The 144,179-nt window shown below is 37.3% G+C and overlaps 1 protein-coding gene across 6 annotated transcripts; it reads left to right on the top strand.

The window, feature by feature from the left end:
* The first annotated feature begins 31,727 nt into the window (after positions 1 to 31,727).
* FERMT2 (FERM domain containing kindlin 2) lies at positions 31,728 to 109,852 on the top strand. 6 transcript variants are annotated; one of them, XM_063090241.1, is made up of 18 exons: positions 31,730 to 32,072; positions 32,461 to 32,626; positions 61,786 to 62,019; positions 77,383 to 77,517; positions 87,842 to 87,874; positions 88,203 to 88,428; positions 88,539 to 88,641; positions 90,099 to 90,206; positions 95,186 to 95,320; positions 96,032 to 96,081; positions 97,314 to 97,438; positions 103,246 to 103,352; positions 103,481 to 103,702; positions 105,757 to 105,780; positions 106,317 to 106,337; positions 106,979 to 107,103; positions 107,411 to 107,552; positions 108,585 to 109,852. In XM_063090241.1, exons 2-18 carry the CDS (start codon positions 32,470 to 32,472, stop codon positions 108,756 to 108,758), a joined length of 2,121 nt encoding a protein of 706 aa, XP_062946311.1. In that variant the 5' UTR covers positions 31,730 to 32,072; positions 32,461 to 32,469; the 3' UTR covers positions 108,759 to 109,852. The 6 variants fall into 6 exon arrangements, with proteins under 6 accessions (XP_062946315.1, XP_062946313.1, XP_062946316.1 ...); XM_063090243.1 differs by lacking the exon at positions 87,842 to 87,874 and having other exon boundaries at positions 31,729 to 32,072; XM_063090242.1 differs by lacking the exon at positions 105,757 to 105,780.
* The last annotated feature ends 34,327 nt before the right edge of the window (positions 109,853 to 144,179 follow it).

The raw sequence follows: 144,179 nt of genomic DNA, 5'->3' as shown, positions 1-144,179 counted from the left end.
GCAATGAGTCACAGCTGCACAGGTGCCAGCAAGGGCTGTTCCAGACTTCAAGAGGGAAGGAGGGGTCAGTCACCGCTGCTGCAGAGCTTGTGTCAAAAGCTGGACCCAGGAAAGAGGAGCGGTAGCACTGACTGGAAAGAGGGAAGAAAACAGTGAGAAAATAGCCACATGGGGACCACTCCTCTGAAGCTTCCCCACCTGCTTTGCATGGGGCTGTCAGCTCTACTGGTCACATTCTCCAAATCCTAAAAATTCTCACAGGAAAAACAGCCTTCTGGATTACAGAAGATTACAAGTTGGCTTTTGGAAAATGATCCCTGACAGTCTTCTAACCAACAATCAGAAAGGGCTGAGCCCACTGAGCTTTGCAACACACTATTTTAAGATGCACTTTAAAAATGCAGTGGGCGTTCTCTCGTTTTGCGCCAACAGAGGGGGCATTCACAAGCTTTTTCTCTGTGCCTGAAATTATGCTTTCCTTTTAAGTCCTGGAGAGAACATTTGAGTGTTAAAACATTACTCCTTTCTAATTTTTTAATTAACAGTTATGAATAGAATATACATAATTGTATATATACACATAACAGAATACATTCATAATATTCAACCTAAATATTCCAAAAAGCTATAAAATAAAGTGTCCATCTCACTGCTGCCCACCCCAGCCTGTTCATTCTCCTTCCTGGAAGCAACAGCTGACACTCGTTTCTTGTGTTTTTTTCTAGAAATATTCTTTGCATGTACAAGCACATCTAATGTATGTAAAATTTTTGTAGAAATAACATACATAACACAATGTTTCCCCTTTTTGTTTCTTTTTTTTTTTTTTTGAATAACCTTGGAAAACTGTTTCATGTCAGTACAGCTAGAACTGCCTTGTTTATTTGTTCATTTTAACTAATTATTTAAACAGTATCTTGTTTATATACATGTTGGTTATTTTCAGTCTTTCCCTGTTACAGACTGTGCATCATGAATACCTTTGCAGATGTATCATGTGGAAGTCTATATGTAGGTAAGACTTGTAAGTGGGATTGCTATGTCAAAATTTTGATATTTTGATAGATATTTTGTCAAATTGCCCTCCTTAAAGATTATGCCATTTTATGCTCACATGCATGAGAATGCCCGTTTTCCCTATTCTTCACTTTTTGGAAAAGGGTATTACAACTTTTCTACCTTTGCCAATTGGCCCGTTTTCCCTATTCTTCACTTTTTGGAAAAGGGTATTACAACTTTTCTACCTTTGCCAATTGGTAGGTTAAAAAATGGTATTAATTATCATTTTATTTGGTTTCTTTTTATTACAAGGCTGAGACACTATGTTACCTTTGCAGTGATTGTCAAACTCCAGAGGCAGGGGCATTCCACAACGTCACATTCGTATACCCTTTCTTAGACTCACCACTTCTTGCTTTATTTATCTCTTTACATGTCTGTCATCCACCACAGGGGAGGGTGGGGTGCTGGACGGCAGAGACTGGGTTCTTCTTGTGCAATGTCTTAGCACTGTGCCTGCCACTTAAGAATGAACAAATTAGTACCAGGCATGAAACACCCAATGATCATTTCCAATCTCTCAGTCATTCCAAATGTCCTTAGGATGCCCTAACATAAAAACTGAAATCAGAGTGGCATCCTGAGTAAATAAATGGGGGGCTGGATGGAGTAGAGACTTCTCTGAATTTTCAAAACCCATTGCTAAGGTGAAGGGCAGGAGGAAATGTTACATCAGGGTTCCCCCCGCCACCACCTTTAATTACTCATTGTGTTGTATGTGCTAAACTTGTTGTATGTTGGTTGTTTCTAAAAGTCTGAGTGGTCCTTACTGCTCTCTTTCCCCACTGAAAAGTAAAGAGTTTTTGTACTTCAGGCCCAGCATGGAGGATTGATCTAAGTGAGCCCTGAGTTGGGTGGGAGAGAGGCTGGGGCTTGAAACTAGGCATCTTCCCAAGGCTGGGTAGCTGGGAAAGGGCAGCTTGCACAGGTTTTCTGGAAATGAGAAAGGTGGGACCCCATTTGCACAGAGATGAGATAATCCTGGATTTAGGGTGAGGCTAAATCTAATGACTAGTGTCCTTGTGAGAGGAGGAGGAGAATTGAAACACAGAGAAACATAAAGGGAAGAAGGCTGTGTGGAGATGGAGGCAGAGATTGTAGTTAGGCTGCTACAAACCGAGGAACGCCTGCGACCAGAAGCCAGAAGAGGCAGGAAGGATCCTCCTCTGGAGCTTTCAGAAGGAACGTGGCCCTGCCAATACCTTGATTTCAGATCTCTGGCCTCCAAAACCATGAAGGAAAAAATTTCTGTTGTTTTAAACCACTTGGTTTGTGGTAATTTGTTACAGCAGCTCTAGCAAACTAACTCAAGATTTAAGCATCTCCCTGAGACCCTGTCCCTTGGGCCTCCGATGGTAAGTGATCAAGAAAGATATTACTTAAAAATTGATGACTCTGATCATTTTTCATGATCCTACATGCCAAAGAAAACTCCCTTAAAATCATATTGTTAACAACATGTAACTTTTTAAGTGCAAGCTGCTTATATATGTTTAGAATTCTCTCTAAATGCAGAATATGCAAGAAACAGTATCATCTGATGCCTCTAGTCAAGGAGACTAGAATGAGGAACAAAGGTAGGAGGAAGCATTTTAAAATATACCCTTTTATGCTATTTGAGCTTCTACCTTGTTCCTTTCTTTTCTTAAACATACACAAACACAACATTAAGGGAAAAAATATCATGGCATTCCCATTGCTTCTATAAACCATGATGTGGTTTCCACAGAGTTACATAAAAGTATCTTTTAACCAACAATTGCTTAATCAAAATTAAACTATGAATTTGTTTATATATAGAACAGTAGTGTTACTAGTAATGATTTGGCAAACAGTTGTGTGATTTTGGTGCCTTGTTATGTTGTTACTGTCTGAAATCTGTTTGCAAATCAAATTTGTTCTTTCTCCACTTGTTTAATTTCTTTGTTATAACTTTGGATTGTTAAGGTACGTTTTCACCCTCCTTAATACGGTTAAATAAAAGCGAAGGCATGCTGTAATGACTGTTATAGCTAGATTCTCTTTTTTAAAAGGACAGTGACCCCAGGACACAGACAGTTTTTTCGTTGTATATTTTTTTCCCAAATAGAAAGCTGAGATAGGCTCGTGTGTGAATGTAAGTTTAAAAATAATGATTATTATATCTGTCAATAAGTATTTTTGGAGACCCAAAATAAAACTGCACTCATTAATGTTCATGCCTTCTTTCTTTCATAGCCTGCATGTGCCCTGTGATGTGTTAGAGGCGAAGGATAAAAGTGACAGGCAGGGAACCTGCTCTCAACATGGGGACAGACTAACTGCGTATGTATGTATGATTCACCGTGATGGGGTGATACACGCAGCCCACATGAAAGGAGTGAATTGCTGTGTTCAAGAGCGTCAAGAGGACAGTAAATAGAAGCTTATACAGTAAAAGTTACAGAGATCATTAATTTTTCTAAAAGATCCACAATGGACTATATCACAATTCCATAACTAGTTCCAGGCCATCTAAATAGACTAGTTTTTCCTCTTACATTCTCAACTTCTTTGATTATTGGCAGTATCTATTCCTGATGTTCTCTTAACAACTTTCTAAGACCTGACTGGGCTTATTCACATACATTTTGGAAGGATGACAATCATCAAATAAGAGGAATAAGTTGGAAGTAGAAAAAGGTTTAAGTGTAAGGAAAGTGAAATAAAGGAGCTATGAATTTTGAAATTAAAATTTTACATTCTCAGCTAATTCAGATCTTTAATGATTTGGCCCATATATTGCACTACACATGGCAATTTTCATGAGCTGGCCATAAAGTTCATAAGACCATTCAGAGTACTGTGCTTCTATCAAGAGTTTAGACTATTACTTTGTACTTCTTTGCTAAAGAACTTTACTTAGGTACTGTGGCAGAGATGCTTCCATGCCGTGTTCTCCTCTGCCCCGGCCCCCTGGTAGAGACAAGTGGCCATGGGACTGAGTCCAGCTGAAGTGACGTGTGCCACTTCCAGGCCTGGCCCATTAAAACCTCCCATGCTTGATCCTCTTTGCTCCCTGCAGCTGGCTGGAATGGAGATAACCCCCAGGGCAACCTGGGAAGATGCCAGGTGTAAGTAGCAAAGCCTCCATCAACCCAGATGCCCAAATGACTGCATGAAGGAGGCACCCCACTGACCTGTAGGGTTTATCCCACACTGTTCTGTGAACAAGAAATAAACTCTATGGTATTTGAGCCATTACACATTTTAAGGTCAATTTGTTACAGTAGTTAATCTTTTCTAACTCATATACATGTCTAGCAAAATTCTTCTCTTTTACTTTTTTTGGGGAATTGGGGGCACACAAGAAAATATAAGTCGAGGGACATTTAATTATAATATTTGTGCTGTATATCTTTCACTTGTCCCTCCACACCCATGCACCATCCCTCTATCCCCTGAAGACTGTGCTATGTGTCTGGGCCTCTCGGTCCTCTGACTGCCTGGGAGATGAAAAGAATGGAGGACAGTGAGGTCAGAATATTTCTTGCCCTAACTTGATCCCTGCGAGGTCCCTGGAGCTGGCCATGACTCCTGACAGGAGTTCACCGCTCCTCTCCTTCTGGCCTGTTTTCCTTGGCTCTCTCTCTCCTTTTGGATTTGGGCATCAGTTCCCTGCCCTTGTCTGCTTGAGCCTAGGGGTGTGTTGTGGGTCGGGCTGCTGCAAGAGCCTGGTTACTACGGCTTCCCTGCAGGGACACGATGCCCGTACCTTTGCATTGTCCCTCTGTAAATAAGCCCTCCTAGAACTGTCCGACTTTGACGATGCCATCTGTTTTCTGTTAGCAGTCTGACCAAGACAATGTTGCTTTGTCTTCACTCCCCAAAATAATAACAACCAATACTGTGCATATTTCTAGAACTGAGTAAGGCAGTTGTACGTTTAGTATCAATAGCAATCAAAAACAATCACAAGCAATAATCACAGGCAAATTACTAACATCACCCTCATCAATGGTACCTTGAACTTCTCAGCATCTCCAAGTTCACCTCTCTCCACAACCCAAACCTAATATGTAAATCCCCTGAGCTTTAAGTCAGAATCTAAATTCCTTAGCCCGGCATTCAAGGCCCTTCATGATCTGGTCTCCGTCTCCTCTCCAGAATCATCGCTGCCACTTCCTTGTCCCTCATGCTCACTCTTCCCTCCCCACCACAAGCCAGGAGAACCTTGACTCAGTGATCCTCTCTCTGGAATCCCTTCCTGTCTTCTTTTCTCTTAACTCGTGGTGGTCTTACAAAACTCAGCTCCCCTGTGTCCCCCTGGGGGACTCCATCCCTGACACCCATGCCCAACCCACACCCCCTCCCCACCCACACATCTTCATGTCTTCCCAGGCTGGAACAGGTCCTCCTCTACTCTCATGTGACATCATGCCTAGCCATGTCACACCGCTTTACTACCTGCCCATGACTCCTGGACTGTGATTCTCTTAAGGACTGGAATTGACTGTTATTAATGTCTGTATCCCCATACTAGGTACTTGATAAGTGTTTGTCGAAGGCATGCATCTCCAATGATTTTAGGCTTTTGTAAAAAACTTAGCAGCACACTGACATTCCTGTAGAGGATGTGGATAAAGCTGGGAAAAGGAGAGGGGCTCGTCTCTCTTCTCTTCCCATTCTTTCCTCTAAAAGAGGTGGAGACTCAGGGGAAGACTCCACTTCTCTTCCAGAGTCTCTGTGCCTCCTTCTTCCCCATGGAATGAAGCGATAACTCACCACCCCTGCCTTTAACGTGTTCTACTCACCACAATTCCCAATGAGTAGAACTTGAATTATTAAAGTTGTGTTACACACATGTAATCTTTTTTTAAAATTTAGTTTTTAAAATAGGTAATATATTCCCATGGGTCAAACCAAAATGTATAAAAAGTTATACAATATAGTGAAACCTTCCCCAACCCATGTCTCCCATTTACCCAGTTCCTTCACTCCACAGATAACCGTTCCTCTTAATTACTTTTTTTTTTTTTTACCTTGGTGTTGTCAGCACCATGCTCTCCCAAATGAGCTAACCGGCCATCCCTATACGGGATCTGAACCCATGGCCTGGGTGTTACCAGCACCACACTCTCCTGAGTGAGCCACGGGCCGGCCCTTCTTAATTTCTAATATACACTTTAGTTCCAGAGTTGTTTAATGCACATACAAGCAAACTGCAAATATACATTCTTACATTTCTTCCTTCTTGACCAGTGCATGACATACTTTTCTAAACTTTGCTTTTTTACTTACTATGTGTTGAGAAACTTTCTTTACCTGTTCATTTTCTTACCTATTGCTTCCTTGTTCTTTTGTACAGCTGCATAGTATTCCAGTATGTGGATTTATCATAATTTATTTAACCAAGCCTTTACTGATTGGCGTTTGAGTTGCTTCTAATCTTTTTTTTTAAATATTGCTTAAGTGATGCACATTTAACCTTTACATAATGCTGTATGATTCAATGTATAATTCTTTAAAATTTTTGACTTTGTATTTTATTTCAAAAAATGTTTTTTTTAAATCTGTGGATCATGCAATATGTGACATTTGCTAAAGGATAAATTAAGGCTAGATGTAGATCAATGGCCTGAAAAGTTATTCAACTTTATGAGTTCATTTCTGGGCATTTATCCATAAGAATGTTGGACGATATAGCAGAGTATGAGTTCATTTCAGTGGAGTAGGCAGCATATGTGTAAACTTCGCAGTTTCTGCCAAGGTCATTAAGACAAAGCAGCATTCTGAGTTCCCCTTGGGAAAAAGCTCAATCATTTTTGTACTTTTGATGATCAGTAATATTTTTAATTTTATTTGGGATGCTAATGTCACAGAGCTTCACAAAAAAGTGGAGGGCTCAGCGTGTGTGGCTACAACCAGAGTACTGTGGGCCTTTTGAGAAAAGCATAACACATCAGTTTCAAGAGCCTCCTCATTCCAGGGGCTGAGCTCCCTGACTGCTCCTCAGTATAGAACAGACATGTGTGGGATTCTGTATGTTTACCTTGCACATACCTGCTGCTGTGGAGGCTGGTGTTCCATTCGTCTGGAGGGGAAATTCCATCTGTCCTTTCTCTCCTCTATGGCCTGATTGGCCAGGTTGTCTCCTGAGGAGTATCCCCCGTGTGGCATGTGCTACTTCTGCTGTAGGGCACAGTGACTACTGGGACTTACTAAAGGCTTGGGAGAGCACATTGCCTCAAGGGGGGTGGGGGGGTGGGACAGGTCATTATGAAGCTGTTTGGTCTAAACAATTTCTAGGCTCAAGACCAAACTGCAAGACTCAGTCTCATCTCCAACCAGGGAGGCTGGACTTCCAAGCCCTCTGAGGCATACGCAACCAATGATGCTCAGCGAGGTCATGCCACTCTGTCACACTTTCTTGCAGGGCCTAGAGGCCTAAATTCATTTGAAGCACTGAGCTATGAGATGCTCTGTCTCCTTGGTCTCTTTACATATAATTGGATACTTTCCAGTTTCTCTGATTTAAGAAAATAAGAGAAAAGATGCACGTAAAATTAGAGGTCAAAATTAGAGAGAACTATTGCTGAAGAACATAGGTTTAAAAGCCATTTTATGCATAGTCTTCACAAACCTTGACTTTATTTGGAGTGTTAGCCTTCCTAACCCTTTCTGAGTTTCTGGTAGTGACAGTATTTCTATTTCATAGATTCCTAGAACTCTCTCCAATCAATTCACTCCACCTCTTTCCATCTAACCAGTTGTTAGTCTGGAAGCCCTAAGTTGGATGAACTCTATTACATTTCTGATATTTATTAGGTCAAACATTTAAATTATACTGCTATTTCCATATGTGTGTTTATTTCCTGCCACAGGTTTTCAGTGGTCACCTATGAGGCAGGCCCAGTTCCATCACGTGGGGATGGATCTCCCTTGCCAGTGAGGAAAACTGGCAAAATCATGTTTCTGCCAATTTCTACATTGAAGGATGTAGTGGTGGATGAATGACTTTATATATGATCAACAGTTGAACATGGGTTAGTTTAATAAACTTATTTCCAGTATTTCTCAGGTTCAAAGCTCTGCACTTGGCAGATGGTCCTGAGAGAAAGGTGAGCCCTTGTGTTGACTGCTTTCCCTTTTTCCTTTTCTTTCCCTTCAGTGTTCCCAGATATCCCCTTGATCTTCCGGCAACACACAGACACACACAAAGATACAAAAATATGTACATACAACTTGTCTTTATCCTATGTTTAATCTAAATACAGTAATCACTATTCATATCTCAATTGCATGGTTTTCTTCCATAGTCTGAATTTCTTACTTTTGTGCTTGGGAGAGTTGTATCTGCTAAAAAGTAAGGTCCCAGTGGGTAGAGATAACAGACACACAGACACACACATGCACACACACATACCTATGTTTGTAAACCTCATGAATGAAAACTACTTGCAATTAAGTGCTCAAACATTTTGATTGTGAGAGTATCTGTTTCGGTTATCTATTACTGTGTAACAAAAAAAATTAGTAGCTTAAATCAACAATCATCATATTTGCATATGATTCTGTGGATCAGGAATTTGAACTGGGCTCAGTTGGGTGGTCCTTCTGCTTCATGTGACATTGATGGGGCTCACTCATGGGGCTGCAGTCAGCTGTAAGTTTGGCTGGTCCTAGAGTGTTCCAGGTGTCTTCAGCCTCTCTCCACTGGTCTCTCTCCAGCAAAATGGGACTTCCTCTATGGCAGCTGGCTTCCAAGATGGAGACCTAGCCTTGGAAATTACACAACATCACTTCTGCCATGTGTTATTAGTCAAAACAGGTCACAGTGCCAGCCCACATTCATGGGGAGAGGAAACATACTCCCCCGTCTTGCCAGGGGCGTGGCAAAATCACAGTACGAAAGAGCATGTGGGATGGGAGATATTGTGGCAGCCACCTTTGGAAACGTGAGCTTCCACACTGTATAGAACCATTTTACATCAGCTGCTAACCCAATATAAATCTCTGTTCCAGGTGGTAGAAATGAATCTAGTATTAGTTTGTTTTCTCCCGATATGTCTGTCTTTTTACTAATCAGCACATTCTCCAGTAAAGAATGTTTTGAAATATAATTCTGAGTTCCATGAATATCAGTCAGTATTTTTGGCTCTAAGGCACAAGAAGCAATTCTGGTTAACTTAAGCAGAAAGGGGCTTTTCTGTTGGCTTATCTAGTAGCTTACAGAAGGTAGGAAGGTTGGAGAACTAGACCCAGAACATGGACAGAGCCTAAGGAAGGCTGGGCAGGAAGGCACATCCACAGTGACACCATGAGGACACTCTGGACAGGGCGCTGCTGTGGTGCTGCACACACAGGACAGTGGGCACTGCTGCTGTGTGGCTCTCAGTGCCACCATACCTATGCCTGAGGCTTTGATTTTTTTCTCTTATGGCTCCAAGTCCTGGGTAGGAACAACCAATCGTCTGAGTCTACTTGCTCCCTTATCAACCAGGAAGTGGGGAGAGGGTCCCTTTCACTTGAAACTTTGGGGCTGGGGATACTCTACCTCCTACCAAAACTTTTGTTATGGAATATTACCCCCAAATACAAAGAGCCACCTAGTACTGAACATCCAGTAGTCATTGCCAAAAACAGTAAATTGTTAGATCTGGCTCCTGCCACCTCTCTGACCTCAATTCCTACCCACTCTGCTCCAGCCTCAATGCAAAACAGTAAACATGCTCCTGCCTCGGGTCCTTCATTCATGTTATTTTCATGTGTGAAATGCTCTTCCCCGAATATTTGCATGACTCCCTTCCTCACCTAAGTCAAGTCTTTACACAAATACCACGATCTCATAAGGCCTTCCTATTGCCATTCTACCTAAAACTGTAAACTTTCACCCCACACTTTCTATCTCCCTTCCCTGCTTTCTTTCCCTCTTTAACACTTAACATTATCTAATATACCATATGTATATCTTTTATTCCCTTCTCGAGAACATAAGCTTCGTGCGATGCAAAGATTTTAGTCCGTTTTGTTTAATGTCTTGTCCCCAGCAACTAGAACAGTTCCTGCAAAACAGTAACTTTTCAATAAATACATTTTACAAAATTAAAGGTAGAACCAGGAGGTCATAATCCCTTCGAAATCCCTTTGAAACACAATCATTACATTGCTGACAATGATTTTTCTTAGAATTTAATCCTCCTACCAATGGAGTATATTTTTCTCATTTTAAATTGTTATATAAGACAAAATGAAATTTTCTGATAGGCTAAAACATTGTTTAATTTATTGTTTCCTTTCCTTCAACCAGGTTTATACATCTGGCTAGAAGGAAATTAGATAAGTCAGACAAGGATCATTTATTACAAAACCATAGCTTACGCTTTGTTCTCTTCTCAGCATTTCTAAATTGTTATTTTGCTGATTTATTGCACTACATTTCAAGGTATGGCTGCAAGCTTAATAATTTTCAAGGTCATCCCTTTCATCCTTCATTCAGAAAGACAGTAAGTTGGCATTTTTCCAGTTTTCAGGAATGTATTAGTCCTCAGAAGCTGCTTTGAGCAAGGCAGCATCACAGTGACCTTAACTAATTCATGATGTATCCCAGTAAGCAAAGCATCAGGCACCATAGATTTGGATACGTGAATAGTGTTCAGATAGTCATTGGTCAGTCAAAAACATTTACTGAGTGTCTGCTGAGTACAAAGCTTGGACCCTCTCTGTGGTTTGACGTCTTGCCTTCTTGTCAGCATGTGTGACATCAACTGAGGAGTTAATCATGCTCTGCCATTTGCACAACTTGGGGAAACAGGAGGCAGAATGGAGAAGACTCAACAGGCTTTAGCAAGCCTTCATTTTATTTCACATTTGCATCCCTGGCAGGGGCACAATTTCAGTGGCCCTGTTTCAGTTGGTAATATATTTCCCTGTTTATATAATAATTGATGAAGGTGATCTCTCCTTCATTTATTTACGGAACACACACATACTGAGCCCTTGCTCCACACCAGACACTGTGGTTATAGCAGAGCACAAAACAAAGTTCCAGCTCTCAGGAAGTACGACTAAATATATCACATACTTTTTATTCTTGCTTTAGCAACTACAAATAAATTCATAGGAGAGTGTTGATAGCTGGCACTTTTATGACCCCTCAAAAGCCTTGGGCCAAAAATGAGCAAAAGGGACAAAGTAGAGGCTGTGCCAGTTCTTATTCATGTTCCTAGCAAGTGTCATCCAGACATGTTGAGAAAAGGTGAGTACCTGTCATTCTATCTGCCCTCTCACTTCAGGCTTCTGTCACACCATAACAACCTCTCATGTTAACGCCTTCTCCCAAATGATGACACCCTGCTGTTCTGAGTCATGAACTGTTGATACCAGGATATCTGCAGTGGGTAGGTGCTCAAGCAAGGGCTGTAATTATTGCAGCATTTGGGGCAGCATCACCACACAAAATTCAAACTCTTAATGCAAAATGGAAAATATTTACAAACTGTTTTCTTTCACCATTCCCATCCTGTTCAGTTGGTGCAGCCCATCAGGTTTCCAGAGCTTTGGAGCTTGCTTTGTTTTCCACCTATTATTTACCCCTGAGAAGCCCTGCCTACAAGCCTCAGGAATTCACTCTCTTCCCCAAAGTAGAGGAAGTGATGCTAAATAAGCCCTATGATATACGGAGAGAGTTGGCATTAGTGAGCACATGGAATGAGAGGCAAGGTATTTTTCAGCATAGGTAGTGCTGGGGTCTGAATGTTTGCATCCCCCCCAAATTCAGATGTTGAGATGCAGAGCCACTTCAGTTCAGTACAACAGGCATTCTCTTGAAACGCCCTCTTTTCTTTGGTCCCACACTCTCCTGCTTCTCTCACTTCTCTGGCTGCTACTTATCAGTCAGTTTTGTGGGTGGCTCCTCCTCTATTTGACCTCTGCTTGTTGGAGAGTCCCACAGCTCAGTTTTGGGCCACCATCTCTTCTCCCTCCACCCACACTTTTTCCCCAGGTCATCTCCACATACCCTTGTCTTTAATTCACATACATTGGCCCTCCTTTGGCCTATGCCCCCTCAGTCTCTCCAGCCAGCTCCCAGCCTTCTTCCAAGCTCTCATGTCTGCATGTTCCTTACTGCAGGGCCTTCCTCCTTCAACCTGGAAATCCTATGATGTTGCTTCCTGGAGTTTACTCTGATTCACGTTTCAGATCTCAACTGTCTTTTCCACAGCACTTACCACAAAAAGATTTGTTAAATGATGTCTGGGTTTAAGGAGGGGACCCTTAATTAAGACTACCCTTTTCTCTGCCTGGGTTTAGAGCCAATCGAAAGACAAGATATGGCAGAAACAATCAGATGGAAATGAAAATATCAGCATATATTATAATTATATACAAATATAATATATAGTATAATATAACAGAAAATAATTTAATATTTACTAATATATTTAATCTCCATAACAACTCTTCTCCACCCTCACTGTTTCGCCCCATGGGAGGAGGCCTGACTGATGTGATGGCAAGTATTAGAGAAGGAATTGTGAATGCCTACCTCAGCACCTTCTCTCTCTCTCTCTCTCTCTCTCTCTTTTTTTTTTTTTTTTTGGTGGCTGGGCAGTGCAGGGATACAAACACTTGACCTTGGTGTTCTAACACCATGCTCCGACCAACTGTGCTAACCAGCCAGCCTGTCTTCTCTCTCATCTTCTGCCTCTGCCTGTCTACAGAGAGGATACAGTCTACTTTGTTCTGCCTTGTGCAAAAAGCTAAGGGCATGCCTACAGTTTAGAAGACTTCATTCACTTTTTTAGTCAGGAAAATCCCAACAGCCCAGAAAAGATAGTGGAAGAAAAACAAACAGAATTGGGCAGAGAGAAAGTTTTGGCTGCAATGCAGTCTCAACAAAAGACCTCTGCTGTGGTGTGAAGGTGTCCCCCAAAGTTCATGTGCGGACACTTAATCCCCAATGCAACAGTATTGAGAGGTGGGACCTTTAAGAGATGATTGGGTAATGAGGGCTTTGCCCTTCTGAGTGGATTAATGGCATCTCCTGGGAGTGCTCTCTTGTCCTTGCCAGATGTGGCACCCTCTTCCTTGGACTTCCAGCCTACAGGACCATGAACCAAATAAACTTCTATTCTTTATAATTTACTCAGTCTCCAATATTCTGTTATAGCTGCACAAAATGGACTAAAACAGCCTCAACTGACCCAACTGAGAGCTGAAACTGGAATGGCACTTCAGAGTTGTCCTGAACCAGAAGGGAGTCCAGGCTTTTATACCTCCATGTCCATCAATCTTTGGATGCAGATGGCCATGGGGAGGGTGTAACCTTGGCCTATGTAGCCTCTTCAGCCAAGACAATTTCCAGAGAAGGCTGACAGCTAGTGCCTGTGGTATCTAAAAAACATAGGAGGGAGGCTGGCCAGTTAGCTCATTTGGTTAGAATGCAGTGTTGTAACACCAAGGTCAAGGGTTCAGATCCCTGTACCGGCTAGCCACCAAATAAATAAACAAATAAAACAAGGAATTTAGACTGATCATCTGGAAGTCTCTTCCATCTTTAAAAACACTTTGTAACCTTAGAAAGTAAGTATCCAACAAGTAAGTGTTAAAACAAAAAATATTTTTTAAAAAAATTAAAAAATAAAGAAACAAAAAATATGGGAGATCTTCATTTCTGAAGGGGGATCTGTGCAATGGATGCGATAGTATTTGAGTGAAGTTTCATGATATGTACAGCTAACTTTCAAGTGGCTCAAGAAAATATATTTGTAGGAGTGTGAGAAAGAGATAAAGAGTTGAAAAAAGAAAAGAAAGAGAAAGAGATAAAGCAAATTCACAAAAGGTTGACAGTTATTGAATCTAAGCAAACGATATATGGGTGTTCATAGTACTGTTCTTGCAACTTTGCTGAGGTACTATTAGCATTGTAAGAAATTGTATCTGGCACCTGAATGTTAGGTCTAGATGCCATGATTTGTTGAAGGCAGATACTGTAACTACCTAAGGTTAGATTTTGTAACTATCTAATACTGGAGTTTCAGGGTGACATGATAAGGTGTACAAAAACTTCAATCAGCCCCCATTCGGTTCTTCTCCCAACCTGTAGAAACTTCATCCTGGGCAGGAAGAATTTTCCAACAACCCAAAATGTCTTCAGTAATGATAGTGGGGAAACTTGGGAAGCATCCTCCCTGCACATCATTTTTTTTAAAAAGCACCCAAAACTTACAAATAAAACAGAAAGTACTGTGTGTCCTTTCAATATTATAATAGAGCATTATCTAACAAGCCTGGCCATGAGTCATCTGATTCTCTAGGAAATGTCATGTTGTTTAATTTGCATTTACTGTTGATTAGAGTCTAGACTCTGTAAAGTTAAATATTACCTTGTACAAAATTGATAATGGTTTTTGTCCTGTTAATAAGATAACCTCAAATGTTAGAGTTGCATTGTCCATAGGATACATACCAGTTTTGTATCTAATTTTGCCATCTTATTCCAGTATTCTTTTTGCACCAGTCCTATATATCAGCTTTCTAGATCCTCTTTGGATCAGTTTTACCAACCTGCTGCTTCACTCATTAACAAATCAAATAAATTTTTGACATGTGCTCACTATCATTTGTATAAACTCATGATCTGAAAATTATACTTTGATCTCCCCCAGACTGCTTTCTCCTAGTATCCTTTGTAAAAAATGTGTTTCTTTTGCTAATCATCATAAATTCTAATAGGAGTTAGATCTATAGATCCATAGATTGGAATGCTCTTTTATGCTAAGCATGTCTTCCATGGGAAAACTTCAATGGAGTTTTCTGTGGCTTGCCACTGACAGCATTCTCCTTGAGATATATGTATACATGTAGATATGGACACTTAGTATATTCCTCTCCCTCGTGTACTTTAAGGAATTCACATCTCCATTAGGTCTGCAAAAAAATCCAGTGAGCCAATAAAGTCAACTGCACGATTATTACATGAAAAGAAAATATCTAAAAATGGTATAAGGCAAATAGCAGCACTAGAATGAATTATGTAATAGATAAAGGGTTGCCGTGCAGCTGTAAGCACCAGTCTGGCCATGCACTTCTTTATATCAATCATCCACTCTGACTGGGCTGGGCTTCATTCCAATTGCCCAGTGTCCCTACCATGCCAATTGTCAAATATTTTGAACATCACCTTGAATTAATACAGCTATAATAAGGTGATTTGTACTTTTGTCATTTAAAATCACTGCATGTTAGAGTTCAGAGGTAGTTTCTTTAAAAAAAAATAAGAATGAACTTATATGAAGTACCTAGAACATTCAAATTCACAGAGGCAGAAAGTAGAATAGAGGTTATCAGGGACTGGGGCTGGGGGCAATAGGAACTCATTTAATGGGTACAGAGTTTCAGTTTGGGATGACAAAAAAATTCTGGAGATGGGTAGTGGTGATGGTTGTAAAACATTGTGAATGTACTTAATGCCGTGAACTGTACACTTAAAAACGGTTAAAATAATGAAAAAAGACTGGCCATATATTAACATTGTTAAAGCAGGATGATGTACATTATACTATTTCTTCGACTTTTATATATGTTTGAAAATTTCAATTATAAAAAGCTAAAACAATTTTTTTAAATGGTTATAATGGTAAATTTTATATTATGTGTTTTCCACAAAAAGCCACTATAAAAAAAGTACATCTTTAATAAAACAGAATGAAATCACAAGTAGAAAATAAGCTTCCGTAGATAATAAAGGGATAGAAGAAAATGATAGGTGCTCAGAAAAGCAGTAAAAACAAGTGGTTAGGGGTAACAATTTTTTCGAAGAGACCAAAGAAATAGACTGCCTACTGGAAATTGCCTACTGGGAAATGCTAATACCATATTTGAAATTTTTAAGTTTTCACAGAGAGGAAGTACTCCAATCTCCAAGAGAACAAGATGAAATTAAAAAATTTGGGTTGATTACTGGAAACACTCTCTGTCTGAAAGATAAATATTAGATTATGAAATGGCCTCCTCAGGGAAATTGTGAAAGTCATCATCCAAAATATTAAAAATTAAATCAGATAAAACATTAGATGGGTTTAATGTAGGAAATGATCCTGTTCTGGTTTGGGGGAGACAAACTAGGAGACCTATTGGGGCCTTTCTATTATTTATTTTAAATATTCTGCCAAGAAGAAAAAGCCGTATGGCACAAGCTCTAAAATTGCTCTTCAGAGTTCCTAAAGAAACAAGTGTGTTTTTAAAGGTCAGAGGTAAATTTCTGGTTTTATTTTGAGTGTATTGAGCTGGAGACCTAGGAATTCTCAGATCCTGCACTGCCAACCATCCTTCATACTCAGTTGGCTTAAACCACATGAAAAGAAAGAGCAAAATGCAAACCAAAGGTCTACTTCATTAATAGCTGAGCAGGCACTTGATACTCCCACAGAGAGGGAGAGGGTCCCTGGCTGGAGAACAGAGCTTCTGTTTAAGGTGTAGCTGAGTTTTTATTCTTGCAGACAAACAGGAGGGACCTAAGTCTCTGGAAACCACATGGACTGAAAGAGAGGAAGGTGTTGAGCCTGCCCAGGTGTAAGATATTTACCACAAAAAACATGCTATGTATAGACACAAACTTTAAGGTACAGTAACCCTGCCCATTAGCAAAACTATCCCAACTAATAATCTAGGCTCTTAACAACAAAATTAGTGACTCCTCCACTGAAGTATGGGGAAAGGTGGGGAAGGGTCTTATTCCCCATTTTCTCACACACACAAAAAAATTATTTTTGAGGGCAGATTGAATCTGGGGAATACAAAATTATTTACTGTGGTTTCATATGTTCACTTCCTTTAGAAGAGAGAAGACCAACAGAAGCCTGCAACTATAAGCCTTAACAGGCTTTAAAGATGGATATCAAGGAATACTGTGGCTTGAAAATACAAAGTCCTATTACAGAAAGACGTTTCTATAGTTGGAATATAAAGTCAAACACTTTGGTTAGGAAGAATACACTGAGACAAAATTAAGAAAGAGTAATAGTATTATGTTGGGAATGCCATTGTCCTAAACATGAAATGAGAAAATTGAGCTTTATGAAAGAGAAGGCTAGAAAGAATGTGAAAGAAAAATATGTTGAAATGTAGATGGCACGAAGGTGACAAAAAGCCTGAGAATTTCTCAGATAACCCTTGAGCAAGTGATTAATAAAAGGGCACTATCCATTCATTCAAATCATTCATTCAACAGACACTTATTGGGTGTCTATTTCTGTGCCACACACTGGAAAGTGTTTAGGATAAAACAAGAGTGAGGGAGTGGGGTGGGATAGACAGTATTCCTTCAAGGTGGGGATGACATACATTAATCAAAGAATCATGCAAATGTTACCAGCATCCTGGTCCTGCTGCTCTCTGCTCAGAAAGAAGAGACTCATTAGTCCCAAAGGTTGGTGTGAGTCAGAAAGTTTATTATCAGATGTCTGAGGAGACAGACTAGAACTGTCTCCCTGCTTTTATGGCTTTTTTTTTTTTTTTTTAAGGGATTTTAAAGAGGAGCTGAGGGAATAGAACGTGGGAAATGAAAAGCAGGAAGGAGGAGCATGGGAGCATCAAGGGCTTCATGAATATTCTCAGGTGCAAGGTCTCGCCAAGGCTCTGTCTGGTTTCTGCTCCCGTCCTTATCTCAGGGTCTGGGTAGTATGTGCAAGTCTGAAGCTTCAGGCTTGCTGGAAAACAACTTTACATCCATGTAAATAATGTCATCTTGCCCCATAACCAAGGTTCAAAACATCAAATAACCATAGGAAAAGAGAGAACTCAGAGAAATGCATGCCAAGAAAAAAACTGTGTCCTTTAAAAATCTTCTAGAGCTCATGAGGTTTTAGGTCCCAACATGGCTTCATTCCTGCTCCCTCCAACACAAATATCTAACAACAAACTGTGAAAATGCTGTTTGGCAAAAACACAGGGTGAGAAAGAGCATGTCACTGAGTGCACTGATATAGTCTGGTGTGTGGGGAAGCTTCCTTTACATGGCTTCTGCACTGTGTGCCTTAGTTTTGGTTTCCCCAAAAGTAGACCCTAAGATAAGGATTTGGGTACAAGTGACTCAGTTAAGTGGTGATCCCAGAAAGCTCTGTGAAGGAATAGGGAAAAGAGATAGGCAAGGGAGGAAAACCCATAAAGTTTCCATTAATGAGCAAATTGCCTCTATGAGTAACTGGGGTTCAATCCTACAGGGTATTCTCTGAGAGACTTTGTGGAACATCCCTCAGAATGTCTCACTAAGGGGTGTGAGGCTGGGACATCAGTCCACCAATTCCCATTCCTCATTAGTTACAGGTCACTCCAGGGCTGTTAAATCCTCAGCACTTGCAGCCTCCCCTTCAGGCAGAGGCAGAGCAAGCTTGTATGGATACGATAGTCCAGTAGTTCTCAAATCACCAGAACCACCTAGAGGACTCGATAAAACACAGACTGTAGGGCTGTGTTTCAAAGTTTCTGATTTAGTAGATGTGGAGTGGGGTTGGAGAACTTGCATTTCTAAGTTTCTAGGTGATGCTGATGCTGCTGGTTCAGGGACTACACTTTGAGAACCACTGCTCTAGATCAGCTGTCGATAGAGCGACAGGCTCTGCCACATACAAATATCTAAAGGTTAATAGTCATTAAGCAGGAAAAGGGTCAGAGGGAAACTTGAGCTGTCTAGGTAGAGGAAACCTTCTGCAAAGAACCAGAGGCAGGAGGAGTCTGGAGTTAGAGGAACTGAAGAAATATGCTGAAAGGAAGGGAGAGTCGAACAAAACAAGGCCTACAATGTATGCCAGGATCAGATCAGTCAGGGCCTCAGGGGCATGCTATGGATTTTGGTCTTTTTCCTGAGAGAAAGGCACAAAGGCACTGAATGGTTTTAAAGAGGGAGTGACCTGATCAGATGTGCATCATTTAAATGTCCATTCCAGCCACAGTGCTGAGAACATTAGAAAGGACAAAGGCAGGTGTGGGGACCCTATAAGGCTTGTATTGCAAATCCAGATGGAGACCATGGTGGCTTGGACTCAGGTGGTGGCAGTGGATGTGGAGAAATGTGGACAGATCTAGTAAATTTGTAGGAGAAAAGAACAGCAGGACTCAGTGATGGAGAGAGAAGAGGAAAGAGGTGAACGATGTAGCAAGGGTGACTCCTAAGTGTCTGGTCTGAACAGCTGGATTGATGAACCACACCTGTGAGAAAAGACCCAGGGATCAGTTTGGTGCATGTTGATTTTGAGGTTCATGTGAAACATCCAAGTAGAGGCCTGGAATAAGCAATTAAGTATATAACACTGGAGCTCAGAGAGAGCTCTGGGCGGGTGATTTAAATTTAGGAGTTATTAACAGGTAGATGGTATTGGAAGTTATGGGCCTGGATGAAACCCCTAGAAAGAGACTTTTCAGTGAGAAGAAAAGGGAGGTTCAGACAGAGCCTTAAGGACTCCAACAAGTCATGGTTATGATGAGGAAGATAAGCTGGCAAAGGGGTCTGAGAAGAAGCAAGGAAGCACTGGAAAAATACGGTGTCACGGGAGGCAAGGGAAACATTGCAAGGAAGAAGAGGTTACCAGTGTCAAAAGTGCCACGAAGTCAAGAAAGATGTGGGTTAAAAATGCCCCTTGAATATAGTGACATGAAGGTAATTCATGACCCCAGCATGAGCCATTTCAGTGGCGTAAAGAGGAAGAAACAAGGGAAGGAAGAAACGTGAGTTCATTAGTACGACAGTGGGAAGGAAATGGAGGCAGTGAGTGTATACACAGGCTTAAGATGTTTCTGAGAAATTTGACTGCAAAGGGGAAGACAGCGACAGAGGAGATATTGAAGTCCAGGGAGGGCTTCCTGACCTTTCCTCCTTCCAGCCTTTCAAATGATGGGAAAGACTTGAGCATATTTAAATGCTGATAAGAAGTCTCTGGGTTAAGGAGAGAGTGTGAAGACCCTGGAGAATAACAATTGAGAATTTAGGAATCAAGAAAAGGAAAGAATGGGGTGTGGGCACAAGTAGATGAACCTTTGATAAGAACATGGACACCTCTTCTGCCTAATGGCAGAAAGGAGAGGGTGTCTCGTGCAGATGCAGGCAGGATTGAAGGTTTGGCAGAGTAAGTCAAATGAATTATTCCCTTATGGCTTCAATGTCAGTGGGAAAAAGGAGATGAAGTCATGGGAGAATAAGGAGTGAGGTTAGGTTAGAAGCAGCCAGGGTCAACTATTAAAGGACAGTGGAGAAGATTGGAGGTCTGAGTACATTGATATACTTGTTTACAGCTCAAAGATCAGAGAAGCATCACACTACTAAATATGCATGTGGGTCTGAGAAACACATCAATATTTATATGTGATGTTTTTACTCTTGGTTCTAACTGTGTTCTTGGAGGCATAGATCCAAGACATGCATCTGGGGTCCTCTGGCACAATACCTTTCATTCTTCCTTTCTCTCAGCAAATATATTGAGCACGTGCCATGTGCCAGGCACTGTGCTAGGTGCCACGAGGATATGGCTATAAACAAGGCAGACGATGGCAGGGAGCCACAGGGACCTCCATTCACATCAACCATGACACGAATTGTGCCCATGGAGCTGGAATGGCACCCGCGGACGGAACTGGAAGATCCCTCCCCACAAGGAGCTCACACACCATTAGTGGAGAGGGAGGCTGGGTGGAGTGTTGACAAATAAGCAAACAATCAAGTATGTGAAAATTTCAAATTTTTGATAAGTTTTATAGGGAAAAAAAAGCAGATGAGGAAATAGAAAGTAACTGGGGGGTGGGGAGGCAGCAGAGGCCACTGTAGACTGTATGGCCAGGAAAAGCCTTTCTGAGGGATGTTGTGGGGGCTGAAAAACAAAGCCACAGGAAAATCCAGGAAAAGACTGTGGGCAGGAGGAAGGGCATGTGCTAAGATGGAAGAGTAAGGGGGCCTGTATGACTGGATACAGTGAGCAGGAAATCAGCAAGGTAGGTTTGGGGCCAGATCGTTTGAAGCCTTTTAAGCCATGGTAAGAGATTTAGGTTTTATTTTACTTGGGCTGGAAAGCTGCTGATGTTTTTAAGAGAATAGTAAATGTTGTGATTTACAGATTTAAAGGATCACTAGCTATGGTGTAGAAAATGGACTGGACGAGGAAAGATCAGAGTGACTACTTAGAAGTCGATTGAATAAACAAAACAAGTGAGAAGATAGTAGCTTTGATCTCACGTCTCCTCAAAAAAAAAAAAAGAGGATAATAAAAATAATAGCTAAGAGTAGGGTGGAGATGAAGAGAAGTGGATCAATTTGGGATCTATTTTAGAAGACAGACCAATAGGATTTAGTGTTAAATTAGTCATTGGAGGAGGGCAGTAAAGGAAAGTGGAAAATCAAGGCTGACTGGTAGTTTTTAGGTTGAGCAAATGGGTGAATGGTGATATGATTCGAAGAGAAGAAAAATACTGGTGCAGGAATAGATAGTGGGGGAAAAATCCAGAGTCTCATATTGCACATGCTAGTTTGAAATGCCTATTACACATGGATCTACCAGTCTGGAGCCCCAAAGACAGGTCTGGGCTAGAGATTTGGGAATCATTAGCATAGAGAGAATATTTTACCCCTCAAAGTAGGAGATTAGCTAGAGAGAGAATGTATATAGTGAAGAAAAGAGGTTCCAGAAAGAGTTCAATAGCAGGTTAAATTTAGAGATCAAATAGAAGAGAAAGAGCCAGCAAGAAAGACTGAAGAAAAAGGACAGAGAGGTAGAAGAAAAACAAGGAGATGGCAATTTCCAGACCCAAGATGGGTGTGCACTTAGAGAGAGCAGACAAGCACCTGAGAGGCTGAGGAAGAGAATGGAAAAGGCATTGTTTATTTTGCAACATGAAAGTCATTGTGGATATTAAAAACAGTTTCAGTGGATTGGTAGAAACAGAGGTGTTGGAGAGGAAAAAAATCATTTTTCCTCAATCCCTCATAGTTCTTAGCTAGCACACCGATAACAAAAGACAGATTAACAGGAGAAAAACAAACAAGTTTATTAACATATGCAGCACACATCAAGTTGGAGAACCCCCAATGAAAAGCAACTCAAAGCAGTGGCTGAGAACTCAGCTTCGATAGTGTCTTCAACAAAGAACAATAAATTTGTAGAGAAATGAAAGGATAGAGAAAAGCAGTTTTAGGCTTCCAAGGGTGGGAAACTGGGAAGGTAAATATATTGAAGGAAACTAACCATGTAAGGTGTGTTGGTTTGTGCCATATCAGGGCTGTTAAGAGTCTAGAGTTGTCTCCAGTGAAGGAAAATTTATAACTTTAGGCAAAAAATAAAAAGGGGGAGGGGGGTTAGATAAAGGAGTTTTTCCTCATTGCTGCTTCTTAATTGCCTTCAGCTCAAAAATAATTTTTATGTCAAAGAGGCATATTTTGGGGTGACATACTCTTGTTTTCTTCCAAGGTCAATTTGAGGATAAGTTAAAAAGTAATTTAGAGGGCTGGCCCGTGGCTCACTTGGGAGAGTGTGGTGCTGACAACACCAAGTCAAGGGTTAAGATCCCCATCTTTTAAAAAAATAAAAATAAAAAATATATAGTAATTTAGAATTGCAGAAGTAGACATATTACATATAGACATCTCATCTGAGTGGTTTTGTGTTTAAGAGGATCATAGCAGTAAATGGGTAGTGGACAGATATACGTGATCAAGAGACTTTTTCTTTATTATTTAAATGGGAAGTAGTTGAGTCTGTTTATATGGTGTTGGAAATGATCTCGAAACAAGTGGGGAATTAGATAAAGTAGGAAAAATTGATGATGTGGGAATAGGGTACCTCCAAGAGGGCAATCCTAAAGAGAGGATAGGATCTAAAAATTAAGAGCATCTTTTTTCAATACTTTGTGTGTGTGTGTGTGTGTGTGTGTGTGTGTGTGTGTGGTAAAACACATGTAACATAAAATTTGCCATCTGAACCATTTTTAAGTGTATGGTTCAGTGGCATTTAAATACATTCATAACATTGTGCAACCGTCACCACCGTCCATTTCCATAACTCCTCATCTTGTAAAACTGAAACTCTATACCCATTAAACAATAACTGCTCCTTCCCCCAGCCCTTGGCAACCACCACTCTGCTTTGGTGTTTATGATTTTGACTATTCTAAGTACCTCATATGCGTTGAATCATACAGTATTTGTTTTTGTGACTGGCTTATTTCACTTAGCATAATGTTCTCAAGGTTCGTCCATGTTGTAGCATATTGCTGAATTTACTTTGAGTTTATCTTTTAATAGGTGCAGGGACACTTTTTCCATTTGCTTAATAAGTTCTTAATGAATTATTTGTTGAATTGAGTTCAACGTAGATAAAAGATTTACAGTGACACCTCCCAGGCACCAGATGGCAATGTTCAGCTGCTGGTCAGTTCTCTGTCACCTGAGAGCACCTTCTTAAGAGGTGGTAGATGAAAAGCACTTTTGTCCTTCCCAGTTGGACTGAGTTGGCCCTAGGGCAATTGGAATTGTAGGTGACTTTCTGGTTTGGCTCTTTTAGTGGAACTGCAGCTCCTGGATTGGGAAGAATAGAGGGTTTATGTATTTAAAGAAGACATTGTGATACAAAGGACAAAGGGTAGGAATCATTTCTCAGAATGTGGATTGGGAATCAGCAGTTTACCTGCCACCCAAAACTAGGAGGAACCAGCTAGACAATAAATAACACCAAACGTCAGGCAGGAGCCTAGCATGTTTACTAACAAGGAAACACGGATCAAGGTAAAGTTTCTGTTGTGTTGTAGGATGAAGACAGCTGTGGGGACTGGCCCCTTGTCCTGTGGCCTTCCAGTGACTTAAAAGTGGTGACTAGACTGTCCCCAGGCCAGCTAATCCCCAGCAGCACCTCTAGGCTGCGCAAATTTGCATCTGTGCTGTCACCACCGGTTTTCCCTTATGGGCCTCTGAATCTCCACCCTAGTGTTCTGAAATAATCTCTCAATCACATCCTTCCTTTCTTACACCCAGCCCAGATCTGACCCCTGGGAGGCGTCCATCTGAGCAGTACAATAACCTAACCAGCCCCACCATCTCGTTGACTAACATTGACAGTATTTGTTTAAATATGTTTATGCACCAATTTACTGTCCTGTTGAGCCTTCCAATAATTCAACTCTATCCTTGCAAATTGGTGTGTATTTCTTCTGGCTTGTCAAGGGCTCCTCCTATTCCCTCCTGAATATTTGGAATTATCCCAGTGAGGGATCTTGGTTTTGATTTTAAGCAACTATTTCACCTTTATATTTCCCATAGTCTTTACTCATGCTCAGGTCTCCTTTATTTTGAAAAGCATCTCTGCTTCTGCCATACCCCAAAATTATCACCTTATTTCTTGCTTTTCTTTCACTGACAAACTTCCCATTTTCTTCTTTAACTCTGAAATCTGTCTTCGGTCATCTCTAGAATTATCCTCTGCAAGGTTATCAGTAACTTTCACCAGTCACTTTCTCCTGAACTTTTCTGCACCATTTGATACTGCCTACTACCCTTTCTTTCTTGAAATGGTTCTTTCTTCTTTTTTTTTGGCTTGCCTGACACTTGACCAACCTGATTCTTTTCTCAACTCTGATACTTCTTTCTCTGTTACTTTAGATAACTCTTCTTCCTGCTCCTGCCTTTGGGGAGCAGTTTACCCAAGGGTCAGTCTCATTTGGGGGCTGAGCCATCCATTAAGGCTCACCTCTGTGTTAATGACTTCTCCGTGTGATCTGATCCTCTCACAAAACTTATTTATCTAATTGCCCTTTGAATGTTTCCAATGAATATAATACTTTCACCTCATGATCATTTCTTTTTAAAACTCATCTTTCCTTTGCTCCCTGAAATTAGTTCTCTCAACTTCCATTTCCTAGTGCTGTAGCTCCACTGTTTTTCTGGTCACCTAAACCTAAAAACTTTGAAGAATTTATGACCACCTTTTTTCAGATCTAGGTTCTAATCCCAGTTCTTCCACATACCAGCTGTGTGGCTTAGGACAAATTATATAAACAGATAATCAATCTGACCATTAGCTAACTCTCATTAAATAAGGGTAGTAATAAAAACTCAGAGCTGTTGTAAGGAACATTTAAAGTGCCCCATACAGCACCTGGAACATCAAAAATGCTCAGAAGCTTCTCGATAACTCTTTTGAAATCCCCTGCATGCCCCGTCCCCTACTACTTACCTTACTCACCAAAGGTTTTTTTCTCACATCTAAATTATGAAGTTTCCAAACCAAACATCCAGATTCCAGTTCCTAACTTTTTCAATCCATTATGCACATTTTCACCATATTAATCTTATTTGAATATTGCTTTCATGGTATTACTACCATGCACCAACTTTTAAATGGCTCCCTGTAGAAATGACTCTGAGGTAGAAACTCAGAGTCTAAACTTCTGTCTTCCTTGGTTTGGCCTCACTCTATGTTCACTCTCCCCCTATCATTTCCTTGGCATTTGGCTCTCCGGGTTGGTGAGCATGCCATGTTCCTTCTACCTCATGATTTCCCATAATGCTCCTCTTGATAGGCCTAACTCCATTTACTCCTTCAGGTCTTCTTAGCTTTATCTTCTTCATAAAAAGTCCCATGACTTCATTAATGACCTTTCAGAGTCTAGACTATCACAATCTTCAAAATGGATCCGTACTCCACAATTTAGCCTTTTAGTTTCTCTCCCTTTTCTCCCTTCTGATTTTTTGTATGAACCATTTTTAAAAAGTAACAGCTTAATTGAGATATAATTCACATAAGATTCTAAAGGGTAAAATCAGTGGTTTATAGTAGACTGTAGTCCCCGTTTATCCATGGGGGATATGTTCCAAGACCCTCAGCAGATGCCCAAAACCTCAGATAGTACTGAACCATGTACATACTGGTTTTTTCCTATGTTGTACATACATACCTACCATAAAGTTTAATTTATAAATTAAGCACAGTAAGAGATTAAAATAACTAATAATAAAATAGAACAACTACAACAATATTGTGTAATAAAAGTTATGTGAATATGCTCTCTCTCTCTCAAAATATCTTATTGTATGTAATATTTTCCGACTGCAGTTGAGGCAGTTAGTTTCTTTTAGAAGCTGCAGAAAGTAAAACCACGGATAAGAGGGGACTATTGTTTCACAGAGTTGTGTAATCAACACCACTATCTAATTTCAGAACATTTTTATCACCACAAAAATAAATACTGCAATAAAAAAACTAAATAAATAAACATTACTTTATTTTGAGAGAGTACTTCCCACACTCTCCTCAACCCCCTCCCCAGCTCCTGACAGCCACTAATCCACTTTCTGACTCTATGGTTTTGTCTATTCTGGATTTTCACATAAATGGAATCACAATACTTGACTTTTTGTGTCTGACTTCATTCACTTAGCATGATTTCAAAATGCATTCATTTTGTAGCTTGTATCAGTACTTCATTCTTTTCTTAGGCTGAATAATATTCCACTAAAATGATATATCATATTTGGTTATCCATTCATTACTTGAAAGACATTTGGGGTGTTTTCATCTTTTGGACACTATGAATATCTATATACAAGTTTTTATATGGACATACATTTCCAATTCTGTTGGGCATATACCTAGGAACAGAATTTCTGGGTTATACAGTGGCTTAGTCTGTTTGGGCTGCTATAACAAAATACCATAAACTGGGTAGCTTATAAAAAATAGAAATTAATTTCTCACAGTTCTGGAGGCCGGGAAGTCTTAAGAGCAAGCCACTGGCAGACTTGTGTCTGGTGAGGGCTTTCTATTCCATAGAGTGTGCCTTCTGGCTATGTCCTCACAAGGAGGAAAGGGTTTATGAATTCCCTTGGGCCTCTTTAATAAGGGGATAAATTCCTTATAAAAGGGATAATTGACCTCATCAAAGGGAGGTTTCATGATCTGATCAAAGGCCCCACCTCTTAATACCATCACTTTGGAGATTAGGATTTCAATACAGTACATGAATGGAGAGGGTGGGGGACACATTTAGACCATAGCATTTGTTAACTCTATGTTTAACTTTTTGAGGAATTGACAAACTGTTCTTCAAAGCAACTGACCATTTTCCATTCCTACCAGCAATGTATAGGGCTGCAATTTCTCCATATCCTAGCCAATGCTTGTTATTATCATCTTTTTTATTATAGTCATTCTAGTGGGTGGGAAGTGTTATCTCATTGTGGCTTTGATTTGCATTTCCCTATGATAAATGATGTTGAGCATATTTTTATGTGCTTATTGGCCATTTGTTTTTCTTCTTCAGAGAACCATCTATTCATATCCTTTACCCATTTTTAATGGGGCTAGCTGTCTTAGGTTATTGTTGAAGCCAACAGCTCTTTATATGTTCTAAATACAAGTCCCTTAAAAAATATATGATTTGCAAATATTTTTCCCATTTTATACATTGATTTTGTTTGTTTGTTTTTTAACATTTTTGATGCTGTCCTTAGAAATATAACCTATAAATTTTGATAAAATCCAACATAACTATTTTTCTTTTTTTGCTTACACTTTGATACCTTATCTAAGAAGCCATTGCCTAATCCAAGACCACAAAGGTTTAATCCTGTTTTCTTCTAAGAATTTTGTAGTTTTACATCCTACTTTTAAGTCTATGATCTATTTTTAGTTAATTTTTGTATATGGTGTAAAGTAGGGGTCTAATTTCATATTATGTACATATGTAGATATCTTTTCTGATGTTTTAAACATAAATCTTCTTCATTAGATTGACATGTTTTAAGAGCTTGTGACATGTGTTATACATCTACATGTCTGTCTCAGTGCCCTGCCCTGTGCTAAGCACACAATTAGCTACCATGTTTGTGTGAACGTGTGTGAATATTTCACATTTTTGTTAAGGTTCAGAACATTTTACAAGATGTCCTGGTGTTCAAAGTTAAATCAGAGGGGAAAAAAAATATCACCCAGCTTGGTTTTCTACAAAAAACTTTTTTGTAACTAGACCAGGAAAAGCAAGTATTTAGTGCATTTCTTTCCCTTGAAGTAGAGATTTCATTGTTATCGTGGAGCCCTGCTTCAGGTCAGTGTGAAAACGACCCTATTCCTAGCAAATCTTCCATGTTTCTCAGTTTGCCAGTCTTTTTCTTGCTATTTACAGTGACTGCCCACTTCTCCCAAAAAAGTGGCTTCTGTGACCTTCATTCCCATTCTAAGTACACACCCCATACCCCTCGATTTCTACCTCCTTAGTATTTTATCATTGTGTTCCGTTTTTGGCAATATTGAGACAAAGAGAGAACTCTGCTCACCTGGTATTTGACAGGAATAACTCATTACATTTCATCTTGCTGGCCTCATATTGCATTTTTAAGTTCCCCCCCCTCCTTACACATCCACACTCATACAAACCCTTTCTTTTTTTCTCCTAGCCCCCAATCTCCTTTTTTCAAACCCAGCAGTTATATTTTGTATTTCTCTTTTAGAAATATAAAGCACAGCATAAATAGGCCCAGAGAAAAAGCTAAAATCAACCTGAAGATCAAGAAGACCGAAGGCCGCGTTTGACGGCAGATCTGTGAGGTATCATTTGGTCTAAATCTAAGTCCAGTGCTTGGTACCTTATTTGGATATTGCTGCTTTCAATGCTTGAGCTGTTCTTCCAAACACTGGAGTTCTCAGCTACTTTTCAGTATGATGTAAGTACAGCAAGTATTGCATTGTCCTAGAATTGGGGGTGGGGGTGGGGAGGTGCTTTAGATAAGATTCTATATTTGAATACATTGGAAAACCTTAGGTAGAAGTAAACATTTACGAAATGCACTTGAAATACTAGTATGCACTTGATAAACTAGAAAAAAAAATCACAGTTTCAGAGAGAAAGAGGAGTCTGATCTTCAAAGCAAGCAACAGCTTGCAATACTCAAAAAGAAGGCCTAAAGGAACCAGCCGCACCCATCTTAATCTAATTATTCCTCCCATGGTACTTAACTGAGGGTCCCTGCCTACCTGTGCTTACATTGCTCAAACATAAACTGACTTTCTAAAGATAATAAAGTCTCATACAAAGCTATAATTAAGCTATTTCAAAGATTAAGGAATGGGGCAATTATTTACAATATTAACACCCTTGTGCTCCCCCACCCCCACCCCATCACTAAATGTAGGGAACATTCATAAAAGTGAATTAAAGACAGCACAATAGTCAGAGCAGTAGGAAAAGTGGTAGAAGATAATTCAGAAAGTAACTCTCACTGGAGAGTGAGAAAATAACTAGAATGTAGAAACTGAATACTAAAAGGGTCTGAGCCATGACAGTCGGCTTCAACAATTTTGTCTGAAACAAAGAAAATACTCAGAAAAGTACATGGACATTCTTGGTTCTGTAAAGGCATGTTTGAGAAGTCAAAATTATTCGGAGCTTACACAAAGGTCATAAAGGCACAGTTAGCCTCACTCCCAGTCCCATTTTAAATCTCTACCACACGTCTCTAAATTCCCCAACACTCACCTCCTTTTTGTTTCTCGTTTTGTGCCACTTATATACTGTCTCAAAGTTTATGCATCCTTATACATTGCCAAAAATCTTTGGGGAAAAGGTGGGAAAATAAACAAATAGGTAAAATTTTAAGGTGAGGGTTTCTCCAATGATGAGATTTCTCCATAGGACAGACCTACTAATTGTTTAACATTTGTGTTGATTTGGTATCAGCATATTTTCCATTTTCTTTCTGCTAAGCTTTTGTAAAGTTGTGGACAATGCAAAGAATTTGAAGTCCCTGCTCTCAACGAACTCAAGTCGTATTTAGAGATATTAAAAAACACAAAAGATAACCTCAGAAAACCCTGCCCAGGAGTTCAGTCAGTAGTTGCTCTATTCATTGTCTATGATTGTGAATGTAATGGCATGTACAGAGAAACTGAGATGCTGATGCTATTTTAGGTGGTGACAGAAAAATCCTGGATGCAAAATTTTTGAGTTTGTAGAAAATAAAGAATAGAAGGAAAAAAGTGTAAATCCCCCAGGATGTCAACACCCAGACAGCTTCTTAACATTTTGGTCTAGTTCCTTCCAGTCTTTTTTCTCTGAATTTTTAAAAGTAGATAAGCTCCTGATTTTACAGCTGCGTGTACAGTTTTGTACAGTTTTTTTGTCCTTTGTTTTTATTTTTTTCTTATATCTGCTTTTTTTGTACAGTTTTTTTTACCCTATCAAGCAATTCCCTATTTTATTAAAAACATTGTACTATATACTGTATTTTTCAACACCATAATTTAGGTAAACAATTCCTCCTCTCTGGACATTTATACTGCTTCCAAGTGCACTATTTGGAACGTCCACAAGCTGAAATAATTGGAGAGTGGTAAGATCAGAGACTCAAGGCATCAATTTCTCCATGATGACTAGCTGAAAACACTGTAGTGGTTTTCCTTTTTTTTTTTTTTTTTTTTGTGCCAAACCTCTGGCATCTGACTAAATTTCTCTGCTTTCGCTCCTTTATCCGTCCCACCCCTTTCTGAAGGCCTTCAACCTTGGTTTCCAGTTGTATTGATGAACAAAGGGTTATTTGCCTGGTGGGTTCCCCTTCGAAATCTTTGAAACAGTTCCAGAAGACTATGCAGCTTTTAAAAGTAGGGTCTTTCATGGGCTATCTTATGAGTCTCCCTGACTTAAGTTTTTTGAGGCGTGCATTTGCTAGCGACGCAGTTTCCCTGGCTTACCTTTTCCTAAAGAGGCCCCTCCACAAAGCGCAACAGTAAATGGGGAAGTGGAAGCAAAGTGGGAAGCAGGAGGACCATTCTCCATCACTAGTCAGTCTTCAACAGGTAAAGTGCTTTAGTTCTTCCCTGTACCTGCAGGCTCCGTTCCAGAGTTATAAAAATTCCTTCAAGGTGTGGCTGAGGGTGGGGTAGAGGATGTACGAGTCTATTCATCTAAAAGCCTTAACAGACTGTTAGTTCGAAATTGCATATAAAAACACACAAATATGTGCAAAGAGCTGGAGAAGCTCGGGAAAACGGTTTCTGAGTACAACCCATGGCACAGAGGATTTTTGCTTTTTGTTTTCCTTCTAGCAAGAGCCTCGAAGGACGTATTTGCCTCGCCTCTGGTGGGAGCTTCCGAGTTGGCTAAGTAAGCCTGCAAACTCCTGAGAGTCCGGTAGGAGTTGCTGATTGTGCCGGACATCGCTTTGCAAAGCCATTTTTGTGGTTCACCTCCCTCTGGGTTTTCTCATTCTTTTGTGGGATGTTCGTGGAGCTGGCATTCACTTTTCTAAGTTTTTACATCGCAAACTCCTCTCTCCAGCTCCGGGGGTGCGGCCTCTCTCTCCGCCCCGAGACTTCTGGGCTCGCTCCAGGCGTGGGGAGGGGGCGGGAAGATTTTGTTCCCCGAAAACGACCTGACCCTGGGAATTCCCTGTGGCCGTTGCTCACGGACAAGCCCCCTCCTCCGGCTGGAAGCACAGATAACGCTCTGCCTCGGGCCCCCGGGGAGGCCGCAGCCCCGTGCGCGGAGAAGCGCGCCCTCCCTCTCACCCGCGCCCCGGGGGAGGCCGCCCGCGCTCCCCTCGCTCCCCCTCCTCAGGGCCCGCCGCCGAGAGCCCGGATGTTGGATTCCATCCCGGCGCTGGGTCCTTCATTTCCATAAAAGGGCAGCACTCCGCAGGGCTGAGATTGCGGCAGCCGCCGGCACCCCCCGCCCCTCACCCGCCGCACGCCGCCCCGCCCCCCACCCGGGAATCCGCACAACCCCCGCCCTGGAGCGCGGCCGAGGGGACAGCGCAAGAGGGGGCGAGGACGGCCCGACCCGCGCCGGGCGGCCGGCGGGGCGGAGGAGGAGGGAGCGGGCGCGCCCAGCCCCAGCCGGACTCGGGCTGAGGGGGCGGGGAGAGAGGGGTGGGGCCCGGAGAGGCAGGCGAGGGGCCGCTACGACGGGACTCCATTAGCCGCTCCGGCCGGGAGGCAGCGCTTCGCCGGCAGAAGAGCGCGACGCGGACGCCCACCGCCCCCGCGCCTGTTGCCGCGCGAGCCCCGGGCCGGGAGCGCGAGGAGCGCGCGGTGAGGGGCCGGGTCCCCGGCTGGGATCTGAGGGGGAGCGCGGGTGGTAGCAGAAATGCTGAGTTCGCTGGCGGCGTCTCCCCGGGCCGGGTGCGGCCGGGCGGCCGGCAGGTGAAGCCCGCCGCGGACCGCTAGGCGGGAGCCGTGTGGGGCGGGCGGTGGCGCCGGGGCCGCTGCGGGCCGGGAGCGCGGCACAGCTGCCGGGCAGGGGCGCGGGGCGCAGTGTCCTGTCCGCAGCTGGCCAGCTGCCGCCGCTCTCTCGAGCTTGCGTGGAAACCCCCGGCTCCTTCACCGTCTCCCTGCCCGGGGCCGACGCTGCGAATTCGGTGGGATTTGCCTTCCTTTGGGGGAGTGACGCTTACGAGAGCCATTTCCTCCGTACTCGCAGGAAGGAGCCATGGCCCTGGACGGGATAAGGATGCCAGATGGCTGCTATGCGGATGGGACGTGGGAACTGAGTGTCCATGTGACGGACCTGAACCGCGATGTCACCCTGAGAGTGACCGGGGAGGTGCACATTGGAGGGGTGATGCTTAAGTTGGTGGAGAAACTCGGTGAGTAGCATCCCAGCAGCGTCAAAGTAACGACTTCCCAGAATAGGGGGGAGGGGGTGGCAGTGGGAAGAGACTTACGGCGGGGGGAGGGGCGGGTTTTGCCAATCTTGGCATCCCGCAAATGCTTTTTAAAAAATGTACAACTTTTAAATATTTGAGCAAATAGACCTGTTCCTCTTTGATCTCGTTTTGTTCTGTTACTCCTTGAACTTTAATAATATAGTGATTCGAGCCTCCCAATTCTAAACAATTGCATAGTTACAGGGGCGGGGGAACTTAATTCTTTACATTTACCGACTTCACGTTGGAAGAAATAAGAAAAGTATGCAAGCAAACGTTGACAGGGTGGTATTACAGCGTCTGTGGTTATCTAATTCTTCAGTGTACCAGAATGTTGGTGACGTTTGGTATTGAGGATAATGAAAAGTCCGTTTAAGATAAAACTACTGGAAAATGTGCAACTTACTGGCGCCAGTATGAAGTTTCTGTAGCTGTACTACTACGTGATGTAGTGCATTACAATGTTCCAGTCATTCACTCTTACAAGGGGTGGGGCAGTGTATGACAAATTTGGAGTCTGTAGTCCGTGCTTGAAGTAAGCTATTTCGAGCGTTCAATTTTATATTAATAACAAGCCAGTGAAAGAACTTTGTGTTAAAAAGCAGACTTTACTAAACTAAGTCAAGGTTGACTATTTGCTTGAGTACAAAAATACGAATATATTGGATTGATTCAGACTCAGTTTTAAACAACAGGGTATGTTATGATCTGAAGTGTAAAGAAAATTTTGCTCTACACATTTTGTTGGTGATAAATGAAACTTTTTTAAGCTGGAGGAATGAACTGAATAAGAATATTTTATCATAAAAGAAATACTCAGAGGACTGCCTTTCTGAGCTTTAAAGTGCCTTTTGTATATAATGCAGTGTGATAAGTTAATACGTGTGGAATTGTCTTTTTAGGCTGGGGTTGTTTGGGGGTTTTCTTGACGTTTGTTTTTTTGTTTGTTTGTTTGTTTTCCCTCCAAAAGATGGCCGGCAAGGGGATCTCAACCCCTGACTTGGCGTTGTCAGCACCACGCTCTCCCAAGCTAGCTAAACGGCCATCCCTATACAGAGATCCAAACCTGTGGCCTTAGTGTCATCAGCACCACACTCTCCCAAGTGAGCCACGGGTCGGCCCTGGTTTCTTTCTTCCTTTTTTTTTTTTTTTTCCTTTTAAACACAGCATTAATGTTTTACACCACACTGGAGAAGTAAAGAAGCGGTTATTTATCAGGAAATGTATTTCTTACTTATGTATTGTTGTATACCTACCATATAAACTTACTGAAATAGAAGTCTGATGCAATTTGCAAAATAAGGCAGAATTCATTTGTGTGGACCTGCTTTGCACTCCTGCAGGAAGTTAAATTATCAAAGGACCAAAGAGAAGCTCCTTACAAGGTAGCTTTCTTCTTCGGACTGTGCAGTTTAGCTTACTTATATGTAGCCCAGGGAAGAGAGCCCCTGTAGGTAGCCCTTTGAATATTAGATTTTGCTGTATAGTGTAACTAATTAACAGTTAATTAACAGTGTTTTTATCTGATTTTAATAAATCAATCAGTTTGCAAAATACTCATGAACCTTTTTGCCCAGCAGTGGTGTGGGATTATTTAAGGATGAAAATATCAAGTATAATTGTTTATATTTCTTTTGTTTGTGTCAGAGATTGCCTTATATCTGATAAAGGCAATTTATTAATACATTGATTTCAGTGGGAGATATTTTTTATATTGTAAGAAAGGAGCTGTTGAAGGTGACTGAGACAACTTGTAGTTTTTGAAAGCCAGGCTTTATCTAATGAATAAATAATGCTTTCTACTATATTTATATTGTATTGATTAGAACTGTTTACTACAGAATCATAGTCATAATAGAGAATAAACTATTTGGAGATTAATCCAAATTTTAATTTAAGTAACTATAATCTTTAATGCTGATTAATTTTTAATTTATTATGCAGAGAAAAGTCTAACAAGGTAGGAAATGCTGCGTATGAAAACCTTGCATCTTTTTTGAATTGAACCAATACTGATCCCTCTTGTGTTTTGAGTTCCAAATAGAAAGTGCTTTTCAGCATAATTCTGACTTTCATGTTTGGTAAAAGTAGAAGTAAATGATTTTTTTGCTCCTGGTTTTTAGGATTAGATACTTTGAATGGTAAGTTATTTTGTTACCTTTGGCAAGTAAATAGAGGAGAAATTCAGTAGGGCAGCATATAAAATGTCCACAAACCAGGGTAGTCAATTTAGAAAGGGACTTTGTGATTTCTCAATTGGTGGTATTAAAGAGCAGACTGGATGGCTACTTGTCAACAGTGGCTAAAGTAGATCAAAGCAGCTTGCAGAATCTAGATCATGGTCAGGATGAGATGGCACAGGGTCTGATGTCTCAGGATTGCAGAGCCATGGTGGACAGTTAGCAGAATCAGGCTACTGTGGCCTTGGAGCAGTTATGACAGAAGGTATGGCCGCATCAACTTTATCTTCAAACTCCAAACTGCCTGTCTGTTACCCTTTTAAATCTCATCGGAGGGTGTACAAATACCAAAAGCATTATGTATTAAGGCTGTCTTCCCATGTAATGTTCAGTGGCAGCAAGTATTTCCCTTGAGTTGATAGATCCCAGGATGACCCCTCCCCTCAACATTGTATTAAAATTTCGTGTGTGGGTGCACAAGTGGAAGTTTCTGGGAAGAGGCATCTTTGCTTTCATTACATTCTCAAAGAGGCCTGTTATCAAAAAAGTTATGACACAACTCTGCATTTTGGCTCTTGAGTGTCAGTTCCATTATGAAGCTACAGTTTTCATTCCAGACTAAGGCATTTTAATTAAGCAAGACAAAAACGTAAATAATGCTTCTTTAGTATGTGTCAGCAATATGTTTTTATTTAGTCAGAATTTTATAAAGAACTTTTGCACTTCAGTCAAGGTCATTAAAACATGATTCTTTGATTTATAACTTTAACTCAAAGACCTGAAAGATCTCTTTTAACTCTTAGTATAAAACATTTGTCATTCTGTATTAGTCTTTTAAAAGAAAATCAGGAGCGTATTCCATCAAGAAGTGGGTTTTAGGGAATTCCATCCTGATGTGACAAATTTTTTTGCATTGGTGACTTAGTCCAGGCTGATACTAGACAAATTGTCTCATCATTGATTCCCTCAGTGTTTATACCTCATCCTGAAAATGAAACATTATTTTTACCCTTTTGTTTTTTAAAAATCCAGATGGAAAGCTTTACATAGAATTTTTTAAGGGTAGTGCATTTTTTGTTACAAATTTCAAATGTTTATAGTGTTTTTTAAGTTAAAATGTACATCATCAAGTATAAGGATTAGAAAAATAAGAATAAAACTGTAAAGTAATTGTATTTAAAAATATGTTTTGTAAAGAAGAGGCTCAATTTTATGGGATTCCTTTGGAGGTCATTGAGAAGTATTAAACCATTCTACTCAGTGGGATGCTTAGTCAACGTTGAGGAATCCAAATACTGAAAAGATGCTCAGCTTTAATGGATTTGTTCACTGAGTTTTAGTATCACTTTTTAAAGATTCTTTTTAAACTTCTGGGTACAATTAAATCTCTACCTTTCTACAAAAATTCATTTTAGATGGAGAGTAAGGAATTTATTGTAATATGGAGTTCATTGAGGTCCATGAGCTCTATGAGCTGGGAGGGAGAAACAGACAATGTAATTCTAAGTTTCTTCTAGCTCTGATTCTATAGGTATGAGGAAAATAAAAGTTGGGTTAGATCAGATCACATAATCAGAGAAAAAATGCAAGTTGGACTTAGGAGTAACTAAAAAGAAATGTATGGAGTTGACTTAGAAAATTTGAGGATTGTGTTTCTGAATGTGGCCTTTAGAAAGAAGCCTTACCTGCTTTAAAGTGTTCCGTGTTCTTGCCATATAATAATGAAAGTGCATTTATTTTGGAGTTGCATGTTAGGATCAAGTTAGGTTGTGAAGCTAACGCACATGACAAAATAAAGAAATAGATTTTAGTAAAATTACCATTAAAAATTCCTTAAAATGATCATTAAATACAGTATACATTCATTGCATCTCACACCAGTGCAAAATAGCTACTTTTTCCTCTAGGAACTCCGAAAATAAGTAGTTGAGCACCCCAGGAAGAAGCTGGCTTACATTAGGGGCTTTGTTACACAAAACGTACTTTAAACACTGGGATCAGAGCTTGGCATATTGCACACAGGAGGAGAGAGGCAACTGGACAGCTCCTTTCTCATACTCATGCTTAGTGTTTCCTGGGGAAGGCATATGTTTATTTAGTAGAATGGTGTCTACACTATTGAACTCTTCAGTTTTTCCCCCAAGAGCGTATGGTTGAATTCATGGAAATTAAATGTCTATGTGATGCAGCCTCAGTGCATTTATAGTGAAATATATTAAGATTATAAGACATTTTTTAAAATCCTTGGGGGTGGGGTGGGAGAAACACTTAATGGTGAAATAGTATTAAAGTGAATTGAGTCTTAGGTTAAATATGGTAGCAAGTTTACTCAGTGTTTAAAATACCATTAAAGATCCATAGGAACTAAGTATTGAATTTTGTCTGTTTCTAGGCAAATTTTAAGCTCCTTAAAAATAGAGGATGGTACATAACTTTTACTATAATCCTTAGAGCACCTAATAAAGTATGAGCTGTTCCTTGGATGCATTATGTGGTGTTTGCTGCCATGTTTGTTTTTCTGTGTGTTTCATACCCATTTTTAAAAAATAAAATACTGTTTGGTATCAACTAGAGTTTACTTATATAGAGCGACAATAAAAAGAATATATCTGTTTTATTCAGTTACACACAGAAGACTTTGTTGGAAATATCTAATAACTAATTGAAGAAAATTGAGAGAAAATACTTTTGTCTTTAACTCTTTATTTTTTAAAATTTCAAACTTCTAAGTTCATAAATAATTCAATGAACACTGTATATTTAAATTACCTTTTAGGGGCCGGCCCGTGGCTCACTCGGGAGAGTGCGGTGCTGATAACACCAAGGCCCCGGGTTCAGATCCCATATACGGATGGCCGGTTCGCTCACTGGCTGAGCGTGGTGCTGCCAACACCAAGTCAAGGGTTAAGATCCCCTTACCGGTGGTCATCTTTTAAAAAAATAAATAAATAAATTACCTTTTAGCATTTTACCTTTTGATTTCTCTATGTACAGACACACACATCTTTTGAGTAAGTTATAGACATCATAACCTTTCATCCCTAAGTATTTAAATATGCATCACCTAAGAACAAGGACCTTCTCTTGCATAATTGCAGTACAGTTATCAAATTCAGGAAATTTAACATTGATTCAATACTGTCATCTAACACGCATCCATATTCAAATTTTACCAGTTGTCCCAGCAATGGCCTTTGTTTTTTTTCCATCTAGTATCTTATTCCACATTTGATTGTCATGAAGTTGGCCTCTTTATTTAAATTTCTTTAATATACTGAATGGCAACCAAGTCTGGAACCACAGGAGAATATATAATAAATGACTTATTGATATTACATTAAGATACACGTAAAAGAACAGTACTTGTTTTTAGACTTCATGGCCACCCTGTAGAATAGCTCATCAGCCTTTGTCTTTCAAGAGATCATTTTACCTTTTTTTAAATAAGGTTCTTTATTAGTCTGAATTTCACTTAAGAATTATATTTTTATAGGTTTTCTTTTATATACTTTATCTTTAAAATTTGGTTTACTTCTTAGTTTACTATTAAATAAACTGTTGATGGTATTTTTAGACATAATTGGATGTATATTTCCCATAATGTCAGCTGTCCTGTAGCAGGTGCTAATGAATGGATACACAGATTAGTAAGAAAAACGTGTTGCCTAGTTTGTGAGAAGATCTGAATTCAACTTCTGGACCTGCCACTTACTGGTTTATGTGATCCTTGGGCGACTGATCCAATCTTCTTAGTGGGTTTTGACTTCTGTAAAACGGAAATTAAAAAAACAAAATTTCTCATAGGTTTTGGGGAGAATTAAGTGAAATATATGAAGATGCTTTCTATAAACTGTTAGTGGTATATAAATGAGACTGGCTACTTTTTTAATGGCACTGAAAGTTTCTGAGTATGTTGAAATGGAGGGAAAAAAAAGTAAAGGGGATTAAAATGTATCTAGAATATTTAATAAGTTTCAACTTTACTAGTGGGTATTTTGTACTCTTCAGAAGGATCTTAGTTTGGGATGGCTTTGTGTCCCCACCCCCTAACCAACAATAAAAATAGCTGTCATTCTCCTGTTCCTCCCACTTCCAGATGCATATGTGCCTCTGTAATGTAACAAAGAACTATCTAACTACTCTTTTCACAAGATTTCTGAAACGTAGTAGACCAATAAGTAGATAATGGTATTTCCCGGGATTTGAAAAATTTATAACCATGAAGGCTTCAGTAGTAAATTAATTTTCCACTTAATACATTTTGAAAGAGCAATGTTTTTAATTCATTTATAACAAAGGAATGATATAAAGTTGTTTCTTGGCGCATGAAAATATTGGGCCTATTAAAAACAAATGAAAGTGGTTTTAGAAAAAAAGATCATGTGTGCAGTATTTTTATTTAAATTATTTTACTGAAATAAAAAATAGTACATTAAAAAAATGGCATACGAGGGGTGGTTGGTTAGCTCACTTGGTTAGAGCAGCATGCTGGTAATACTAATGTCAAGGGTTTGGATCCCCATACTGGCCAGTACCAAAAAAAAAAAGAAAGAAAAAGGTATATGAGGATATTTCAAAAAGTTCATGGAAAGATAAATTATCTCTTGTTTGTTTGTTTTTTTAGCAGCTGGCCAGTAAAGGGATCCAAATCCTTGACCTTGGTGTTATCAGCACCACATTCTAACCACGTGAGCTAACCAGCCAGCCCAAAGATACACATTGTCTTTTAATTCTCTTTTTCCATCAACTTTTTGAAGTATCCTAGTATATGCCCAGTGTGAGGTAAACAGATATTCTGAAAGAATATTTTAAAATAATTCTTTTTTTTAAATTAAGTGATGTGACATTCCGTATTTAGATTTGTTGTTACAAGTTCATATCCATTATAACTAATTCTTAAATTATTTGTATAATTGTTTTTTCCTGTTAATTTTTTTCTTAATGTCAGGCTTACTGAGGTATAATTTACATAGAGTAAAACTTATTCTTAAGTTCTGCATTTTGACAAATGCACATGGTCATGTAAAACTACTCTAATCTAGTAGCTTTATGTAATCAGCCGATCTTGTCAACCCCATCTCCTGAAAACCACTGATAGTTTGCCTTTTCTAGCATGTCCTGTAAATGGAACCATACAGTATATAGCTCTTCGAATCTGGTTTCTTTCTCTTAGCATAATACATTTTAGCTTCATTCTTGTGTTTGTGTGTTTACAGTTTTTTAGTGCTGAATAGTAGTCCATTGAATGCATATGTACCATAGTTTATCCATTCAGCAATTGAAGAACATTTGGGTTGTTTCCAGTTTTTGGAGCTTATGAATAAGTCTGCTATAAACATTTATGTGAACGTATATTTTCATTTTTCTTGGATAACTACCTAGTAGTGGGATTGCTGGGTAGTATCCTAGTTTTTGCTTAAAGTTATAAGAAACTGACAAATTTTTCCAGAGTGCCCATGTCGTTTTGCATTCTTATCAGCATTTTATGAGAGTTCTACTAGCTCAGAGTCCTCCCCAGCACTTGGTATTATCAGGGTTTTTGCTGTTTATTTGTTTTGATTTTAGCCATTTTAATAAGTAGCATTATCTCATTGTGATTTTAATTCACATTTCTTTAATGACTAATGATGTCGGGGAGCTTTTTGCATGCATATTTGCCATCTGTATATCTTCTTTGGTGAAGTGTCTTCAAATCTTTTGCCCATTTTTTTTTTTCAATTGTGGTACTGGCATAAAAACTGGCATAAAAACGCACTGATCAATGGAATAGAATAGAGAATCCAGAAATCAACCCACACACCTACAGCCATCTGATCTTTGACAAAGGCATCAAGCCTATACACTGGGGAAGGGACTGCCTCTTCAGCAAATGGTGCTGGGAGAACTGGATATCCATATGCAGGACAATGAAACTAGACCCATACCTTTCACCATACACTAAAGTCAACTCAAAATGGATTAAAGAATTAAATATACACCCTGAAACAATAAAACTTCTTAAAGAGAACATAGGAGAAACACTTCAGGAAATAGGGCTGGACACAGACTTCATGAATACGACCCCAAAAGCACAGGCAACTAAAGGAAAAATAAACAAATAGGATTATATCAAACTAAAGAGCTTCTGCACAGCAAAAGAAACAATTAACAGAGTTAAGACAACCAACAGAGTGGGAGAAAATATTTGCAAAATATACATCTGACAAAGGATTAATATCCAGAATATATAAGGAACTCAAACAACTTTACAAGAAAAAAACAAGCAACCCAATTAAAAAATGGGCAAAAGAGCTAAGTAGGCATTTCTCTAAGGAAAATATACAAATGGCCAACAGACATATGAAAAAATGCTCAATGTCACTCAGCATCCGGGAAATGCAAATCAAAACTACACTGAGATACCATCTTCACCCCAGTTAGGATGGCTAAAATCCAAAAGACTCTGAACGATAAATGCTGGTGAGGTTGCGAAGAAAAAGGAACTCTCATACATTGTTGGTGGGACTGCAACATGGTGCAGCCTCTATGGAAGATGGTATTGGAGGTTCCTCAAACAATTGCAGATAGATCAACCATATGACCCAGATATCCCACTGCTGGGAATATACCCAGAGGAATGGAAATCATCAAGTCAAAGGTATACCTGTTCCCCAATGTTCATCGCAGCACTCTTTACAATAGCCAAGAGTTGGAACCAGCCCAAATGTCCATCATTGGATGAGTGGATACAGAAAATGTGGTATATCTACACAATGGAATACTACTCAGCTATAAAAACGAATGAAATACTGCCATTTGCAACGACATGGATAGACCTAGAGAAAATTATATTAAGTGAAACAAGTCATGCCCATTTTTTTTTAAATTGTGGTGTTTGTTTTCTTGTTGTTTTAAGAGTTCTTTATATATTGTAGATATAAGTCCTTTATCAGTTACATGTTTTGCAAATATTCCTTCCCAATCTATGACTTGTCTTTCCATCTTCTTAAATCGGTGACTTTCAAAGAGCAGTAGTTCTTAATTTTGATGAAGTACAGTTTAACAATTTTTTTTTCCTGGATTGAGCTTTTTTAAAAAATTAACATACATAACAAATCTTTGCCTAATCAAGGTCACAAAGATTTTGTCCTATAAGTTTTATGGTTTATTTATTTTTATATATTAAAAGGAGGAACATATGGGATATAGTAGTGATTATGTATCAGAAAGGAAATAATCGCATTATGCCAATTTAAACAATTGCATCATACCAATTTAAAACATAATTACAATTCTAATTTGGTAGAATCTGAGACATAATAGTCCTTTTTATTGATTCCACTAGAAAACTTGGAATTTTAGAAATTCTGTCATAAAAACAGACTTATAATTGAGCACCTTCGAATAAGCAAAGTTTTCATGTTACAGAAAAGATTAGGTAAGTCTGGGTCCAAATCCTGGCCATGCCACTTAATAGCTGTGTGATTTTTTTTTTTTTTTTTTTTTTTTTTGGCTAGGTAGGTTTTTTAATTTTTCGAATATCATTGTAGATAACCACAGAATAAGCCTTAATTTAAGTTTTTTCTTTTCCCTTTGTAATGTGTAATATATCGGGATTCTTTGAAAATTGTTCTTTAAATATGGTAACTCTATACTAGAAGATATCATAATATCTAAAGATATCTAAATGTCTTTAAATATATCTACAACAGTACTATTGTGGATAAAATGGTCAGTATCCAAATCCTGGTCTACTTTCCTTCTTTGAGAATATTCTACTTATTTATTCATAATGGCTCACCTACAGTTAAATAGTAAAATGTTTTGAAATTAATTGAATATGGTATCTTCTGGAATTTTCTCTCAACTTTACTAATTCTGCTTCTGAGTGAATTAGTTTATATAAGACAGGAAAGGAGATAAGCAGTAAATGATTAAATTGGAATTCCTTTCATGACTCAGTTTTCAGAGTTGATTATCTACTATCCAGATATATAAGGACTAGCCAGTATCTTTGTTCCTCGGGAGACCCTTACACACTTTTCAAGATTATCGAGCTGATAACCTCCAACCCAGGAGAGGTGACATCTGCTTTAGAATCTGTAATGGATCTTTTCTCAGATATTTAACTATCTTATTTTTAGATCATGCTGTAACTAAAAATACATCAGGTATTTTAAAGATTTGTAATTTCAAAGCATCAGTGTAATGATGTTTTGATATCCTTTTCTTAATGGAACACTGAGGATTATGAATAAAACAGCAATAAAGTGCCATCATTATTGATTGTAGATGAAGTTGTCTATTGGATAAGTGCCTCACAGCTTAATGTTCCTTAATGTAGTTCTTGGGTTCAGATTTAAGAATTTTATAACCTTTGAAATTAAAAATAACTGGAAACGTGCAAATGATTGCTGTGTCAATTTTATAAGTTTTATGCAAGGTGGTGGTGAATTCTGTTGCTGTCATAGAATTCTCTTGTTATGGAGCACAGATCGTGAGAGACAGCACATCTATGTCAGAATCCTGACTACCATATGCTAGCTGTATGACTGGGTTATGTGGCCTATTACATGTCTGTGCCTCTGGTCCTCATCTGTAAAATGTGGATAATAATAGTACCTTCAGCATAGTAGTATTATGAGGATTAAGTTAGTTAATACATATGAAGTATTTAGAATAGCCTTTGTAAATGTAGCTATGATGATGATAATTACAGCCCAGGCTATTTTAGTGGTTTGTAAATTTTCCCCTCATACTGAGCTGGAGAAATAATAGTACTGTGTTTTATAAAAGATTGAGAATGTGTTTTTTATAAAGGTAAGCCTATAGCACTAACATTTACTACCATTTTAGGAGTATGTTTTAACTTTATTGTGCTAACTTGCATCACTATTAATATTATCAAAAAAATAAGGCATGAACATGTTTTAGGTGTAGTAGATTTTATGCTTTAGTATATGCAAAATTATATAACTGTACTAAATGGAGAGTATTTTCATAAGTTTAATATTCTGTTTAGACAAACGCCTTCTTTAAAAGGTGAACTGTGAGGGCTGACCCGTGGCTCACTTGGGAGAGTGTGGTGCTGATAACACCAGGGCCACGGGTTTGGATCCCTATATACAGATGGCTGGTTAGCTCACTTGGGAGTGTGCGGTGCTGACAACACCAACTCAAAGGTTACGATCCCCTTACCGGTCATCTTTTTTTTTTTAAAGGTGAACTGTGTTAGTGGTTAAGAACTTAGTCTAAGACATGACCACTTAATAATTATATTTGACCTTGAGCAAGTTATTTTAACCTCTCCTGATTATTTAATCTCACTTACTCTTAGTTTACTTATCTGTTTCTTGGAATTAATGTATTGACTAAATATGATGTTAAAAGGATTAACAGAATCCCAGGTGATTAGTTAATGCCTATACTAAAAGCTCAATCAAATGTTATCCATAGTTGTTCTTCAGATATTATATAAACCTCAAACATAAATTTGAATTGTGGTTTTAAGCATTCTGATTCATTTACTTTCATTTTATTTATATAGTGTTTAAGCAGAAACCTTTCTTATTTAATCTCTTGTTGAAACTATTTTAGAAGATTTTCTTGCCTCTGTAAATTCTGTTTAATGGTTGTGAAGTCTGTGAATATGAGGGAGCTTCATATGAAAAGACTTATTATCCTTTAATTTCATTTTTCCACAAACTTTTTGAAGCACCCTGGTGTTATTTTCTCCATTTTACTTATAAGGAAGCTAAGTCACGGAGATGTTAAGTAACTTGGCACAAGGTCACAAAGCTTATATGTAGCGAAGCTAGTATTCAAACTCAGGCAGTCTGGCTTCAGAGGATGTATGAGGGTACTTCAAAAAGTTCACAGAAAAATGGAATTAAAAGATAATATGAATTTTCTCATGAACTTTTTAATGTACCCTCTTATTAGGTAATGGGGCATAATCCCTGCTTTCAGTGTGAGCAATTGGCTACTAATGAAATGAAAACAGAAGATTGCTTTGAACTGATGATCTGGTTGAGAGGTGTCAACTAAGTGCACTAGAGTACAGGAAGCATGGAGATGTAGATTTAGAAGCATAAGTAATGACTGGCTTTATATGAAGAGGTCCAGGATGCAAAGTTAGGAAGAAAGACCTTCTGGGTTGGGGATTGCAGCGTTTATGGTGTATTGTAGACTAGCTTGGAGAAGACCAAGATAAGCTTATAGAGAAGAAAGATAAAATTGATTGAGTGTGAAATGATATTCTATTATTCTTTTATTTATTCCTTCACTCACCCACTTAACATTTTTAAATAAGAACCTACTGAATGCCCGTGGATGTACTACAAACTGGAGTGAACAAAATCAACTCATTCCTTACCTTTATTCAACTTGCAGTCTTAGGGGAAAGTCAGTCTTTAAATAGTAATTACTATAATGTGATGAGTGTTATGGTAATTGAAATAGTTATGGGAATATGTACTGAGGAATCTGACCTAGTATATAGGAAAGGATTTCTGGAAGGAAATGATTTTTAAGCTGAGACCTGAAGGTGGAGTAGGAATGAGCCAGGAGAAAAGTGGCAAGAAATAGGGGAGGGGAGAAGCAGGTGGAATGGGATGGAAGAACAACTGGTTGGCTTCTCAACAGATTGAGAAGTGGAGTGAGGGAGGGTGGCCAGCTGAGGAACTGAAAGAAATCTAATAATGATGGGGGAGCAGTCCTGGGTAACCAGTGACTTGACCTGAGGCTTAAGAAGAAAGCAAATGCTTAAAATACTTTGTGAACCACGTTTAAAAGATTTAGTGTTATCCTGAGAGCTATGGGATGCCAATTAAAGATTTTAAACAGGGAGAGACATAATTTTTTTTTTTTTTTTTTTTTTTTTTGCAGCTGGCTGGTACAGGGATCTGAACCTGTGACCTTGGTGTTATAAGGTTGCGCTCTAACCAGCTGAGCTAACTGGCCAGCCCTGAGACATCAGATTTTTATGACTTTTTTTCTTTTGGCAGTTGGCCAGTATGGGGATCTGAACCCTTGATCTTGGTGTTGTAACACTGTGCTCTAACCAACTGAGCTGACTGGCCAGCCCAGATTTTTACAAATTTGAAGTTCATCAGGTTCATATAAATCAATAACATAAGGTATGAAAATAATAAGCTTCTTGGATTTCAAAAAATATTTTTTCCAAGGGTCTATACTCCAGTTCTGTATTAGAATTTGTTAGAATTTTCTGACATAAATTTAAAATGTTAAAGCCATTAAGACATTCTTACTAAATTACTTATTTTTTGAACTATAGAAGAGCTAGTGCCTTTGGTCACCTTGAAAAGACAAATCCACTTAGTATTTGACTCATGTAACTAACTGGTGAGTTTAGCCCTGCTGTTACTCTCAGAATTTGTAAGACATTTACATTGCATGGACTCTGAGCCCCCCTGTCTTCTAGGAGTCAAGCCAGGTTGAACCAAATTAGCAATAAACCTTCAGGATTGGAAAGAAAGTTACCCACCCTTTGGAAATGAATAATTGGCATACCTTCTATTTCTGTGCTTTTTGTAATTGCGTGCACGGCTCTTGTGATCTCATAAAGCTTCTCAACTACTCTGAGTTAGCATATCTTGTAGTGTCAAATAATAAATTGAAAAGATAGACATTATTATTTTGGATTTGTAACTTCAAAGGCTACTTGTCAACGAAATTGATCTTTTTAGCTTGTTTTGAAGAGTGAATTCCCAGTTTTCAGTCAGTTAGCTATGTGGAAGAAATACCAGTTTGTCACGGTTTATTAGAAATTTTGTTTCTGTCTTAGTCTGCTCAGGCTGCCATAACAAATATCATAGCCTGGATGGATAAAACAGCAATTTATTTCTGACGGTTCTGGAGGCTGGGAAGTCCAAGATTGTGGTCAGTTTTGTCTCTTCTGAGGGCACTAATCCCATCAGGAGGCTCCACCCTCCATGATGTGATTACCTTCACAAGGTCCCATCTCCAAATACCATCACACTAGGGATTAGGGTTTCAACATATGAACTTAGGGTATGGGGTATGTTCAAACATTCAGTCCAGAACAGTTTCTAAATGTTTTCCATAATTGGACACTGTCTGCTTCAGTTAGCCTTGAAGCCTTAATGTAAAATAATTTTCTTAGGCTAAAATTGAATGGGATACTTTGAAATATGTTGGCAATTTGAATGATATATAAACTTTGAAGCAGTTTACAACTTCTGGTAACAAATTAAAAGAATTTTTTTTTTTTTAAATATGACATATCAGACAGTTTTGGAAACAATGCTTTGCACAGTTTCAATATACACATGTTTTAGTTACCACAGTTTAATCAAATAACACTTGTCCAGTAATGTGGCTCACATTTTAGTTACCATCATACTTTAACTGTGAGTAATTGTATAAAGTAGAAACTTTGCTGCTAGCTCTTCAGTTCACAAGTCACTATGTAAAATAACATATGCATCCTGATCAGTGACCAGTCATATCACTTATTTCAAAGTCTGTCTGAGATTGATCACTATGCATCTGTTATACAGTTCACACAGACAACAAAGTGTGCAGTCGTATGCCTTCTTGTTCCCCAGTGACAAACTCCTGGTATTGTTACAAAAATAAATAATTGAAAGAGGGAATTGACCAAAAAAGTTAAAAGTATGGCAAAGAAACAAAAAGAGACGATGCAGGAAGTGAAGTTTGAACCAAACATAAATGGAGTTGTAGAGGAGATAGTTCACCGTGGGAATGTGGATACCTTTGCTACTAGAGAGACTCTAGATATGCAGCCATAGGAATTTTGTGAAGGTGAACTTACATAAATGAAGAAAGTGGCGTGACAAAAAGGATGAAGATGTCCCAGAGGAGGTGACATCAGCAAAAAAGACTGCATATTAAAGGAGCTCTTAGTGATATTTCATAACATTGAAAGTGCGAAGGATAAAATTTTGGAAGTTGATCCAAACTTAGAAAGGAGTATGACAATTTGCCACAGCATAAAAGGTGTTTGCTTTGCATCATAAGTTATACAAGAAGTCAAGTACAATTTAAACTACTCTTAATACGTTTTTACAAAGAAATGTAACATTGTCAGTGTTTTTAATGTTGTAGGTTACAGTGCATTAAATAAACATGAGTTTTACTACTTTTTGTTTCCATATATACAAGAGTACTTCAAAAAGCTCATGGAAGGATTCATATTATCTTTTAATTCTAATTTTTCACGAACTTTTTGAACTACCCTTGTATATCTATAATTGACAGTAAGAGTTTTTAATGTTTGACAAAAACTTTTGTCAGGGGCTGGCCAGTTTGGATAGAACATGGTGCTAAAAACACCAAGGGTTTGATCCCTGTACTGGCCAGCCGCCCGCCACCTCCAAAAAAAAACAGAACAAAACTCTTGTCATGAAACAATTATAATTTTTCAGTTGATTATTAAGATTGCTTACACAATATTTATTGGTTTAATTCCATGTGCCAGGCCCTAGGCTCTGCCTTTGAGATATAGAATGATAAAACCAGACACTCTTAATCTAGTGGGGATGTTAGTTACATAAAATAAATTATAATGAAGTGTGATATTTTATTCAGAGTGCTAAGGTGTACCTCATTGCTTTGACAAGAGGGTCAGCGAAGATTCAGAGATGGTAATAATTGAGCTTGTGCAGGATTTTGCCAGTTTGATAAAGGGAAATGTGTCAGATCAAAGAAACCCAAAACACCAATTTGGTCCATAAACTAGGCCAGAGCATGAGCTGCCACCTGGAGATGGTGAGAGGCCCTGGGCAAAGGCAACATGGCACACAGATTATTAAGATTCGTGTAATCTATTAAGGGGTTGTAAGAAACTTCAGCAACAGTGAGACCTGGAAAGTTTTTAAGTAGAGCAGTAAAATGATCAAATTTGCTTTTAAAAGGTAACTCTGATAAGTGTTGTTAAAAATGGGTTTATAGTAGTCCAGACTAGAGATGTTGAGGACCTGAAATGAGGCAGTGCAAAAGGAGAGGAAGAGACATATTAACAGCTGCTTAAGAGGTAGCCTCCATAGTATTTGGATGGAAAGAAAAACGGAGGGAAAGGAAGAAGTAAAATACAACTTGGAGAGAGATACCCAATTTCAAAGATGTAAATATTAGGTTAATGTAATTACTATTTTATGATCCTGGTATAGTCTTTCCTTAATTTGCTGGATGGGGTGGAGTTGAGTGGGGCCAGTATTATGAAATATTTGCATGCTTCATTGCCAGTGTTTATTTTTTGCATTTTATTGATTAATTATAACTCCATGAGGGAGAATAAGATTCAGCAGAGTTCAAACATATATGTCAAGTATTGGAGCTTTTTTATTTTTAAGCTTCCTTTTCCTGTTTTTCATAGTTCTAGAAAATCAGGAATATGCTTATTTCTGGTATACTGATAGCCATATCATAAAAACTTCAATTAAATCCTGGATGATAGTGTTGTAGATTGCACTGTTGAGAATTCTGTTCCTTTAGAATAAGGAGTAGATTTAGAAGGGAGGGTTGTCTTTCTAGAATAAAATTAAGATAATTTAAGAATTTACTTCTGGTGTTTCTTTCTAGAATAACCTGATTACCAATGAACTGTCTTAAACAAGGAAGAGAGGAATGACTTGGAAGTTATTCCAATTATTTTTAGACAATTGAGTATTCATTTTATATTAATATAAATCTAATTTCTAATATAAAACCAAAAGTAGTTACATTAAATTTTTTTCTAAAGTGCTTCTTTGCATTGGTAGTTGTTTGTGTTTCTCTTTCATTTGTTTTAAAGTCAGTTTAATTTCACTTATTAGTATATGCATTCTTCAAATAGCTGCTAACCATAACTTTTTTATAGTTTTATTGTCTGTAATTGCTCTTATTAAATCAGTTAAAGACATACGTAATAAAAATGTTTCTTCACATTTTATGTCTTGGTAATAAACTGGTGGGACTTGTGTGGTGTTGGCTGGTTCTAGGAAGGGTCTTCAGCCCCTTCCTCACTTGAATTACAATTTCCATGGTCCAGACCTAAATTTTGGGGTGTAATACCTCCTTATCTTTCTTAGAATGTATCTCAAATTGATTAGCTTCTTGGTGATGAACTGCTGAGTGTATGGTAGGGGAGGGGCTTGTTATATATTAATGAATTGACATTCCAAGGTATGGATAGTGTCAGAACAGAAGTGAATTGGTTTGAGTGATTATTTCATTGTAGCTTTAGAAGACCCTAATGAAATGGCTCCACCCAACAATATCAGTCTCTGGTGACAAGGTTTCTCTGTGTCTGGGAGCAGAGCTAGGTGAACATGTGAACCCATTTTTTCATGTTGACTATTTCTATTCAGTTTACATATCAGTTAGATTTCTATGAGAACTGGATTCTGGTCTCAGCTCTGACACTGACGAACTGCAGGGTCTCAGGCAAGCCACATCTTCACTGGACCTGGTTTTGTTTTCCATAGGAAGAGTTTAGATTGGGTTGAATTCTGAGGACCTGTTTAGTTCCTAGTTTAGATGAGTCTCATAGCATTCCTATTCTGACAGGCGAAAGGTACAAATTAAGCAAGTTGCAGTAAGATCGGGTGATGTCAGCCTTATGAATAGTTTGTTGGAACTCTCAACAGAATTTTACTTTCTGCTGCAGCCCTTTGTCATCGGGGTTGTTTGAAATCTACCCCACAGTATTCCTCCTACCTATGTCAGGTCACTTGGCTCTGAGGTAGAAAAGGCAGGTGCCAAGTTAAGGAATGGAAAGAAGTCTTGATGTGAAACATATCTCACTTTTTTCTTCTCGTTGCTCATTGGTCCTCCTGGCAAGACCTGGAATTTCCAGGCTTTATTTAATAATCTTCTTACCTCCTTGTAGATGTCCAATTTATCTTCTTTCTCACTCCTGAATATCTATTTCCTATAAGAAATGTGCAGGAAAATCAGCGTTTTACTTTACTGTGAAATGTAAATGAATCTTAAGACATTAGTCTTTTGTCCTCAAATTCAGTATACCCAAACTTGCTTCTCTTCTGAATTACTTTATCTTGGTTAATGGACTGTAATCTAAGAGTGCCACCTCTGAAGTCACACTGATCTGGATTCAGATCCTAACTGCTGTGTATACTAGCTTTATGACCTTTGGCCAAATTATTTACTTCTCTGTCCTTTGGTTTTCTCTTCTATAAAACAGGGATATAGTAGTAGTTAACTCTTAGCATTTTGGGGAGAATTAAATGAGAATATGTTAAGTGCTTGATATATACTAATGGCCAATAAGCAAATCTTAGTGCTATTATTATCATCTGTTTAATTATCAAGCTAGGAACTTTCTAGCTTTCCTTTTTGCCTTCCAGCTATCCTGTCTCATCTGTAATCAGTATCATTGAGACTCATGATTCTAACTCTATGTACCTCATATTTGGCATTGCAGTATATTTCTTGCTGCCAGAGTCTCCCCTTTGGAATTCGCTCTCCATATTCCCATCATAATTATGTTTACAGAACAATGTAATTGAAAGCCTCCATTGTTTATAGGACCGTTTCTCTTAGCACATTTGAACTCCCCCATCTTTTAAGACACAGGTAAAATGCCACCTCTTCTTCAGAGCCTAATCAGTCTTTCACATTTAAAGTCGGTTACCTCTGTGACATTGTGGAGGTTTTTTTTTTTTTATCTTTTTAGCTCATTTTACTTGTCTGTTTCTCACTTAGACTGTAAGTGCCTCTGGCATGGGAATTCTTGCTTACTAAGGTTTGTACTACATACCTAGCTTAGTGCCTGACATATGATAAGGTCTTGGAAAATGTTTAATCGACTTTTATGTACCTGAAGAGCAACACTCTTCATCTGTTTGCCTCCTCTTTCTCTTTTTGAAGATCCAAGTGACCGAAGCGATGAGAAGAAGAGGGCACATCCTAAAAGCATGGGGCGAGGGGAGGGAAGCCCTGTGATTTTCAATTCTGAAATTAAAAGAGGAGTTTGGGAGGAGAGAGACCTAAAGGGGTGAAAGTAAGGAATTCTTAAGAACAAAAGATTATGTGATTGAATACTGAGATTAATATTTTATGTCTATTGCATTTAAATAAATATTAGGGATAGCATTATAGAGTCATTTAAAAAACTTATTTAAGCATTAATTTTACTCTTAAATCCTGTCCTTATACGTGATTGGCAATATAACCTCACTAGAAACATTTGAAGGGTTGTATATTTGTTTCAAGGATTCGTAAAGAAAGCAAGCCAAACTCTTTTCTGTTGTCATTAGCTTAGTGGAGGAAAGAAATCCTGGCTCAAGGCAACAAATTGTAGGTGGGAAAGAGGAAATAGGTTAGTTCCTGGAGTTTGTGGAAAGATGTCTAGGTAGTAGCCAAGTGCCCTACAGTTCCATATTTAGCAAGAAGCTTTTGTCTCCCTCATAAGTTATCAGCAATATTCCTTTTCTTCTGCCTTCCAACCCACATTCTGCAGGTGTCACTGGTAGCAGTTTTCCTTACATATTAAACCAAAACATTGACCATATATTCTACAAATAACCTTATGATATGATGATTACTATAGCATAATATTGCTAGTAATATACTTTTGGTTATTTTTGGTTGGGTAATTTATAGTCTGATTTGAAACCTAACTGTTACTTTATAATATTTCTCTGTGGTGAATCTGAATTCTAAGACTTCACATGATGAACTTTTGGAACATAATCATTTTACACAATAGACACTGTCTTGAGCAAAGGAATTTATCCTTTTTAGAAGATGTGAGAAAGAAGATGAAGTCAATTTCAGTTTGGTTTCCCATGTCTAGGGTCATTGCTACCATTCTTGTCGTTACTGTGGAAATATGTTTTAATTCTGAAGTTGAAGATAAAATGGACAAACATATAACTAAATTAATAAATCTTATATATTATTTTTCGTGATGGTTTAAAAATAAGTTCCTTAGGGCCGGCCCGTGGCTCACTCGGGAGAGTGCGGTGCTGATAACACCAAGGCCCCGGGTTCGGATCCCATATACGGATGGCCGGTTCGCTCACTGGCTAAGCGTGGTGCTGACAACACCAAGTCAAGGGTTAAGATCCCCTTACCGGTCATCTTTTTAAAAAAAAAAAAATAAGTTCCTTAGTGGTATTAATGTTTTCTTGGAATAATGAGGTATCTTTAAATTTTTCAAAATAACGATTCATTCAATTATCAAATATTTGTTGCATGCACAACACTGTGCTAGGTGCTAAAAATAAAATGATGATCAAAATAGACATTTTCCCTGTCTTCTTGGATAGGGTTTATAATCTAGTAGGGAAGAAAGACAGCCCCTCTTCACCCTCAATGAGCAGTAAGCAATATGAATACAAATTTTGATAAGTGATGTCACACTGTACTGAAATAGAGAATAATGGAAGGACATAGGACATTGAAGGGCTTGTTTTAGATAGGTTAGTTAAGAAAGGCTTCTCTGAGAATATGGAATTTAAGCTAAAATTGGAAAGATGAGAGGGAATCAGACATTTCAAGAGTGAAGTAGCATGTACAAGGGCACTGAGGCTGGAAAGAGCTTACTTGCTAGATTTTAAAACTAAAAGAAGGCCCATGTGGTTGGAGCAGAGGAAGAGCAGCACAGGATAAGTTTGGAGGAGCAGACAGGTCATATTGTGTGGGGCTGTGTAAGTGCAGTTGGAACCTGTTGAAAAGATTTTTGGTTGGGGAATGCATGGAAGTGCTGAATAGATCACTCTGGCTGTTGTGTGGAATGTGCTGAGTGAAATCAAGGAGACCAGTTAGGAGGCCATTATAGTAGTCAGTGAAGAGATGATGGTGGCCTGAAATGGGAAGGTGCCAGTGGAGACTAAAGTGGAGATTTTTGGAGGTGGAATTGGCAGAGCTTGCTGATAAATGGAGGCAATGAGGGAAAGAGAAAAGCCATGACTTACAGATTCTTGGCTTGAGAAACTGGATTGATGGTTGGTGCTGTTTAATAACAGCAGGGATGGGGGAAAATTCAGTTACGTTTTAGATATACTAGGTTTGAGATAGATATCTGTGAGACATCCAGATGGAGATGTCAGATAGGCAGTATGATGTATAAGCTGGCACTCTGAGCAGATATATAATTTGTTTCTGGAGACATAAATTAGGAAAGTAAGTGTATAGGTGTCATTAGAAGCTGTGAGAATGGATGAGGTACCTAGAGAGCTAATGTAAGGAGAGAAGTGCATGCTTCCTAGAAGAGGGGAAGGACAGCAGAACATTGGTAGTAGGATTAGTTTTAAATAGATAGGAAGGGAGACACTTCTTTCATCATAACACAGAGACATCTGGGTACAAATTCAAGAAGGTTTGTAGATTTGGTTGGGGTGAAATAGTTCCAATTTGATGGCTTTTGTATTTTCTGCAGGAGAATCCGTGGTTGTCTACTGAGAAGGGGGAGGATTCTCAGAAGTTTGAGGAGGGTTGAGATGCTTGAAATACAGTGGTGGACAGAAGAAACATAGTAGGATTACCCAGGTGTGTCTTAGACCCTGTTGACCATAAATTTATAGTAATTGTTTTAATCTGCCTGCTTGTGAAATGAATGAGGGAAAGTCCTCCAGGTTTGATAGATGAGAGACTAGGTGGTACAGGTAAGTGGTGGGAGGGGGTAGTATGAAAGTCTTATTTTGGAAGGCAGGAAAATGGCCTATGATGTTATCTGGGCTGCTCCGTCTGCATGGCTTTCTTGCAACAGTGTTAGAACCAGCTGCTTAGTAACTTTGTTACTAACACACTAAGATTGTAGTGTTCTTTACCATCAGTAAGGACCAGCTAAACCCTTGAATAGGGCAACAGTTATCTCATTTGAGGTTCAAGAGGACCCTGAAACAAAAAGAAACAGCAGAAAATGTTACAGTATTAGAATACAGAAATACATAATTACCAAAAATAAGGCATGTACCCAGAAAGTTTCTCTGTACTTATAAATGAAAATGAAATGTTATCTTATCAAAGATTATCTAATATAATATAAACTTTGACTCTGGTTTATGGAAGTGTGAGGATGCTAAACAAATTTTTCATTTCTTTCCTGAATGAATACTTAAAAAATTTACAGCTAGAAATTTATGCCACTACAAGTAGCATCTTATCTCCTCTTCATTCCAGATTCTTACTAATAAGAGTTATTTATTTTTAAAATGTGGTTACTTAAGGTAAGAAAAAATAAATGATTTGATTAAACTTGCTATTTAGCATTTTCTTGACATTTCAAACAATTTAAACTTTTAAACAAGAAAGCAAGTAATTGCATTTTAGAAGTCGGTATCAAAATAGTTCAATAGGAATTGGTGATCCTATTAGGAAAAGATTAAATAGGGTGGCTTCAATAGTGTATTCCTTTCTCCGTGCTGTTTTCTAGAGTGTAAGCTGGCTGCAAGTGAATAAAGGGGGCATAATATTTTCTTTATAGCAAAAAGCTTTAACATTTTTCTTTGCTTTTCTTTTGTGACTTACAGACTGGGTGAATGCTGTAATTCGAAAGCCATTTATTTGAATAAACAGTATTTGTATATTCAGCCTCCGATGATGAAATCCTAAGCCTTCTGTTCCTTATATCACACAGGTGGTATCTTTGTAAAATAAATATATGACCACTTCCTGAATTTGAGGAGCATTCTGTTACAGTCAAGGGAGGAAATTTTTATTGTTATTGTTTTAGTGATTTGCAATTTTAATGATATGAGTTTGAGTGCCTGTCAGATGTTGTTATGTGCAACAGAATACAGCATGATAGGATCTGTTAAATAAGGGAGGAAACACAGAAATAATCCAGAATCCTGGCAAACTGTTTTAAAGAGTTCACATACTTTACTAAAATTTATTATAGAAGTAAGTAAGACCTTTGCTGGGTATATTAAACTATGAGTTTTTGACTTCTAACGAATTACTAAACAGGCCAAATTTATAAATAAATTATGAAATCCCTTCTTTTTTCTCCCCAAGAAGGAAATAAATAACTTTATAATAGTACAACTCCCACCCCTCCCGACTTAGTCTTTCTTTCTGAAAAAGCTTGTATTTATGGTAGGTTGCTTCTGAAAATCTAAAATCAAAATTTTATTTTTATTTATTTATTTATTTTTGCTGGCTGAGACAGGGATTGAACCTTGGACCTCAGGGTTGTCAGCATCATGGTCTAACTAACTGAGCTAACTGGCTAGCTTAAAATCAACATTTTAAAAATACAATATACCAAATAAAATAAAGTTGCACTTTACCTGGAGGAGATCTGAAAAACATGACATTGGAGAAATTGGCTGTCAGCATGTTTTTAAGCATGGTCTTCCCCTTGAATAGTTTTATAATGCTGATGAATGAGTTTACACTGGTGATGCTAGCTAACTCCTGCTATGGCAAGGAGTTGAACTGATTATTCGTGTGTGTGTGTGTGTGTGTGTATTTGTATTTGTGTTACATTCAGTTATCTAATGTTATGTTTGAAACACCAAGCCTGAAACACCAATACCTTCCATTCTGAAAAGCTGAAACGTTTGTTTAGAACATGGTCGGGGGCCAAGATTAGGACATGAAAGGAAGGTAGTACATACGGAAAATTATTCTAAAGCTCTTGATTATGCAAGTGCAGGGAATTTCAATAGCTTTTCCTTTATGGATCCTAAAACCACATACACAAAATAAACCATTATTTTACTAATCCAATATCATTTTCTTTTGCTTGTCATTATTTATCTATTTATAATTATTTGTAGAGGCCCTTTCCTTTTAAAGTCTTGATGTTTTAACTGGAGGACTACTTAAATGTGTGTTGATATCTGAAATCTATTCTGCACATAGTGGGTTATACAAGTTATAGTTGCGTAGGTGTTATAGTTTAGCACACTACCATAGAAACAAGTTATGCTCTGATATACTAGATAACTTAAATGCTTTCAAGAGCTATTGCATTGAGATAATACTACTCCACACATGCACACACCCACATACAGTTTGTTTAGTTAAGTGCTTTTTGACATGCAGTTGGCTCTTACACTTGCCTAGGTGAGGGCTTCTCAATTGGTGTACTTCACAGTTGGTGCTTCTCAGTTTTTCTCAGGATTTTGCTCAAAATATAAAACTTGTTTTGCTGCTAATTAATAAAATAGATAAATTCTTGTGATATCCTGAGTAGAGCCAATTGTGGGACTCATTGTGAAGATATTGTTAGTTTCTAAATAAGATACATAGTATAACATTACCTTGCCTATTTAAGAGAGCTCAGTCAAATCTCTAAAAAGTTTTGAAGTGACACTGTGCTGAGACAAATTAAAGAATAATCATAATTATAAATGTGTTTTATCATTTCAATCACTGTTTAAATAATGCTGTGATAGCTTTCTGTTCTACTCCTTTGGACCTGCTATCCCTTTTCTATCTACCATCCATTATTCTGCTCCTCATTATACCAAAATGTCCAAAAAAAGTTGTCTATATTTCTTATTTCTACTTGCTCACCACCCAACCATTGTAATTCAAACTTTTGTCCTTTCCACTCTCACGTTAATTTCTTGCACAGTTTCTCAGTTTCAGTCTTGCGTAACACCATCACCTTAGTTCTTCAAAATTATTAGGGATGATTTTGAAACATAAATTACCCCTGCTTAAAACCAATGTCCAGATCCACACTACAGATTCTGATTTATTTGGTTTGAGAGACATCATCAAGATGACAGAGGAGGAGATACCAGCCTTCATCCTCTCACAAAAAATAAATATAGACAGCTGTCCACAAACTAGAGTAGCCCTGGTTTGGGGCGGGTTCAGGCATCAGTATTTTTAAAAAGCTTCTCAGATACTTCCAATACCAATCAGGCTGAAAACTGCTGCTCCAGTGGCTTCTCTCATATTCGTGATAAAATATTAACAGCTTACCATGACTTACAAGGCTTCTGCCTGGCTCTGGTGCCATCTGCTACTGATCTCTTCACTTCCTCCACTTAGTCACATTGGCTTCCTTCAGAGATGCTGGAACTTTTTGTTCACCATTATATCTAGCACTACAACAGTGCCTTCTTGCACATAGTTGGTGTTCAACAGGTATTTGTTGAATTAATGAATATTTTTATAGATGCCATTTGATGTTCTTATTCTGTCATAGTAATTACTTATACTTGTTGTAGTGATTGATTAATGCTGACTAGGTTGGTAGTATGTTGAGTTTTCAAGAATGCTATCAAAAAGTCTATTATTTGAACATATGTAACAAGCTCCCCCAGCCCAACCTGTCCATCTTCCAACATTGTCTACTACTATGCTGTCAGAATGCCTGCTTGTCTGTTTTTGTCTCGTAGCAAGGGCACTATTGATACTTGTGATTTTTTTTTTCTGGTGTCTTATTTCTGCTTTCATTTTTTGTGTTTTTTTCTTTCCTATATTGTTACTTACCCACTATTTTCTATGGGTTAAAAAAGATTGGTCTTACCAGTGTTGCCAGTCAGTAAGAGAGCTTCTTTCCTTCTGCAGGCAAACAGACCACTCATAGGGCATCTACTATGTAATCTTTGGATCACGTTCCCTTCTTGTCTACGTTAATACTTGCTGGATGCATGTAGGCTGAAACTTTGGTGAAAAGCCATGGTGGAATTGATGGGGAGTATCAGGTTTTAAAGGGAAAGATGGGCATCAAGGGACATAGGTGTTTCTGATGTCAGAGTTTGAAACCTTATTGATGGAGAGTTGAGATTTTATTGCATCATTATCTGATGAAGTGCATGATAACTTGCTTACAGCAGGGGCCGGCAAAGTTTTTTTGTAGTTTAGAAAGTAGGTATTTTGGGCTTTGTGGGCCATAAGGTCTCTGTCATGTCTACTCTACTCTTATGTTGTAGTACAGAAACTGTCATATACAGTATGTGAACAGATAAAGTATTTATGGACATTGAAGTTTGAGTTTTATATAAAATACAACTCTCCTTTTGAATACTCCCTTCCCTGCCAACCACTTAAAAATATAAAAACTGTTTTTAGCTAGTGGGCCATACAAAGAAAGGCAGAAGGCAGGATTTGGTCCTTGGGCCATTCATATAGTTGCCAACTCCGGCTTACAGAAATGGCATCCATTTATGTAGTTTTCACTTGAGAAGTTCAATTCTTGACCAGTAGTCCTTTTCACACAGCACATTGTAGAAACTGCCTTTATTTTTATTTTTTTTTTATTTTTTAAAAGATGACTGGTAAGGGGATCTTAACCCTTGATTTGGTGTTGTCAGCACCACACTCTCCCAAGTGAGCTAACCGGCCATCCCTATATAGGGACCTGAACCTGTGGCCTTGGTGTTATCAACACCACACTCTTCCAAGTGAGCCACAGGCTGACCCTGAAACTGTCTTTAAATTTTGTGGTTGGTGGCAAATTTTCTTTTTATCAAAGCTAATATGTAATTTAGTCCAAAGAGGTCTTTATCAGGTTGGTATCTTTGCCTCCATGTTTTAGTACCTACTTCTGGGCCACATTGTTTGAGTCTGACATTTGTTATGTCTTCATAGCATTGATTCTGCCCTGCTACTACTATGAAACAGCTGCTTTTTTCACAAATAAGCATTTCTTTCAAGCTTATAAGAGATGCTGTTGAGGTCCCCTCCCCCACCTCACTTCACCTGCTGGTGGACAGATCCCCAACATGCCAGCAGCTTCTTTTCCCCAAGCACAGAGATCTCTGAGCTTGCTCTACCTGAGTGCAGAGTGACCAGCTGAGAAGGGCTAGGAATTTAATGGCTCCAGTAGCAACCCTCAACCAAGGAAGTGGAGAGACTCCAGCCTTCTTCTCTTTCCTTAGCAAGATAATTCTAAGGCATGCTGTACGTGATTCCTCTGAAGAACTGAACTCTAGTTGCCCACAGCAGTTAATGAACCCTTAACGGACCTTTCTCCCTCCTCTGCTTCACTTTCGCTAATCCCCTCAAGTGTGCTTCTTGGGATTCTCCTCTCCCCAAATAAGCTACTTGTACCCAAGTTCTTATCTCAGGGTTGCGTTTTGGAGGAACCCAAATGATATGTCAGTGCTTATGGACTGAGACTGACTGTTCTTACTATGCCAGTTCTTTCCCTCCCTTCTTCCCCCACTGGGAAAGTATATAATGTAGTTTCCTTAATGGTGGACATTGACACTAGATTACAGCAGAAGTGACTGCACAGAGGTGTAGGGAAGAAAGTACTGTGTACCTACCCATCTATAATTCAGTTCAGCTCAGCCTTACTCTAGTTGATTGACATCATTCTCTGCAAAGTTTATCTTTTTCTGACCTTGGTTCTGTATTTCTGAGAAGAACAGAAACATATGTGACCAGTTATCTCATTGTATACAAAAAGGTCCTATCCTTGGTTGTCATCTGTGAGCCATACAGAATTTGCTATTTCCAGAAGTTAGTTGGCAATTTCTGTGCTGGAAATAATTTAAGATGAAATTATCAGGGTACTTATACACATAAAGTATCACAATTAGATGAATAGCTGTAAAATAGCAGTTACATGTATTTCTGTAGCCAAACTTCAAATAACATAATTGGCTGGACTTTTCCCAAAACAGAACAAATATTAAAATTTGAAAATGGCAGTATAATCACAAGTGGCTATAATTCTCCCATGAAAATGTACTTGTTAATTAAAAATTTTTTAATGTTTGGGGAATTGAAAGTCTCGTTTTACTTGTGATGAGTTTCTTCCACAATGAGAAATTCAATTATGTCAAATAAATTTCACTGTTTTAGAAGGGATTTCTAGGCACATCATCAATGTGGAAATTTGACTTTATTGCTTAGAGGTAGACCAGTTTTATTTTCTTTAAGTTCCAGACTAATATATGCAGTACACTTTTAAACATCTTAAACTTGATAAACTTTAAAGCTGTGATTATATTAAAATGAGCTTTATATCAGAAGCATGATGATAGTTTTAGTTTTTATTTGCATGAAAGTTATTCTGCAGGTTCTTTTTCCTCTTCTGGAAGGCTTTGGCTGTTGGTTTTTTTGGCACATCACTTCCCCCTTTTTTGGCACTTAATAAATTTAATGTATAATTAACATATAATTGATCCAAAAAGTGTTTACTTTTATTCCTACTTTAAAAACTAGCTGAAGTTGGATTTTATTGCTGCAAGCTTAATTGTTAGAATCTGTCTTATCTGGGAATAACCAAATCTTGTGTAATTTTTTTTCTCTTCTTTATTTCATCACATAAAGCTGTTAAATAGTTTAACAGATATTAACATTTTCTGTTATACTTGTACCAAAATATGTTCAGGGAAAAAAATTGGACAGTTATGACTCTGTAAGTTACTTTTCTTGGGATGTATTTGGGAAAGCATGTGTGGTTAGGATGTAGATTTTTTGTTTGTTTTTAGAGCTTTCTCTCAGGTTATAGAGTATTACTCGTGGGTGTTATTTTTTTCCATGCTCCTCTTCTTCACCTGGGAAATTGGTTTTTTTGTTCACTTTAGTTCCCCATCTTAACTTTTTACTTCCCCTTACCCACTTTTAACACATTTCTGCAACCTCACAAACCTCAGCCTTTTAACCTACTTTACCTTCAGAATATTATTGTCCATTTCTCAAGATTGAACTCAGAACCCACCAACTCACTTCCTCATTAATCCTTTGTATTCTAACACCCAGGATTCTGTTTGTTCTCTGATAGCAGAGAGTACTTATTCTGTCATCCATGTGTCCCAGTTTGTACTCGACTTAAGCATTAGTTACCCTGTGTATTCTGCCTGGGCTACCTTGTATACTGGCTTTTCAGGGTAGAGAAATGTGTTTTCTGAGCTGTTTGTATTTCTTTTTTGCCTATCACTGAATAGTCACTTAGTATTTAACTGTTGGTATTAAATAACCAATTATTTCATTTTCTGCTTTTAATTTCTCTCAAGGTAATCTTGGTGATTTTTAAGTGTTTATTTGTGTATCGTTTGTTTTGTACAGATGTGAAAAAAGATTGGTCTGACCATGCTCTCTGGTGGGAAAAGAAGAGAACTTGGCTTCTTAAGACACACTGGACCTTGGATAAGTATGGTATTCAGGCAGATGCTAAGCTGCAGTTCACCCCGCAGCACAAACTACTCCGCCTGCAACTTCCCAACATGAAGTATGTGAAGGTGAAAGTGAATTTCTCTGATAGAGTCTTCAAAGCTGTGTCTGACATCTGTAAGACTTTTAGTAAGTATTAGATAAATTCATTAAGGTATGAATTATACGATGTACATATGGCTGATTGGCATTTAGCTTATCTCACGGGGTAGGGATTGGGGTGAACTATCTATGTACGTGTGTGTGAAATTTTTACTTTATTCTTTGAAATTTTTTATATTAATTTAAGATAAAGATGTTTGGGTTAAGGTGGATCAGGAGGAGTCTAGTAGAGATTCTTTCCTTACTAGAATTATATCAGATATTTATTATTATGTAATACTTTATTCTGATGACTTTATTTTTATGGGGAGGGGAAGGAAACAGGCATTTTCAGAGGAATGTGGCTTTTGCAATGTTTCTTTCACATAAGTCACTATTTGATTTTAGTGATTCAGGCAGATTGTGTCACTTCCTTTGTTGAAGGCCTGACACAGCTCCTGAGGAAATGACTATGACTGTTGTCTTCCTTAAGCAGTCTATAATTTGAGCACTCTTCTAGTAATTCTATTTATGCTTTCTGAAATATGATGTGGATTACTTTCTAGCTGACCCAGTTATGTCATATGACAGGAAGTATTCAACCATCAAAGAAAATGTGAACTATTGTTATTACCAATAATACATAACTCTATTGTATTTATTCCTTTCTAAAAAAAATTCTTAAAGATACATTTAATGACTTTTTATATTTTAATTTCAAATCAACAAACTACAGTTTTTTATGTGTATGTCGTGTTTTAAAATTATACTAGTAATTCATGAATATATTCTGTTGTGAAAGAATCAAGGAATACAGACATAAATAGTAAACTCTTCCTCCCCATAAATAACCACTGTCAATAGTTTGGTGATTTTCTGTAAATTAATTTATCATTAATTGATTCATAATATTGGACTTTTGGATTTTTATAAATAGGACCATTTTATATGTATTTTTTACTCTAAAGTATCTTGGAAATTTTTCCATACGATATGTATACATGCTTTATTCTTTTAAACTGTTTCACAGTAATTCAGAGTATAGATATGCTATTAATTTACATCGATTTTCCTCTTAATGAGCATTTAGTTTGTTTCACTATTATAGCACATGTTGCAACAAGCTTTTTTTTTTTTTCCATATTATTGAAAGCATTTTAAAATTTTTCAGTTGGGATAGCTACAGGGCTTCTAGTGTTCCTTGTTAGTGTCAGTTCCTGTACTCACTGCTAGAGCCTATGGGCCAATGCTCCTCCTGTGCAGTCTCAAGCTTTAGCTGGAGATGGCACAGAGGGGCTGGGACTGCTTGCACCTTAACCCAGGGCCCTTCCTGCTCCTTATGTTTGTGGGCTGGAGTTTGGAGGAGTCTGGATCCTCTTCCATTTCTTGCATATGGTTAGGGCTGTGACTTCCTTTGACCTGTTGCAATACCAACTTTCTGACTTTCAAGAATTGCTTATCATTTTTGACCTTCTTATTGTATTTTTTCTTGTTTTCTAGTAATGTTAATAGATGCTCATCTTCTTGTCTCCCACAATTTTTAAATATCTGTTGCTATCATTTCAAGGGATTTGGGGTATGGAAAAGGATATAGATATAGTTACGGTTTTGGTCTAATGCCCCTGGAATCTTTTTTTTTTTTTTTTTTATGTGTAATGGGGTTTTTAAGAAAAAATTAACATGTAGAAAAGTACAAAGATTTATATGATAGTTATCTAGTTCCCATTATCTAGAATTAATAACTTGATATTTTGTCATTTTGTCAAACTTTAAGTCAAAGTAATGTATATAAAGTTCTTGAGTCTTATTCTTCTAACTTCCCGTTACAAAACAACTTCTGTCATAACTTTAGTGTGTACTCCTCCAAAACTTTAAAAATATACACATGCATGCATGTATGTCTGTATACATACCCATAAATGATAATGTTGTTGCCATTGCTGTACAGGTATTTGCGGGTATTTTCTTATACAGTTTTGTACATGTATGCAAGAATTTCTCTTGGGTATTTGCCTACAAGTTGAATTGCTGTGTTTTAAGTATACACATAATCTAGTTCAGAGTACTGTCAAATTACATTACAACCAGAACTGTGTAAAAACCCATTGCCTCAATTCCCCTAATACTTAATATTTTGTTTGCTTCTCTGAGTGAAGAAATAACAGTATTTCATTTTTAGTTTATAAAGTTAAAAGTTTTTATATTTTTATTGGGCATCTAAGTTTCTTCCTTTTTAAATTATCAGTGTGTGTCATTTTGTCCATCTTTAGAAAATTAATAAACTTTAGCTTTTAGAGCAGTTTGAGGTTCACAGGAAAATTGAGCAAAAGTATAGAGTTCCCATATACCTACTGGCCCCACACACACATAATCTTCCCCACTATCAAATTTTTGCACCAGAGTGGTACATTTGTTATAACCAGTGAACCTACATTGACGCATCATTACCACCTAAAGCCAGTGGTTTACATTAGGATTTACTCTTGGTGTTGTATGTTCTGTGAGTTTGGAAAAATGTATACTGACATGTACCCACCATTGTAGTCTTATACAGAATAGTTTGACTGTCTTTCTTTCTTTCTTTTAATTGCTAATGGATTTAAATTATGAATCCATGTGAAATTTTAATCAAGTGGAGCTTGGGAAATGGCCTGCCTAAATCATGCAGAGTGACAAGAACCAACCTAAGTGCCCTAACTGAGAGTTCTTTATACCTTACTATGACTCATACTCCCGTCTTGGCCACATGCTGTCATCATATCTCAGATTTTTTTTCTACAAAATATTTTATGCATTAGTCCTTTATTCCATACTCTAGAATAAGGTTAGATGTTGAGAAGATTTTCAAGTCATTACGCTAATATTATTTACTCCACCTTTCTAAATATACATGTAGTGGGTGTTTGTCTTTTAAAAATTATTATTATTATTATTATTATTATTATTATTACTATTTTTGACTGCCTTGCATCTGAACTTCTGGCCCTGTGTTTTAGAAGTTTCATACCTTATGAGTCATGGAGTGAGACAAAGCCCACCTCCCTCTACATCAACCAAAAAGTTCAGGTTATAGTTTCCTAACCCCCTCACAGCTAAGGTGCTGGCAGTTGGCCAGGCCTAGGTCACATGCTCATCAGAAAATTCTCCTAGGACTTTGAATCAGGAGCTAGTGACTGAAATAAGCCAGGACAACAAACAGTCCATTTTGGTGGCATAAATGGCAGCAACATCCAACTTCTAAGAAGGACATAGTAGCTATCCATAGTTCCAGTGCATTGAGAATACTGGCCTGTTTCACCCCTGGGTTCTCTTGTTATAATGTTAAAATTTTGCATTTGCAAAGTTTGAAATTTAGATTACAAAAAGATGTATGTCTATATTATCATTCCATTTATGTTTAAATATCTGCATAGAGGTACATTTATCTGGCCCATTACAGAAAACGTTTGCCAACCCATGAATTAAATTATTGGGAGACACTACTTTAGTGTTTTCAGTTCTTTCTTCTTAAAAAATGTTTAAATTTTATTTTTTATTAGCATGTTCACTATTACAAATCATACTTACTCTTTATGACGCTTATCCAATCTCTCCCCATCCCCCTTCCCCTCCTCCCTCTAATAAACATAGATTTGTTCTCTCTTTGTCATAGATTAACAACAGTTTCTCTGTTCAGTTTTTGCCTCTATTATCTGTCCAGTACTGAGAGAGGTGTGTTCAGGTCCCCTATTATTGTATAGCAGATGCTTCTTCTGTTACTCTGGAGTGTGCCTTGTGGAGAGAGAGGACCTCTTTTTTTTTTTTTTGGTCTCTGCCGGTGACTCTCCTTGTGTAAGTGCAGTCAAGTGTCTGGAGTGCCATCTGCACAGTGGATGTGACTACTTCTACAGCAACTAGCCTCTTTTGCAGCAGCCGTGGCAATAGCAGTGGCTATGTTGGGCTACCCGCATGGAAATGGTGTTTTGGGTGTGCTCTTTACCTAGTTGTGGCTGGACTTGGCATCCCCCTGCTCTGTGCCTCAGGACCCCAGCAGGGACCTGGGGCCAATTTTTAAATTTTAAAAATTTTTTCTAAATTTTTTTATCTAGTGGTTTTTCTTTTCCTTCCCCTCCCCTACCCTTTTCCTTCCCTTTCCTTTCCCTTCCCTTTCCTTTCCCTTCCCTTCCTTTCCTTTTTGTGCTGCTGGCTGGTACAGGGATCCTAGCCCATGACCTTGGGTTATAAGGCTGCACTCTAACCAGCCAAGCTAACCAGCCAGCCCTTAGTGATTTATTTTCTTTTCACCACTGGAAATTGAAAACTGGAGTGACGGTGTATAACTCTTCCCAAGAATTTTTTTTTTTTTTCTGTTAACTATTTTAGGTTACTTAATATTTAAGCCGAGTAATTGAATATTTCCCCCAATTAAAATGAATTCACTTGAGTACTGGTCACCATGATTTAATCAATTTAAGTTTCTTGTGTCTGTTTCTGTGGTTCTTGCTTACTATAAGAGCAGTAGAATTAAAACTAAGAAAGATGGGGGCATTTCTATTACTACCAAATATATTTTTACCTACAATTACCAAGTAATGTGGACAGTATGCCGACTACTGAAAAAGGACAGTGATGCAAGACCTGCAGAACGCCTTTTTATTTAAAGGGAAGTATCTAATTTTGCTGAATACTGACAGCCTTTCCTAGTTTTATTATTTGGCAAAAATTATCTTTCTTTTATAATTCAACTCTTAAGAAAATGCTTCTGTGTAATGATAATGAGTTTTAGTTGCATTTTCCTTTTTCTTTTTGAAAGAAACACTGTTAGCAAAGAATGCTAAGTTCCTTTATGTAACACTTATTATAGCACACAGGCTTAACAAATGAAGAGCTTTATTAAGAGAAAATGGGATTTTTTTCTCCCAATGTTTGACAGCTAATATAGAGCTACTGTAAAAAAATATATTCTGTGTTTAGAGCTTGTTAGCATTTTATATTATCAATAGGACATGTAGTTAGAGTCTTCCTGTTAGTGGAATTAGACATATACTAATTCATTCACATCTTTTCTCTTTCTGTTCTACCCTTTTAAAGAAGAATCTGTGTTTGATAGGGATAGAGAAATTGACAGTGCTGGTGAAACATAACTCAGGGTAACTGAAGCCCAGTTGTTTTAAACAAATTTTTTTAATGGTAAAAGTCATTTGATTTATGTAAGTTATGTTGTATATAAGGATTCTAATACAAAAAGTTTGTTTTAGTGGTAGCAATAAAGATTGATTTTTCTATAAAGATGAAATGAAGAATCACTTAAACTACTTTTTTATACCTTCAACCTATTTCTGTTTCTACCCGCAAGGAGAGATTATACTTTCTCTTAATTCTAAAAATTATTTACAGCTTTTTTGTTACTTTATTCCCAAACTATTTGTCTCTCTATGTATTTTGCCCTTTATTAGTTAAGAATGTTTTGGCTACAAGTAACAGAAATTCAAACTTAACAGTGCCTTAAACAAATAAGGGTCTACTTTTCCACATAAGAAGTTATATGAGACAACTAGAAGAAGTGGTTGCTGGAACTGGATTAGTTATTCAGTTTTGTCTCCAAGGACAGGCTCTTTACATCTCTCAGCTCCCCACCCTCAGCATGTGGGGTTCGTTGTTCTCATGTTTATAAGATGCCTCCTAGAGCTCCAGGCATATAGCTGCATTCAGCAGGCAGAGGATCTGCTGAGCTCTGTTCCCACACTTGTACCTTATCAATAAAGCATAAATGTCCCAAAAGCTCCCCTTACATCCCCACCATTGATCATATGGCTATCCTTAGCTGCAAGAGATACTGGAAAAACATGAATATATATTTAACTTTTCCAATTTCTTTGTACTAGAGGCAAGCAGGGAAAAAGAGGGTTGAGAAATGGCTGGTGAATTAGCCCATCTGCAGGTCTGCCACATGCCCCTTTCTTAAATGTGTAGTCAGTCAAACTGAGCAAAAGACCCAAAAGTTTAAAAAGACAAAGATTGAATGAAATTTTGATTAAAGAGAGCATCTAATGGCTTATATAAGCTATTTCCTTTAATTTTATTTATTTTTTGGCCAGCTTTATTAAGGTGTAATTTTAGGTAAAATAACCTTAAGGGTAAAAGTCAGTGTGTTTTAACTTATGTACCACCAGAGTGATATAGGGCAGTTTCATCACTCTAAAAATAAAATATTCCCATATGTCCCTCTGAAGGCAATCCCCTTTTCCTCTTCCAACCCCTGGCAACCCCTCATCTACCTTGTGTAACTACAGTTTTGCCTTTCTAAAATGTTATGTAAATGGAATCATATGGTATGTGGTCTTTTCTGTATGGCTTCTTCCACTTAGTATAATGCTTCTGACCTTCATCCATGTTACTGTGTGTATCAGTTCATTCCATCTTATTACAGGGTAGTATTCTATTACTTGGATATACCATAATGTGTTTATCCATTCACCAGTCTCAGGGCATTTGGGTTATTTCCGGTTTGGTGACATTATACATAAAGTTTCTATGACCGTTCACTTACAGGTTTTTGTAGGAATGTAGGTTTCATTGCTCTTGGGTAAATACCCATGAGTAGTATCCTGGGTCATATGATAAGTGGATGTTTAACCTTATAAGAAATAGTCTCATTCTTTTCCGAAGTAGCTGTACTATTTTGCATTCTGACTGGCAGTACTTAAGAGTTCCAGTTGCTCAATGCAGCATTCTTTGTTTGGGGTATTCCAGTGGATGTGGGATAGTATCTCCTTGTGGCTTCAATTTGCATTACCCTAGTGAGTAATGATGCTGAGCATCTTTTCATGTGCTTCATTGTCACCCATGTACCTTCTTTGGTGAGGTGTCTGTTTGAAACCTTTGCCCTCCTGTCTCCTTCTAAACTATGTTGGTTTTCATCTGATTGAGCTATAAGCATTCCTTGCACATTCAGGATTTGGAAACTTTATTGGGTATATGTTTTGCAGATGTTTTCTCACAATTTGTGGCTTACCTTTTCATTAACAGTGTTTTTAGAAGAGCAAAAGTTTTAATTTTTATGAAGACCAATTTATGATCTTTATTGTTTCATTTTTTTTTCTATTTTCCTCCTTTCTGTTGGATTAGGAGTTTTTAAATTTTGTTTATATGGTTATCTTTATCACTACCTGTTAGTTAGTAGCTATTACTACTTTTATTTTGTCTTTTTCATGGTTGTTCTAAAGTTTACAATATATGACTTTAACTTATCCACAGTCACATTCACACATAGTATAATCACCTTACATAAACATATAAAAATTTCGTGGAAAAACAGAATTAAAAAGTAAAACTTAAAAATATAAACTTTTTTTTGGCAGCTGGTTGGTGAGATGATCCAAAAACTTGACCTTGGAGTTGTAACATGAAATTCTGCTATTTGCAGCAGCATGGATGAACTTGAAGAAAATTATGTTATGTGAAATAAGCCAGGCACGGAAAAAGAAATACCACATGTTCTCATTCATATGTGGGAGCTTAAAAAAACAATCAGTTAAACAAATAAATAAAAATAAGTTGAAAGGAGAGAGAACTGTGGTTACTGGAGGCAGGAAAGGGGAGGGGGACAGTGAGAGGCTGGTTAATGGGCACAAAATTACAGCTAGATAGAAAAAGGATTCTTGCATTTTATACCCTGCTTGCTGTGGAACCCTATAGAGAGTTCCCAGAAGAAGGCCCTCACCAGGTGTATTCCCTGGACCTCGGACTCTCCAGCCTCAAAAACTGTAAGAAATAAATTCTGTTCCTTTGTAAATTAAAAAAGAAAAAAGTTCCACTGATGTTCAGTCAACTCAGGAATCTGTAATTAGCAATGATTACTGCATGTTACCAAATGACTAGAATAGGTCAAATGTTCACATCACAGAGAAATGATTGTTTTACAAATGATGATTATGCTAATTTCCCTGATTAGATTATCACACTTGTATACATGTATTGAAATATCACTCTGTACCCCATAATTATGTACAATCAATATGTTTCAAGAAAAACGTAATTTAAAAAATGCATAAACTTTATTTCTCAACATAAACTCCATCAAGTTCAAGACACCCTTGCAAGCAATGATACCAGCCGTTTAGTTCATCCCTAAAGAACCAAGGGTTCTGGGAATTTAACCATGTCAACACAGTCTTTTTTTATATTAACTGAAGAAAAGTGGTTGGCCTTTAAAGAATTTTTTAAGGTTAGGAAACAGGAAGTCAGAAGGAACCTAATCAGGACAGTAAGGTAGATGCCTAATAATTTCCCATCGAAACTCATGCAAAATTGTTCTTGTTTGATGAGTGGAATGGGTGGGAGGGTTGTGGTGGAGAAGGACTCTCTGATGAAGCTTTCCTGGTAATTTTTCTGCTGAAGCTTTGGCTAACTTTCTCAAAACATTCTCATAATAAGCAGATGTTGTCATTCTTTGGCCTTCAGAAAGTCAACAAACAAAATGCCTTGAGCATCCAAAAAAACTGTTGCCATGACCTTTGCTCTTTACCAGTCTACCTTTGTTTTGACTGGATCACTTCTACCTCTTGGTAGCCATGGCTTTGATTGTGCTTTGTCTTCAGGATCATACTGGTAAAACCATGTTTCATCTTCTCTGACAGTTCTTCAAAGAAATGCTTCAGGATCTTAATCCCACATGTTTAAAATTTCCACTGAAAGCTCTGCTCTTGTCTGCAGCTGATCTGGGTCAACAGTTTTGGCAACCATCCAGCAGAAAGCTTGTTCAACTTTAATTTTTAGTCAGGATTGAGTAAGCTGAACCAGTTGATTTTCTTCAATTAGGGCACAAATAAGATTAATTTTTTCCTCACAAATTGATGGTGGCTGGTCTGCCACTGTGGGCTTTATCTTTAACATTGACTCTTTTCCTTCTTAAAATGAGTTATTTATTTATAAGCTGATTTCCTTGGGGCATTGAATAGGCAGTAAACTGGTGCTCTCAAAGCTGGGCTCATTCTGTTGGTTTCTCTTCTCTTTTGTGCTTTGAACACATAAAAACTGAGCTCATGGTATTTCTTTTCAAACTTCTGTGCCTTCCCATCTCCATTCCCAGTGTCTTCATAGCAGTAATCCCAGATGCACATGCCAGAAATATAGGAGTCGTCCTTAGCACCACTCTTTCTTGAATACATATTTCATTTGTCACCTAGAAATGCTCATTTTTTCCTCCAAGATCTGTCTTGAATCTTTTCACATCTCTCCATCTCCACTACCTCTACTGCTCTGGTAGTCCACACCATCACCATGTTTCTCCTAGGTTATTCCAGCAGTCTCCTAAACAATCTCCTTTAATGCATTTTTTACAAAATAAACAGAAAGATTTTTGAAATTATTTTTAAATCAAAACAGTAATGCAGAATTAAAGTAAAAAAGGCTTATAACACAAAACCAGTTTTTCGTTTTATTAAGATTAAGAAACACGTTTTATTAAGATTACCTACCACTTTCTACTTAGTGTTTCTAACTTTTATTTCCATAATTCTAAATATTTGCTTATACTGTTATTTTTTTAATTTATCGATTTTAGGTGTGTTGACTTTTTACTCAACCTTTTCCTCTTTATTGTAACTCTGTTATAATTTTGGGTTAAATCGGTATCGTTGTTTATATTAACAATGTAAATATTTTTATTTGCTGAGCCAGAATGTATACTTTTATCTTTCCTATCTCATATACCTTTTTGTTCATCATTTGCTTTGTTTTCTACATGTATCTGTTGTTAGTTTTTCTACTTTCTACTATTAGTCCCCTCTTAAATAGGACACACAAAACTGAATAACTAATCCAGTTCCAGGAACCACTTCTTCTAGTTGTCTCACTTGACTTCCTCTTAAGTGGAGGATTAGTTTTACTTTACTTTTATGTTATTGTAATGAAATGAAAACCACTTACATTTCATGTACAGCCAATGTCAATTTAGTTCTAATATAGAACTACCTACCATAAGAAAAATAAAATGTCATTCTTCTTTCCCCTACCCTTCCCTAAACTACTGGTTGTCAAGGAGAAGTTGGAATCAGAATTACCTATAGAATAATCATCATAATAATAAGCTGCTGGAAGCCCTTAGCTACTGAGACTCTCTGGGGTTTGGGCCCAGACATGTATTTTTAATATTATCATTATTATTATTATTATTGACTCCACAAGCAATTCTGATGGGGCCATCTAGTTAAGGACTGCATCATCCACTTATGATTGACTGAAAAGCTAGTTAACAATATTTATTCTTCTAGTTACATTAATAGCTGGTTTGTGAGCTGGATAGGAAATGGCCTAGGAAGAAAAATCTCAACATATGAATCACATAGTGCAGTGATTCTCAAGCCCAGGGGATGTGCCAGAAACATTTAGGAGGACTTTTCAAGTTATACATGCTTGCTTTCCCCTCTCTCACTGAACATTGACTGTACTGAGTTGTGATAGAAGCATGTCATATCTCAGATGCGATTCCTTTTGTATCATTTAATACTTCTAAAGAATTTTCACCATGTACTAGTATATGATTTACTTTAAAGGAATGAATGGGTGGAGAGAGAGATTACCACCACCACCCTGCCCCCACTTAATACTGAAACAGTGTAGAGAACTGATTATTCAGAGGCTTGGAATTTTCTAATTCCTCTCTTTTCTCCCAACATGGCAGTGATGTCATTTAAAGCTGAGGATACATTGAGAATTGAAAGTGCAATTCATAAATCCTTAGGTGTCTTAGCATATTATATCTGTTCCTTTAAGAAGTAATCTAGGAAATGATTCAGTTGTCTTAGTTAGATAAATATGGCTCAAAAGATATATTTAAAATATCTTCTAAGTTTCTGAATCTTACCTAATCGTAGCAATTACTGCTGATGCATCAAACCCCAAAACTTACATTTGAGGCTAAGTGGGTTAACTTTATACCTTGAATATACAAGAAGGAAGAAAATCTTTTCTTTTTAGTTGCGTAAAACTTTAGCTGAAAAATAGGCTGTGCTTTAGCTGAGAGGTAGGCTGTGCTATTTTTAACTTCAAAAAGAAATCAAATATGCCTGGTAGCTTTTAAGAAAGTGATAGAATTTAGGAAGCAAGCATTTATTTTTAACATGATTCTGTGGTATAGTACTTAAGATGTGCTTACCCCAAATGTGCTAATAATTAAAGAGCCATCATATTCACATACTCTCTCATCACCTATTTATTCAGGATAATTTTTCTAATTCCATTTTCAGGTTTTAGAACTCACCCCCAACCCCCACAAAACAGCCTGTAAAATAAAGAACAAAACAAAAACCTTATGTGTACCATAGTGTTCCTAATAGTAACATTTAAGTAGCCAACAGACAAGCAAAAAAACCACGTAGTTATTAAAATGATTTATTTGGACTTTTAAAAACATGGGACAATGTGTATATAAAATAAAATTTTTTTTAAAAAACGGAGAAAGTCCAATGTGGTTTGCAGTAATTGCTACCATGTTAATTTTTACATGCACGTTAACTTTAACTTGAAATCTGATAGAAAAATGAGCAAAGGAAGGAAATACATATGTGACTAAAAACACATGAGAGGTATACATTATTCCTAAGCAGAGAAATGCAAATTAAAACAAGATAAAAATATAATTTTTCAAATAAGCAAAGCTTTAAAAAAAAACATGCCCATTTTGCTCTGCTTTTGCCTTAAAATTATCATACCCTTTGATTCAGTAATTCTATTCCAGTCAATTCCAAAAGAAATACAATGTGGAAAAAGATGTACATAGATTTTTGTAGATCTGTTATTTGTAATGGGCTCAGCATTAGAAGAATGGTTAAATTATGATATATTTACAAAGTAGAATATAAAGTAGCTTTTAAAGTGTTCATCATATTGTCACGTTTCATTTTTTCATTCGTTCATTCTTTTATTTATTTATTTTGGTGGCTGGTCAGTGTGGGGATCCAAACCCGTGACCTTGTTGTTATAAGGCTGTTCTTGAACTAACCGAGCTAATTGGCCAGTCTCATAGTTCATTTTTTAAGAACAGATTTTAAATGACTTATACTTCTTTGTAATTTCCAAATTTCTACCATGATTATATTTTTTATAATTAGAAAAATACATTAATACCTAATACTTACAAAAACACTTATGTATTATTTAACTTTTACAACAACCTCCTGAGGTACTTTTATTCTCATTTTACAGATGAGGAAAAATGGACACTGACAGGCTAAGTCGATTGTCCAAAGTCACACAGCTAATAAACAGTGGAGCTGGGATTGAATCCACCTTCTTCCTTAAATTGTGCTTCTGCAGCAGTTGATAGATCCTTGTTTTGCCTCCCTTATAAACAAAAAGCTTCCTAATTTTCATAACAATGGACTGAGTATAGTACATATAGTGGGCTCCTGAAGCTGTAAACTGCCACATGTAAAACTTTGATCCAGTAATTTAGCAATCTGGAGCATTGCAAGTTTTTCAGTGATTTGCCTTGTGTTGTCTTCCTAGCCTGGCATATAGTGTAATGCTTCCAAACATGATATATAGACCTAGTGCTTCTCCTCTCTCCTACTCTGCTACTTGACCTTTCTTTTTTTTTTTCCTTTTTTTTGGTGGCTGGCCAGTTGCTTTGCTTTGCTTTGCTTTTTCTTCTCCTTCCTTCCTTCCTTTCCTCTTTTCCTCCCTCCCTCTCCATTTCTTCATACTCTATATTTTTAATTAACTCTATTCTGGTGTTGATATACAATAAGCTTATACCCATTTGAAGTGTATGGTTTGAGTTTTGACAAATGTTTGCACCTGTGAAACCACCACAATCTAGGTACAAAACATTTCTATCACCCTTTAAATTACAGCTAATGACAACCATTGATCTGCCACTGTTGATTTAGTGGCATTTTCTGGAATTTTATAAATGGAATAATGTAATATACTCTTCTGATTAGCTTTTTCTACTTAAAATGAATGAATCTCAAAATTATCATATTAATGCATGTGTGAATAGTTTGTTTCTTTTTACTAATGAGTTATGTTCCATTGTATGAGTAGTATACCATTGATATTCAAATTCATATTTTTTTTATCCATTTGGGTTATTTCCAGTTTGGGCTTTTATGACTAAAGCTGTTATGAAGGCATTTTTTATTTTCTTGGGTAAATAACTAGGAGTTGAATGTCTGAGTTTTGTGTGGTAAGTGTATGTTTAACTTTATAAGAAACTGCCAAACTATTTTCAAAAATTGTCTCATTTTACATTCCCACTAGCCTGGGTTTCATGGTTCCAGTTATTTCTCCACATCCTCATCAACACTGGGTATTAATCAGTCGTTTTAATGCTGGCCATTCTGATGGGTGCATAATAATATCTCATTGTGCTTTTAATTTGCATTTCCCTTATGATCAATAATATTAAGTATTTTTTCATGTGCTTCTTGGCCATTTTTCTTTGTTGAAGTGCCTGTCGAAATCTTTAACTTGTTATTAATATTGAGTTGGTGTGGGTTCTTCTTGAATATAAGACTTTTGTCAGATATAAACATGTGTTACAAATAAATTTTGTCCCAATATACACATGCCTTTTTGTTTTCTCAACAGTATCTTTCAAAGAACAAGTTGGCGTATTTTTTTTATAAAGGGCAGTTTTTTGTGATTCCTTTTTTTGTGTGCCCTATGTAAGAAATCTTTATCTCCTTATGTTTTCTTCTAGTTTTATTGTTTTGGCTATTACATTTAGGTCTATGATCTATTTAGAATTAATATTTGCATATTCAGTTATGTGTTAATTTTCTTTTTAAACATATATGTATGTGAATCTCTCACTGTTTAGCACTGTTTGTTAGAAAGATTTTCTTCCTTTCCCCGTGAATTGCCTTGGCACTTTTGTCAAAAATTATTTCACTTTTATTTATGTTCTTTTTTAATTTTAAAAAAATTAATTGACAGATAAAATTAAATGTATTATCATGTATGACATGATATTTTAAAGTATGTTGATATTGTAGAATGATTGAATCTAGCTAGTCAACAAATGCATCACCTCACACAATCATTTTTGTGGAGAGAATACTCAACATCCCCTCTCTTTGCATTTTTCAAGAATACAGTATGAGGGTACTTCAAAAAGTTCATGGAAAGATTCATATTATCTTTTAATTCTATTTTTCCATGAACTTTTTTGAGTATCCTCATAGATCCCACATTTTCTTTTTCCATTCATCCGTTGATGGACACTTTTATTGATTTCATATATCAGCTATTGTGAATAATGCTGCAGTAAAACATGGAAGTGCAGATATCTCTTCAACATACTGATATGATTTCCTGTGGATATATCCAGCAGTGGGATTGCTGGATCTTTTGTCAAAAATTATTGACCAATCTATATCTAGTTCTGTTTGGGGCACTCTCGTCTATTACATTCTTCTATATGTCTTATCATTTAGCCAATAACTGCACTGTCTCAATTACTGTACCTTTATGTCTTGAGGTGAGTTAGTGTAAGTCCTCCAATTCTGTTCTTTTTAAAAATCACTTTGACTATTCTCAGATTGTTCTCATTTCCATATAAATTTTACAATGTGCTTGTCAATTTCTACAAAAAAGCAAGTTAGAATTTTGACTGGGACCCATTGAGTTTTTAGCTCAATTTGGGGAGAATTAACAATATTGAGCTTTGCAATATATATGTAATATATATCTACTTCTTTGGGACATCTTTAATTACTTTTGCCACTTTCATTTAACCATTTTGCCTCTTATCTGACTCCTCAAATGAAAACAAATAGATACAGAAGCTTGTAGCCGTTTTATATGAGGCAGTAAAGTTTGAATCAATTAAAACTTGAGATTTGGTAATGGTGTGAAAGTATCATTACGTTTACTTCATGTATCATGTGTGCCTTATACAGAATAAATTAGGGCTACCATATAAGGCTTAATTTCTTCCAGTTTTAGATTAAAAAGTAGATATATAAATAAGGGTTCTAAATATTTTTTCCTATACCCTAGTGAATTGTTATCCATCCACTTTGAAGTCTTTACATTTATTTTGGGTAGTTTTGCTTTCTTTTTTTTTTTTTTTTGTCCTTTTCATGACCGGCACTCAGCCAGTGAGTGCACAGGCCATTCCTATATAGGATTCGAACCCGCGGCGGGAGCGTCGCTGCGCTCCCAGCGCTGCACTCTCCCTAGTGCGCCACGGGCTCAGCCCAATTTGGGGTAGTTTCGAATTGAGTGCATTTGGTAGTTTTTTAAGAAAAGTGTCATACATCAGTCTTTTGCATGGCATCATGTCTGGCAAAGCTCAAACTTACACCTACCAAGAAGGAAATTACAGATTCTTATCTTGAAATAGACTAATAGACAAATTTACTAAGTGTAAAGTGTTCAAAGTTTCCTTTGTTGTAGTAAAATAATTTGTTTTCTTAACAGATATCAGACACCCTGAAGAACTTTCTCTCTTAAAAAAACCCAGAGATCCAACAAAGAAAAAAAAGAAAAAGCTAGATGAGCAGTCTGAAGATGAGGCACTTGAATTAGAAGGTCCTCTTATCACTCCTGGATCAGGTGAGACTTTGACTAAGCAAGGGGCTGCTCAAAGTGAGAAAACTGTGGAGTATGTCTTTTTGATAGTGGGTAAATGGATTATGTAGGTCAGGAGAGAGGTCAAGTTGGAAAAAAAAAAGCAAAAAAGCCTCTTCTTCAGCATCTTTTCCCTCAATCATGAAGTCGCCATCAGTGTCATTAGTGTCTGTCATGTGCAAATCATCATGTCAGGCATTCAGGCATTAATAGTTGAATCAATAAAGAGAAAGCCTGGTTTTCTTGCTCAGAGAGTCAAAAAGGGATAATGCCAAAACTGGACTCAGTTCTTTGCTTTGCAGAAACTGGAAATTTTTTAGTATGTAGATTGTGAAAAACATCATTATTTAGTTAATACATTATTAAATTACTTATAACTTTCTCTCTGCTTACATATGCTGTTCCCTTTGCCTCTGTACCTTTTTTCCTTTAAGATATTATTCCTTCAAGAAGCTTTCTCAGATTCCCTTCCATTATTTTTCCAATCTGAATTAGGCATCCTTCTGTCATAAGTCATTAGACTTTTCTCTTTGGTTTTATACTGCATGTTCTCCCCTAACACTTAATTGTGAGTTCCCTGCATGAAGGGACTATCTCTCATCTTTTTATTACCAGAACCAGCTCAGCAAATGGCATTCAGCAAGTCTGTAGGTAATGTCTATTGGGTACCTAGATGACTAATCAATACATAGTTCTTTAATCCTTGGCATATACATGGACTGAACATTAGTTTCCCATGTTTCTATTCGCCACACAATTATAAATCTTTTACTTAGGGTGGGTCCCTCCAGCAAATACCTAAACTAATTTTACTAATTTAATTCATTCCTCATTTTTTAAAATTCTGGGATGATGATGATAATGAAAGCAAACACTTATGCAAATGTACTTCAAGAAGTTCATGGAAAGATTAGAATTATCTGAGAGCTTATTGTACAATGCCCACAAATGTTTTATGCACTTCCATGGAAACTCATTAATTTTCACTACAACTCTTTGAAGTAGATTCTGTTATTTCCCAAATTTTAAGGATGAAGAAATTATGGTACAGTAAGATTAGGAAAGTATAAGGTCACAGACCTTGTAACTTTTCTGTAACTACTCATGATGGTTGCATTAAGTAGTTTATAGGTTAGTTGAAAAACAGTTACTATATTTAAAAAGGTAATATATAAATGCTAAATGGATGTTGTAGAAAATAATGTTTTAGGAATTTAGAAAACAAAATGATCAGTTCCAAATATGGTAAACTCAGTTTTATGGGTTGGGGAATTAAGTTGTGAATAAGGCTTTTAAGTTCCAGTGGCTAGGATTTTGATGGGAAGAAAAGGCAATCCAAGCAGAAAGAATGATATTGACAAAGACTGTCCTAGCAAAAGGAAAATACTCAGCTGAGCCAATTCATAAGGGAGAGACCTCCAAAGTACTTTCAGGATCACAATGGAGGGTATTTAATGGCAGGCTACAGAATTTAGACTAGTGCATTGTTGAGCCATTGGTTTCTGAATGTGTTACAAAACAAACAAATTAGTATTTTAGAAAGAGTATCAAATTTACATTTAGTCAGTTATTGTAGAGGAGGGCATTGAGAGGAAGGGTTGTGAGTAGTGGTAGAAGCCCAGAGATTGAGGAGGTAAAAGAGAATAAAAGATTATGTCCGTGTGATATTGTGACAAAATAAGAAATATATATTTTGGTCTTCCTCTAGTGTTCCTGGCACAGAGATCCTAAAACTCTTGTAATTTCCTGAGTGATAAGAACCATGAAGTAATGTCTTTTGTTGTTCATAAGAAGCCCCTTTCAACCACACCTGAGTTTATGTTAATGAGGTAACTTTTGGAAAGCTCCTACAGATAGGGGCTGGTTGCTAGAGGAACCAACTATGTGATTAGAGAATTAGAACTTTTAGCCCCACCCCACCTCCACACATGCACACTTACCTCCCAGACTGGGGAGGGGGGGAGCTGGAGGTTGAGTTGATGACCAATGACCAATTATTTAAGCAATCATGCGTACATAGTGAAGCCTCCATAAAAACCCAAAAGGATGGGGTGTAGAGAGCTTCCAGGTTGGTGAACTCATGGAGGTACTGTGGGAGTAGTGTTCCTGGAAAACACATGGAAACATCATGCCCCTTCTGACATAGCTTGCCCTATGCATCTCTTCTGTCTGGCTATTCCTAAGTTGTATTCTTTTATAATAAGCCGGTGAGCTAAACTGACTTCCTGAGTTCTGTGAGCCATTCTAGAAAATTATCAAACCCAAGGAGAGGGTTATGGGAACCTCTGATTTATAGCCAGTTGGTCAAAAACACAGGTGATAACAGAGGTGATAACTGGTATCTGAAGTGGGAGGTAATTTGTGGGACTTTAGCCTTTGTGGTCTGCACTAATTCCTGGTAGAAAGTGCCAGAATTGAGTAAAATTGTAGGACACCAAGTTGGTGTCAGTAGAGAATGGGAGAATTGCTTTGTGTGAGAAAAACTTCCACACATTTGGTGTCATAAGTGAAATATTGAAAGTAGTAGAGAGGAAACAGAATAAGGTTAATTTTAAAATTTGATTTAGACATGAGGGTTTCTGTTTATGAAAGCATCTGATAATAGACACCATCTATGCTTTTAGTTATTTTATAATTAAATGGAAACATTTAATTCATATAACATAGAATTACATTGAACAGTTTTTATGGGATGGATAATTTCGGAGAGGCTGAAATCAGGCAGGATTGGTCTTAGAAATGCAAATGAGAAGTTTTGTACAGTGTTTCTAGGTGTTTAAAGATGATTTGGAGATAAAGAATGATGAATTAAGACGGGGGAAAGCCATAAATCCTTTGGGCTAAGTAACTGTTTTGTTTTGTTTTTTCTTAAATTAAGGTGTTACTTATATACAATAAAGTGAACAAATTTTAAATTACATATGAGTATTTACAGACATATAAACCCTTGTAACCACCCAGATTGTAATATAGCGTGATACCAGCATCCCAGAAAGCTATACATGCCTTTATCCAGTCAGTATCCCACAGAAATATAACCACTTTTTGCCTCTATCACCACAGGTTAGTGTTGCTGCTTCTTGAACCTCATATGAATGGACTCATACACTATGTGTTCTCTCATGTCCATGAAGTTATTGTGTTTTAAGTGAGGGAATTAAAAAATAAGTTTTGGTTGTCTACACCCAAGTAGTTTAATTAAAAGAAAAACAATTCAGGAGTTCCAACAAGTTGATGTGAAATGCTAAGAAAGTGCACCAAGGTGGTAATATATGAGGACTGATGATGATCTGTAGAGAAAAAGTCCACTGAGAATCATACACACTTAAAAAGTACATTTAGTTAATTTTTAGAAGAAATATTGAACACCTAATTTGCCTGCTTTTATGTTTTATTAGCATGTTAGTCAATTATTGGACTAAATACTGAAAAATATCAGTTTCATGTTGTATTTATAACAAATAGCAACAGGTCAATCTATCGCAATATATAACATCTTCAGGATGCCAGATACTATGTTCAGTGATTTATTAATGTTCCTCTACTGCAGAATTGTAGTGAGGATTAGATAGATATAGCCTTCATTTTACCAGTGAAGGAAACAGACTCAGTTTCCCTTAGTTACCACATGCTTCTTGAATTGTATCACATTGTGAGCATGTGTTCTGATGTTTAAAGATAGACTATAAGCTCTTTTTTCCCCAATCAAAAGGGATAGTTTTTGGTCATTTTTTAAAAACAGTTATAGGAGAGAATAAGAAAAAATAAGTTCATGTCTTACAGTTTATCTTAAAAGCATAAATATACATTCCTTTGTCAGCTTTTTATGTAGCGCTTAGAAGGCCTTTTTGAGTATGGATCTGCTGGTTTGTAGTTGAATCTTTTTTACTAATCCATGTCTATAGTACCTATTTTTTGATTTCTAATTTAGGTGTCTTTAAAGTTGAGTGAAAATTTAAGGAACCTTTGCAAAACAATCTGAGTGCAAAGTCTAAAATCTAGTGTTTTTTTTACCATCTCTTCCCTCCCAATCTTTTATAATTACTGGTCTCTGACTAATTCAGCAAATTTTAGCTACTTTTCTTTATCGGGTTTCCAGAACATTTAAGTTAGTTATCATAGGATCTATACCTGTTTCTTTTTGCATTCATGTTTCCCAGTTTCACTTTAATTACTGTAACAAATAAAACTGGCCTATACAATTTGGTGGGTTTACAGATTCATTTACCAGCTGTAAATTTCATGGCATATGGTAGTTTTTATAGAGGGAATATTGAAGTTAATAGATAAACAGAGGAGTCTGTTAGGTGGTTAACAGAATTCTTGCTGTACTTCATCTGGTGCTCAAAGATAGGAGTGTACATTATGGGTATTTAAGAGAGATTTCAAGGATAGTTTTGATTGTATCTTGTTTTACTTTAGGCATTGCCTTTAGAAGCTAACAGACCTCTGCATTAGATACTAACTTTATGGTTCCATCTTTTGCTAATCCTAAGCTGCCCAATATCTGGCTGGCTTGTACCCAAAAACAACATCCTTACCAATTCTTAACCTCCCCTATCTTGGGCTCCCTTGTGTTTACTACCACCAGTTCCCTTTTCACACAGGCTGCAGCTATTTAATTCTGGTCTGTGTACCATTCCTCAGTTCTTTCCTCTCAGAGGCTTGACCTTTGAACAGCTTTGTGTGCCCTAAGAGACACTTCTGGACTGTGTCTGTGCAAGGGATCCTTTTCAGAAAGGAAACCAGTGTTTTTATTTCAAAGTTGCTAATCCTAACAAGCACATTTGTTGAGCAAGTTCTTGTCCTAAACACTAAATATAATATTATATTTAATCCTCACAACAATTCTGAAAAGTAGGTAGCATGAAAAGAGAAACTCGGAGTAGCTAAGTCACTTGCCTGGGAACAAACACCTAGTAAGTGGTAGAGCTAAGCTTTGAGCCCAGGTCTGTCCTGCTTTGAAGCTGGAGTTCTGACCATTGGGCAACACAGTACACCTTCCTCATTCCCTCTTACACTCTTAATGAGTACACAGCCTCAATTTTAGCAAATGTTTCAATGATCACAGATGCTACAACCTAGCTTTTACTTAATTTTTGTAGCCTTCCTTACCTTAAAGAAAAAATTAGTTAAAATTTAAGTTCCATGAGAAATCTTTATACTGTACTCTACATGTATAGTGGCAAACAGAATAATCCCATATTATCCAAATTAGGACCTATAACACTGAAGAGTTTTTTTAAGCCCAGGAGAATTGGAATTTGGGAAGCTAGGTGAGTTTTGTTGCCCAGAAACCATGGGTGAAGACCAGTGTGCTGGTCCAATAAGCAGGAAATCTTGAAATTTTTAGATTATCCAGAAAGGGCTACAAGTAGACTCTGAGTATGAAAAACATAAGAAAAATCTTGATTTTTAAGAAAAGATGAGCAAGAAGCTACTGGCAGAATTGGAAGCATTGGATAATTTTGTGGTAGTTCATTCTTACTGATTTTTTTATTCTATCCCCTTCACCTGTGGTGATGATGACAAAATATAGGAAAGCTGGTTAGTATATAACTTAAGCTCCTGAATAATAGCAATTGGGTTAGCATCAGTCTTTTCACTGAATTCTTATCCTTTAGGGCTACTATCTTGATTAAGCCATAGTAATTTAGATTGAGCAGCCTACTAATATTTCTCCTTTTAGAAATCACATCTAATATGAATTACTAATCTATATTTTAAAGATACTTCCCTTTGGTAGGAAAGTGGGCTACAAAACAAAATCACAAATAAGCCGTATGGTTTGGTTTTTTCCTCTCTTGGTTGTCTTTCATTTGTAATGGTTGAAGAGTAACTGTATATTATTGATATAAACAGGACAAATTTATTAAGAATTTATAGTCTAGGAGAAAATTTAGTAAGATAGAATTAAATAAACATATAATGTCAGGTTTTCCCTCTCCACAGCCAATAATTATATGTATATCCAATAAGTAACTATTATTTAATACATATATTCTTTCACTTAATCCTCACAAAACTATAGTTTTGGTGCCATCCCCATTTTGCTTCTGAGGAACAAATCCTATGAGGGTTAAGTAATTTGCCCAAGGTAGCAAAGCTAATAAGTAGCAGAGCTAGAGCTTAAATCCAATTCTGTCTGGCTCTAGTGCTCATGCTGCTAACTATTATGGAGCATAATCTCTCCAACTATAATATTTAAATATTTTGTGAATTCTAATAGGAATGTCTGCCAAAATACTAGTGTGTAAATTGTACCTCAACAAAGCCTTTTTTTTTTTTTAAATGTAATGTCTTAAGAGGTAAGGAATCATGAGTGAATTAATGATTCTCAGATTTTATTCAAATTCTTACATAGAATTATGATACATTATCCAGGTTCTTAAATACCTTGTTTTGCATGGCTGTGCTCAGGTGGTACGCTCTTAAATGCTTTGCCACTTCTCGGCTGTAACTAGGTAAAATACCTAATATCTGATTACCTTTAAGGAGGGAACCAACTGAACCATTCCAACCTGATCCAAGTCTGGGGGAAATATTTTTCAAAGAGAATAAATTTTACAGTATGGTCACAGATATACAAAGAAATTTAATTGTCAGGATTTATTGCATAAATAGAAAATGATCTCATTCAAAATATTTCTAAAAAATCTTAAAGGCAACTAGACAAAGGAAAAATCTGGGTTCTAAACTAATACTGAAAATAATCAACATTTCACTTGCTTGGACATCAAGAAAATCACTTATGTAGGATGTCATTTTTTCCTAACTGGAACTTAGCATTTTAAGCATCAAAACATTTTTTAAAAACTATTCTTTAGTACAAAAGTAATGCATGCTTGTAGAAAATACTCAAATATTACAGAATTATGTATTTTTTCTTGTTTTTATTTTTTTTTCCCAGTGAAAGTGGGAGTACACACATTGTGTTTGTTCACTCAGTGATACATACTAATGGATCTCATCTTTTTTTAATTACAAAAATCATACATTAATACAGTCTCATTCTAATAAACTCAAATAATACAGAAAATGTTCTAAACCAAAGGTGAAAGTTTGTCTTAAGCTTATTCCCTGGTAACTCCCTCTCAAGAGATAGCCGTTTCCTGATTACTGTGTAGAACTGTTGTAACAGTTTGGAATACAGCTTCACAGTCCTCTATGTGTTTATATACTTTCTATGTGGAGTATATACTTGCATGTCTGGGTTTTTTTAAATGACGTAAATGAGATCCTAATATATATTGTGTATTGTTCTGCAAATTTGATTGTTTTCATTGAAATTATGTTTTGGTGATTTTTCTGTGTCAGAACTCAGAGGTCTCCCTAGTTCTTATAAATGACTTCAAAGTTTTTTACATAGAAAAACTATATTTACCTGTTTCTGTATCTAGGTGTTATCTAATTTTTCTATCAGATATATACCAGAATGTTTCTGTGGCTTACACAGCTATCAATAGCATATGAAAATGCTCCTTTTTCTACATTCTGCCTAATATTGAATGTTGTAAATCTTTATAAATTTTTGCTAATTTAATGATAAATAATATCTCAGAGTTACTTATTTCGCATTCTACTGATAAATACTAGTACAGTTGAATAATTTATATATTTATTAGCCATTCCTATTCCATTAATTTTGAAATGACAGACTTTTATTTATATTTTGCTTTTACTTATATTAATCTTTTAATATGTTAGTTAGTTTCCCCTATATACTGGTACTTGGTGGCCTCTTTATACTGTACTAAGCTCTACATTTTCATGTAGTGTTATCTGTTAAGTAATTTACTTTATAGTTATGTGTTTTCACTCTTTCGAAAATCTTCTCCAGAAATATTATAAAAATCCTTTTAATGCTTTCATCGTTATATGTATATATTTTAATGCATTTGTAATATTACATTTATTTATATTTCTTAATTCACCTGTAATTTGTTTTTAAGGTATGAGATAGGTATTTTGATGGAAAACTTTCTAAAACGTATTAAATACTTCAGTGCTCTCTTTAAAAAGGAATATATAAGAATTTTATTTATAGTAACTGAAATTATGAGGCAAATTTTACTATGATAAAATATAGTAATACTTGCGGTAACTATTTGGTTACATAGGATTTTTAATACCTATAATAGGCGGTCTTACACTAGTTCTTTATTTCTCTTATATCTTTCCATGTTGCTCAGCAAACTCATGTTTTGTTGCTGACTAAATCTGGTATTTCATCTTACCCTGTATTAGTTTCTGCTTCAAGTCTTTTAAACTAGGCATGAAAACAAACTAGTTGGGATTGTCTCTGAACTGAGACTTAAAGGAATTCAAAATGCATATACATTCTGACCTGGCAATGCTGCTAGAATTGGGAAATAAGTACAAAAATGTTTACTGAAGCATTGTTTTGTTTGCAATACTGACATTGGTAACAAAACTCTTAACAAATCAATGCGCACCAACTGGGAATGGCTTAAATAAGTTGCAGTAGTACACGGAGACAGCGTGTACAGCTGTAGCCAGACCGTGTTACTTATAGCTTTGCTTTGCAGTTTACTAGTTCTTGACATAGGGCAAGTTATTTAACTTCTCTGTGCCTCAGATTCCTCCTCTAAAATGAGAATAAGAGTTGTTGGGAACACTGAATGAGTTGTTAACATATAGTGCCCATAAAACAAATAGGAACAGTAAAGTGATAAAGTATGAAGTGTAGAATATACAAACTGTAGGAAACTGAGAGGGAAGAGATTTGGGTGGATGACCGATTCTTTTCACTGTGTGATTTGGGGGAACATATTTTCTGTATTAGAAACTTCATAAAGAAAATTGTCAATTCTCACTTAACTCAGTTCTGGATAGCAGTTATAGTTCATCATGCTAGGAACAAATTTTCAGTACTCTGACATTTGTAGTAAAAGACTTATTTAATAAATCTTTGAAATAAACAATAAGATTCTGCCTAGACATGAATGTTTTTCCACACCCTATTTACATACATACTCTCTACAGCAGAATTATTCTTTGCCCAGCTGAGCTGGAGTAATGTTTTCAGCCCTTCTAATAAGTGTGGGGTGCCCAATTAATCCTTTCACACAAAGGTGTCACACAATTTTAAGTTTGAAAAATACCCTCTAGTTTAAGGTTCTAGCTTTTAAACAAAGTCCCACAACTAACTATCCCAATGTTCTTCAAACTCTGAAAAAGGAGAATTTACAGCTTTCCTTTGTGTTTAAGTTTAACAATGTTCAGATTTTACAAGTTGCTGTAGTATTAACATCGGAAAAGTGGTACCAGGGATATTAAATCAGATATCCTGTGGCTAGGAAGAGATCACATTTTTCAGTAAAAAAAAAAATTTTTTTTTTTTTTTTTTTACTTTTCCCTCTCCTCCTAGACTAGGTCATGACAACTACAAAAATCTCTAGCATTACCACCACTTTTTCACAGGTAATTGTTTCTATCATTGCGTGGCAGAAAGAAGTTAGGGAGGAAAGGAGAGAGGTTCCTAAGCATATTCCTAAATTAGGTCATGGAAAAACCATTCTCTTTCCATCATCCATTAACAATGTTATACCCATTACACATTTTCTTTTTAAAAATTATGACTACAGGACAAAATATAAGTTAGCAGGGTTAGGACTTGGGAGAGAGATGCTTTTACTTAACATCATTCTGAACATTTTTAAATGTTTTAAATAAATCTAATCTCCTTAATTTTTGTAGTTTAAATGAAGGAGGGTATATCGTCAGTTGACTACTGTAACAAATTTTTATTTACATAACCTCTATGCCTACCGCTATAATACAAAGAAATTGGAAGATAAATAAGACAGTATGCCTGCCTTCAGGGGTTTAATTATAAGATATATGTTAGCTGCTTTCTAGGGCAACATTTTATCTACCCTTTTGCAATAATACTTTATTTGTAAATCTGTTGGAACAGTTTAGCTATTCACTGAGAAAACATTAAAATAAAATTTTTGTCTTAATTTATGTGAATTTATTCAATTACATTGAGCTGTCTTAAAACAGTATGGATTTCAAATGGTGGTAAATGTTACAGACATGTTTGTCACAATACACTTGACTAGAGTGCAACTCTTTTGAATTGGACAAAAGACTGGTTTTACTTTAGTTTGTAGCTTCAAGGTTCTTAACTCTTAAATCCACTTGAAATAGGTACTTCAGTTTATGATTCACAGTTAGGACAAATCTTTTTTCTTCTCTTCCATTTTCTTTTCATTCTTTTGTGTCTGTCCTCTATTTTTGCCTTTCCTTTACCTTCTGAATTCCTTTCTTTCCTTTCCTGTAGGCACTGATGTTCTTTACATTGGCCCTCTGAAAGGTGAGCCTTGCCTCAATTAAACACAAAAAGTATTGGTCTGTCTGCTTCAGCTGTATCCTTATTTTCTAATTCTCTTAAACTGATTTTTTTTTCCCCAGAATTTCTGCCAACTTAATTATATTAAGGCTTTGTTATTACATGTTCTAATGTTATATAAGTGGAATTAATTTCACATGTTTCCAAGACAGGTATAATAATGTACTAAGCTTTCCTTCCAGAATGAAGCTTGTGTTTCACAATGTGCTTTATATCATAGTATTTGTTATTATTGAAAACCAAGATTTTGTACTTCATACTTACCAACTTATTTTCCATGTTACTTATTTAGGAAGTATATATTCAAGCCCGGGACTTTATAGTAAAACAATGACCCCCACTTATGATGCTCATGATGGAAGCCCCTTGTCACCAACTTCTGCTTGGTTTGGTGACAGTGCTTTGTCAGAAGGCAATCCTGGTATACTTGCTGTGAGTCAACCAATCACATCACCAGAAATCCTGGCAAAAATGTTCAAGCCTCAAGCTCTTCTTGATAAAGCAAAAACCAACCAAGGGTAAGTTTTAAGATACAGATACAATTAAGAATTTCTTTATCCAACTAGAGATAGAAATGTTTTATTAATTCTGTCTTGCTTTATTACACTGCTTTTGTTAATTTGTCCAGGTGGCTTGACTCCTCAAGATCTCTCATGGAACAAGATGTGAAGGAAAATGAGGCCTTGCTGCTCCGATTCAAGTATTACAGCTTTTTTGATTTGAATCCAAAGGTACCGAGGGCTTAAAGGGATCTCTTTTCTTTTTGTTTTCTGTTCATTTGGATGTTTGTTTTTTAGAAGTTTGGACTGTGTATAGCAGGTGTTGGTTAATGTTAAAAACCCAAAGCTTTAGGCAGAGGCATTTGTATTTTAGGTAAGTCTTATTGTTTTAGTAGGTTGGAAGCATAACTAAACCATTTTCTCTTTTGTTAAGATAATTAAATTTTTGGTTGATTTGTATTATAAAAGTACTAGTTTGGTACTAGTACTAGTTTGGTACAGAATTGGTAAAGTCAGGTTTTTTTTATTTAATGCCTCTCTTCTAATATAAGTTTTTAAAAAGTTTTCTGCAAGATTACCTTTTCAGTTAGTTTTAGATTACTAATTATATGCCAAAGATCTTCCTTCAAAAAAATTTTTTTTCATCACGTACATTTTTTCCTAAGTCTACATTTCTTCCTGTATAATAGCCAAACATTGTTATCTGTTTTTACTATGACTGATAGTGTCTGTGCTACTGTATGCTTTTCCGGTAAGATTTAATTTTGCTATAAAGATCTGCATTTTCTCCCTCAGAAAACAGTTGGCTCAGATTTGGATCTTTTGCTTCTCTTATCATCCTGGGAAAAAACCTCTCTTGGCTACCCTTCTCATTCTTTTCATGTCTAGATTATAGTTCAGATTTTAACGTATATGTTTATCATCTTTTATTATGTGCTTAAATAATTCTTTATACAACAGTGAAGTGTATATAATAGAACTATAAAAAATTGTAATCCATTTTAGGCCACATTATATCTATTTTTAGTAAAAACTAAGGCTGTTTGGGGAATAGTTAGGTTTGTCACGGGAGGGGATATGTATTTTGTTAACATTCTAAGATTGTATTGTTAAGTTACTATTGATTTTTGTTAATATAATTAAATGGATAATTCAATAACATAAAAATCTATTTTCCACAAGTATAAATGTACCCTCTATTTTGGATATTTAAAATAACTGCTGTTTTCAAAGACCTGTCACTTTATCTGGGTTCGCTTCTCCACAGTGAGCAAGATGTTCTCCAAAATAATTAATTTGCTCTCCAATGACATTGTACTGTGGCAAGTTGCAATAATAATACTGAAGAGTAATCAGTAGTTCTATCTTACTTTAATGTCTTCAAGTTAGATTTCTTATAATATTTAGTGGTTACTTCCTGGAAAAATAACATACAAAATCTGTTTCTGATACTGAATAAGTTACCTTCTATCATATTTTAATGTTATTTAGATGTGAGTATATATAGGTATCTAGCCCTATAGGTATCTTTCTTTCTCGTAATTGGGTATTTGATAGTGAATAAAAATCCGAGAAAAATTTGTATATTAAATTTTTCTTGTCAAGCTTCAAAAGTGAATACTCAGAGTTTCAAAATTTTTTAATGTTAAAAGTGATATGTTACAAAAGAACTGTTTCTTTTGCTGCAGTATGATGCAATCAGAATCAATCAGCTTTATGAGCAAGCCAAATGGGCTATTCTCCTAGAAGAAATTGAATGCACAGAAGAAGAAATGATGATGTTTGCAGCCTTGCAGGTAGTTAAAAGAATTGGTAAATGGGACACATTGCAGAAATGCATAAAATAGTAAAATGGCATAGTAATTCCAGTAGCATTTGATAGACTATTTATTTTTGCTATGTAGAAAGTGAGTAGACACTTAGCAAAATAATTACATGAATTTAATTTTTTGTGTTATCAAGAATTTAGTCACATATTTAATGGTTACTTTGTATTTTGTAGTAAACAAATTTATCTTCCCACCCCCAAATGTATATTAGCTTAAAGCTATTAATTTTCTCTTGGAAATAAGATATATTTTAAAAATCACATTTCTGAGATGAAGCTTACCTGCATAATTTCATAAATAGCTGGGGATGATATGAAACACCGTAAAATGTGGGCTGTGACAGAAATAATATCTTATTAGATTATAAGATTTTAAGAGACTCGTGAAATTAAACATAAATTTGTTTTTGAAATGATAATCCTTAAGAAGTAGATAGCTAACATTTTCCTTAGATTAAACCAGTGTTTTTCCAAACATGGTTCTTGCACACTACCTGCTTCAGAATTACATCTGGGGCTTACTAAAAAATTATTCCCTTTTTTTTTTTTTTTTTACCAGCACACTCTCTAATAGTAAAATAGTTTTAGGGTGGCATCCACAAATCCGCATTCTTAGAGATACTGAGATCCAATGACCTCTTTCTTAGATTTCAGATATCTGAGGCTTTGGCAAGTATTCTCAGATTATGATGGGATTCTGGTTTCACCTGAAGTCCTGATAAAGTTAATGTTCTTTTTTTTTTTTTTTTGTCGTTTTCGTGACCGGCACTCAGCCAGTGAGTGCACCGGTCATTCCTATCCGAACCCGCGGCGGGAGCGTCACCGCGCTCCCAGCGCAGCACTCTACCGAGTGCGCCACGGGCTCGGCCCAAGTTAATGTTCTTTAAATAACAGAAGTACAGGAAGCAGAGTTGATGTTCAGTTTTGAAGAGCTTTCACTATAAAAATGAATTTATTTTTTTCCCTCCAAACACAAACAGAAATGCTCCTAGTCTTCCAAATGCTTTCTTCTATGCACCCAGAAAAGTTTTCAGTTATGACTAAAAAAGTTGCTGTTAGAGAGCAAGAACAGCTCATTTCTCTTTAGTTTACATGATGAAAGTAGAGAGTCAAAAAGAAGCACAGACAAAGTATCATCCTTGTTGATTGATGGATTAATCAGTTACTTTCTAGAGACTTGCTTAATCAGCTAACTAAGAATTCTGTATTGTGTTTCTGAATGATTCAGACTGTCTGAAGAATTTTGTTTGTTTTTGATAGCTGGCTGGTATGGGGGTCTGAACCCTTACCTTGGTATTATTGATGGCACATCCTAACCAAGTGAGCTAGCTGGCCAGCCCTGAAGAATTTCTTGAATTAAATTATGGAGCAGTTTATTGGGAGTCCCTCACTTGGTTATGGCTTTCTACCTACCTATTTCTATTTTGAATACAGGTTCATAATTTTCTAGTGGAAGTTTTGCCAGTGATAGAACAATAATACACATGAAATATATATGAGAAAGACCACAGATTTTATTGTACAGCATTGCTTCTTATCTTTTTTGTTATAAAAATCATGCGTGTTGTTTTGTTTTAAGCCAATAGGTGCCTATAGGGCTTGGCACATAGTAGATGCTCAGAAAGTATTTGTTGAAAGAGCGTCCACATAGCATGTTTTCACAGAAATGGCATTCTGCGGCCTACCCCGACTTAATGTGTAGTGGATATTCCATATCAGTATAATAGAAACACCTCAGAGATCATGGATTTTTAAGTTATGGAAACTGAATGGTCTCAAAGTATAGGCTTCCTAGGCCATTTTAAAATCTAGATTTAAAGAGATAATATTGGACTACGAATCCCCTGAGTTGTTGGAAGCCTTCTCAGAGACTGACCTAAAGGTTGTAGGGAGCTATTCAGTACCAGGATGAGGAAACTTTGAAAGTATGTTGAAGAGATGCCTGGTACTTTTCACTTCAGACATAGCCTGCGCTCTGAGCTATCCTTGATGCATCTGGATCGTTGTGTAAAATAAATTTATAATAGTAAAAATAAACAAAGTAAAATTCAAAATAAGCTATAGATAAAAAATAAAGTAGATTAATTAGTAACTTTTTTTTTTTTTTTTTTTTGGTGGCTGGCCATCAAACAGACCATTGTTTTTAAAGCATTTAGGTCCAACTGTACATTACAAAATTTAACAGATATCCCGTGTACTTTTGAAGGCAAAGCTGGATTTTATGATAAGTCTCTTTCATAGCCAGAATTTCTCTTGTGTGGCTCATGAGGACCTTTTGCATCAGAATCACCTGAGGCACTTAGTAAAAATGTAGATTCCTGGCTGGACCCCAGATTTGCTGAATCAGAATCTCTGGGGTGAACCTAAGGATCTGTATTTTTAACCCACTCTACATGTGATTCTTACTATATTCTGATATTTGGGGCCACTGCCTAAGGGTCTCAACGTACCTTGTTCTCCATAATTCGTGATCATGGGAGGTTCTACCACTGGAAGGGATCTCATTTCAGCACAGCTGAAGGTATAGCCAGAGACTAGATTCGTTCATTAAATGTTCCCATGAATAGGTTATGTTAAGTCAATGAATACTTTAGAAATTTGGAGTGCTACTTACTGATTTGAACATAACTCTCAAAGACTTAACATTAAATTTTAATAGATTGTTAATATTTGTTCTAAATCACTTACTTAAGTATATTTAAAATCAATGAGTTCTATATCCCAAAATTTTTCTATGTGCATATGGAAGTAGTTATCACTATCCATTGCTCTTGCACTTCCTCACGCGTGCCTGCACGCGCGCTCTCTCGCTCGCTTGCTCTCGCCATATATATATATATATATATATATATATATATATATATATATATATATCAATGGGGATCAAGCTTCAGTGAGTTTTGGGGGCATCCAATCCACAGCATTCTGCCCCTTTCCTCCAAAACTCATGTCCTTTTCACATATAAATACATTCATTTCATCCCCAAAGTCTTAACTTGTTTTAGCTCAAAAGTCTGAAGTCCCATCTATGAAATCAAAACAAGTTATCTACTTCCAAGATACAATGGTGGGACAAAAATAGGGTACATATTCCCATTCAAAAAGGGAGAAATAGGCCAAAAGAAAGAGGTAGCAGGTCCTAAACAAGTCTGAAACCCAGCAAGGCAGGTGTTAAATCTCAAAGCTGGCAAATCATGTACTTTGACTCCATGTTTGACATCTTCTGCACGCTGGTATGGGGGTTGGGCCTCCAAGTTCTTGGGCAGCCCTTTCTCCTATGGTTTTCCTGGTCTCAGGCTGTGCTTCAGGTTTCCCAGGCTGGTGTTGCACACTGGTACCTCCACAGTTCTGGGGTCTCCATGGCGGTCCCACTCTCAGACTCCAGTAAGCATAGCTCTGGTGAGGTTTCTTTGCTGCAACTCCAACATAACATTTCTACTTGGTGTTGCTTTAGTGAAGGCTGTATGCAGTGATTCTATCCCTGTGACAGATCTCTTCCTGAGTCCCCAGCCTTTTCCATACACCCTTTGAAATTGAGATGGAGACTCTCAAGCCTCCACAGCTCTGGCATTCTGCGAGCCTGCAGACTTAACACCATGTAGACACTGCCAAGACTTCCAGCCTTGTAGCTTCTGGAACTGCAGGTCCAGTCATGCCTGGGGCCAATTTAGCCACAGTTGAAGCAACTGGAGCAGCCAAGGTGGCCCTGGGTAGCAATCCTGTCAAGGGTGCTTTGGGGTTCCCTGAGACCATTCTCTCTCACTAGATCTCTGGACCTATGTTGGGAGGGGCAGCCTCAAACAACTCTGAAATGCCTTCATAGTCTTTTTTTCCATTCTCTTGATAATCCCTTTCTTCTGTACTATTCTTAGCAAACAGTTACTGGGCTACACCATTGGTTTCCTCTGTCAGACAGACTTTCTCACTCTTTATGTGGCAAGGCTGAGAATTTTCCAATTTTTTGCCCTCTGCTTTCTTTTTAATTATAGATTCTGCCTTTACTTCATGCCTTTTCTGCCATAACTCATTGTAGGCTGTTACAGGTACTCATGCAGCTTCCTGAATGCTTTACTGCTTAGAAATTTCTTTCACCAAATACCCTAGGTCAGCACCTGGAAGTTCCAAATTCCTTAAAACTTTTGGACATGAACAGAATGCAGCCATGTTCCTTGCAAGTTCATAGCAAGGGTGATCTTTGCCTCAGTTTCCAATAAGCTTCTCATTTCTATCTGAGACCTCCTTAGAATGGTCTTTATAATCCAAATTTCTATAAACATTCTGGTCACCACCATTTGACTAGTCTCTAAAACATTCTAAATTCTTGTTATACACACACACACACACACACACACACGTATGTATGTATATGTGGGTGTTTGTGTACTCACATATAAACATAATCTCTTACCACTCTCGCGTAACTGAGAATACAGAGCATTAAATAAAGGATGGGAGAAAAGTGGAGCTTTAGCTTTCAAGATAATGGTGATAACTTTCTCCTTCTGGGTAATAGTAATAGTATAATGTTAATCCATTTCTACAAAAGACCTTATGCATATTCTGTACATTCGTTCAGTATTCATTGATATCAGACCCTATTCTAGACATAGGTAAGACTGCAGTGAAAAAAATAGTCAAATATCTCTGCTCATGTAGAGCTTAGTGGAGGACCTGTTAACTCTCTAAGTCCTGGGGCCTCCCAAACTATGAATTCATTTGTGTATGTCCAAAGACCCTACTTCTTTTGGATAAATATTTATTAGCAGGTTTAGGATATTGATTTCAGGTGCCATGCATGCCCTTTATATTCCTGTTGTTCTAGTTCCTAGATGCTTTTATCTTGTCAAAGTAGGTAATGAAATGCATTCAGTATAGATTCAGATAGTAATTTCATTCTAAAGTTTTACAGGTATAACAATCATTTTAATAAAATATTTCTGGTTTCAGTATCATATAAATAAGCTGTCAATCATGACATCAGAGAATCATTTGAACAACACTGACAAAGAAGTTGATGAAGTCGACGCTGCCCTTTCAGACTTGGAGATTACTTTGGAAGGGGGTAAAACATCAACAATTTTGGTAGGGTGAATCTTTTTACCTATTAATTTAGTTTGAATTGATGCTTACCTTTTTTTGGATTTATATTGTCACAAGATATTGGGGGTGGGGTGGATGAAGAAAAATATTTAATGCTTTAGAGAAGTCAGACATTGATTTTTCAAAGTCATTCAGGGAAGTTTTTTTTTTGTAAGTAATATTGAACTAGGCTCTAGTGCTTCCAGTGCAATAAAGGTAGATACTCTGATACTCTACATGTTCTTTTATAAGTGGTGGGAAAACATTTCTGCAGAGGAAAAGTTAAAAATATTATAAAAAGAGAAAAATAGGTCTCAGGAAAATTTTTAAATGCTATATTTGGCTTTAAAGCTTAGGAATTAGTTATTACTGAAGAAACACTTACCTCAGGGCTATTATGATTTATAAAACTTCCACATGCAACTACAGTTTCAGCTGTATTGGAAATAACACAATATATTCTTATGCATTGTATAAATTGCCATTTTGATCAAATTTTTAATTTTTATGCTATTCAAAAATGCTTTTCTACCAAGAAGAATATATATGGTTCATATGACCATGCAGTATGATTATATCTTTTAAAATTTTATAATCTGTATTTTATGTGATTCTTCTTATTAAATAAGCTTGTTCTTGGTATCAGATACCAAACATTAGAAAGAATTTTAAATTTAAAACAATAAGAAAAAAATGATTTAATTCTCTTCCCAGGGTGACATTACTTCCATTCCTGAACTTGCTGACTATATTAAAGTTTTCAAGTAAGTACAAAAAGAGGAAGGATTCCAAATAATGAATAATCAGTGTCAGTTTTATAGTCATATTCATATTATTTTAATTTTCTATAAGTTTGACTGGCAAATGCATCGGTAAAAGGATTTACTAATTATATTAACATTAAATTACAGTGAGAGAAAATAACCATCTTTACCAAATTAAAATCACAGTACTCATTTTATCTAATAAACATTTTTCTTTTTTTAAAAAAAAAAAAAAAGACTGTGAAACTTTTATTGCATTATATAGATACTGGAACATAGTAATAGAGTGTGCAGCACCTCTGGGCCTCAGTTGGAAGCTGTGCATGTTACTGCCAATAGTTATTTCCTTATTAACAGCCCCAGATTCTATTGAATTCTGTTCATTTGTTCATGGAACATTTTATATAAGATTCCATTAAGTCTTATGTAGATTTTTAAACAGTCAATCCAGCTATATTCCACAGAATCAAGAGAGATGTGCATTAGGCAGAAGGGAAAAAGGAAAGGAGGTGATGGGGAATATACTCTTTTCTCCTGTGTAAGATATAAAACTGTTATAGAATAAACCATTTACTGTAGGTGAACATATAACAGCCCAAAACATGTAACAGTTCTGAGATATATCTCAGGATTTCAGGTGCCACTGCCCTACTACCCCCATTCCTTCTCCTTTCACACACCTTTTCCATCTACCCATACCTTTCCTTATCCACTCTTCCTCATGACTGTTCTGTCATCTTCTGTTTGACATTGGAGTGGCATTGGAATATAACCCTGTGAGAGAGAAGCATTTCCCTCACTTGCAGTTGTGCCAGATAAACTTGCTTCTTCATACAGGCACCAAAGAGCCCTATAAACACCCATGAACCTGCAGTTAATTATGGGACCTAGGAATCTTCCAATTATTGACATTTACTGTACCTTTTTAAATCTTTCCACGTGACCTGCTGGTGATGGATGGGATGGCTTCAACTGAGAAATACTGGCACGTAGGCCCTGCTGTCTTTCTGCTCTAACCACTCACTGTTTCTTTGATCTTCCTGAGTAGATTGAGAAGGGACAGGCACATCCAGTAACAGCAACATTGAATGTAACACACTGGCCCTAGGGAACTGATTTCAGCACGTGTAAAACTTGGCCTCAGACTTTTAACATTGTAAAACTTTACTACTAAAACGGAGTTGATAAAGTTACTTCAAAATGGTTTTTCTCTTAATCTATTTGATACATAGGCCAAAAAAGTTGACTCTGAAAGGTTACAAGCAATATTGGTGCACCTTCAAAGATACATCTATTTCTTGCTATAAGAGCAAAGAAGAATCCAGTGGCACACCAGCTCATCAGATGAACCTGAGAGGTAAGGAAAGCCTTGAATTGTCAGTGTTAATGGTGGAATATCTATTGGCCTGATACTCAGTAAGCTTCACTTGCAGGGGTAAACTGGTTTTTAGCAATTTCTTTACTCCTTTGGGTACTTTTTAAAAAATATTTACATTTTTTTTAGTTAGTACTTTTCAGTTTTGAGTATTCAATTCTACATGAATATTTTGTTGTAATCTCTTTGTGCAGACCTGACTTGATGTGTGTGATTCTGGTTTTCTCACTTGTCAAGTAAATTTCTGGTGTCTCTTTTCTGATCTTTAGCATAAGGACATGTAGGTTTTCCTTATTTCACAGGGGCTTTCTCCTTGTCTCTTTAGGGTTCCACCTCATTTTCAACCGTGTTGTATTCATCTACTGATTTCTCCCTTCTTCATCAGCATCCTGCTCCTCTTCCTCACCTTCACTGATGACAGGCTGGCCCAACTGGTCCTTAGCCTCTTGATTTTCCGGGCTCACCAGTGGGGTGGCTAGCATCTTCAGGATTTGGCCAAGTTCTCTGCCTCCACCAACACCTCTTCCTTGCACGGTCTTGTGTTTACTCTGCTCTCAGCCTGGTCCCTGGCACAACCCCAGGATATCCCTCTGAGGCTCCTAGTTGACAACTTGAGTCTCACTGGTTTCCTCTTGTCTTTTGAAACCTAAAGCTGTCTCAGAACTAGGGGCCGGTATTTGAGGCACATGTTTCTTTTCCACAGTGGCAACTGTGGCAGGCTTGCTTCCTGTAGCCTGGGCCAAGCCTGGATGAGGGCTCAGCTATTGGCTTTGATCTTTTTCTTTCACTCAGGTCTGTGGAGCTACAGCTTCATTTCCTATTTTGGTGACTTTTTCTATTGGTTCTTCACACTGCTCCTTCACTTCTTTGATCTGATTAATGCACTGGTTCAGGTAGTTGGAGGATTTCCTCTCCAGGTTGGTCTGGTTCTTCTGCAGGTGGAGGACATCCTGCTTCTGCTCACTGTGATGTCTCTGCAGAGCCTTTAGCTGGTCTGGCAGGGTGTTATTGAGCCTCCTCTTGTGGTGATATTATTCAATAAAATTCCTTGGTTCACTTCCAGTTTGCATACCACTTCCTCTAGGAAGCTGCATCTCCTGAGAACCACTGTCTCATGAGCTTAAACCCTTGGACCTGGCATGGTTGGTGGAGAATGTAGTAGATTGGCTCCTCATTGTCTACACCACAGTCCTCTTACTGCACTTTCCCTTAGAGCAAAGGCTAGAAAACTAAAATACACTTTCCAAACTCATTTCCAGTGAGATTTAAATTCCAATCAGATGCATTCGTGTGAGACTTGAATTCTGAACTGAGTTAAGGGGTTAGAGACAGAATTGAGAGAGGAGTGAGGTGTTTCAGGCTCTGGAGCTAACAGCTACAGTGACAGCCTCCTGGTTTCCCAGCTGCACGATTGTAGCAAAGGCTGCACCTCCCTTGGCAGGCCAGTTCTCAGTTATTCTTAGCGGCTCAGTCCATCTCTCCTTTGGGTACATTTTGCATGTACATACATTATTGTATATAAAGCAGTATACCTTTCTAACTAACTAAAAATACTGGACAAAAGCACAAAGAAAAGGCCCCTGGCTTATTTCACAAAAATGATTCCCAGAATAATGTCATTTAACACTTAAAACACAGAGGTGCTTTTCCTCATCTGTTTTTTAAATTGTTCTTAGTACATGTACACTAGGATATTTTTAGTATATTTCAACAAAATGTCCAAATCTGTACCCTAATACATAAACTCTGCGTAGTAGTCATCTGAAATGTCTCTTTACAGTTATACACATTTTGAAAAATAGAAAACCTCAGTCCTGGGTAGGGAATTTCTATTCCCATGTGTTGGAATTCTGTAATTTGCCTGAAACTTTTAATTCGGCTCATTGCCTTCCTGTCTCAGTCACACGAGTGTCACTTTTGGGTCTCTGCCATTGTCTGTTGCTCTCAGAATCTGCTGTGGCTTTCTTCTTGCTTCCCTCTCCAGCTCCCAGAACTGGCTCAGATCATCCACTCTGGACTTGGAGACTAGATCTGTCTTCTGGGCCCTGTCCTCACTATCCCTATTAAATCTTATCCTCCTTCCTGGAGACTAAGAAGTCATGTCCTGGCCTGGAAGTAATAAACTTGTGAGATGCTCTCAGTTCTCATCCCACCTCCTCTCCCAAGTTGTCTGAAAGGAGCACTTTTCCCAAACATCACTAGACTGGGACTCAAATGGCCTAGATTCTGCTCTGCTATGAAGTAACCACTACGGTTTTGGAAAGATAGCCTATCTGGGCCTAAGTAGCTTCGTCTAAGAAATGAAAGTTCTGGACTGGATGCTCTGTAAGGCCCTGTGGAGATCTAAAATGAGAAGTTTTAAAAAATTCTATTCAGCTAATACTAATTAAATTCCTACAGCGCAACTGTACTAGGTACTACAGATACAAGGAAGAATAAATTGAAGTCTCGACTCCTAAAATGTTTAGAGCATGTTGATGAGATAAAGAATTGCAATTTGGGCAATAAATAGTACTTTAAAAAGTAAGTGAAAGGTCAGAGGAGCAAGAGGGATAGGGCACTATATCAGTTAGTCTTCAGCAAAGGTAGAGAGACTCCATGAGGGAAATGAAGTCTGAGATAAGATCCAAAGAGAAACATATCTGTGGAAGGAAAGAGGAGAGTTGGTAAAAGAGTTTTCCAGGCAGAGATTATTGTACAAAAATGCCTGGATAAAAGTATCGGCAACTGCAGGGGGTTTTGCTGCTGGAACATAGAACTTAAGGGGGAGGATGAATACTTCCTTAATAGCTATGGAATCTGATTCCTGCTACCACAAGAGATAATAGCAGAAGAAACTGGATGATAAAAATGGGAAGATTATTTTTCAAACTGACAGCAGTGAAGTGTCGTTGAAAGATTATTAACACAGGAATGAAAGTATCTATATTTATATCAGCTACAGTGTAGAGGAGTAATTTTAGAGAGATGATAGAAATCCAAATTAAGGTAATCAATATAGAAGACAAAAGGGAAGCAAATTCCGTAGATACTGAGGAAATTCAGTCAAAAGACTGGGTGATTGATTTGGGAGGAGACTAAAGGGAAGGGCATGCTTCTGGTTTGTACAATTAGGTGGATAGGGTGATATTGATAGAATATAGAAGAGTTGGGTTTGGGGAGAAAGATGATGAGTTTAACTTTGGTATAGTTTAAATTCGAAGTACTTGTGGGATATCTGTTTGGAGATAACCTGTAGACCACTGGTTCAGAGGAAACATACATTCTATAGATACTGATATAGTAGCAATTAGCAATAATGGTAAATGCAGCCATTGGAATCGTCTATGAGAAGTGAAGGCTAAGAACAGAATCCTGCAGAACACCCACATTTAAGGAACAGGGCAGGTTAGAGGAATAGGAGCTTTGCGAAGGACACAAACAAAAAATTGCACAGGAGGACCATGGAAGTGAGGTATGATGGAAGTAACTTTTACAAGTTGTTTCAAAAAGGACAGAGTAGGGCTGGCCAGTTAGCTCAGTTGGTTAGAGCATGATGTTGTAACACCAAGGAACAGCCAGCCACCAAAACAAATAAACAAAAAAAAACACCAAAAAGGACAGAGTAGTCAGTAGTGTCAAATGATACAGAAAAGTAAGATAGCTGAGCCACGTGGATGTGGTTAGTGACCTTGATAAGAACAAGTTCAGTAGATTTCAGTGGCTTATTGAGTGTGAGAGCCAAAGAACAGTCATTGAGAAGTAAATAGGAAACAAAGACAGCTTTTTAAAGAACCTTATCCATGACAAGGAAGGAGGAAAAGAGGGCAGTAACAGAAGAGAGAGATATAAAATGGAGGAGGGTGGTATGTTGTGCTGTAAGATGGGAGATACTCAAGGAAGTTAACTGCTGACAGAAACATGACAGTGGAAAGAAGGAAATCTAGTATCAGGACAAAGAGAGGACCTCCATGATGGAGCAAGGTTCCTGGGATGGTAAATAAACTCACCCCACTTGGATAGGAAAGAAGAGGGTATGCCTCGTCCACTGTGTGGAACTGATGGCCACTAGGTTTATCTTGTATGGTGGTAAGAAGCTGAGGGACTTTACTTCTGAGAACTGTCATTTTCTTAGAGACAATAAGAGGTCAAGTTGTCCCTTGAAAGTAAGTGGCACACTGTAGTATGTCTGAGAAGATTTGAAATAGACATTGTGGAGAATATCTGTATAAATACCAGAAGGATTGCACATATGAAGGGCCAGGTTGAGATTGGGATTTATTTCTATGAAACCTACATGCTCAGTTTTGTCATTTCTTTTTTCTGGTCCCCTCCCCTCTTACAGTGAGATAAGCAGCCTGAGTATAAACAAGTAAAAGATGATTGGACTGAGCCAAGGTTAAGGTTTTGCTAAGTGGGTATTTCATGCAAAGACAGTGAGTCTAGGTAGTTGGAGGTGATATCTGGTGAGTGGGGTCCAGGCTGGATAGGAGAAAAGGGAAAGGTGAAACATGTTGCTGGTGGGGAGAAAGTGTAGAAGTCATAGGAGAGGGTCCCTCAAAGAGTCTGAAGAGAGTTAGGATTGGAGGTTGTGATCAGAATGGGCTGTTTGCAATTAATGTTTCAGAGGTATAGTAATTGGGTACCACCAAAGTCCAGCTTGTTACCATGGAAGTAGGGTACCAAGGTGGCATGGAAGAACGTTGTTTAAGATGTGGCCCTATAAGTGCCCTCTGTGCCTGAGGGCACTCACTTTGTCTCTCCCTTTTTAGTTTTCCTGGTATTTTAAAAAGAGGCCTAATTATTATAAGATTATGTAGTTTAAATCTTCTTGAGTGATTAATGATATTCGTGCAAAAGATTATATGTCTTCAAACAACATCTGTTTGTTTTAACGTTGCAGGTAGACAAATCGCCACACAACTTTCTCATCATTTCTAAAGCTTATATAAAAGGAGCTTTTTATATGTAGTAAATATTTTAAAAAGAAAACAAGGAGGGGAATAGAAATCCGCCAAATTCATGGTAGGAGTTGCTTCTGGAGATGAGAACAAAGAGAACCTCCCATTATCTAAAGTGTTCGGTTTCTCTTATTTAATACTTAAAATATTTTTGTTTGTTTGGTTTTTTGTTTTTCACAGCTGGCCGGTACAGGCATCAAACCCTGGACTTTGGTATTGTCAGCACCATGCTCTAACCAACTGAGCTAACCAGCCAGTCATTACGTAAAATATTTATGTGGAGGGGGAAAAAATGACAATTTTAACATTTGTTCTCTCTGGATATAGAAGTATTTATCATCTTATTCTTTGTATTCTGTGCCAAGAGGAATTGCTCCAGTACAAATAGCAATGCAGCAGCAAGCCTTACTAACAGTTAAAAATTTTCCTCATAGAGCCTACTGGATGGTCTTATAAAGGTGACATGAACTAAGCATAGACCACTAGAATACCTTTTAGGGAGCTTTGATATGTACATTATCTTATTTTTCCTTACTGCCTCCCCATAAGGAAGAGTTCAAGGTCAGGAAATTTTGCTTAAAGTGTTGATTACATGGATTCTTATAACCCATACATGTATGTATTCCTGAAAACTTGCCTATAAAGTGATATTCTGAATACCAAAGTTATTTTCATACCAATTTCCCAAGCATATTATGGGTATGTTACCTTCTGTAGCAGATAGGTCCCTAAAATATTGTGGCAAAATCCAACATGTTAAGATGTCACAAAATGACATCTGCTTGTATTGGGTTGGCATTTCTTAAAAGTAAATTTAACCATTGTAATAGTTAAATTATTTTTTTACAGGATGTGAAGTTACTCCAGATGTAAACATTTCAGGCCAAAAATTCAACATTAAACTCCTGATTCCAGTTGCAGAGGGCATGAATGAAATCTGGCTTCGTTGTGACAATGTAAGTTTTCCAATTAAATGTAAACCTCAATTTTCTTTGATTTCTAAGTAAGTTGACCAGTCAGCCTTTTATACTCAAAAAATGTACCATGTTAATACAGTTTATACATTAATATTTTTTTCCAACAGGAAAAACAATATGCACACTGGATGGCAGCCTGCAGATTAGCCTCCAAAGGCAAGACCATGGCGGACAGTTCTTACAACCTAGAAGTTCAAAATATTCTTTCCTTTCTGAAGATGCAACATTTAAACCCAGATCCTCAGTTAATACCAGAACAGATCACAACTGATATAAATCCTGAGTGTTTGGTGTCCCCTCGCTATCTAAAAAAGTATAAGAACAAGCAGGTACTTGTTTCATTTTACTTCATCTACTGTTCTCTGCTAGTTTGTTTTGTAATTTTGTACATACACTTTAAACTTAGTTTCCCCTCTTAAACATTTTAGTCTTAATTGGTGGTCTTAATTGTATATAAGGTGATTTGATTAGGCTGTAGTCAATTTAAATTGGTCATTTAAAAAATGTCTGTCATTTGAATAAGACACAATGAGGTAAAATAGTTGAGAGCATATTCTGAACAGCATGAGGAAATCACTCTTAACAGGATTTTCTTTCACACATTTCAGGGAATTGAATATTGTCTTAATGCTTTGTGTTGCTTAATTCATTTAATTTTATTCCTTATATAATTAAGTGTGATATAAAGCACAGCCACCATTCTTGCTATTGAAATAGACTTTTCCAGCTTTGGAAAGAAACTTTACAAGGGTAGAAATAGTCTGCATTTTAACAGTGTCTTTTTATTAACATTAATAGTCAGAACCTAACCAAAACTTTGCAAAAGGTTACAAAGCTTCGTAAATTTTGATTGAAATTCACTGCTTTTGTCCACTCTGTTGAGAATTCCTTTCCTGGAAATTAATGCCGTAAAAGGATTGCTATTTAGGAAAGTGGTTCTTTGGTACAATATAAGAGATTCTTTGCAGGGAAATTTCACTTGGGATAGCCCCCGGTATTCTCTGCACCAAACATCATGTCATAAAAGGAAAACACTTTCAGTTTAGGTGGCGAAGGAGGAGGACCTTCAAAATAAATATTTTGTTTTTATCTAGTATTGTTTTTATCTTTGTTAAGGAATAATTTAAAAACTCACTGAAAAGGCCCAGTGAAATACCCAGAACACTTATCAGTTCCTTAACTTTAAATATAATGTTTATTTAGCTGGAAATGTTCAGAAGTTTTAATCACAAAGTATTTGTATTTAAGTTTCAGAGGTTATGTGAGTTACATGGAAATTGTTTATCCCACAGTGTTGCGATGTGGGAGTAGTAAGGAATGGAGGAAATGCTGCCCTGGGGAACTTTGTGGAATGTAGATTGTAAGTTAAAAAGGGAAAGTGAAGCAAGCACTAATTTCATTTGTCATTCTTAGTTATTTCATTTAAAAATTATTTATAGAGAAACTTGTTTCTAAAAGTGAATTTATTTGCCTTCAGAGGCAATGAGTTATTTCAAATCTTAGCAATTTTATCATTTCACTATCAAGTATCAGAGAAAAAAAGAGCTTGAAGTATAATTGTGAGGACTGCCAGATGTTAGTTTCATGACATGATTTGTATTGAATTGTTTTCTTGGAAGCCTTTAAAATGGTAGTTTCCTATGCCTGAGTTCTTGATTAGATTTTCAACTGAATATTCTCTTGAGGACAAAGACAATGTTTTATTATCTTTAACTGACAGGAGGGCAGTATGTGTGTGGTCCGTGGTGAAGGATCCTTCTTGTCTTCCACATGGGCATCTTATCAACTGCACATTCTATTTTAATCTTCCTTTCTCTGGCTAGACTTATATGTGGTTCCCAGAAGGAAGGACCATATACAAGGGTACTTCAAAAAGTTCATGGTAAGACTTGTATTATATTTTAATAATGTTTTTTCATGAACTTTTTGAGGTACCGTCGTATTACTGCCCTGGCACCTAGTAAGTGCTGCTAGAAGTTTAGTTGCTTTCTTGTGTCAGGCACCCTGCTAGTTATTGGACATAGTGCTCAGTAACTGTTGAACTAAATCTAAATCCAGTGGCATTCTGGAATCTACAGGAAGATTTGCAGGCTTCAGGGTCATTCATCCCTGCCAGGCCATAAAAACACATGGTTTTCCTTTGGGTGTCCGTCAATATAACCTTTGTTATATTTAATCTAACTTTAATTTCCCAAAATTATACATTTATTAACTAGACTTGCTATGGATATTTGTAAATAAATATGACTCTCAAACTGGGTTTTTAAATTTTAAAGAAAAGACTTATTCTTTATGTTTATGTTAACACAAATTGAAATGACTAACACACACATAGCCACAATTCCTAGTTTAGTATACAGCATCTCTTTATTTTTCCTTCCAGGAAAAAGGATGCAAAAAACAGATGGTAATTGAAGGGTTTGCTTTTCTTGTGTAAATAAAGAAACAGTATGGGCACTGCACTTATTTTATGCCTTCAACTTCTTATTTCTGAAAAGCAGTGCATGGATCATATTATATGACTAAATCTGAGAGGACTTTAAAAGCTTTTGAATATTAATTTTTATTTTGCTACTAAAATAATTAGCTTTACCCTAATCAGTAAGAACTGGTATGTGAAGGGAGAAAAGAGGTATTTACTCTTTTTATTTTTTCCCTACAAATTTCTACCCTTAGTTTTAGTATAACATTTAACATTCTAAAATTACGTGGGGTGTTTCTCAGTATTCTAAATGGAAAGTAATTGCTGCTTCTTTATTTTCATTCTCATTCTTGCATTCACTTTGCTTGGTTTCCAACTAAAGTAATTTTTTGCATGATTTTTGGCTGGAATTTTGGTTTGCAGGTTACCACAACTTTTCCTTTGCTTCATTGCCATTTTTTCTGATTGCCTCTTTTTTTTCTTTCCGCTTCCTTTTTCTTTCTTCGCATTGCCATCTACAGCCAGGCTATGTAAGAGATTTGGTAAGTTCTCCATATTTACGAGAGAGAAAAAGAGAGAATGAATAAATTGAAATTTTAAAAGTCATAGCCACAGCCTTTCCTCTTGGATTAATAATCCCTTTCTACCCCTGGTGGGAGTAGTCATCCCAAACTGATTATAATTTAAATTTAAATATAACTTTGCTAATGATTTCTTTAGAAATTTAAAAAAATTATTATGATAATTTCAAGTACCTTAAAGCTGCTAACAAATATTCCTGCTAGAAATTTGTATTCCAGGCACTCATTCTGATTATATATCTTGGTGCTAAATTTAAAACTCATCAAGTATATGTGGATTACACTGTGCTGTTGTATAATACCATATATGCGCACATTGGAATATGTCTCAAGTGTGGCAGTCGTGTACTCTTAATAGTGCTTTTTGTTTCTGGATATATGGAAACAGAAATTAAGAATAAATATATTTTATTCTGAAAAGTCATTTATATATTCCTTTATTATAATTTCCAAATGTAGCTTCAGATACTATGTATTTCCAGCTCTTGCAGTAAATGATTTTGGGGTGGGAGGTGCATAATTCAATCTTTTGATCTTTCTGTCTTGATTCTACCATGAAAGAATAATGTTTAATGGTAACAGTCATGTTTAATCATGTTTAGATAACAGCTAGAATCTTGGAGGCCCATCAGAATGTAGCTCAGATGAGTCTAATTGAAGCCAAGATGAGATTTATTCAAGCTTGGCAGTCGTTGCCCGAATTCGGCATCACACACTTCATTGCAAGGTCAGTGGTTCTACTCAGTACCTATGTGTAAACTTTAATCTGTGCAGTTTTACTTAATCTATTTCATATAATTAAAAATTAAATATCTAAAGCATACCTATATTGACCCATTAACCTGTTTTACAGTAAAACTTAAAGAATATTGGAATATATTTTTCTGTACTTTTAATTTTCACATTAAAAATTCAAAAATGAATTTCTGTTTTCACTCATATGAGAATAGCACTTTTTTTTAGGGTTAGAGAGCACATGTCTTGAAGAAAAACAAGATCAATATGTTTGCCTCCAACATGTTTTAATGTTATAGGTTCCAAGGGGGCAAAAAAGAAGAACTTATTGGAATTGCATATAACAGACTAATTAGAATGGATGCCAGCACTGGAGATGCAATTAAAACATGGCGTTTCAGCAACATGAAACAGTGGAATGTAAATTGGGAGATCAAAATGGTAAGTTAGGAACTATGTTACCTGAATGTAGTTCTGATAAAAATTAGTAAATTAAGAATAAAAAGCCCTATGAATTCTGAAGATTATTTGTACTATTACCTCTTAAAGCACCGACAGACCGTGGTTGGTTATTCATTTCTCACTTAAACTTGCCTATTTCATGACTAGTCCAGTTACTGAAATTCTAAAGACATGATGATTTGCTTAGAGTATTGCCTGATCTTTTAGAAGGTTGTCTTTCTATAATGGATAACTCCCTTCCACTCATAACAATAACTACTATTTATTGAATATCCACTGTGTGCCAGGCATGATACTAGATATTTATATTTGTACGCTATCTCTAAATCTCATCACAGCCTTCTAAGGAAGATGGATTAACACTACTTTACAATGAGAACACTAAAATTTAGAGGCTAAGGACTGTCATTGTCCATGACCACACCCAGTTAGTAAGCAACAGAATCAGGATTCAAACTCAGATGCTTTGGCTCTCAAACCTGGCACATTTACTGCTATGTATCATGCTTCCCCTAGCCTTGGAGTACATGGATATCATGTAAAACAATCTTTTGCTAATAAGTCATGTGGTTTAGGATCATATTGGATTTGTTCTATCAACTTCTATCACTTTACAAAATCTCATATTTCTGTAATAGTCAAACATGATACTTTAGGTTAAGTGTCTAAAGCAAATATTAAATAAAACACAGGAAGTCAGTTTTCCCAGAGGGCTTGAGGAGAGAGATTCTCATTAATTGAATCACCAGAGACCATTTGGGAACTTAATGACCTAAAACCTTTGCATTTAGTCTCCCTTTCCAGAACATGAAAACTAAAAGGAGGGCGGTGCTAGTAAACTTTCCTTATTCTTTTGGAAATGGAGGTATTATAAGTTTTGGATTTAAAAGAGTAATTAATTGAATATCAACAAGTATTTTGTCATTGGACAGACCTTAAACAGTACAGTAGCTTTGCTTGTTACATCTTGAGTTTTACTGGGACTGATGTAGTTCTTTGTCTTTGTTGCAGGTCACTGTAGAGTTTGCAGATGAAGTAAGATTGTCCTTCATTTGTACTGAAGTAGATTGTAAAGTGGTTCATGAATTCATTGGTGGCTACATATTTCTCTCAACACGTGCAAAAGACCAAAACGAGAGTTTAGATGAAGAGATGTTCTACAAACTTACCAGTGGTTGGGTGTGAATAGAAATATTGTGTAATGAAACTCCATGGCCATAACAATATTTAACTTTAAAAGCTGTTGTTTGTTATATGCTGCTTAATAAAGTAAGCTTGAAATTTATCATTTTATCATGAAAACTTTTTTGCCTTATCAGACCAGTTAATATGTGCACTAACAAGCACTACTATTAATCCGCTATCATGATACAATAAATGGACTGTCGAATATGGCACACATTCCTTACAGCCATGAATTGAAATAGTGGGAAAATCAGGAACAAATCATCACTGATGTAAGCTAGCCAAAGTGTAAGAAAAAAGCCATCTACTTAAAAACTATCCAGGGCTTAACCTATATGAAGTCTATTTATCATGTTTAATGCATGTGTATTAATGTATGTTTACTTTTATGTCATGGTTTAAAATAATCCTATTTCTGGTAGCCATTTGATTCCCGCCCCCCTGCCCATATAAATCAGGCCTGCAAAAGCTACCAGATATTTAATACTGTCATTATTTGACCTTGAAGGAAAATGCTGTTATAGTCCGTTATGCTTGGTTTGTTTTTGTCCTTGAATAAGCATGTATGTATACTGTCTTGTGTTTTTATTTTTACACAGTATTGTATTACAACACTTTTAGTATTCACCAGCATATTCACTGTCTGCCTAAAATATGCAACTTTTGCATTATAATATGAAGTAAAGGTCTATGAAGTATGCATTTTGTGTAACTAATGTACAAACACAAATTTTATAAAATTGTACAGTTTTTTTAAACTACTCACAACTAGCAAATAGCTTAATTGTAGCATCTTTGCATTAATTAAATGCTTTTAAAAGATTTAATTAATATGCAGTTTTAATATCTGCTAAGTTAAGAATGACTTCGTTATGATCATGATTTGCCACAATGTCCTTAACTCTAATGCCTGGACTGGCCATGTTCTAGTCTATTGCGCTGTTACAATCTGCATTGGTGCTAGTCAGAAAACTCCTAGCTCACATAGCCCAAAAGGGTGCCAGGGAGGGATGGATTATACCAGAATTGTCCAATAATCCATGGTTTAAAGACTGTATAAATGCATTTTATTTTAAATAAAAGCAAAACTTTTATTTAATGTTTCTTTTTGCAGTTCTTGTTTTTAATATTTACATAGCATTAACTTTGTAGAAATGAACTTTTGCCTTTTGGAAATGCCTTGTCTACATCTTGTGCTTTGAGAACTAGTGGCTAGTGCTCCTCAGTGTCCAGATAGAGATACTTTCTAAGGTAGATTCTTTCACTCAAATTGAGAACCACTTGTTTTTCTTAATACTTAAAAATGAGTATATCATATCTAACTGTTAGAAATGCAGTGATAACAGAAGTTGACTTGGGCAGAATTTGTTTTAAACAGCAAAATGATTCTTGGTTAAAAAAACAACACATGCATAAATTTACTTCCTGTTTCTACTGCTGTCATTATTCAGACTCCAAATTTCAGCCCTGGACTTTCTCCTTTACCCCTTGCATTTAAACAGGCCAATTTCCGTGGATTTTTCCCTTGTGCAACATTGCATCTTTCTCTTGTCATTGTTGTCACCATCACCCAAATTCAGTTATTTGTCCTATGCCTGCTATGGTGCAGCATCCTCTTAACGAAAGGGTCCTATTGCATTCTTCATGGCTTTCCTTTGTACTCTAAAGCCATATCATAACAGGCCTTGCTTCAAAATTTAAGAGCTCCTTCCCATTAAAGTTTTTTTTTAGTAATAAATTCCCTTTCCTCTTCTTAGGTACAACTTGTATAGTCACTTGCTAAAAGCTTTAATATATACTTAAGACTATGGCATACTCAAGTCCTTTTAGTCCCATTGCCTCCACACAAATGAGAATAGCCACTGTACTCATTGCTTTGACTCTGGTTTGCCCTGGTGCCCTCCCAGTGATTTTAGGCATTAATCCAGCCCTACCATAGCACTGGCTGCATTTCAGCTCTAAGGACTCCTTGTTGCCTATAGGATAAAAGTTCAAGTTCCCATCAAGAGTTCAGAGGTTTTCTGTGGTCTCCCAGCTCACATTTTCATCCTTATCTCCCAACAGTCTTCTGCATTCCAGTCAAACTGGTCAGCTCACATTCTCCAGATACTTTGCACTCACCCATCTCCATATCATTCCCCAAACCCGGGATGTTGTCGTCACTGCACCTTCTTCCCGTCTCCACTTGTCCAAATTGTATCTGTCTAGCATTTTAGAAATTTTAGAAAGAGCTCAGGCATACTTTCTTTCATAAATACTTTCAAGTCTCCTTGCAGCCAAAAATTCTCTCTTCTTCCTCTGAACTGCCATTGAATTTGGTAGTTTTGTGGAACTTAAAAGCAATCATCTTTATTATGGTTGAGTATATCCTATTGCTCCTAATAAATTATTACATCCTTTAGGATTGGATCTGAGCACCATGATTTCTACCTAGGATCAGTTAACACGTATTTGTTTATTGAATATAATGATGGTTATTTTGGAAATCAAGGAATTATTGGAACTTAGCATTTTTATAGCCTCAGCATAGTTTAATACAGCGACCTTTATTTTTTTGCACATCAACTGCATTAGGAAGCATGCTAAGTGCTTTTACATTATCTCCCTTAAGGATTCATACAATTCAGCCATCTCATTTTATACATATGAGGCTCAGAGAGGCCAAGCTTCCTGTTTAAAGTCACACAGCTATAATTAATTAGTGCAAAGGTGGAGTTGGAAGTGGAACTCAGCTTTCCATCTCCAGTAATGTTAAAAACCCATCATGAGTCCTGAGGAACGCTATTGGTAGTGGCCTCTCTGCAGAGATAATATAGGTCTGTGACAGAACACCAGCTAGAGCCCCCAGAGACCTAGGTTCAGGTTTCTGGTCTGTGTGACTCAAGTTCATGTGGACAGGATGACACTGGTGACAAGACACCAACCAAGCTCCTTTCCAACTCTTTATCTTAACAGGTTAGAGACCTGCTGGAAGCACCTGATATAGTTAATCAGTAATCTTGACTCAGTACAAATTATTTTTTACACAACCTTGAACTTCAAAAGTCAGGGAGCTGGAGACATGCACCATGTAGAAGAAAAACCATTTGCAGTTCTTGGCCCTCCACTCACACAGGCCAAAAAAGCAAAGATATGGCAGACTGCACTTTTTTCATCCTGTACACTGTAGTGTTTGCTTTTTTTATGTGAATAAAAGTGTTATTAAGGTGGTTTTAATTAGTTATCAATTAGCAATGTAGTGCAATCAGGCCAACCTGGTCTCCTGATCCTTAATTTATCTGGAAAAATACCACACAGGCTTAAATAAAATGTTTAAAGTCCTCAACACTGTAGCTCCATTGAATATAGTAGTTTCCCAGTAAAATGTTAGGGTTTTTTTTTTTTTTTTTTAACTCAAAACTTTCATATCCTCTGAAATACATCTCTCCTATGCCTTTCATAACAGTTTCTATACCCTATAATTAAGTTTGACAAGGGATGCAGCTGTTTTTAGACTAATCACTTACAACATGGTAACATCTTCACTCACCACTTTGATAATTCGGAAAGGATGAGAACGAGGCTTTCTAAAATCCATCCCTTTGTGACATACTATCATCACTGATACTGAATGCCTCTGCTGAATGCATGATCCTGCACAGCTGTCATCTATGCTCTGCTGTATTCTAAAAATACACATCCTGATTCAAAAAACAAATCCTGTCATCCCTAAAATGTTTTTGTAGCTATATAGTTGCAGAAGAAAGGCAAGGATGAGTTGACTTGCTATACAGGTGTAGACCTAGTGGACATGGAGCAATAATGAATTGATCCAATTCCTATTCTACTGATAAAGTTCCAATCACTTCTGCACAGTAATATCCAAGAAGTTGTTGTTTACTGGAGAGCTCTGTGGGCTTCCAAAAACTAACTGTGTCTTTATCTGTTTGAACTGCTTTGGCCTGGCAGCTCAAGTATGGGAGAGGTGGTAGAAAGGAACGACAGGAAATGGGAAATTTGCAGTCTGGGTAAGGGGAATGAAATTCTCAGAGTGGATTGCAGAGCTACCCAGAACAGGAAACAGAGTAGCTAAAGAGCCTTATCTGGTGACCTTATTTCCCACTGTGCTTATTCCTCTCTTGTTTTCTCTGCTTTATTTAATAAACAATCCAAAGTTTCCCAGGCTGAATGTGTACATTAAAATTCCCTATTCCCTTAGTAAACAGTTATCAGCATATACACACTCCCAGTTGTTTCCCTGTTGATATTTGTGCATGGGCCTGTGTATTACTAAAAATTACAAGCACTTAAAATAAATTTAGACCATTATTTCATGAAATCTAATTACAGTCTCATGTGGCTTCACTGGCCAGGCATTATTTGTATTACTGCTCAGGGAAGTGGTCCAAGTTCAATGTTAATTTAATTTCTGATTGAAAACAGCCCAACCAACCAAATGGGTTTAAAATCATATCTGTATTAATATGGTTTGTAGATATTACACAACAAAGAAGAAAATATATCAGCATAAAATTCTCATCTTGAATCTTAAGTTTTGTGAACTTTATTTTTATGACGAAAATTCAAGTGAACACATTTACTATTAGGTTTACTGATCAGAATATCTAAGCAACCTTTTTTCTATCTTCCTTGCCTAATTATAAATTCAATTAGCTCCCAGAAAGAACAGTTGGAAAACAGGAGAGCAAAGGGCCAGGAATGACCAAAACACACCTGAAGAATAACAGCTGAGGGCACAAGCCTTACCAGATAGCAAGTAGTATAAAACTGTACTGGAAGTGTAGTGTTGGCATAGACAGAAATAAAATAACCAGAGTCCAAACGGATTCCAAAAATACACATGCACGTGTATATACACATGGTTTCTGAGACACAGCACTGCAGGTTGGCACAAAATGGAAAGGTTTCCCAATGAATGGTGCTGATGCTTATCCTTACGAAAGAGAAGAATTTGGACCACTACCTCATATATGTATAAGGGGTCCTCAAACAGTTCATGGAAAATGCATATTAGGAAAAAACTATGCATGGATTGCAAAAACTTTTTGTACCAAAATAAGCTTGTCTAAACATGTCCAAAGAGGACCTAGTTTGAGGCACTAAAAAGGATGAGACCTCACTTTGAAAACAGCCCCTGTCAGAGCAACATAAATTCTGCTAAAATTGAAGCAAGAACAAACATTAAATTTGTGGTGAAGCTTGGGTGGATGCTTCAGGAGAACTTTACAGGGACAATGCCCCAGAGAAATCAGCAGTTTACAAATGGATAACTCATTTTAGGAAGAGAAGAAATGATGTTGTAGATGAATCCCGCAACAGCAGACCATCCACATCAATTTGCAAGAAAAAAATTAACCCTGTTTGTGTCCTAATCGAAGAAGACCGACGATGAACAGCAGAAACAATAGCCAACACCATAGACATCTCAACTGGTTCCGCTTACACAATTCAGAATGAAAAACTACCGCCAACCAAATTTTCCACTCGGTGGGTGCCAAAACTATTGCACCCAAATCAGCTTGCAGACAAGAGCAGAGCTTTCAATGGGAATTTTAAATTTGTAGGATTAAGATCCTGAAGCATTTCTTTGAAGAATTGTCAGAGGAGATGAAACGTGGCTTTCCCAGTATGATCCTGAAGACAAAGTACAATCAAAGCTGTGGCTACCAAAAGATGGAAGTGGTCCAGTCAAAGCAAACATGAACTGGTAAAGAGCAAAGGTCATGACAACAGGTATTTGGAATGCTCAAAGTATTTTGCTTGTTGACTTTCTGGAGGCTAAAGAATGACAATATTTGCTTGTTATGAGAGCATTTTGAGAAAGCCAAAGCTTCAGCAGAAAAATGCCTGGGAAAGCTTCATCAGAGAGTCCTTCTCCACCATGACAATGTTGTTCATTCCTATCATCAAACAAGGGCAATTTTGCAAGAGTTTTGATGAGAAACATTAAGCATCCACTTTATAGTCCTGATTAGGCTCCATCTGACTTCTTTTTGTTTCCCAATCTTAAAAAATCTTTAAAGGGCACCCATTTTTCTTCAGTTAATAATATAAAAAAGTCTCCATTGACATGGTTAAATTTCCAGGATCCTTAGCTCATTAGGGATGGACCAAATGTCTGGTATCATTGCTTACAAAGTGTCTTGAACTTAATGGATGGAGCTTATGTTGAGAAAGAAAGTTTATATTCTTATTTTTATCTTTTAATTCCATTTTTCCATGAACTCTTTTAAGTATCCTTATATGTAGAAGTCCAAACCAATTCCAAATGGAGTAAAGACTTACATGTGAGCAGCAAAACTACAAAACTTGTAAAAGATAACAGCATTTATCTGACATTGGGGAAAAATTTTGTGTGTTAAGAAACAAAAATTACAAACCAATTCCATTAAAATGGGAACTATAAAGATACTATAAAGAGTAAAAGGCAGTGGTTAGAGCGCTTCCTTGTAACACCAAGGTAAAGGGTTCAGTTCCCTGTGTTGGCCATCTGCCAAAAAAAAAAAAAAAAAACAGAGTAAAGGCAAATCAAATTGAATATTTGTAATGCATAATTGACAGAGGAATAGTATTCAGAACAGAAACACACACACAAAAATCAAAAGAAAAAAAGACAAAACCCTAGAAATGGTATTTCACAAAAGAGGAAGCCTGAAATGGCTAATAAACCTATGAAAAACTGATCAACTTCACTAGTATTCTGGAAAATGGGGGGAGTGGGGACAGAAGGAATTAAATTTTAAACACAATTTTAAAATACAGTATACACCTACCATACTAGTAAGATATTTAAAGTCTGGCAACATCAAGTATTGGCCAGGATGTGAAATCATTGGAATACAATTTAGTCCTAAAATGGAATAAAAATAGCAATGAATAAATTCCAATACACAAAACAACATGCATGAATCTCAATCTAATATTGAAAAAAAAAAATCCAGTAGCTGAAGATACATAGTATGATTAAAGTTTCAAAACATGCAAGATTTTTAAACATTAAAAAATAATGAAAGTGGCAAACTTGTTTCTATTGTAGAATAAAAGCTGTATTTTTTAAAGACAGACTTGGTGATTCTAAAGTCCAATGTGAAAGAGTGAGTAGTAAAAGTCACTGCAGCCTCATGGAAGTGAGTCTCGCTCCTGACAGCTGCCGAGTGCTCTTCTGATGTGCTTTCCTGGGTCTGGACTAGATCAGCACATGAGGCTGGGTCCTGCTGCCAAGTGAATCACTAATTGGCTGACTGACTGGCTGCCCTGACTTAAGAGTGGAGCTAATGATCCTAGGGTCAAGGGTTCAGTCCCCTGCGGCCCAGTGACTTTGCTCTGTTTCATATTCACAGGCTGTAACAACATCCTGTAAATGCCACAAGAGGGTCTGGACAAGAGAAAAAGAACAGATCTATCAGCAATATTAGAAAATCAATTCTGAGTTCAAAGCTATGGTCAGTCTACAAATCACAGCACCGTTACTCATAAGCAATTGTGAAAATGTCAACACAAATCTTATTAAACCACCCAAGTCATAGCTGAAGAGTCAAGGAACCTATTTGATATCTTCTCTTGCAGCCTGGATTAGTGTCAAAGGAGTTCCTGTACTTTAGATCCAGCCTTCTATAAGTGCTAATCTTACGAAATAGGAATTCTGAAAATGATGTTGATTCTCTAGAAATTACCCTACACTTCCATGATTTGAAAGTGCTTTATAAATGTATGAATGTGAAGTCAGCAGGTTGGAAAGGTAGATAGTAACTATTGCCAGCTAGCAGGGCAGTCTTGAAATTACCTAGAATCTATTTTGTTTTTTTTAAAAATGTCCCTGGTTCATACAGAAGTACCAGCAAAAAGAGTGATTACAGATAGGTAAAACCACTAGGAGGCTTAAAAAAAAAAAAAAAGTTCAGAGGGGCCAGTCCATGGGCTCACTTGGGAGAGCGTGGTGCTGATAACACCAAGGCCATGGGTTTGGATCCCTATATAGGGATGGCCGGTTGGCTCCCTTGGGAGAGCGTGGTGCTGACAACACCAAGTCAAGGGTTAAGATCCCTTTACCGGTCATCTTGAAAAAAAGAAAAAAGTCCAGTAAAAGTAGTTCATGGCAACTTCAGTGAAAATGGAAAACACAGTATCATAGACTAAACAAGACATACATAACGTTTTCTAGAAGGGTATATTTTGAATGAAGGGCCAGAATTTTTACAAGAGGGTGACAATACCAACTGATCTGTACCAAAGAGAGGTGAAATGAAGCCAGCTGTTCAAAAGTAGCCTGAACAGGGAGGAACTTACTTTACCAAGAGCAGAGAACAGGTGACTATTGTTGAAGTCCTCTTTGTCACTCAGGTTTGATTTATATTTCCAAGCCTCATACCCAACAAATAACTTTGCATACTCAACCTAAATGTCTTCATGGAAGGTTTATAATGCTTCAGTTTCAGGTGTCCTTAAAAGTGGCCCAACTGCCTTGTCCTAAATGTATTGTTTCTTTCTGACTGGGCTTTAGTCTCTAGTTTCCAAGTGCTCGCCATCTGGCAGTAGTTTAGAAATTTCTTTTACTTTCTCACAGACTCTGTTGAAAGCAATCACATAACAAAGAATAAATGCCTTCTACTTATTCTCAGCAGGAAGCCGGAGCTAAGTTCCTTGCAATGCCCCATCCAGACCTTGCTGTACTATAGATGGTGGCCTGCACTGTGAACTTGACCTCTTTCACATGCCCAGAATTCCTCCTAGAGAGGTTTTTTGAGAAGAAACCGGACAGCTGTTTCATTTAATCATCACTGGTAAAGACAATTCTGTGGAATGTAGAACTTCTAGAGGTTTTTAGACAAACAGTATGAATTAACAATATTTCCTCTAGTCCCAAGAACTGCTTAAGATCAAATTATGTTGATCTCTAAACAAAAAATTATTTCTAAACCTATAAGATTTGATTATGAACCTTGCTCTCGATTTATATTGAGAAATTGAGGTAAGAAGTGGTGTTCCATAAAAGCCTGGGACATAGTCTTTTGCAATCTGTTAGGCAACTATTTTCTTTTAAAGGGGGGGATGTATCATAACTAATTGTTTGGCACATAATTAATTGAGTTCTGTCTCTAAGTAAGAGGTCACAAATCACTGGAAGCCAGTCAACTCATTTTGTTCCAAGAGATCTACAAATTCAGATGCATTCCTCAGCCAGCACTGATACTGATGAGGGACCTAAAGCTGCACAGTTGCCTATCCTTGTGAGAAAGGGATGAAACTTTTCTTGGAGAGCTAGAGACCAAAGGAAGTTACTGCAGCTGAAGGTGGAGAAGTAGAAGGCAAGGAGCTATTATCTTTTTAATAAATCTAATACTCTGCATACTTGCAAGAAAGAAAAATTATATTAAGTGATGTAGGGACCATAGATGAAAAGACTCATGGAAGACAGTACACGAGAAGCCTGACACATGTCACACGGCCATCTATGACTAACAGCCAAGTGAGTGATGGTGGCGATACGTGTTCACAAGGCAGGGGGAATGCTGTGAGCCAGAGCAGCCAAGAAAACTGCCTGACCAAGGGGACACCAGTGGTGTCTTGAAGGACGTGAAGGAAGGAGGGTGAGAAGCAAGTTTCCAGGTAAGTGAGAAAGTCCAAACCCTGACATGAAGAAATGGTAGATGCTCAAGAAATATTTGTACAAACCTCAAAAAGAGATTTTTTTAAAAAAGAAGAAAAGAGAGAAACTGGTTAAAATACTCAGAGAAATCATGTGAAATAATGTGGTCCGTGTTTGAGTTTTTCAAATGAAGCTAAATTTTGCCAATAATTTCTGACATGCAGATGAGAAAACCAGAATGTAAGGGAGACAGACCATTAAAAATTATCCTGAAGAAACATGGAAAATAATATGTACACGTGAAGCATCAGCTATAACCTAAATTAGTTTAAATGCTTGTATTTTTAAAAAAGCAGTAAAGGAACCAAGAGAAAGCAACAGAAAAGGTTCTGCAAAAGTATAAAATAAATAAGTATAACACATTGAAGCTTCCAAAAACAGGATGTCATGTAGAAGCCCCATGGGAAGACCAACTTCCATTTTAAGAGGTGCTCCTTACATTTAGGATGGGGAGCGAGATGGGCCAGAAACAGACACAGCCTCAGGGGAGGACCAAAGGGAAGGAGAGCAGACCTCCAGCAAGAGCACCGCAGCGTGGGAATCGACAGCGTGGGGAGAAGTGTGCAGAGACCTTCAACCCTGACCACATGTGCCTGCCTCTGCTTTTCTAAAACAAAATATGTTGTGTTGCTCAGAGAAACTTCCATAAATAAGTCTTCGAAGCCAGCTCTTTCTGGCAAATTCCATTCAGGTCCTCTAAAGAAAAATAATACCAATAACCAACAGTATGTAAAGCAAGAAAAGAGACCAGTGCAGCCCTTCTCATCTGACAGGTTCTTTAATCATGGCTTTTAGAGAGCGAACAAAACCAGTGCCATTTTGAGCCCCACTTGCCATGTTAACTCCTGCTTAACCTCATTCCTTTGCTTCACTGACACCTTAACCTTAGTGCAAATGTAAAGGAAACATAGGTTTCAAAGAGTGAGTGATTTATTACAGCAGGTGGTGTCAGTGGTCTGAGCACAAACATCACAAGACCCCCCCACCCTCATTAAGGATCACAAGACACCTGCTGAATAATGTTATTACCTTATTTTTCCCTAAGATGTTTCCTTGGAGTTATTCTTAGTAACAGGGGCTTTTGCTGTATAAGCATTGTTTAACCTGCAGAGAGAGAGCCCTTATCTGCTGATGTCTGATTTTTCACTGTGTCCAGCTTTCCTGTCTGTCTGTCACCCTGATTGATAAATATCTCTGATTACTGTATGGACCTGCCCATTTCCTTGTTTGGTCTCAAAGTACCTTCTCAATTTCGAGGGCATTACACTTTAACCCCCTCCTCACAAACTGACATATCAGGAGAGGTCTCCCCTAACAACCTCTCTAAAGTGTCCCCACGAGGTGCTTAACTATTTCCTCAGTGTCTGTCTCCCAGTCTGAGAACCAGGAGGACCGTGTTCATCCCTCCACCCCAGAGCCTAACAGAGCTTGGCAGAGAAAAGATGCTTATTGCATAGTCCTCAAAGGAAGGAAGGAAAGCATTCCAGCAACAAAGGAAAGGATTAGCCTTTAACAATGGGAAAGCGTGGAAGTGAAAGTTGCTAATAAAAGAAACTCAGAGGGCACTGTATTCTCGGCCTGAGATTGAATATGGTTATGTACTTGATTTTTATTAGGCAGCTGGGGATTTTTTTTCTCTTTTCTGCTATTTTTAGGTCCAAAAATCTTAGCCTTCTCTCCCTGCTACTAGCTGTTTTGAAATCATGAAATAGAGCCAATTTAAATATGAGCCCAATCAAAACAACCCAGAAACAGGTGCTCCCAAAAGAAAAAAAACAAGTTCAAATTCAAAAGCAAACAAACAAGAAAAAAAAAAACCACTTCAGGATTGTCTGCATTATCCCTTTATGTGTTTTTTGTGGGAATGTGAAGATGGTCTCGTGGATGTAAAGTTCAGGTGTTGATTCTCAAGTTAAATGTGAAGTAAAGGATCCCACTGCAAGGGTAGGGGACCATTTCTAGTTTCTTCTCAGCCAAACCTTCTGCAGTGAGACTCATGCTGATTCCCCAAATATCAGAGAGAAAAGGATTTTTCCAAAGCCAAATAAGAATACTTTTTTCAAAAGGTGATCTCTGCCACCCTTTCCCTCACCAATAATAATGAACACACTTACTGAGCACGTAGTGCATTGCAGAGACTTCGCAAGTCACTTTGCACTAAAGGCATTTGATCTTGTTTAAACCTCGCAAGGCCCTGTGAACCATGGGAGAAGTCAGGGAATTTTCTCAAAGCCGCATAGCTGATATATGGCGCCAAAGCTTGTAATTTTAACCACTGTGTTCTGCTCCCTTAATGTGGATAATTGAACATTGCCCAGAAAAAGTACAGCAATGATGGCAACCTAAGATCCATCCAATCAGTTCATTTTAATATTTCATAAATGCTTCTAAAAACTTTTTATTATGGAAAAATTCAAATACATGCAAAGTAAATAGAATAGTATAATGAGCCCCCATGTGCCCATCACACAATTTTAATCCCAATATCCTGCCATTCTTGAATCATCTTTATCTACTCTTCACTCAATTATTATTTTTTGCAGAGTTTTATTTTTTTTTTGAGGTAAAATATATATATACTGAAATGTACCAATCTTAGCTGTACAATTAGACAAATGGATAAACGCATGCAACCTACACTAACCTTATGATTCAGAATATTTCTATAGCCCCAGAAAGTGCCCCCCTGTGTCCCTTCCCATTCCTCTCCACCCTCAGAGACAAACAGTATGGGTTCCCCCCCACCCCGACCTTAGATTAGTTTTGTCTCTTTTAGAAATTAAGTGGAACCACACTGTATGTAGTCTTGTGTCTGGCTTCTATTGCTCAGCATGTTTTTGAGACTTATCCAATGTTGTTGAATATATTAGTAGTTCATTCCTTGTATGAATACACTACGATTTGTTTATTTATTCTCCTACTGATGTACATTTGGGATGTTTCCAGTCTGGGGCTATTTTAAATAAAACTACTATAAACATTCTTGTACTTTATTTCTCTTAGGAATGGTTTTTGTAAGTCAAAGGGTAAGTGTATGTTTGATTTTTATGTAAAATTGCTAAAACTTTTTTCCAAGTGGATGTACTATCTTTTATATTTCCAACAACAACGTATGAGAGTTCCAGTTGCATACAGCCTCACCAACATTTGATATTGTCAGTCTTTCTAATTTTAGACGTTCTAATGGGTGTGTAGTGCTATTTCGTTGTGATTTTAATTTGCATTTCCCTGATGACTAATGACGCTGGGCATCTTTTCATGTGCTTGCTAACCATTCATATATCTTCCTTTGTGAAGTGTCTAAGATTTATGCCCATTTTTTAAAAAGTGATTTGTCTTTATTATTGAATCATAAAGTTCTTTATATATTCTAGATAAAAATCCTTTGTTAGATATACGTTTTGCCACTATTCTTCCAGGCTATGGATTGCTTATTGATTTTTCTCAATGGTATTTTTTGATAACTAGAAACATTTAATTTTGAAGAAGTCTAATTTATTAGTTTTTTCTATTATGATTATTGGTTTCTGAGTACTAACTAAAAAATAGTTGCCTACCCCCAGTTTATAAATGTATTCTTTTATGTTCTTTTTCTAAAACTTCATAGTTTTAGCTTTTACATCTAGGTCTAAGATCCATTTTAAATTTTGTATATAATGTGAGGTGTTGGTTGAGATTCTTTTTTCTGCATGTGGTTATCTAGTTGTTCCTGCACCATTTGTTGAAAACACTGTTGTTTCCCCATTGATTTACCTTGTCCCTTTGTCAAAAATCAATTTGCCTTAAAAGTAAGGCTCTATTTCTGGAGTCTCTGTTCTGTCCTTATACCACACTGTTTTGAGTATTATAACTTTAGACCAGAAAACTTGAGTCAGATATTGTAAGCTGTCTAGCTTTATTCTTTTTTTTTTTTTTTTAAGATTGTTTTGCAAGTCTAGGTCTTTTGCATTTCTGTACAGACTTTAAAATCATCTTGTCAATTTCTCCATTAAAAAGACTGCTGAGATAATGATTGGGATTGTATTGAATCTCTAGCTTACTTTGTACAGAACTGACATTTTAACAATATCAAGTCTTTCAATCCATGAGTATGGAATCTTTTTCTATTTATTGGAATCTTTAAAAGTAAAAAATGCTATTAGAAAGATCTTATTCCAAGGTTAAAGGTGCTTCCTATTTCACTCCACTCTACTCAAAAAATTACTAGCTATTGGATTGTTTCAGTTAGACATTACTCCAAATAACAATAATAATTCCAAACAGGGAGAAATGTTCCCCCAAATGTGAAGGAAATATATATGAGCTGTATTAGTCCATTTCTGTTGCTTATAATAAAATACATGGAACTGAGTGATTTATAAAGAAAATGAAATTTATTGCTTACAGTTTCTGAAGCTGGGAGGTCCAAAGTTCAGGGAACACAGCTGGTGTAGGTCTTTGTGGTGGCAAGAGTGACGGCAGGGTACCAAATTGCAAAAGTGGTGGAGCAAGGAGAGACAGACTCTTTGGGCTCCCCTGTTAAAAGCTCTCAGAACCATGCTCCTGACCACCATTATTAATCCAGTCACTGTGGCATGGTCCTACAATCTAATCACCTCTTCAAGACCCCACTTTTCAATTACGATAATAGGATTTCCCACCCTCTTAACACTGTCACAGTGAAGATTAAGTTTTGGGGGGGGGGACATTCAACCCAAGCCATGAGCTAATCTAGCAAGACATTCACTACTGTGTTAAAATAAATTTTTGTTTGTTTGGTGTTTAATTTTTTTATTTGTTTGTTTTTAAGCAGCATGTTAAGGGATGACCACATAGTCTATCTGAGGGTCGGGGAAATTAGTCACAAGATTTGAGACCTTGAAGCATTGGACAACATAAGTTAAAAAGAAAAAGAAAGTTGATGCTAAATGAAAGATAATGTAAAGTGGAAACACCAGCTTCCTCATGATAACACAAGATAGCCTCTCTTGTTAACTTCTTAAAAATAGGCATGTACATACCGGCCAGCTGCCAAAAAAAAAAAAAAAAATCATATGATTTGTTAAACACAGAAAGCATTGGCTAGAGTGATTTGTGATATCTTGCACTCTAGTGTCACAAGTCAACTCTTGCAACAGTACCAAGACCAAGAAGAAAGGATTAGTTCTGTAATAGAAAAAAGGAAAACCCTTAGCAGGAAACAAAGGGAGTATGCTTTGGCTTCAGTGGACTAACATCCAGCAATGGTCAAGTCACACATGGCCAAATTAATTAGATTAATGAAGCATTAATGAAATACAGTCCAGATACATCTTTCCATTTATGAGTAAAAGGTGCTTTAGAGATAACTAAATCAAACTTTAAAACTACTTTTCTCTGCTGTGTAGTAGAGATGATTTTGGCTAGAAACAGGAGCTTACAGGACTAAGAGTCAGCCTTTAGTAACTTTAGAAACATCCTAATTCTTGAAATATATGAATGGAACTATTAAAAGATCCAATACTCACCAGAGGTATCCCAGCATCAATGAGATATTCTACATTTTAAATATCTACTACTCAAATTAATGCAACCAACTCAAATGAGAATCATTAAAAAATCATGACAAATCCCCCAAAAAGATCATTGTGTGTGAGCATGTGTTGGAGGTGGAGATGAGGGTCACAGGGAGAAAGAAAATCCTCTAGTTAGAGGTTTTTCAGCACTTAGCCTTTTCATTTTTTCCCTTAGAAGACAGATTGGACAGATAATAACTAAAAGAAATGTTGCCAGGCCTGGACACATGTGTTCTGCTGCCAGGGGAGCATTAAAATAAACACAAAAGGGCCAAGTCCTGGGCAAGCACATCTCTGAACTACTCATACTCACTTGCAGGGCCTCTCCCTGGCACAGCTGTGGAGTAGACAACATGTATCTTAAGATTCTCCCACTTCCTCGTCTGGGTCTTGGTCCTCTCTCCCGAGTCCATCTGAGTTGCTCAATGCCTTGTGCTGTCCAGACTGGCACCACACCCATGTCTGCCCCCTAGGAATGTGGCCTTGTCCCTCTTCTTCTTCTTTTCCCAGCTCTCCAATAAAGTTAAAGTTAAAATTCCCTTCTTCTCAGCTAAAGTAATGTTGTAAATGAATTCATACTGGTAGTATTAACTACAATTTTTTATTCCTCCCATGTGTACTACCATTTTAAAAGTTTGTTAAGCTAAAGAAATGTGTGTTTCTTCGGAGGAAAACATAATCTGTAGGATACCCAACAAAGAAAATTTGGGGAGATCTGGGTGTCCTCAAGCCATCCAATTGCCATCAGGCTGGCAGAGTCCTTCACCAAACCGAGTCTTATCACCCCTAAGAGAGGTGAAGTCACTACCCGCATTGACTCTTGAGAAGAGAGCTGTTGAAAAACTGTGGCAGGTGCATAGATTTTGAAAACCTATTGAAAAGTGGAATGTAAATCTAAAAGGTGAGATGTAATTCTAACAGCTTCCTTTTCTCGGTGTAAAATAAAACTGAATGATCAACGAGAGTGCCCAGACCATTCAGTGAGAGAAAGGACAATGTTTTCAACAAATGATGCAGGAAAACTGGATATTCACATGCAAAAGAATAAAACTTGGCCCATACCTTACGCTATATACAAAAATTAATGCTAAATGGATCAAAGACTATATGTAAGAGCTAAAACTATAAAATTCTTAGAAGAAAATACAGGAGAAAAGCTTCATGATGTTGGATTTGGCAATAAATTCTTGAATGAGGGCCAGCCCATGGCTCACTTGGGAGAGTGTGGTGCTGACAACAATAAGTCAAGGGTTAAGATCCCCCTACCAGTCATCTTTATAAGACATAAATAAATAAATTCTTGGATGACACACCAAAAGCAGAGGCAACAAAAAGAAAAGATAACTTGGACTTTATCAAAATTTAAAATTTTTTATATCAAAAGAATTATCAACAGAATGAAAAGGCAACCCATGGAATGGAAGAAAATATTTGTAAATCATATATCTGCTAAGGGATTACTATCCAGAATAAATAAAGAACTTCTGTAACTCAACAACAACAAGAAAACAAACAACCCAGTTCAAAATGGACAAAGGACTTTAAGAGACATTTCTCCAAAGAAGATATACAAATGACCAATAGGTACCTGAAAAAATACTCAATGTCATTAATCATTAGGGAAATGCAAATCAAAACCATAATGAGATACCACGTCATACCCATTAGGATGGCTAGTATAGGAGAAAACAAACAAACAAACAGAAAATAACCAGTGTTGGTGAGGCGTGGGGAAATTGGAACTCACATGCATTGCTGGTGGGAATGTAAACTGGTGTACCCAATAGGGAAGACAGTATGGTAGTTCCTCAAAAAATTAAAAAGAAATCAAACAATCCAGCAATTTCACTTCTAGGTATATACCCAAAACTACTGAAAGCAGGAACTGGAATAAATATTTGTACACCCATGTTCATAGCAATATTAATCACAGTAGCCAAAAGGTAGAAGCTACTCAAGGGTCCATTGACAGGTGAATGGATAAACAAATGTGGTGTACATGTACAGTGGAATAGTCAGCCTTAAAAAGGAAGGAAATTTTAAAATATTCTACAACATGGATGCATCTTGAAGACATTTTGCTAAGTGAAATAAACAAGTCACAAAAGGACAAATATTATATGACTCCACTTACATGAGGTTCCTGAGTAGTCAAATTCATAGAGAAGGGAGTAGAATAGGTGGTTGCCAGGACTGGCAGGAGGGGAAAATGGGCAGTTAGTGTGTCATGGGTACATAGTTTCAGTTTGGGATGACAGAAAGTTCTGTTGATAGACAATGGTGAATGTGAATGTACTTAACACCATCAAATTGTACACTCAAAAAAGGGTTAAAATGCTAACTTTCATGTTATGGATATTTTACCACGCACACTCAAAAAAACCTGCATGAGCTTTTGAGATGATTACCTTACTTACCACACAAAGTCAGGTTTAAAATCTAAAAAGCATTTTAAAATTTTTTAATAGATAAAACTAAGAAAAGGTGATTTGATTCTTCCATTGTGACTGTAGAACATGAACAATAAAGATTTCCAATTCTCCCTGCATCCAGTTTCTCAGAAAATTGTTTGGCTGGACTGGGTGTAGTGTGTAGAAGGCCTGGAAGCTCTGGCTGAGAATACGGGCCTATCTGCTGACCCTGCTGGCCCTGTCAGCACTTGTGGCCACCCTTCAGAAGAGAAATTCTGGCCCTTGCGTAGCCGCCCTGTGTCTATTCTCAAGCACAAGTCTGAGAAAGGCGTTTTTGCCTCTCACATTAACTGTTCCAGAGCCCTCACTCCCCTTTCTGCAATGGACAACCAGATTTAGTGCACAAGAAAATGACTCTCTCCTTGACCAAACTTTAATCAGCCTCCTCTGAGTCCTCTTCTCAGCTAAGGCCTCTACCTTGGCCCCTGTCCTTGCTGGCTTGAATAGCCCCAGTTTTAGCAAAAATCCGGCTGAGTCAGTTTAGAGAGAAACCCCACCCTTGATACCTAATCAAGTTTCTCATTCCCAACCTTTGATGTACAAAGGGGTCTTCAAAAATTTCATAGAAAGATGCATATTATCTTTTAACTCTATTTTTCCATGAATTTGGGAAGTACCCTCATTTAAGTCCTTGACCTGCCTTCAGCAAGAACCCTATTAAGTTGATTTAGCAAGAATTCCCTTACCCCTAATGTCTCAGGAATTTTCCACCCATTGACCCCCTCACTCTGCTCAGCTATAAATCCTTGGCTGTCTTTGTTGTATTTAGGGTTGAGCCCAATCTCTCTCCCCTGCTGCAATGTTCTTATTGCAATAGTTCTGAATAAAGTCTTCCTTACTATTTTAACAAGCATCAGATTTATTTTTTCTTTGACAAATATCAGCAGGAACTTTGGAAATTTTTAAAATTTTAGCATTTCAAAAGCAATAGTTCCCTAGGGTTCATAGTTACCGGCAAAATAACCAAAATTCATCTGATCATCAAATTACATTTTGGTAAATAAAATCCAACAGTATTTGCCCATATGAGCCCATATGTTCATAACCTTCTAAAAACTAGAAAATTTGGGGCCAGCCCGTGGCTCACTCGGGAGAGTGTGGTGCTGATAACACCAAGGCCACGGGTTCGGATCCTATATAGGGATGGCCAGTTCGCTCACTGGCTGAGCATAGTGTTGACAACACCAAGCCAAGGGTTGAGATCCCCTTACCGGTCATCTTTAAAATAAATAAATAAATAAAAGCTAGAAAATTTAATGATCACACCTAAGCCCTCTTGGGAGAATGGAAAAGGAATTATTTGTGGTGATTTAAAAAGCAATGCCTAAGGCTTCAAATACTGTTGCAGACAATCCTATTCCTAGACTCATTTACTATCTCCACGAGCCTACCCCACTCCAGACCCAACACACACACACCTGCTGCTCTTGTGAAACAGGTGAGACATAACAGACACCAGATACCCTCATTTCCCTCCCACACTGTAGGATCCTGAGACACATGCCTTGTTCCCCAGGGCTGTAGCATGAGACAGAGTCTGCAGCCCACTCTGGGAAACGGGAGGAGGTTGCTGACGCTGTCAGTGACACTGGATGTGGGTGCAACCCAACCCTGTCTGTGCTTGGAAGAGAAAACGCCCGGCTGGTTGGAGTGTGTCTGTCTGCGTGACTCATTAGAGGAACTGTCTCTCTCTTTGGGAGGAAGCACGGAGCAGCCTCTGTGAATTCCATTTAGGTAAATGAAGGGGTGGAAAACCACTTGAAGAGGCAGGAAGGCAAAGGCGAGGACTTACCCTCGAGCACACGACTGCTTTCCACATGCAGCCAGTACAGACTCATTCAGAAGGAAACAATTTACTCCCTTCAAACACTGAGAAAGAAGTGTGTCTTTGTCCTCTGTCAAGGTGCCCCAGAGACACATGGGTGGCTGTCACTAACAAAACAACTCACTGCCTTTCATTTGCATCACACCTAACCTCCCAAAAGGTAAATAATGGAAAATGTTCTAGAAATGTGTCTGGAAACCCTTGTTTCATCAAAGATGCTTTACAGTTAGTATTAGCAGATCTCCCTTTGGCCCACAGCCATCTGGGTTTGCAGAGTGAAGAGGTGTTGATTGGATTAGGTAACTCGGCCATTTGTCTTCATGAACTTTATTACTAACTTCCTGACTTTGCTCATAGACTCCACGATTAATTTCTTTCTAAGTGAGAATGGAATTTAGTTTTGTTTTTTTTTTAATGGCTATAAGTAACACACAAAAAAGGTTTCTTTTGCACAAAAGTAACACCTGCTACCTGGGGATTTCTGACTGGTAATCAACAATTAATCACCTAAACATGTAGCCCCTCCTCCCATCAAATTCTAATTTAATATTTTTCTTGTTTTAAAAAAAATGTTTTTTCCATTGGTTACAAGAAAATGCCTTTAAATAAATTTTCTATTTTAAAAAAATGCTTAATAATTCGGAGGTCTCCTTAATTGTGTTCTTTCTGCTCTGTTATCCAAAGACCTTTTTTCTAAAATATGACATGAACCATCTCTATACTTATTTTAGTAAAAACAATACCAACCCAATGAGTCAGCCAAAATGAAGATGTTACATGAAACACTATATGACTTCCATTCTTGGACCAAAAAGTTCTATGGCAGTGATTTTAACCAGACTATATGACAGTGCATAAAAATGTATTTCAAAGTGAAGAACTTTTTTACTCAGTTATCTGTATTACATCATATGAGTCGTTGTTCCCAATTAACTATTCAATGTTATCTGTCTTTATGCATCTAATGGGTTTTTCCTCATCAAATAATATTTTCAGATGAATAGTAATTTAATCCAATGTTCCCCTGTTTAAAAAAACAGAGCTTGATATGGGATGAGTATAACTTAATTATATTAGTTTTTTATAAAATATATTAAATAAAGCTTAAGAGAACATATTTTGGAAAAGCCGGTTCCCACTAACTTCAATGTCTTCTCATTAATTTTTTTAAAGTTCAAGCTCTTAGTTTTCTCTTATGTTATGAATTAATTAGCTGAAAAGCAGATCTGGTTCTAATTCCCAAGTCCAGCTCTAACTCAGAATAAGCTCTTAGTCACAGAACTTCAGATGAAAAGTCTGTCTTACCCACTGACCATGCCCAATGCAAAGAGGAAAACCTAGATGAAGAAAGCATAGTAGACAACGACACGACCATTAAACGTCCTTGGTCAGACACTATTCGGATGTGTTTCATATCCAGGATTCTGTGTGACCCTAGTGAAGTCCTGGTAGGAAAATTTCATCTTATATTTATTTACCTCTGACTGAGTTTTGTGAAGATTGGCTTTAGCTGAACAATCAGTATCTCTGGAAATTTCGCATCAATATTGATGGCATCTATGCCATATAAGACAAAGAAAGGCTGTGGAAATGTTCTAGATTAAAAAGACATGATAACTTGATCCCATACTAAAGAAAAAAAATGACTTAAAGGACAATATTAAACCAATAGATACAATTGGAATACAGATTACAGAATAGATGTATGTCAATGTTAAATTTACTTTAGTTGTTAACTGTACTGAATTAGTAAGAGAATATCCCTATTCTTAAGAAATATACACTGAAGCATTTAGAGGTAAAGAGTTATGGTGTATGCAACTGACTTTCAAATGGTTCAGAAAAAAAAGTGTGTGTGTGCGTGTGTGTGTGTGTGTGTGTGTGTGTGTGGAGAGAAAGAGTGTGTGCACAATGATAAAATAAATGGGTAAAGCAGGTGAAGCTAGGTAGAGGGTATATGGGTTTTCTTTGTACTGTTCTTACTCTTGTAACTTTTCTGTAAGTTTTTCCAAACAAAAAGTAAAAAAAAAAAGTCAGTGACACTTGAGTTTAGTCTGGTTTGGAGACAGGGATAGTGGTTAATTGGCAAAGTTCTTTAAAGCTCCTTCAAGTCATATCACTTTTCCTCAGGTAACCTATTATCTAGTTATAAAAACTAGCTATAAAAATGGTGGGCTGGCCAGTTAGCTCACTTAGGAGAGTGTGGTGCTGGTAACACCAAAGTCACAGGTTCAGATCCCCCTACCAACTTACCGCCAAATAATCCCCCCCAAACAACAAAAAAAACTAGCTATAAAAATGACACAGCCCAGTGAAATCTCTTATAGTCATATCTATCCTTTAATGTCAATTTTCATACTTGTGCTAGCCAGGGTTCCCCAGAGAAACAGGACCAATAGGATATACACCCATGCACACAGATTGACTGAAGGCACTGACTCACGTGATTGTGGGGGCTAAGTCTGAAATCTGGAAATTCCAGGAAAAGTTGATGTTACAGTCTGGAGTTCGAGGTTTGCAGGGCGGCAGGCTGGAAACTCAGGCAGGGATTCTATGTTGCAATCTGGAGATAAACTCCTTCTACTTCACAGAACCTCGGTCTTTGCTCTCAAAGCTTCCAACTAATTAGGTGAGGCCCACCCATATTGGAGACAGTAATCTGCTTTTCTCAATGTCTACTGATTTAAATGTTAATCACACCTAAGAAAATACCTTCAAAGCAGCATCTTGACTGGTGTTTGACCAAACAGCTGGGCACCATAACTTAGCCAAGTTGACACAGAAAATGAACCATCACAGTACTGGAATCAAGGTGTTCAGGTATCAGCATCATTTAAGCTGCTGTGGGAAAATGGAGATAAACCTAGAGCATTCATTCCCTGTCTTCAAGAAAAGTGAACTCTAGGACTAGCTGGTTACCTGAGTTGGTTGCAGCACTGCCTTGTAACACTGAGGTCAAGGGTCTGGATCCCCATACTGGCCAGCCACCTAAAAAAAGAGAAAAAAAAAAGTAGACTCTAGAGATAAGCCTATACTAAATACTCATGAAATAACAATAGAACAAGTTTAAATGACAGAACGAAAGCCTCAATGCCAAGGTACTGAGCACGGGGATTCAGAACAGGTGAGAAAGGGCTGGAAAGGGCTGGGGCTCAAGGACAGAGGAGCATGAGAGATTTAAGGATCAGAAGGTCCCCTTTGGGTAATGAGGCTTCAGGTTCTTCCAGAAGAACTCAATTAACTCTTTTTTCTTTCTATTGTTTTTACTTTCAGTTTTTACATCATGTTATAGGGTTTTATGCCCTATGAAATGACCATCCTCAGTTAACACACAGTAGCAGATTTATGATGGAGCTTTCATACTTGAAGAGCTACAGAACTGAAAGCCTGCTTTACAGTTTTCTAATTGTCTTTATTATTTAAATATGTAGGAAACTTTTGTTTGCCTTTAATATGAATGCCACATAATTCAATTTTCTAATTTAGTATTTTTTACTCAGTAAAAGTTTTCAGACCTTTGAAACTTTATTACAGACCTATTATTTTATGACTTTGCCATGGTTTTCTTAATTGAAAACTCAAGCATAATTTAAAGAGATTCTAAACACTATATCTAATTACAAAAAAAAGTTAAGTACTGACATCATTTCATTTAACTTAAATACAACTTTTACAAATAATGACTCCCAGATGGACAGGAAGTCGCCATTAGAATAGCTAGAGTTGAAAGAAGCTTATGTCATTAAAGCAGCCCTTTTTAAGACCTCAGTCGAATAATCTTAACATATCAGGAAAAATTACGGAATCCTAGGCTGGGTTTTTGTCGTTGTTCTTGTTGTTGTTGTTGTTTCCAGTCAACACTAATCTTCCACAAGAGAAATAAAAATTTGTGTCTCTACAGGAGACATCAAACTCCCAATAGAACATGGAGCAACTTCATATGAATCAATGGGACTCATTGAGAAGTCTTTTTATGTTAATTTTGCATGTACAAACAGGGCAAAACCCTGCACCACCCTGTGTCTTTTCCATATTATTAATAAGTATTTATTCATTCAACAACCATCTATTATGTACTTAGTAGGTGCTAAAGTTTAAATGAATGTTTGTTGGAGTGAAATGAGTTAAATAACTAGATACACCAAGACCAGGTGAATATATGAAGTTTCTTAGGGAAGCCTCAGAGGATTGTGGGGGTCTCCACAAGGTGTCTTCCAAGTGACAGGCCTGGAGGTCACAGTGGCCAGGTTTCATTGCCTGAGAAAGTGGCATCTCTCAGATACTAAGGTTGTATTTGATACTTTGATAAAACTCTCTCTCAGCTTTTCTGATGACATTTTCTCCTGGTTCTCCTTCCTCCGTCTTCTCTCTCTCTGTCCACCCCGTGTTAAGGTTAGGATCTTCCAGGGCTCCTTCAAGAGGCCTCTCTCCTCTCACACACACACACTCCCAAGGTGCTGTCATCCACGCCCATTACTTTACCATGCTCCAGAGGGTGCCAAATGACCCCAAATCCCCACCTCAGCTCAGATCTCTTCCCTGTGCACTGGTCCAGGGCAGTTGGGGTCCCACTTCTCAGGAATCTGTTGAGTGTCTGAAAACCATCTCAAATGCACCAGGCTCAAACCAGAACTCATCATGACCCTCCCTCTCTTCCACCAGCTGCCAACATGCCTTCCCCACCATGAAACCAAGATCTACCCAGTTCTGGAGGTTCCCCCATCAACTCCTCCCTCTCTCTCACAGCCCAGCACCACAAATATCTAGGCAAACATTAAGGAGTCCTTCAAGTCTTATTTCCATCTCCTGACACCGTTCTTCCTAATTCCAGTTGCAACCCCTTACAATCAGGCCTCTACACTGAGGGATCTTTCTAGAATGCAATCACTTTCAGTGGTGCCCTGTCACTCTCAGGATTAAGTATATATATGTGTGTGTGTGTGTGTATAAGTGTATGCATGTAATATAAGCACTGGATCTCCAGAGACAGGCCGCTGACTAGTTTTCAAGGCAGGTTCGGGGAGGACTACTTAAGATGGCACCATCCAAAGATACTCAAAATGGCAGTTCCTGCCCTATGAGACTTCCCCATAAAAAGACAAAGGAACTCATGATGGAAACAGAACTCCATGCCATTTGTCCCTCTGAAACCCTACTTTACATACTAAGGGAACCAATAATCATAAACCTAAAAATCACCTAATTAACAAAAGGCCTCAACAACTCCCATTGGATATTTCATTTAAATCCTCATTAACATAAACTATGACCAATCAGAATACCAAAACTCACCACAAGAAGAAATATAAGCCCAACCCCCAGAGGGTGAGGGGCAGGCTAGGTCTCATGCCTACACCTCCCCCAAAGCTGCCTGCGTGGGGCCCCATGCTGCTGCCTGTGCAAATAAAGCCTTCTAAGCCTGATTTCTCTCCTAGTACTCGTCTTTGCTAATCTCTGACCTTATAGATAGTATAGAGTTTAGGTGCACAGACTTGAATTTGAATGCCTGGGTTCAAATTTCTGATTTGTAATTTATGATCTATGTGACCATGGAAAAGTTCCTTAATATGTTGATGCCTCATTGCCTGTATTGGCTGTCTAGTGCTACATAACAGATGACTTCAAAACTTAGTAGCATAAAGTAACTTAACACTTACCAGCTCTGAAGTTTTTTGAATCAGGAATTTGGCAGTAGCTTAGCTAGGTAGTTGTGGCTCAGGATGTCTCATGAGGTTGCACTCGGGGCTGAGACTGCCATCATCGGAAGGCTGGACTGGGACTAGAAGATCTTTCCAAAATGGCTTCCTCACACGACAGACAGCAGGCTGCTGTTACTTGATGGCCACAGGCAGGGAGGCTTAATTTCTCACCAGGTGGGCTGCCTGAGTGTCCACAGGATATGGCAGCTGGCTTTCTCCAGACTGCATGATCCAAGACAGAGAGAGCAAGAAGGAGGCCCTAATACCTTTTATGACCTAGTCTCAGACGTCATAAATATTCACTTCTGCCATATTTTATTAGGTAGAAGCAAGTCATTAAGTCCAGCCCACACTCAAGGGGAGAGAAATGACGGTCTATTTCTTAAAGGGAAGAGTATCAGTGATGGTATGGCACATAGCAACAATTTGATAAGTACTAGCTACTGTTATTCCCAATTTTATATCCCACCATGCCCTTCCTCATCAACTCCACTTACAAATCCTATCTCCCAGCCTTTCTAAACTACTTGTCTTTCCCTGAATAACTTATGCAAACACCTTTGTGCCCTGACCCTCCGCTCTGCCTTCTTGGAAGTCTCTCTTACTCCTGGAAAAACATAGAGTGGATCCTTCTCCAAAAACCTTCCCAGAACCTCTCAGGCTGGGCTAGGTGCCCAACAGAGAGCACCCAGGGATCCCTCAGACTAAGCACTTACCACACACACCTGTCTTTCTCCCTCTCCAGATCATGATGGCAAGTGTGTAGCTTCCTCAGGTAAGTGTTGCCTCCTCTGGCACACCTTCCCTGACATTCCCAGGCAGGATCAGGAGCTCCTTCCCATGTAATCTCTTGGAACCTCAAGCCTGTTTCTGTTTGTGTCTCTTTATATTGTAATTGTCTCTGTCTCCCACTGACACTCAGAGGGACATTGTCTTATTCAACTCTGCAGTTTCGAGTGCAAGCACAATTCCCAGAACACAGCAGGTATCCAGCAGACAATCTGTTGAACAAATGAATAAGTATCTAAAACATCAGAGGATACCTTTAAAGTACAGGAGGAAGAGGAATCACAGAAAAATCAACAAAACAGGTCAAATGAATTGTAAATCTCCCTAGGCAAGCTCTGGCCAAACAAGGTTACACTATAATATCTATTTGGGATGCTCAGAATTCTGTTTTCTCAGAATCTATTTTTGTCTTCATCACTAATTCATATAAGGTAAGTTTAAAATGATGAATTTATGTTATAAGCTTATATCACTATGTTTATAAACTATGAATAGCACTAAGAACTTTGAGAGAAAATAAAGCCCATTCATTGTTTACAACTTGCAAAATCAAGACATAGGAAATTTTCCCTTTATTTCCTATATTTTTATAATTTCTTGTTTACAGTTGAATTATTTCACCGTTAATACCTATAAATGTAGGTATAAAACAAAGTACCAAGAGATAAATGTAAGAAGTTTGCCTCTAAACAGACTCATAGCCAAAAAATGGAATATGATTCAGACCAAAGAAATCACTTTAAAAACAGGCATAAATCTATTTCTCAACAGTAAACTAAGTGAGTGATGACATTGTGACTTACCATTAAAGCATGGTACACTTGATAACACTGGAATGAGCAAAGAGACGTGTGACATGTGAAGATATTAATGTGTAAATTATGGTGTTAAAGTATATGCCCTTGGCTATTGTCCCAGGAAATGAACACTGAAATCCATTTCTTAAAATCTCATGGTAGCCTCACCAAAGTTTTTGTTTGCAATTGACCTATGCTACTCTGTGAATGTTCTTGTTCTCCTCGGTTGGATTTTTTTGTTCACTTTTTCAAAGATGTCTTTATAAAGAATTTGTGGTTAAAAAAAAAAAAAAAAGGCTTATGCAGCCACAAGCCAAGGAATGTCAAGGGTTACTGGCAGCCACCAAAAGCTAGGAGAGGAATGGGACCGTTTTTCCTTCAGAGCCTCCAGAGGGAACCACCCCTGCTGACACCTTGATTTTGGAATTCTGACCTCCAGAACTGTGAGAGAATAAATTGTTGTTAAAAAAAAATGTGGCAGCTTTCAAGAGCAGAAGTTAAACACAATAATGATGCACTAATAGGCCGTGAAGTATTTTTGGATGAAGAACCCTGCCAGTCATCCTCTCAAATCATGCCTTGTAGGTAGCCACATATATATATGTATTCTTCCTACTTTAAGGCAGGCCCTGGATGGGGAGGATTAGAGAGAATGCAGGAATTTAGACACTAGTTTCCGCTAACTCTTCCCTGTGCAAAACAAAGGAGCATAAAGACATAAGGCAGCTGCACCTTCCAGATGGGTTTATGGCTGTAACTGATACAAGATATTACTTTAGGGGTTCAGTAGCAGCTTCTGTGCCCCCCAGGTTTTACACTTGAGCAGTGTTTTCTCTGAGTAGCTGAGTGTCTTAGTCTGTTTGGGCTGCTATAACAAAATACTAAAATGGGTGGTTTATAAACAACTAACATTTATTTCTCACAGTTCTAGAAGCTGGGGAGTCCCAGATCAAGGTGCTGGAAGATTTGGTGCCTGGTGAGGGTCTGCTTTATGGTACATAGATGGCACCTTCTAGTTGAATCATCATGTGGAGGCAAGTATAAATGAGCTAGCTCTCTGGGTCCCTTTTATAAGGCACCACTCCCATTCATGAGGGCTCCACCCTCATGACCTAATCACCTCCCAGGGCCTCACCTCTTAATACCAACACCTTGTGGATTAGGATTTCAACATATGAATTCTGGGGGGAAACAAACACTCTGATCATAGCACTAAGAAAACGAGAGCAAACAGTGGCTTCTAAACTATGGAATCTGAAAGCAAGCTTGAGAGACAAGGGCCAGGAGGTTCCTGCTGTAGACACTGTCATGAAGGGACACTGAGTAGAAATGCATTTAGGAATTAGAAGGGATCTTAAATGTATTGGAGCCATGTGACCCAGATTTTCCAGTGCAAGCACAATTTCAAAATTTCTGTCCCTCTGTCAGATCGTGAGTCATAGGTCATCTGGGCTACTGCCCTAATTTTACAGGCAAAGAAACTGAGAAAAAATAATTTGCCAAATATCACACAAGTAATTAGTGCCAGATGGGAATGTCAAACTGTTCTTTCCTAACTGTCCTTCTAACCAATCCCCAGGACAAAAGTCAAAGTCTCTTGCAGTCTAATTCTAGACTTTTTTCACTACATATACTGAATATGCTTTTCATGAGTTGCACAATTAAGAAGACTATCTGAATTTAAAAAGGACTTTTCAGATGAGCCAACTTTTCTCCTATGGACAGCTAGCAAGAGTCTGTTTCAATTTTAGGATAAACTAAGGATCAGCTGACAAGACATCTGAATGTGTGAACTTCATTAGTTAGATAACTCGATATGAATTATTATGCATAAAATTACATTTAAAAAATTGAGTCAATAGAAACCCTAGAATAAAATGAAGAAGGCAGAAGGAAAAACTTGAAGTAGGAAAGTTAACATATATTCAGGGAGATTTCTTCAGACATAATTATTCACTACTGTCTAAAATAAACTTTAGACTTTAGAGTTGAGAAATTTTCTCAATCATAATTAAAGAATAAAAAGGGAAATCAAGTCAGATATAATTATCTGACTCTGGGAAATAATGCCGTAGCATTTCCTCACTCTTTGTTTTAGAGAGCAGAGACCACTTTTTATTTTATGCACCATTGTGTCCCAAGTGTCTAGTATCCTCACTGTCACTACCAGTACTAGGGAGCAAAACGGGCAGGCATGAAAGCTTGTGGCCCCGGAGGATCACCAGAATGACAAGTTTCAAAATCATTTCAAACGCTACTTATTTCATTTAAAAAATCTTTTTTCTATCTATAAGAGTATCATTTGTAGAAAACTTGAAAAATAGGGGGAAAAGAGAAAGAAAAAGTATCCATACTCTTCAAATCTAGATAACCTTTGTTAATATTTGGATATGTTTTGTGTTCTTTTTCTTCAAATACTGTAATATTTTTATATAACTGAGATAAATACCATGTTTACAGATTTTAGCCTCCTCTTCAATTCAGTATAGTGTTATGAATATTTTCTCATTTCATTTAAAATTATTTGCAAGAAGTTTGTAAATGGCTGCAAAATATCATATTCTAACTTATGGAATTATTTTCTTATTTACAAATACTACATACAACACTGTATCAACATCTTCGTGTATAAGTCGTTGTCCATATTTCTGATTATTTCCTACGGAGAGGAAACTACTAGGTCTGAGTTTGAACAATTTAAAGTTCTTGATAAAATCTGTCAACTTAACCTTCAAAGAAGGGGTACCAATTTATGCTCCCACGGCCAGTGGGTGAAGAGCCTGTCTTCCCACTGCCTGGGCATGTCTGCAAATGAGCACGTTATAGACTTGTTCGCTAATCTGAAAAGGAAAAGGGGGCAACACATTGCTGTTTTAGTTATGATCTGATTATTAGTGAGTTTGAATATATTTTCACATAAATATTAGCAATTTGTATTTTCTTTTCAGCAAATTATCTCTGTATTCTTTAACCTTTGGGAGTTCTTTGGTAAAGTAATTTAAACGTACATGTAATGATATTCTATTATCTTTCATCACAATCTATTTTCATGTAAATTGGGAGAATCATTCTCTGGTAGAACTTTCCAAACAAAATTTCATGAATCAGTGAAATAAAGTAAATTCTCAAACCTGTCACAACAGTATAAATACTGTTTGAAATAATTTCGGAACGACTAATTTTTTTTTGTCAAATAAATCATACATAAATCAAATACTCTACAAAAGAGAGGCTTTAGTCCTGGCTCTGTCTCGAACCAGAATATTTATCTTAAGCAAAACGAGAGTTCAATAAATTTTTGTTCATCCGTAAAATAAAATAATCTTTAAGAGTCCTTCCAATTTAAAAAAGAGGTGACGTGCTTACAAAAAAAACAACACACAGCGCCATCTACAGGTAAGGAGAAATACTTTTATACATTTTTCAATAAGTTAAAATGATTCTTTAGCCTTAAAAGCAAAATATCGAATCAACATCTTTTATACTCACAGAAAGTGCCTGGGTAAATGAATTTTTATAGCTCTGTCATACAGGATAAAACTTTTAAAATAAATCTGTCATAGTAGCTGCAAGCATTCTTAGCTCGCGTGTGAAACTAAGTCATGTTTTTTTCCTACCATGACTATTTAGGAGATCAACCATTTTCTCCTTAAGAAAATCAGTAACACTAAATTAAGTCTGACACTAAGGACCATAGACGTCATGCTTACCTAATATTGTGATATACCTCATGTACAATATATATCGGGTACACTAGACACATGCTTTACCCTTGGAGCTTTGTGGACTTGATAAAACTATCGTCACAAAAACAATTCCTCCATGGTTAGATACACAATATTGCTCCCAGGCTCAACTTCAGGGAAAGAAGGACTGAATTGGAAATGTGGATAGTGACAGAAAATTCCAGTGGTGGCACCCTGAACTTACTTGGACTAGAAAAAAAATTTCATCTATGCAGAGGTGTGGTCTATGGATGTTCAGTTGATGTTAAAATCTGGAAAATTTTATTTTATTTTATTTTATTTTGGCAGCTGCCCAGCACAGAAATCAATCCCTGGACCTTGGTATTGTCAGCAAAATCTGGATTATTGCAACAGCTTTGTTTCCATGCCAATGTTAGCAATAGCTTCCTCTTTTAGAGTTATACCATTTTGGAACTGCACTATTTTAATTTGTAGTTTCTGATCATTCTGAGAGTGTTCTTCAGCTTCATCATGTTTTGTCTTCTAATCAAATTGTAAAGTCACCAACTGAAACTGTCTTTTTTTTTTTAAAAAAGATGACTGGTAAGGGGATCTTCACCCTTGACTTGGTGTTGTCAGCACCACACTCTCCCAAGTGAGCCACAGGCCAGCCCTGAAACTGTATCTTCTAATCATTTTAGGTCCACGCCCACCCCACCCCAGAATTGCCATATTGTAGATATTTATGTGCACTATCTAAGTGACAGTACTTTCCTAGTAACTATGAAGATACAATTCCTCCAGCAAAGGTTAATGTACAAGGAAAAACAGAGTTCAGGCAAATAAATGTTCGTTAATTGTTGTGACAAAGTTCAATGACTGTCGTGATGAAGAATATTGTCTCAGATCGCAGTTTACCCTTGAGTGATGTAACTTAGATTTAAAAGAAAAAGAACAAAATCCTTTCTGAAACTTCGTTAGATTTGTATAATCTCCAACTTCTAATTGATATTTTAGAACTAGATTCCCTTTAGGGAATTGTATATTCATAACTTGTTTTTAATACCTGAAGCCTGAGCCTCGCATGGGTGTTCTGCCCAAAGTCACATCGCCTGATGATTCCCGAAGCCTCAAGCTACAGTTCTAAAGTGGTCCTGGATGGGTAGAACTCTACGCGCATAGTAGCACTAAGTATGAATACTATTTGAAGGAATTCACCTTTATCTGAGTCCTCCCAGAATCCCCACAAATAATTTTCCAAGGAAAATGAGCAGCTGACAGTTAAAAAAAAAAAGGCACAGACAGCAAAAAAAGATTCATTAAACTCACTGAGATTGTTCTTCACAGAAGGAGTAGTCTGGATAGTCTGAGATGCAAAAAAGAAGTGTCAAATGTAGTGGTGATATGTAGGTGAATGTGGAACGTAAAAAGAGAATTAAAATATGTAGCAACAATAACATAAATCAGGAAGAAGATGAATGGAGTTAAAATGTGTGAAGTTTCTTTTGTTATTTCTTTACTTATTTATTTATTTATTTATTTAATTTATTTATTTTTTGCTATTTAACAATTTTATTTTAGGATAGTAGAGTATACAATTATGTTTAAAAGGTGATGGAATATTGAGTATAATTGTCTTGAGAACCACTGTTGCAGTGGGGTCATGAGAACCACTAAAGTTATTTTAGAAAATATTGCAGATAGCCCAGATCATCATATTGACCTCGGGAAATGTCTGGATTCCAGACCTCTGAAGATATTTCTCACCAGAAGAGCCAATGAAGAAGCATTCCAATCCTAGACAGTGACCTTCCAAACTGAGCCACAACCTATAACTTTTTTTTTTTTTGTTTTATTTTGTCGATATACATTGTGGTTGATTATTGCTCCCCATCATCAAAAGCTCCCTCCCTTCTCCCTCCCCCACTCCCCCCCAACAATGTCCTTTCTGTTTGCTAGTCGTATCAACTTCAAGTAATTGTGGTTGTTATATCTTCTTCCCCCCCCCCCCGGTTTTGTGGGTGTGTGTGTGTGTGTGTGTGTGTGTGTGTGTGTGTGTGTGTGTGTCTCTGTGTGTGAATTTATATATTAATTTTTAGCTCCCACCAATAAGTGAGAACATGTGGTATTTCTCTTTCTGTGCCTGACTTGTTTCACTTAATATAATTCTCTCAAGGTCCATCCATGTTGTTGCAAATGGCAGTATTTCATTCGTTTTTATAGCTGAGTAGTATTCCATTGTGTAGATATACCACATTTTCCGTATCCACTCATCTGATGATGGGCATTTGGGCTGGTTCCAACTCTTGGCTATTGTAAAGAGTGCTGCGATAAACACTGGGGAACAGGTATACCTTCGACTTGATGATTTCCATTCCTCTGGGTATATTCCCAACAGTGGGATAGCTGGGTCGTATGGTAGATCTATCTGCAATTGTTTGAGGAACCTCCATACCATTTTCCATAGAGGCTGCACCATTTTGCAGTCCCACCAACAATGTATGAGAGTTCCTTTTTCTCCGCAGCCTCGCCAGCATCTATCGTTCATAGTCTTTTGGATTTTAGCCATCCTAACTGGGGTGAGATGGTATCTCAATGTGGTTTTGATTTGCATTTCCCGGATGCTGAGTGATGTTGAGCATTTTTTCATATGTCTGTTGGCCATTTGTATATCTTCCTTAGAGAAATGCCTACTTAGCTCTTTTGCCCATTTTTTAATTGGGTTGCTTGTTTTCTTCTTGTAAAGTTGTTTGAGTTCCTTATATATTCTGGATATTAATCCTTTGTCAGATGTATATTTTGCAAATATTTTCTCCCACTCTGTTGGTTGTCTTTTAACTCTTTTAATTGTTTCTTTTGCTGTGCAGAAGCTTTTTAGTTTGATATAATCCCATTTGTTTATTTTTCCTTTGGTTGCCCGTGCTTTTGGGGTTGTATTCATGAAGTCTGTGCCCAGTCCTATTTCCTGAAGTGTTTCTCCTATGTTTTCTTTAAGAAGTTTTATTGTTTCAGGGTGTATATTTAAATCCTTAATCCATTTTGAGTTGATTTTAGTATACGGTGAGAGGTATGGATCTAGTTTCATTCTCCTGCATATGGATATCCAGTTATCCCAGCACCATTTGCTGAAGAGGCAGTCCCTTCCCCAGTGAATACGCTTGGTGCCTTTGTCAAAGATCAGATGGAAGTAAGTGTGTGGGTTGATTTCTGCATTCTCTATTCTATTCCATTGGTCAGTGTGTCTGTTTTTATGCCAGTACCATACTGTTTGGGTTATTATAGCTTTGTAGTATAGCTTAAAGTCAGGTAGTGTTATGCCTCCAGCTTTATTTTTTTTGCTCAGCATTGTTTTGGCTATGCGTGGTCTTTTATTGTTCCATATAAATGTCTGAATAGTTTTTTCCATTTCTGAGAAAAATGTCTTTGGAAGTTTGATGGGGATTGCATTGAATTTGTATATCACTTTGGGTAGTATGGACATTTTCACTATGTTGATTCTTCCAATCCAAGAGCATGGGATATCTTTCCATCTTCTTGTATCCTCTCTAATTTCTCTCAGCAGTGGTTTGTAGTTCTCATTATAGAGATTTTTCACATCCTTGGTTAACTCAATTCCTAAGTATTTTATTTTTTTGGTGGCTATTGTAAAGGGGCAGGCTTTCTTGATTTCTTGTTCTGCATGTTCACTATTGGAGAAAAGAAATGCTACTGATTTTTGTGTGTTGATTTTGTATCCTGCTACTGTGCTGAAATCATTTATCAATTCCAAGCGTTTTTTTGTAGAGGTTTTAGGCTGTTCGATATATAGGATCATGTCATCTGCAAACAGGGACAGTTTGACTTCATCTTTTCCAATCTGGATGCCCTTTATTTCCTTCTCTTCTCTGAATGCTCTGGCTAGTACTTCCAACACTATGTTGAATAGGAGTGGTGAGAGTGGGCATCCTTGTCTAGTTCCTGTTCTTAAAGGAAAAGCTTTCAGCTTTTTCCCTATTCAGGATGATATTGGCAGTGGGTTTGTCATATATGGCTTTAATTATGTTGAGATACTTTCCCTCTATAGCTAACTTATAGAGGGTCTTTGTCATGAATGAGTGCTGAAGTTTATCAAATGCTTTTTCAGCATCTATAGAGATGATCATATGGTCCTTGTGTTTGAGTTTATTAATATGGTGTATCACATTTATTGATTTGCGTATGTTGAACCAACCTTGCATCCCTGGGATGAATCCCACTTGATCGTGATGAATAATTTTTCGTATGTGCTGCTGTATTCTGTTTGCTAGTATTTTAGAGAGGATTTTTACATCTATATTCATCAAGGATATCGGCCTGTAGTTTTCTTTTTTGGTTATATCTTTACCTGGTTTTGGTATCAGGATGATGTTTGCTTCATAGAATGAGTTTGGGAGATTTGCGTCCGTTTCAATCTTTTGGAATAGTTTGTAAAGAATCGGTGTCAATTCCTCTTTGAATGTTTGGTAAAATTCTGCTGTGAATCCATCTGGTCCTGGGCTTTTCTTTGTTGGGAGCCTTCTGATAACAGCTTCAATCTCCTTTATTGTTATTGGTCTGTTCAAATTTTCTATGTCTTCATGGTTCAGTTTTGGGAGCTTGTGTGTGTCCAGAAATTTATCCATTTCCTCCAGATTTTCAAATTTGTTGGCGTATACTTGTTTATAGTAGTCTCGAATGATTCCTTGTATTTCAGATGAATCAGTTGTAATATCACCTTTTTCATTTCTAATTTTTGTTATTTGAGTCTTCTCTCTTCTTTTTTTGTTAGCCATGCTAATGGTTTGTCAATTTTATTTATCTTTTCAAAAAACCAACTTTTTGATTCGTTGATCTTTTGAATTGTTTTTTGGTTTTCAATTTCATTCAGTTCTGCTCTGATCTTAATGATTTCTTTCCGTCTGCTAACTTTAGGTTTGGATTGTTCTTGTTTTTCTAGTTCTTTAAGGTGAAGTGTTA

The sequence above is a fragment of the Cynocephalus volans genome, chromosome 3 (assembly GCF_027409185.1).
Source record: "Cynocephalus volans isolate mCynVol1 chromosome 3, mCynVol1.pri, whole genome shotgun sequence".
Lineage (NCBI taxonomy): Eukaryota > Metazoa > Chordata > Mammalia > Dermoptera > Cynocephalidae > Cynocephalus > Cynocephalus volans.
The sequence above is the reverse complement of the archived record's forward strand: the minus strand, read 5'-3'. Positions and strand labels throughout refer to the sequence as shown.

Excerpts from the sequence above, each read along its gene's own strand:
- FERMT2 (XM_063090241.1), top strand. The coding sequence starts at position 32,470 with ATGGCCCTGGACGGGATAAGGATGCCAGATGGCTGCTATGCGGATGGG. Across the intron at positions 95,321-96,031 it reads GTAAAACATCAACAATTTTG|GGTGACATTACTTCCATTCC; the intron begins GTAGGGTGAATC and ends TTCTCTTCCCAG. Across the intron at positions 103,703-105,756 it reads AAAAGTATAAGAACAAGCAG|GAAAAAGGATGCAAAAAACA; the intron begins GTACTTGTTTCA and ends TTTTCCTTCCAG.